The 144,179-nt window shown below is 41.2% G+C and overlaps 3 protein-coding genes, 2 long non-coding RNA genes and 1 pseudogene across 5 annotated transcripts; 4 read left to right on the forward strand and 2 right to left on the reverse strand.

Annotated features, from left to right (window-relative positions):
- Positions 1-8,801: 8,801 nt before the first annotated feature.
- On the reverse strand, positions 8,802-41,259 carry LOC129006320 (zinc finger protein 37A). The gene is given in 16 exon segments (XM_054435870.2): positions 8,802-15,176; positions 15,179-15,382; positions 15,385-15,470; positions 15,472-15,636; positions 15,638-15,710; positions 15,713-15,763; positions 15,766-15,869; positions 15,871-15,976; positions 15,979-16,437; positions 16,440-16,514; positions 18,551-18,646; positions 18,950-19,076; positions 39,773-39,831; positions 40,616-40,678; positions 40,793-40,884; positions 41,209-41,259. Coding segments are annotated over 13 exon segments (1,653 nt in total). The 5' UTR covers positions 39,788-39,831; positions 40,616-40,678; positions 40,793-40,884; positions 41,209-41,259; the 3' UTR covers positions 8,802-15,084.
- A 1,282-nt stretch (positions 41,260-42,541) lies between these two features.
- On the forward strand, positions 42,542-43,019 carry LOC129006321 (FXYD domain-containing ion transport regulator 6-like). Its single transcript, XM_054435871.1, has one exon. It carries the CDS (start codon positions 42,542-42,544, stop codon positions 42,827-42,829), a length of 288 nt encoding a protein of 95 aa, XP_054291846.1. The 3' UTR covers positions 42,830-43,019.
- Positions 43,020-44,100: 1,081 nt separating this feature from the next.
- LOC129045003 (eukaryotic translation initiation factor 3 subunit L-like) lies at positions 44,101-54,427 on the forward strand. Its single transcript, XM_054503307.1, has 3 exons — positions 44,101-44,162; positions 44,669-44,787; positions 53,613-54,427. The coding sequence occupies exons 1-3, from the start codon at positions 44,101-44,103 to the stop codon at positions 54,425-54,427; spliced, it is 996 nt and encodes a 331-aa protein (XP_054359282.1).
- A 21,829-nt stretch (positions 54,428-76,256) lies between these two features.
- On the reverse strand, positions 76,257-95,385 carry LOC129006322 (uncharacterized). Its single transcript, XR_008491971.1, has 5 exons — positions 95,182-95,385; positions 94,376-94,485; positions 89,612-89,677; positions 87,013-87,115; positions 76,257-79,142 (listed from the first exon to the last, which is right to left on the reverse strand). It is a non-coding gene; the product is annotated as an uncharacterized LOC129006322 (long non-coding RNA).
- Positions 95,386-99,664: 4,279 nt separating this feature from the next.
- On the forward strand, positions 99,665-110,083 carry LOC129044986 (uncharacterized). The gene is made up of 4 exons (XR_008504877.1): positions 99,665-99,841; positions 105,100-105,159; positions 105,593-105,833; positions 108,010-110,083. It is a non-coding gene; the product is annotated as an uncharacterized LOC129044986 (long non-coding RNA).
- Positions 110,084-129,530: 19,447 nt separating this feature from the next.
- On the forward strand, positions 129,531-141,140 carry LOC129045004 (ras suppressor protein 1-like; annotated as a pseudogene).
- Positions 141,141-144,179: the final 3,039 nt, after the last annotated feature.

A 144,179-nucleotide genomic window follows, 5' to 3' on the forward strand; every position in this document is an offset into this window, starting at 1 on the left:
TCCATATCCCTGTTGACCTCTGTGTCTCCTCTTTCCCCCATCTCTGCTCACAGGTGCCATGTGGACCATGGTTCTCATGGCAGACCTAAAGCAGTCACAGGTAGAAGCTCCCTCTAGGGCACTACAATTCCCATCCTTTGAGCATGCAGCCAGTCTTGAGCAGCTCCAGACCCCAGCTGACCTCACTTACTGTTGCCAGGGAAAGGCCCTGTTTGTGGACTTCTTGCTGCAAGGGGTGGCTCGCAGTGCATGTGATTCCTCCCATCAGGCAAACTGGCCATACTCTGCAGATGGTAAACTGCATGTCCAGGGAGCATAGGCCAAGGTTATTCACATGGAGCTTAAGTTGAAGCCCTGGCCAAGCTCTTAGTGTCTCCCATTCTTGACTGGACAACAGAGCAATGAAGGGCTCCTTCCTGACAGTTCATAAATGCTCCTTCAAACCACAGTGAGATTTTGCTACTAACATCATGTCTTCATTTTCTGAAAATGACCCATGTGTTTCTTTTCATAGACTTCACAATCAGGAGAGAACAGATAATTAGGGTGGGTTGGGTCAGGTGCAGTTCTTTCAAGAGATGAGACTGGGGACCAGATATGCCTCCTTACTCTTCAAAATCAACCTCATACAAAACATCAATTTCCTGTCTTTAGATGATCTCAATATGTAGCGTGGAGCTGTTTCTCCCTGGTCCTACTAGCCTAAACTTGGTTTAGCCCTTAAATATTTATTGAAATGATTACCATATCTTTCCAGTGAGTCCCCCAGGTCTTCCAGATTATCCAAAAGATTAATCCTCATAAATACAGACCATCGCCTTGAAATAATGGCTTCCATCCAATTTTGTCTGGTTTCAGATGTGCTGGTGCCTTATCTTTTAGGTCAAGTGCAGACCCCCTGCCACAATTTCAAGACCTCCTAGAGCCCATGTCCACCCTGTGTATCCTAGATCCACACTGCCAGCTGCCAGGGGGACCTGGGACTCAAGGAAGGTCACGGTAATCTTTTTAAAGATGTGGCTAAAGGAAATTCCTGATTCAGAAACAAAATGATAAAAGAAGGAAACAATATCAGGGATGAAGAAAAATAGAAATAATAAAAGCATGGATAAATATGATAGGCTAGGCTTCTTGAGTTTTTCTAAACTGTGTTTGATGATTGAAGCAAAAATTTCTCCATGGTCTGATATAGTTCTTCATGCATGTAAATTATGTTGTAAAGTGAGAAGAAGAAATGGGCCTAAATGGAGGTGAGGATCCTGCATATCACATGGCAGAATGTGGACACCAGTGGGCTGCAACAAGTGACGTGCATAAAATGTCACACCTGAAGTAATGGAGGGTCTAGAGAAACCCACACATTCTAAAACAGTATAGATAAACCAAACTGGAATTTAAAAAAATATTACCTTGCTGAGACCAGCATTTGGGGAGACCCTAACCCAGCAGCACTAGAGGAATTAAAGACACGCACACAGAAATATAGAGGTGCCAAGTGGGAAATCAGGGGTCTCACAGCCTTCAGAGCTGAGAACCCCAAACAGAGATTTATTCAGGTATTTATTAACAGCAAGCCAGTTATTAGCATTGTTTCTATAGATATTAAATTAACTAAAAGTATCCCTTATGGGAAACGAAGGGATGGGCCACATTAAAGGAATATGTTGGGCTAGTTAACTGCAGCAGGAGCATGTCCTTAAGGCAGAGATCGCTCATGCTATTGTTTGTGACTTAAGAATGCCTTTAAGCAGTTTTCCACCCTGGGCAGGCCAGGTGTTCCTTGCCCTCATTCCAGTAAACCCACCACCTTCCAGCGTGGGTGTTATGGCCATCATGAACATGTTACAGTGCTGCAGAGATTTTGTTTATGGCCAGTTTTGGGGCCAGTTTATGTCCAGATTTTGTGGGCAGGGGCCTGTTCCCAACGTGTCCCCCTTATTTGATTTGCAAATCAATAAAAGCAAAGGCAGCTTTGTCATGGTGAGCTACTTCTTGCAGGAGTCAGGATCTACATCTGCAGACTACACAAAGACAAATGACACAGATTAAAAGCACAATCATAAAAATTACAGAGCTTCCAAGTGTTTTCATCCATTTTAATGGGTTACTAGCTGCTAATCTTTCTGCAGCTCCTTTCAGCACTCCAGTTCTTGGCATTAAGGTCAGGTGTGCCTGGGATGCTTTAAATATTTGTTCTTTTAATTTTGCAATATCCAAAAACAAGTTTGTAGAGTGTCCTTTTAGATGCTTTTTTATTCTTTCCCAAATTTTTATCTTATTAAGAGCCATTAATAGTTTCCACAAATCCTTAATGTTTAGCTCCTACAGCAGGCCGTATCATTTGAGGTTGAGGTGCCACTATGCTGCCATGGGTCCAGATAATAAGAACTCTTGCTGTAGCTTCTTATATCTACCATCTGACCATTTTGTTCAGATCAGCTGAACATAGTGTGGCCGTGGCACACAGACTGAGAGGTGCAATTTAAGCTAAACATCCCCTTAGGGAACCAATCAGTAATGATTCCATAGGAATCATTGGGCAGCACCTCTGCCTGTTCTGCAATGCAATCTTCCTAAATAAGTACATTCATTTTCTCTGGCCAGGTTCAATTTTGTTTACAAATAGGTTTTTTAGGGTGGTATGCCTCAATTATAGGAGCAGATTTATTATGGTAAATACAGAGATCAGAAAGCATGTGTAACTGTGTCATAGAGTGATTATACCCAGGCATTATTGCCAGCCAAGATTGATAAGTATGCCCAATAAGTATGATTGTTCCCTGTGTCAGCCCTTACTGAAGGAATACTCATAGCAGTGGTGATCATCACTATCATAGCTACTATTAAATTACTCATTGTGACTGGTTGTTCCACTTTCCTCAGGTTTTCTTTTATCATCAGTGACAGCTTCTTGATCTGTCCCCAGGTGGGTGGCTGTGTTTGATGGGTGTTGCTCATGAAAGTTGGGGTCCTCCTCAGCATCAGCATCAACCTGGCTGAAATGTGGGGGTTGGTCCTCTGGATCCTCCTGGAATATCTTCCTTGGCATCTGGCTTATGATAAGGTTTCAGGTATTTTGATGGTACCCAAATCAGCTGTTGATTTTGGCCTGGAGAAACAGAAGGATAACCTGTACCCCAAGTTATTATTTTACCTGTTTCCCAACTTTTTGTTATTGAATCTCTCCACCAAATCAGTTGTTCTGCTCCTGTCTTTGCAGCTGGTTTCTGCAGATGCTGTTCAGCTCCTGATAACATCTGGCCTTTGGGCAGGCTCAAAAAATTTAAAGTTAATAATGCTAAATTCAATTGTGTATGGACTGTCCTGTAATCCCTATTTCTTCCCTTTTTTTGTTTTTGTCATCAGTTGTTTATCTGTATGATATCATAACTGAGCATTTTCAATTAACTCTGTGGAATGAACCATGTATGAAGAATCAGAAATCACATTAATAGGCGTAACAAAAGCAGTCAATACCTCGATTACAGCTACAAGCTTTGCTTTTCATAGGGCATCTGAATAACTTTACTTTTTAGCGAGAATAAGAAGCTTTACCATTACTACACCCATCTGTGAAACAATGAAAACACTTAGCAGGCTGCAGATTGTTTACTGCAGGAATTATACATGCAAACTGTTTACAGTCTTGCTCAGCTAAAGGGATAGTAAAGAACTGAATTGATGGCTCTTAAGTCAGTTAACATTCTCCATTTACCTTATTTTTTCTTAATTACAAAAACTGGGGAATTCCTAGGGGAAAATTTTGGAGGTATGTGCCCATTTTCTAATTGTTAAGTAACTAATTTCTCTAAAGCCTCCAGTTTATCTTAACTTGGTGGCCATTGTTCTATCCAAATTGGCTTATCTGTTAACCATTTTAAAGGTCTAGGTCCTGGAGGCTTAACAATGGCCACCAGCAAAAATGATATCCTAATCTTTGGTGGGAACTTTGTCTTTCCACTTGAAGCAGTTCCTTCAAATCTTGCAAATTTTTTTCTAGTCCCATGCCAGGGACATACCCCATTTCATGCATTTATGTTGACTTTGAGGGCTATATAATGGTTCTGGAATTATAACTTGTGCTCCCCATTGTTGTAATAAATGTCTCCCACATATATTTATAGGTACAGAAGTTATAATTGGTTGAATAGTCCCAGGTTGTCCATTGGGCCCTTCACAGTGCAAACTACAACTACTTTGACATACTTCAGGGGCTTTACCAACTCCAACTATGTTAAATTTGGTGGGTTGAATTGGTCACATGGACAGCCAGTGCTGTAGAAAAATGATTGAAATGTCCACTCCTGTATCTACTAAACCTTTAAATTTCTTTCCCTGAATGGTTATTTCATTTATCAGTGATTTGATTTACACAATAAACTGCTTTGTGTTGTTTATTTGTGCTTCCAAATCCTCCTGGTCATTTAATTTCACTTTTTCCCATTCCCACATATGGCACAATCAGGAGCTGTGTTATGTGCTCTCCTGGCTCTGCTTTCCAGGGAACAAAAGTAGATACAACAATGTGAATTTCACTATTGTAATCCGAGTCAATGACTCCTGTATGTATTTGTATCCCTTTTAAACTTAGACCTTCCTAAAAGTAATCCTACTGTCCCTGCTGGCAAGGGTACACAGACTCCTGTTGGGACATTTTGCAGGGGTTCCCCAGGCCAAAGACTCACAGCTTTTGTGCAACATAAATCTACTGTGGCACTACAGGCTGTGGTGGGTGACAGACATTGCACAGGGGTGAGGGAATGGCCTGAGCTGGAAATGCCCCAGTTTAGAATGGAGCCCAGGACGGGACCCTCATGGCGTTTCCCGAAATCACGTTCCCATCTTTATCAAACTTAGAGTGATGCTGATTATCCCAATGTTTTCCTTTTTTACATTTTGGACATATTTCAGACTCAGCAGTTTTCTTTTTTCCCGTCTGGCGGCCTGATTCACTGATTATTTCTACATTCTTTTTTAGTATGAATAGCTTGTTTAAATTCTTTGAGTAATTTAAAAAGAAAAAGCTCAAATGTAGCTATAATATTTTCCTGTTGATCTAGGGGGTGTATTCTAACAGGGAACTGCCAAGCCTCTAAATCACCCTCTCGTCTAGCTTGCTGAATTCCTCCCTGAATAGAACTAAAAGCGGTCACTTGAGGCGCTGCTCAAACAGTCACTGGGGCAACTACTTTTCACCCAGTGTCCTCCAGAAAAGAAAGATCTGGAGGGTCATTTTCTTTAAAATAATAATGAGGAGGTGCAGAATGGTAGGGATGAACCTCTCCCTCCTTTGCCACTTTAGCTTTAGCTGGTAAATAAACATGCTTTGTAACCTCTTCTGTTAGTTTGTTATACTCTCCTTCCTCATCATCATCAGTGTGAAAAACTTCCAAGGTGGAATGAACCAGACCCCACACTTGTCCCATTGGTACCTTGATGCTTCTGCGCTCCCCTTCTTACTCACCACAGGGATTGCTTAATTCCACTTTCTCCAACCATTGCTCTGGCAACCCTTTGACCTGGATTCGAGCCCCCACGATGGACACCACTTGCCAAGACCAGCTCAGTTGGGGAGACCCTAACCCAGCAGCACTAGAGGAATTAAAGACACACACACAGAAATATAGAGGTGTCAAGTGGGAAATCAGGGGTTTCTCAGTCTTCAGAGCTGAGAGCCATGAACAGAGATTTACTCACATATTTATTAACAGCAAACCAGTCATTAGCATTGTTTCTATAGATATTAAATTAACTAAATGTATCCCTTATGGGAAACGAAGGGATGGGCTGAATTAAAGGAACAGGTTGGGCTAGTTAACTACAGCAGGAACATGTCCTTAAGGCACAGATCGCTCATGCTATTGTTTTTGGCTTAAGACTGCCTTTAAGCAGTTTTCAACCCTGGGCAGGCCAGGTGTTCCTTGCCCTCATTCTGGTAAACCCACAAACTTCCAGTGTGGGCATTATGGCCATCATAAACATGTCACAGTGCTGCAGAGATTTTGTTTATAGCCAGTTTTGGGGCCAGTTTATGGCCGGATTTTGGGGGGCCTGTTCCCAACACCCATCATATACCAGCAGTGGACTTAGAGAAATGCACCACCTGAATGAGCTGTGTAACACTAGGAAAGCACATCTTTAGTTGGAACATTACTGGTTTCACTTAAAACCAAGTATCACACACATTATATACACCCTTTGTTTTCTATTTTTCATTTCTAACATTTGTATATTAGCATTAAAGAGAGAAATACAATTTGAGTGCTTGTCATCAGTGAAGAAAGTGATTGGCATAATTGAAAAGATGAAAAGAGAAGACATTCTGAGGGTCCTCAATCGATCTTATTGATTTTTAAAGGATTCTAGGGCTTGAATGTCTCAAACTAGTCCAAAAAAAGCCAATGGCAAGACCCACACAACTATAAATCTCACTAGGTACATCCCCTATTCCATGAACATGGGAGGAGATGAACATATCAGCCTTGCCCAATTTCTCAGCTTAAATTTATTTGGGGGTCAATCCAATACCGTTATATGAATTATTTGGAAATTGGAATATTTGAGCAAAAATGTTACTCTTTGCACTTGAAAATACAAAAAGATATGGACATAGAATATATCTTTATTAGAGAATACCGAAAGTCCCTTCAAGTCCAAGCTTTCAAATCCCCAGTTGACTATTTGGCAGAATGGCTCATTGTCAGGTAGAACTCTTTTCTAGGGCCCAAACTACATTGCTTGGATACAATGCACAGAGAAATGGGCCAACCCCACCTTTCCAGCTCATTCGTTATCAGCAAAAAGCTTCAGCCTGGGCTCCAGTTATGGCTATAGTTGGCTTCATAGGTGTGCGAACCATCATCTGGGTGATCACAGGATGATGACAGGGCTGCTGCATGTTGCTCTGGAGGCTTTTCACTGCACAGTGAACTGCCCGATCACAGCAGACTTAGACAAAACTGGATAACATAGTTCTTAATGGTTTCTTCCTCATTGAGCATCCCCTGATCTGAAAGGCTGTGAGGCAAGTTTTTACAAGACAAAGATATTAGCTCAGAGGATCAAGTAGAACAAATGTATTGTTGCTGAACACCAGGGCTTTGGCCTAGGTGTGGTTGCTCACCGCACAGAAAGCCAGTCACTAAGACGAGTATTGCCAGGGAAGAAGAGATTTATTGTGGATGCTGTCAGTCTAACCGTCAAATCCGTCTCTCTCCCAACTAAAGTTAGGAGTTCATATAGACAGGAATTAAGGGGAGCAAGGAATATGATCAACAGGCAGCAGGTAGTTAGATGAGAGGTCTAGCATCTCTTTGTAACCACCTGTGGGAAAACAGGAATGGGAGAGAAGGAAGAGGGGTCAACTGGCAACAGCTCTCCTTGTCCAGTTGTGGTGATCTGTAAAGTTTCAATTCCATGAAACTATGTGGAAGTCCTAATGATCAGTTTATTGAGAAAGAAACTCAGATGACAAATGTTAAATTTCTCAACCTTTAAGACTGGGAGGTCAATCCTATACATTGGATATTTTTGCCTGCTTAAATCTGATGTTGAATTGCAATTCCCAGTGCTGGAGGCAGGTCCTGGTGGGAGGTGATCATGGGCATGGAACCCTCATACGGCTTAGTGCTGTCTTCCTGATACTGAATTCTCCCAAGATCTGGTCATCTAAAAGAATGTGGCACTTCCCCCAACTCCCTCTCTCTTGCTCCTGCTTTGCCTTCTGCTATGACTGAAAGTTGAGGCTTCACCAGAAGCCGAGTAGATGCCAGCACCATGCTTCCTGCAAAGCCTGCAGAACCTGAGCCAATTAAACCTCTTTCCTTTATAACCTCTTTTCTTTATATTACCCAGTCTCAGGTATTTCTTTACAGCAATGCAAGAATGGTTTGACAGTAAATTTCTATGTTTATTTCCCTCAAAAAAGGCCCCCATAAACATCAATTGCATAGGAAAATTGAGCTGGTTTCAAGATCAGAAATTTGGCACATATTAATAGTGGAATTATTGTATTGTGCTTTTACTGAGTGGTGTTGTAAATTGACAACTACAGATTTTATTCTGTTCTGTGGAAAATTATGATCCCTTGAGACTTTATGTTTACAATTATTACTTCTGTTCATTTTACCATGTCCTCTTCCTCCATGCAGCAGGGGCATGTTGCAAATCACACACCCCAAAAAATTAAACACAGGACATTTCAAAAATTAGCATTGGTATTGAATACACTCCCCCAAATCAGGCTTATTTGCCATTCATATTTTTTCTGTAGTGAACTTTTCATACCAATCTTTCACCAATTTTCTTATTGGGATTTCTCTTCTATTCTTATCCAAAGCTGTTTTACAAGTATTTTTTTCAGTCCATAACTCACCTTTCCATTTCCTTAATTGTGTGCTTTAAGAACACAAGCTTTTGAATTTAACAAAATCTAATTTATCAAAGTTTAAAGTGAGTACATCGTTTTTATTAAGTGCATTAAATTTGTGTATATTCCATATTTTTATTGTCCATATAGAAATCATCACCTAACTCAAACCTACACAAATTTTCTCAGTTTTTCTTCTACAAGTTTTAACCTTGAGCTCTTGTATTTAGATCTATGATGAGTTGAGGCTTTATATATGCTTTGGGGAGTCAAAGTTAACACCACTTTTTGAAGATGTGTCTTTCCCCTTGGATTTCATTGGCACATTTGCTGAAAATGTCCCAAGCACCTCATGGTGTATGGCTGTGATTCTGGACTCATATATTCACAATTGTTTTGAATATTCACATAAACTTATAATCCACTATCAAACTTTAATTCAGGTGGTGTTTAATTAATAGAACAATTTGAGGAAAACTGACATCTCAAAAATAGTTTTCTTGCCTATTTTGGCCCTATTTCTGCCATACACATTTTTGGAAAAATTTTTCCAGTACTAAGAATAAATATTGGAAGCTTTATTGAAATTGTATTAAATTTACAGAAACAGTTAAAGAAAACTGATATTAACAATGGTCTTCCTAATCATTGAAATTTTTACTTTATTTTTAGTTTTTTTGGGTACATACTAGATGTACACATCTATAGGGTACATGATATATTTATACAGGCATGCAATGTCTAATAATCACATCAGGGTAAATGGGGTATCCATAACCTCATGCATTTATCCTTTGTGTTACAAACAATTCAATTATACCTTAAAAATGTACAATTATTATTGACTGTAGTAAACTTGTTGTGCTATCGAATACTAGGTCTTAGTCATTCTACTTTTTTGTGCCCATTAACATTCCCCACTTCCCCTCATCATGCCCCCCACTACCTTTCCCAGCCTCTGGTAAACACCCTTCTACTCTCTATCTCTATAAATTCAGTTGTTTTCATCTTTAGCTCCAACAAATAAGTCAGAACATGTGATGTCTGTCTTGCTGTGCCTGGCTTATTTCACTTAATGATCTCTAGTTCCATCTATAATGTTGCAAATGACAGGATCTCATTCTTTTTTATGGCTGAATAGTACTCCATTGTATATATGTACCATATTTTATTTATCCATTCATCTGCCGATGGACACTTAGGTTGCTTCCAAATCTTGGCTATTGCGAGTAGTGCTACAGTAAACATGGTGCAGATTTATCTTGAATATACTGATTTCCTTTCTTTGGGGTATATACCTACCAGTGGAATTGCTGGATTGTATGGTAGCTCTATTTTTAGCTTTTGAGGTACCTACAAACTGTTCTCCATAGTGGTTGTACTAATATATATTTCCACAGTGCACGAGGGTTCCCTTTTCTTCACGTCCTCTTCAGCATTTGTTATTACCTGTCTTTTGGACAGAAGACATTTTAACTGGGGTGAGATGATATCTCATTGTAGTTTTGATTTGCATTTCTCTAATGGATCAATGATGTTGAGTACCTTTTCATATGCCTGTTTGCCATTTGTATGTCTTCTTTTGAGAAATGTCTATTCAGATTTTTGTCCAGTTTTCAGATTAGATTTTTTTTCTATAGAATTGTTATAGCTCCTGATATAGTTATAGTTACAGCTCCTGATATAGCTAGTGATATAGTTTGGATATTTGTCCCTGCCCAAATCTCATTTTGAGATGTAATCCTCAGCATTAAAGGTGGGTCTTGGTGGAAGGTATTTTGGTCAAGGGGGAGGATCCCTCATTAATTGATGCTGTCCTCGCATCAACGCCCATATTTCTGCCATATGCATTTTGGAAAAGTTTTTCCAGTATTAAGAATAAATACTAGGAGTTTTATTGAAATATTAAATTTATAGAAACTGCTATTATTTTAATAATGAGTCTTTAAACATTGAAATTAACTTTATTTTTAAATTTTTGTGGGTACAAATAGGTGTATATGTTCATGGGGGTACATGAGATATTCTGATAGTCATGAAATGTGTATGAACACATCAGGGTAAATGGGGTATCCATGACTTCAAGCAACCCTCACAAGACCTGAGTACTCACAAGATCTGGTTAAGTGTGTGGCACCTCCCTCCCCCTCTCTTTGCCCTTGCTCCTGCCATGTGAGATACTTATTCCCCTTTTGCCTTCCACCATGGTTGGAAGCTTCCTGACGCCTCCCTACAAGCTGATCAGATGTTAGCACCATGCTTCCTGTACAGCCTGCAAAACCGTGAGCCAATTAAACCTCTTCTTTATAAATTACCCAGTCTCAAGTATTTCTTTATAGTACTTCAAGAATGGCCTAATACAGATGGATAGTTTGCAAATATTCTTTCCCATTCTATGGGTTGTCTCTTCACTTTGTTGTTTCCCTTGCAATACAGAAGGTTTTTAACTTGATGTGATCCCACTTGTCCACTTTTGCTTTGGTTGCCTGTTTGTCAGCTATTACACAAGAAATCTTTGCCCACTCCAATGTCCTGGAGATTCTCCAATGTTTTCTTTTAGCTGTTTCATAGTTTGAGGTCTTAGACTTAACTTTTTAATTAATTTTGATTTTTGTATATGCTAAGAGATAGGGGTCTAGTTTCATTCTTCTGCATATGGATATCCAGTTTTGCCAGCACCATTTATTAAAGACACTATCTTTACCCTAATGTATGTTCCTCATACCTTTGTCAAAAGTGAGTTCACTGTAGATGTATGAATTTGTTTCTGGGTTGTCTATTCTGTTCCTACGTGTCTGTTTTTATGCCAGTATCATGCTGTTTTGGTTACTGTAGCTCTGTAGAATAATTTGAAGTCAGTTAATATGATTCCTCCAGTTTGATTCCTTTTGCTCAGGATAGCTCTATTCTAGGTCTTTTGTGGTTTCCATATAAATTTTAGGATTGTGTTTTCTATTTCTTTGAAGAACGTTAAAGTTTTCTGGATGTTGCACAGTTTGTCCATTAACTTGCTGAGTGACATCTTTTTTTTTTCTTTTTTCCTGAGACAGGGTTTCACTCTGTCTTCCAGGCTGGAGTGCAGTGGCATGACCACAGCTCAATGCAGTCTCAATATCCCAGGCTCAAGTGATCCTCCCACCTCGCTGCCTCCTGAGTATCTTGGACAACAGGTGCACACCATCATGCCTGGCTAATTTTCATATTTTTTGTAGAGACAGTTTTGCCATGTTGCCCGGGCTGGTCTCAAACTCCTGGGCTCAAGCAACCCACCCACCTCGACCTTCTAACATGCTAGAATTACAGGCATGAGCCACTGAGCCCAGCCAGAGTATTTTCTTACTGTTAGGTACATGAAATGATTCAGGCTCATCTTCTTTTTCTCCCAATCTCTGACTAGGAATCATCCCTGGTCCCCATTTTTGTGGATAGTATTTAGGAACTAATAACTTGGCAGTTGGTGTGCTTACTGTTACTGAGGTGTCACTGCATTTGTGTTCTCTTAGTAGAATGAATCACAAAATATATGTATATGGGCACACACAACAATTTCTCTATTGTTCCTATATATTTAAAAGATATGAGTTCTATTCTAATCCCACACTCCAGGTTTTCTAGCTCTCCTCATTCTTATTTTTATAAAAACCTTCTCTAACAGGGAGAAAAGTTGCCGTCATCATTCTCAACATATTTATTTGCTCAGTGGTACCAATCTCTCAACAATGCTACCCATCTCCTCCCCCTGTCCCTTCCACACCTCACCCTCAGCCCTCTTGGTGCCAGCAGACACATAGCCACAACTCCTCACATCCCACGATGCAGGTCTAACTCCTCCACTCTGGGGAGGGAAGGCAAAAGAGACACATAAAGAGTCAAAGAGGGGAATCAAAAGAAAGAGGAATGGAAGGCCACATTGATTTTTTAAAAATAATAAATCATCTTTTGATTGCCCTAATAAACATCTCTTGGTGATGATACAGTTTATGGATATGACTAGACTTTTTTTTCAATTTTAGGATTTTGCATCTAAATCTATGAGACTTTGGTCTATAGCTTTATGTTTTTTGTTTGTTTGTTTTTTTGGTTTTGGTATCAAGGTTGCACTGGCCTCAAAAACTGAATTGAAAAGTTCCAACTTTTTTCTTCTAGAAGAGTTTATAAAAGCCTGGTATGCTTTATTTATTAAATATTTGGAATAATTTCAGTGAAGCCATCTGTCCTAGAGTTTTCTTTCTAAGCACGTTTTTGAATATTCCACTCAGGTACTGTTTGCAGTTGTGACAAGGCACAATGAACCTCTGGTATGACCTTGTTTCCAGGGCTTTTACTGATGGCATGTTCACGAAAGGACCAACCTGCTGGCACTTCCTAAGTTCTAATCATTTCTACTGCATATTGCAAAATGCAAAACAAAACAAAAATCCTACTTGTTTTCTTCTCAAATTAGCTTTTCAGCCTCCTGCCCTATGAAGCATGAGACATCTAGAAATTTCTTTAGAAATTATATGTGTTTGAAGCCCCTAATGTATCCATTTTTTTTTCATTGCAATCTTGATTGTTCTCCTGGTTTCTGGTCCCCCCATGGCTTCCCCTGACCCCCAGGGTATGGCCCTCTGCCTGAACCAAGTTCAGTATTCCGGTTCTTTCCTATAGCCAGAATTGGAAAGGGTCCCCAGAGCAAAGAGCTGCATTCTGTGCATGTGCTTTCTGGGATTTACCACTCTCTAGAATTTTGCCCCTTTAGTTCTATTTGCTTCTATAGCAATAACTTGCATTTAAATATTTTTTGTAATTTTATAGTTGTCCTCAATCAGTGTATTCTGCTGCTGACTACTATACCTTACCCAATAGCAAAATCTATTTTTTTTTTTAAAGTGTCTGTCACTCAGGCTGGAGTGCAGTGGCATGATCTCAGCTCACTGAAACCTCCACCTCCCAAGTTCAAGTGATCCTCCCACCTCAGCCTCTCTAGTAGCCGGGACTACAGGTGTGCACCATCATGCCTGGCTAATTTTTGTATTTTTAGTAGAGACAGGGTTTCATCATGTTGGCCAGGCTGGTCTGGAACTCCTGACCTCAGGTCTTGCCCACCTCAGCCTCCCAAAGTACTGGGATTACAGGCGCAAGCCACCATGCCCAGCCTATTTGTGCTTTTTCAAAGCCCCATATTTAAGTTGTATCTCTATATACATTTTAAAAAGTTATATCACCTATGAAAAACGTGTTTCAGTTTGGAGAGAAATAGAGTTGGGTACAATAAGTCACTCACAACAGAATGTCCTGGCTTATGTGTTGGACGTCTGCTAGAGCAGAAATCTGGACGCACTCTCTTCTAATCCTCATAAGCTGCATACAAGGCAAGCTGACTTGCCCCTTTGATCCACCGTTCTGAGATGGGTCGCCCGAAATTAGTCTGCCCCAGGATTATTCAAAAATCCTGCTGGTGGGCTCCTGTCCTATGGCCCCAGATTAAGGGTCTCTTTATTCCTGGACATACAAGAGCACTCTCGCTTATGGTTCCCTTTGCTAAAAAGTCTTCGCTTATTTTACATATGGCTAAGCAATAAACCTTTGAACTAGTTATAGTCATTGACTCCAGAGTGGCATCTTTTCAAGTCTCAGAAAACAGCAGTCTTGACAATTAACTGAACTGGATATTAGCAAAGTAAAATGCTATTTCTCAATAAAAACCTTTTTTTTGCAGGGTGGCTCACACCTGTAATCCCAGCACTTTAGGAGGCCGAGGCAGGCAGATCACGAGGTCAGGAGATCGAGACCACGGTGAAACCCTGTCTCCACTAAAAATACAAAAAATTAGCCAGGTGTGGTGGCAGGTGCCTGTAGTCCCAGCTACTCAGGAGGCTGAGGCAGGAGAATGGCATGAACCCAGGAGGCGGAGCTTGCAGTGGGCCGAGATCATGCCACTGCACTCCAGCCTGGGTGGCAGAGCGAGACTCCATCTCAAAAAAAAAAAAAAAAAACCTTTTCTCTACGTTTTCTTAAATTGCTAGATATCCTGTAATTCAACACCTCTGGTCTATATTAAATTTAGATTTTAACCTAAAACGTCCACACATTGGATACAGTTAAAAATACTTTCTCTACTATCTGATGTTCACTGAGAAAGTACTTCTTATTACATATGCTCTACAAAATATAACCTCATAGTAAATGCTTTCCTATAGTTTGTGCATTTTCTGTGGCCTCTTGACTTCACACAGAATGATTTTCCACATTCATTACATCCATAGGGTTTCTGTCTTATATGAGTTCTGTGGTGAACAATTAGGGCTGACTTCTGATGAAAGGTTTTCCCACATTCATTACACCCAAAAAGTTTCTCGCCTGTGTGTCTTCTCAGATATTCTGTGAAACTGTAGTAGTAGCAGAAAAATGCATCCCTTCTCAACCTAGGGATGCTGAGCCAGGTTTCACCCTGTGTGAACTCTCTGATGTTTACTGAGGTGTGGCATTGAGCAAAATGTTTCCTATATTCATTCACCAATAAGTATTTTCCACTTTTAGTTTTTAAACATAATCTATGGCCCAAATTCCAGAATAATGTTTTCCTGCATTCCATATCTTCATATTGTTTTTTTCCCTCTTTAAGTTCTCTTCTATACTGTGAGAACTGACTTCAGGGCAAAGGTGTTCTCATTATCATTATATTAACAGATTTCTCTCACCCTTTATGTTCTCTGTTCTACAAAGTTCTGACTTCACCCAGAGTAATTTCCCTCACTTACTACATTTATAGGGTTTCACCTCAAGTGTGTTCTCTGATGTACAGTTAGTTTTGACTTAATAATAATTTTCCACAAACATTACATTCACAGGGTTTCTCCCCTGTGTATGTTCTATGATGTGCAATGAGTTTTCACTTCACACAGAATGATTTTCCACATTCATTACATCCATAGGGTTTCTGTCTTCTATGAGTTCTCTGGTGAACAATTAGGGCCGACTTCTGACGGAAGGTTTTCCCACATTCATTACATCCAAAAGGTTTCTCCCCGTGTGTCTTCTCAGATGTTCTGTGAAACTGTAGTAGCAGCAGAAGAATTTTCCACATTGAATACATTCATAAGATTTCCCATCTGTGTGTTCTTAGATGTTTATTAAGGGTTGACTTCTCAGAGAATGACTTCCCACATTCATTACATTCATAAGGTTTTTCTCCTCTGTGAATTCTTTGATGTTTAATGAGGTCTGACTTTCCGAGAAAGGCGTTCCCACATGCATAGCATTCATAGGGCTTCTCCCCTGTGTGTTTTCTGATGCACAGTAAGAACTGACTTAAACGAGGTTTTCCCACATTCATGACATACCTATGGTTTCTCCCCATGTGTGTTCTCTGATGTTGAGTAAGGGATGACTTTTCACTGAAGGATTTCTCCATTCATGACATCTGTAAGGTCTCTCCACTGTGTGAATTCTTTGATTTCTAATGAGGTCTGAATTCTTATAGGTCTTCCCACATCCGTGACATTCATAGGGTTTTCCCTGTGTGTGTTCTCTGATGTCTTGTGTGGCCTGACTTCTGGGTGAAGGTTTTTCCACATTCATGACATTCATAAGGTTTTTCCCCTGGATGTGCTGTCTGTTGTAAATAAGGACTAATTTTTCACTGAAAAAGGTTCCACATTCATTATATTCAATAATATGGTTAATTGAGTGGGTTCTCTGAATTGGAGTGGGATTTAACTTCTGGCTGAATGGGTAAACACTCTGATGTTCAAGGAGAATGGATTCCTCAAAGATACTTTCTCCACATTCATTACATTCATAGTGGTTCTCTCTTGGATGTGTTTGCTGATGACTAATAAAAAACGACATATCACAGGTTTTCCCATGTTCAGTATATTTGCATGTTTTCTGTCCTGTGTAAGCTCTCCTATGTACAAGGAAGAGTGAATTCTCAGGGAAAGCTTTCCCACATTCATTGTATTCAAAAGGTTGCTCCCAATCTGTAATCTTCTGATGCCAAACGAGGTCTTCATTCAGCCAGAAGCCATTCCCATTTTTATTATATTCAGAAGGTTCCTCTTCAAAATGAATTATTTCATGCTTTCATCACAGAAATATTTTCCACCTTTGTTAAACTCATTGAACTTCATTCTTGAATAGTTTCTACTGGTATTAATTAATTCTGAAATATAGAGTGACAAGAAAGATTAGTTGACAAGGATATGTAAGAGAAATAAAGTTAGCATTATGTTTGAAGGCTCAGTTTAGGCCATTATCTCCTCACACCTACATTATGACAATAACGTGCACACTTCTAGTCTTATAACTCTTTTCAACTCAACACAGCAGCAACAAATCAAATTTCTAAAAGTTCTAATTCATAGATAGTCCTATAATCCAGGCTCCAATTCTGTGTGTTGTTGTTTTTGAGACAGTCTTCCTCTGTCACCCAGGCTGGCGTGTAGTGACGTGATCTCAGCTCACTGCAACCTCTGCTTCCTGGATTCAAGCAATTCTCATGCCTCAACCTCCCAAGTAGCTGGGACTACAGGCATGCACCACCATGCTCAGCTAGTTTTTATGTTTTTAGTAGAGACAGGATTTTGCCATGTTAGCCAGGCTGGTCTCAAACTCCTGGCCTCAAGCAGTTCAACCACATTGGCCTTCGAAAGGGCTAGGATTACAGACATGAGCCACTGCATCTGGCTTAATTGTTTTTCTAGCTCTGATTCACTAGGAATAAAAGTATGCAACAATAAGAGTGAAATCAATGAGTGAACAAGTCATCGTTGCCACAGGATCAGGCTTATGGTTCTATTCCGGCTATGGGATTTGCCTTTTATTCCATCAACTGTACTATATTATACTGAGACCAATGTTCCAAGAACAAACACTTTTTTTTTTAACAAGGTATCACTGAAGTAGACATATCTTTATGTTTAGATTCAGATTAGAACCAAGCCATTCTTTTACAAGTCTAGAATGAATATATTTCACTCTAGGTAAGTTCATCTGTTTGTCCCTCATAAATTGCTCATTCCCATCATAATTTTATACTGATTGTTTTTTCATTGTCAGCTTACAGTCTAACAATGTTTTTAAAAAGTTGCCTTCCCAAATTTTCCCACCACTTCCAGGTTCATTTACTAAAAAATGTGAAAGAACCGTTTGTATAATTCATTTAAGCACAAACATCAGCTGGATTGCTATAATATTCTTTGTTAAACACTGAATTTTAAAATATTTCATGCAATTCTGTTTTCGATCACCAACTATGTTCCTGGCAGCCATTACTCTACCTATGATTTTCTCTCAGTGCCCTACGTAGATATTTACATCAATGGTACCTGATAAATAATGTTTATCAGAATTACCCAGAGAGCTTTTTCAAACACAAATTTTTTCAGGCTTCATGCTGAAATCATTAGTGTTTGAATGTTTAATTTTAATTTTAATTGCTTTTTATATTTTAGAGACAGAATCTTGCTCTGTCACCCAGGCTGCAGTGCAATGGCACAAACACAGCTCACTGCAGCCTCTTCCTAGGCTAAAGCAAGACTCTCAGCTCAGCTCCCCAGCAGCTGAGATCACAAAAATTAGCCAGGCATGGGACCGCAGGTGTGTGCCACCATGACTGGCTAATTTTTTAAGTTTTCATAGAGATAGGGTCTCCCTGTGTTGCCCAAGCTGGTCTCAAATTCCTGGGCTCAAGTGATCCTCCCACCTCAGCCTCCCAAATTGCTGGGATTACAGGCATGCACCACTGGGCCCAGGCTATTTTAAAATAATTCTGTAAAAAAATGTGAATACGGTAGAATGCTAACGAATGAGCAACTCAAAAAAGCATGTATAGAAAAATATATTTAATATTTTATAGAAGGAGGGATGCTCTTTAATGGGAAGACTACACCAGGGAGCTTTCCAGGGGTGCTGAAAAACACTCTATATATTCATCTCAATGATGGATACATGAGTCTCTCATATATATATATAATTTTATTTAGCTTTGACTTAACTATATAATTTATACCACAATTTTAAAAAAAAAACAAGATGTGTGTATGGAAGTGATACTGGGAGATGCTGGGTGATTCAGAGCCACTGGATATTTGGGTCATTCTAAAATATGATTCCTGAAGAACATTGCAATGGTCTTATTTATCTAAACTTACCCTTTGTGATCTGCCTACCTTTAAATTCCATCCAGCACTAACTCACCCAGATGACTCTGGCTTCGAAATTTTTCCTCTAATATCCATGGCTCCTCGCCTTTCTCCAACTTGAGGATCACTTCTGGTTTAGGAATGCAATATCCTGTGAATGAGAATTATATTACTTCTGACAAACTGGGTGGGTTTCCCTGAAGGAGGAAGACAGTATACCCCAAACAGTATACACACACACACACACACACACACACACACACACACACACACCTCATTTAATCCTGTCATGGGGCAGAGGAAAATATTCTTTCTGGTATCCAAAAGGGATACATTGTCCTTGACCTCTAAATTTCAAACCTAAATATTATATTTTACAAAATTTCCACAAGTTTCTATTGATAAGAAAGGACATGCATTCTGGCCTTCTACATGGGAAACAATTCCTACCTACCTACTGAGACAAGGTGGCTGTAGTTCTCCAGCATCACATTCCTGTACAGGGTCCTCTGAGCAGGGTCCAGATGCTGCCACTCCTCTTGAGTGAAGCCCATAGTCACATCCCTAAATGACACTGATCCCTGGAAAATCACAGTTCTGCTCAGTCTGACACGATAAGAATCAGCTGATGTGAGAAAAGATGTTTAGGGACTAATTCTTACCATTTTTGTTGTTGAAAATTAAATAGAAAATGTTATAAAGGGCCTCCATGATATATGTTGTTTTATGTTACACACTGTCGGTAAAAAATCATAGCAGAAATATCCTGTTGATGCATTAATTACTTAATGCAAAAGTATTTAGTACCCACATGTGCCTAGAGCTTTCTTAGTTTCTGAGTATTCCAATTTGAATACAAGAGTCTTCCTTACAAGAGACGAACATTATCTTCTCATAAGGAAACATACATACAGAGACATATCTACCACAGGACTTAAAGGACTCACACCACAGATATGTGCAACACAGATGGATCATAAAAGTGTTCTGTGCAAATTCATGTGAGAGTGTGTCAACATATTAGACTTCACTGAGATGATAAAACTTTAGTTCCTTTGCAAACATATAACAAAAACTTAAGAAAAGGTTAAAAACCTGAAAAAATATGTGGCAAGTCAATGGAATTGCTTAACAGGATAAGAGCATGTCTTACCTGTGATGAGATAAAGGTTGCAGAGGCACAGGAGATGAGGGAGACTAGGAAATACTTTTGGCTTTAATCCTGTTAGTGTTCTCCAGATATTTATCACTCATCTAATCCATAAAAATGTTTAGCAACTACTAGTTTTGTTTATATTTATTTATAAAGAAAATACAATCCACATATAAGGAAAGCTTAATTTTGTTCTTATTTTTTAGATAAAAATATAAATAGGCATGCTGATAGTTTCCTCCCATGCCCTAAAGGACTGGCAGTATATGACATCAATACAATTATCTTGCACACTTCCTTTAGGCCATAGGCTCCCTGCTCCCCCAACTCCAAGTCATTGATGCAAATAGCAGAAGATGGTGAACTGAAAATACACAACTGAATCCCTGTAACATAATTCAGTTTTCACTCAGGAAGCAATGCCACCAAAGTAGAGTGGAGACTGCTGGAGAGCAGCATTAGAGGTAGGTTGTCTATATTAAGGGGCAGCAGTGGAGATGTGGAAGCGGAAATTCGCTAAGCAAAGGAAGAGAGGAAGGGCTACTTCCAGAGGGCCTGTATAGGGGCCTTAGAAGGTCTGGAAATTAGAACCAGGAGGTTGGGTGTTGCGGGAGGTGAGGGTGCAGAGTGACAATAAGACACATGCAGGCCATGCAGCTCTTGGAATGTCTTCATGTCATGCAAGTGAGCGTGTCCAGTGGAAGGTTACAGAGATGATTCTGAAGCTTGGGAGAGACCTAAGGTCTGGAGTTCAAGACCAGCCTGGCCAACATGGTGAAACCCCGTCTCTACTAAAGATACAAAAAATAGCCATGTGTGGCAGTGGATGCCTGTAATCCCATCTACTCAGGAGGCTGAGGCAGGAGAATCTCTTGAATCCGGGAGGTGGAGGTTGCAGTGAGCCAAGGTCGTACCACTGAACTCCAGCCTGGGTAACAGGATGAGACTCCATCTCAAAAAAATATATATGTCAGAGAAAAAAAAACAGCATTCCAAAATTAAATGTTAATATTTGCCTAACTGTGAAAACAAAACAAATACTCTGTGAACACTACTACAAAACAAAATAGGCCAGGTGTGGTGGCTCACACCTGTAATCCCAGTACTTTGGTAGGCCAAGGCGGGAGGATCACGAGGTCAGGAGTTCAAGACCAGCCTGGTCAACATGGTGAAACCCCTTCTTTACTAAAAATACAAAAATTAGCCAGGCGTGGTGGCAGGTGCCTGTAATCCCAGCTACTCAGGAGGCTGAGACAGGAGAATCACTTGAAAATCCAGGAGGCAGATGTTGCAGTGAGCCAAGATCACACCACTGTACTCCAGCCTGGGCAAAAAGAGTGAAACTCTGTCAAAAAAAAAAAAAAAAAGAAAGAAAGAAAGAAAACAAAATGGATGTAAAATGCAGAATTGTACAAATCTAAATGTATAAAATTGCACAAATTATCACAAAATAAAAACTGGAAGAAGAGATAATAAAAGAATAGTTTGTAAATCTAGGAGATAAATTCCATTCTATAATGAATTCCAGAAGAAAAAAAAGCTAAAGAGAGACTTTTTTCGGGGGAAAATGAGGGCAATCAAGAGCACTGTGTACGTTATAGCCCATTTATGCCTGAGGTTACAATTTTTTTAATTTTTGCAATCAGACCTTCAAATGACCTTAAGCAGTAGGATATAAATAACTCCTGCATGCTTAGCGTTCCAATAATGGCACACTAGCCATAAATGGGTTAGGGAATTCAGAATGCCAAGCACATACTCAGGACAGGAGAAGCTTGGCAAAGACCTGAAAAGACCCTAAGGTTTTACTTCTGGCTAATCTCTATGCTCAGTTCAAGCAAGCAGTGAAGACTAAGATGAAGTTCTAAATGGACCAGGCTAAGTGTTTAAAAAGTGCCCCAGGACAGAGCCAATTTGCAAATAATAAGAAAGGGGTTTTGTTGTAGTTTTTTTTTAGTTTTTTGTTTTTTCTTTTTCTTTTTCTTTTTTGTTTGGTGGTGGTTGTTTGAAACCTGGCCTTCCAGGAAAAATGCCTGTTAAAACACTACCTGAACACAAGCTAAAGAGAGAGACCACACATAAGACTGCAAAAAAAGTTTGAAAAATTCATAAAAACAAATGGATACTGAAGACTTCAGTAATTAAGAACAGCAAAGTCTAGAGAAGAATGAGAAAGTGATTTCTAAAGTTACCAAATTATAATATTAAAATACCCAGTTTCAACAGGAACAAGAAAATCACAAAGCATACAAAGAAACTGGAAGTGTTCTCCAATCAAAGGAAAAATAGAAATTGACAGATATATCCCAGAGGCAAACCAAACATAACACTTCTTAAAAAAAGACTTTAAATCAACTGTCTTAAATATGGTCAAAAGCTAAAAGAAAACATACGAGCACCAGAGAGAACCATGAAACAACTTACAAACCAAATATCAATAAAGAGATTGAAACTGTAAAAAAGCACCATATAGACATTCTAAAACTAAAAAGTACCATAATTGAAATAATGAATTCACCAGAGGAGTTCAACAGCAGATTTGGGAATGCCAAAAAGAATCTGTGAATTTAAATATAAGACTATTGAAATTATCAAGTTTGAGAATCAGAGCAAAAAAGAATTAAAAAAAATAAATGGAACCCAAAAGACCTATGGGACACCATCAAGCTGACCAGCAAAAACATTATGGGAAATGTAGAAGAATAGAAGAGAGACAAGTAAATAGAGTATTTGCAGAAAAGCCAAAATTAAACTTCATAAATTTGGTGAAAGACACAAATCTACACATCCAGGAAGCACAATAAACTCAAAATAAACTCAAATACATCCACCAAGACATGTTATAAGCAAACAGTCAGAAAAAAAAAAAATGACAGAGAATCAAATGCAAAGGAGAAGCAATTTGTCATATGCAAAAGAACCTCAAAAAGATCATCAGCAGAAAACTTGGAGGTTAGAAGGCACTGGACTGATATATTCAAAGTGCTGAAAGAAAAAGCTGTCAGCTGAGAATTCTATGCGTGGCAAACATGCCTGTCAATAATGAGGACATTCCCAGATGAACACAAACTAAGGGAGTATGTTTTTACTAGATCTACTCTGCAAGGAATGCTAAAGGGAATGCTTTGGGTTGAAATGTGATTCATGACAAACAAGGGAACTGTTAAAAGATTATAAGCCAAGTTTTCATCTGGATTTGGTGTTAAAAGAGAAATTAGGATTAAATAAATAAGAAAAATGGCAGAGATTGGCAGAGTGGATACATTTCTTCAAATAATGCATAAAAAATGTAATTAGAATGAATAAGATCGAGTATTTGATAGTACAACAGGGTGACTATAGTCAACAATTTTTTTTATTATATTTTAAGTTCTGGGGTACAGTTGCAGAACATGCAGGTTTGTTACATAGGTATACATGTGCCATGGTGGTTTGCTGCACCCATCAACCCATCATCTACATAAGGTATTTCTCCTAATGTTATCTCTCCCCTACCCCACCACCCTCCGACAGGCCCTGGTGTGAGATGTTCCCCTCCCTGTGTCCATGTGTTCTCATTGTCCAACTCCTACTTATGAGTGAGAACATGCCATGTTTGGTTTTCTGTTCTTGTGTTAGTTTGCTGAGAATGACGGTTTCCACCTTCATCCATGTCCCAGCAAAGGACATGAACTCATCCTTTTTTATGGCTGCATAGTATTCCATGGTGTATATGTACCACATTTTCTTTATCCAGTCTATCATTGTTGGGCATTTATGTTTGTTCCAAGTCTTTGCTATTGTGAATAGTGCCACAAGAAATATACATATGCAAGTGTCCTTATAGTAGAATGATTTATAATCCTTTGGGTATATACCTAGTGATGGGATTGCTGGGTCAAATGGTATTTCTGGTTCTAGATCCTTGAGGAATCACCACACTGTCTCCACAATGGTTGAACTAATTTACACTCCCACCAATAGTATAAAATCGTTCCTATTTCTCCACATCCTCTCCAGCATCTGTTTCCTGACTTTTTAATGCTCACCATTCTAAATGATGTGAGGTGGTATCTCATTGTGGTTTTGATTTGACTTTCTCTAATGACCAGCGACAATGAGCTTTTTTTCATATGTTTGTTGGCCGCATAAATGTCTTCTTTTGCGAAGTGTCTGTTCATATCCTTCAACCACTTTTTGATGGGGTTGTTTTTTTCTTGTAAATTTGTTTAAGTTCTTTGTAGATTCTGGGTATTAACCCTATGTCAGATGGATAGATCGCACAAATTTTCTCTCATTCTGTAGGTTGCCTCTTCACTCTGATGATTGTTTCTTTTGCTGTGCAGAAGCTCTTTAGTTTAATTAGATCCCATTTGTCAATTTTGGCTCTTGTTGCCATTGCTTTTGGTGTTTTAGTCATGAAGTCTTTGCCCACGCCTATGTCCTGAATGGTATTGCCTAGGTTTTCTTCTAGGGTTTTTATGGTTTTAGGTCTTACATTTAAGTCTTTAATCCATCTTGAGTTAATTTTTGTATACAGTGTAAGGAAAGGGTCCAGTTTCAGTTTTCTGCATATGGCTAGCCAGTTTTCCCAACACAATTTATTAAATAGGGAATCCATTTCCCATTGCTTGTTTTTGTCAGGTCTGTCAAAGAGCAAATAGTTGTAGACGTGTGGTGTTATTTCTGAGGCCTCTGTTCTATTCCATTGCTCTATATATCTGTTTTGGTACCAGTACCATGCTGTTTTGGTTACTGTAGCATTGCAGTATAGAAGTCAGGTAGTGTGATGCCTCCAGCTTTGTTCTTTTTGCTTAGAATTGTCTTGGCTATCTGGGCTCTTTTTTGGTTCCATATGAAATTTAAAGTAGTTTTTTCTAATTCTGTGAAGGATGTTAATGGTAACTTGATGGGGATAGCATTGAACCTATACATTACTTTGCAGTATACCCATTTTCATGATACTGATTCTTCCTATCCATAAGCATGGAATGTTTTTCCATTTGTTTGTGTCCTCTCTTATTTCCTTGAGCAGTGGTTTGTAGTTCTCCTTGAAGAGGTCCTTCACATCCCATGTAAGTTGTATTTCAAGGTATTTAATTTTGTCTGTAGAAATTGTGAATGGGAGTTCACTCATGATTTGGCTCTCTGTTTGTCTATTATTGGTGTATAGGAATGGTTGTGATTTTTGCAGAATGATTTTGTATCCTGAGACTTTTCTGAAGTTGCTTATCAGCTTTAGGAGATTTTGGGCTGATACAATGGAGTTTTCTAAATATACAATCATGTCATCTGCAAACAGAGACAATTTGACTTCCTCTTTTCCTATCTGAATACCCTTTATTTCTTTCTCTTGCCTGAATGCCCTGGCCAGAACTTCCAATATTATGTTGAATAGGAGTGGTAAGAGAGGGCATCCTTGTCTTGTGCTGGTTTTCAAAGAGAATGCTTCCAGTTTTTGCCCATTCAGTATATTGGCTGTGGGTTTGTCATAAATGCCTCTTATTATTTTGAGATACATTCCATCAATACCTAGTTTTTTGAGAGTTTTTAGCATGAAGGGGTGTTGAATTTTGTCAAAGGCCTTTTCTGCACCTACTGAGATAATCATGTGGTTTTTTTCATTGGTTCTGTGTATGTGATGGATTATGTTTATTGATTTGCCTATATTGAACCAGCCTTGCATCCCAGGGATGAAGCCGACTTGATTGTGGTGGATAAGCTTTTTGATGTGCTGCTGGATTTGGTTTGACAGTATTTTATTGAGGATTTTTGCATAGATGTTCATCAGGGATATTGGCCTGAAATTTTCTTTTTTTGTTGTGTCCCTTCAAGGTTTTGGTATCAGGACAATGCTGGCCTCAAAAAATGAGTTAGAGAGGATTCCCTCTTTTTCTATTACTTGGAATAGTTTCAGAGGGAATTGTATCAGCTCCTCTTTGGACCTCTGGTAGTATCTGGCTGTGAATCCGTCTGGTCCTAGACCTTTTTTTGGTTGGTAGGCTATTACTGCCTCAATTTCAGAACTTGTTATTGGTCTATTCAGGGATTTGACTTCTTCCTGCTTTAGACTTGGAAGGATGTATGTGTCCAGGAATCTATCCATTTCTTCTAGATTTTCTAGTTTATTTGCATAGAGGTGTTTACAGTATTATCCGATGGTAGTTTGTATTTCTATGGGATCAGTAGTGATAGCCCCTTTATCATTTTTTATTGCATCTATTTGATTCTTCTCTCTTTTCTTCTTTATTCTTCTGGCTATTCTATTTTGTTCTTTTCAAAAAACCAGCTCCTGGATTCATTGATTTTTTGAAGGGTTTTTCGTATCTCTATCTCCATCAGTTCTGCTCTGATCTTAGTTATTTCTTGTCTTCTGCTAGCTTTCGAATTTGTTTGCTCTTGCTTCTCTAGTTCTTTTAATTATGATGTTAGGGTGTCTACTTTACCTCCTTCCTGCTTTCTGTTGTGGGCATTTAGTGCTACAAATTTCCCTCTAGACACTACTTTAAATGTGTCCCACAGATTCTGGTACGTTGTGTCTTTGTTCTCATTGGTTTCAAGTAATTTCTTTATTTCTGCCTTAATTTCATTATTTACCCAGCAGTCATTCAGGAGCAGGTAGTTCAGTTTTCATGTAATTCTGCAGTTTTGAGTGAGATTCTTAATCCTGATTTCTAATTTGATTGCACTGTGTTCTGAGAGACTGTTATGATTTCCATTCTTTTGCATTTGCTGAGGAGTGTTTTACTTCCAATTATGTGGTCAATTTTAGAATAAATGTGTTGTGGTGCTGAGAATAATATACACTCTGTTGATTTGGGTGGGAGAGTTCTGTAGATGTCTATTAGGTCTGCTTGGTCCAGAGCTGAGTTAACGTTCTGAATATCCTTGTTAATTTTCTGTCTTGTTGAACTGTCTAATATTGACAGTGGGATGTTAAAGTCTCCCACTATTATTGTGTGGGAGTCTAAGTGTCTTTGTAGGTCTCTAAGAACTTGCTGTATGAATCTGGGTGCTCCTGTATTGAGTGCATATATATTTAGGATAGTTAGCTCTTCTTGTTGCATTGATCCTTTTACCATTATGTAATGCCCTTCTTTGTCTCTTTTGATCTTCATTGATTTAAAGCCTGTTTTATCAGAGACTAAGATTGTAACCCCTGCTTTTTTTGCTTTCCATTTGCTTGGTAAATATTCCTCCATCCCTTTATTTTGATGTGTGTCTTTGCACATGAGATGGGTCTCCTGAATACAGCACACTGATGGGTGTTGACTCTTTATCCAATTTGCCAGTCTGTGTCGTTTAATTGGGGCATTTAGCCCGTTTACATTTAAGGTTAATATTGTTATATGTGAATTTGATCCTGTCATTATGATGCTAGCTGGTTATTTTGCCCATTAGTTGATGCAGTTTGTTCATAGTGTCAATGGTCTTTACAATTTGGTATGTTGTTGCTGTGGCTGGCACTGGTTGTTCCTTTCCACATTTAGTGCTTCCTTCAGGAACTCTTGTAAGGCAGGCCTGGTGGTGACAAAATCTCTCAGAATTTGCTTGTCCGTAAAGGATTTTATTTCTCCTTCGCTTATGAAGCTTAGTTTGGCTGGATGTGAAATTCCGGGTTGAAAATTCTTTTCTTTAAGAATGTTCAATATTGGCACCCACTCTTTTCTGGCTTGTAGGGTTTCTGCAGGGAGATCTGCTGTTAGTCTGATGGGCTTCCCTTTGTGGGTGACCTGACCTTTCTCTCTCGCTGCCCTTAAAATTTTTTCCTTCATTTCAACCTTGCTGAATCTGATGATTATGTGTCTTGGGGTTACTCTTTTCAAGGAGTATCTTTGTGGTATTCTCTGTATTTCCTGAATTTGAATGTTGGCCTCTCTTGCTAGGTTGGGAAAGTTCTCCTGGCTAATATCCTGAAGGGTGTTTTCCAACTTGGTTCCATTCTCCCCGTCACTTTCAGGTACACCAATCAAACATAGATTTGGTTTTTTCACATAGTCCCATATTTCTTGGAAGCTTTGTTCATTCCTTTTTGTTCTTTTTTCTGTAATCTTGTCTTCTCACTTTATTTCATTAATCTGATCTTCAATCTCTTATATCCTTTCTTCTGCTTGATCGAGTCAGCTATTGATACTTGTGTATGCTTCACGAAGTTCTCGTGCTGTGTTTTTCAGCTCCATCAGGTGATTTATGTTCTTCTCTAAACTGGTTATTCTAGTTAGCAATACGTCTAATCTTTTTTCAATGTTCTTAGCTTTCTTGCATTGGGATAGAACATGCTCCTTTAGCTTGGAGTAGTTAGTTATTACCCACCTTCTGAAGCATACTTCTGTCAATTTGTCAAACTCATTCTCCATCCAGTTTTCTTCTCTTGCTGGCAAGGAGTTGCCATCCTTTGGAAGAGAAGAGGCATTCTGGTTTTTGGAATTTTCAGCCTTTTGTACTGGTTTCTCCCCATCTTCATGGATTTCCTTACCTTTGGTGTTTGATGTTGGTGACCTTCAGATGCGATCTCTGAGTGGATGTCCTTTTTGTTGATGTTGATGTTATTCCTTTTTGTTTGTTAGTTTTCCTTCTAACAGTCAGGCCCCTCTGCTGCAGGTCTGCTGGAGTTTGCTGGAGTTCCACTCCAGACCCTGTTTGCTGGGTATCACCAGTGGAGGCTGCCGAACAGCAAAGATTGCTGCCTGTTCCTTCCTCTGGAAGCTTTGTCCCAGAGGGTCACCTGCCAGAGGCCAGCTGGAGCTCTCCTGTATGAGGTGTCTGTCGGCCCCTACTGGAAGGTGTCTCCCAGTGAGGAGACACGGGGGTCAGTGACCCATTTGAGGAGGCAGTCTGACCTTTAGCAGAGCTTGAATGCTGTGCTGGGAGATCTGCTGCTCTCTTCAGAGCCATCAGGAAGGAACCTTTAAGTCTGCTGAAACTGTGCCCATAGCCGCCCCTTCCCCCAGGTGCTCTATCCCAGGGAGATGGGGGTTTTATCTATAAGCCCCTGACGGGAGACGCTGCCTTTTTTGTCAGAGATGCCCTGCCCAGAGAGGAGGAATCTAGAGAGGCAGTCTCAGCCTTGCTGAGCTGTGTTGCGTTCCACCTAGTTCGATCTTCCAGGCAGCTTTGTTTACACTGTGAGGGTAAAACTGCCTACTCAAGCCTCAGCAATGGCAGACACCCCTCCTCCCACCAGGTTCGAGTATCCCAGGTTGAGCTCAGACTGCTGGGCTGGCAGTGAGAATTTCAAGCCAGTGGATCTTAGCTTGCTGGGCTCTGTGGGGGTAGGACCTGCCGAACCAGGCCACTGGCTCCCTGGCTTCAGCCCCCTTTCCAGGGGAGTGAATGGTTCTGTCTCACTGGCGTTCCAAGGCACCACTAGGGTATGAAAAAAAAAATCCTGCAGCTAGCTTGGTGTCTGCCCAAACGGCCACCCAGTTTTGTGCTTGAAACCCAGGCCCCGGTGGCAGAGGCACCAGAGGGAATCTCCTGGTCTGCAGGTTGTGAAGACTGTGAAAAGTGCAGTATCTGGGCCAGAGTGCACCATTCCTCATGGCTCAGTCCCTAATGGCTTCCCTTGGCTAGGAGAGGGAGTTTCTAGACCCGTTGCACTTCCTGGGTGAGACAGTGCCCCATCCTGCTTCAGCTCACCCTCCGTGGGCTGCACTGACTGTCCCACCAGTCCCAGTGAGATGACTCAGGTACCTCAGTTGAAAATGCAGAAATCACCCACATTCTGCGTCAATCTCTCTGGGAGCTGCAGACCAGAGCTGTTCCTATTCGGCCATCTTGCCAGCAAATCCCAACAATAATTTATTGTACATTTTAAAATAATTAAGAGTATAATTTGATTGTAACACAAAGAAAGGATAAGTGCTGGAGGTGATGGATACCCCACTCACTCTGATGTGATTTTACACATTGTAGGCCTATATCAAAATATCTCATGTGTATAAATCACATAAATATATATACTCACTATGTATCCATAAAAATTAAAAACAGAAAATAAGGGGAACAAAAGAAAAAGATCTAATCATAAGCTGTCTCCAAGAAACTCATTGTAGATCCAGAAACAGTAAGCTGAATGTGAAAGGATGAAGAAAGATATTTATGCAAATAATAACCAAAAGAGTGCTAGGTAGCTACACTAATACCAGAAAAACAAAAAACAACAATAACAAAAAAAACAGACTTTACGTAAAAAACTGTTACAAGAGACAAAGAAGGACATTATACAACTGGAAAAGTGTTAATAAAAAAAATCAATTGCAAACATATGTGGATCAAAGAAAATAGAACCAAATATATAAAGCAAACACTGACAGATTTAAATGAAAAAATGCAGAGTTTGGTAATAATAGTTGGACACTTCATTGCTCTGCTTTCATTAATGGATAGAATATCCAGACAGAAGATCAGTAAGAAAACAGAGTATTTGAATAATGGTATAAGCCAAGTAGGCCTAAGAGAAGTATGTGGAATACTCCACCTACCAACAGCAGAATATGCATTATTCTCAAGTGCACAAGAAACATTCTACAGGGAAGCCCACAGATTAGGGTACAAAATAAATCTCAGTAAATTTAAAAAGACTGAAATAATAAAAAAAAAAATTCTGACCATAAAAGGATAAAGCTAGAAATCAGTAACAGAAAAAATTTTTTAACATGGATATTAACGTTTAATGGATCAAATAAGAAAGCACAAAGGAAATTTAAAAATACTTAGAAATGAGTGAAAAAGAGACTGTATCACAACTTATGGGATGCAGCCAAGAGTATGCCTATAGGGAGATTTATAGCAATAAATGCCTATTTTCAAAAAGAAAGAAATCAATAACTTTACACCTTCAGCAACTAGCAAAGAAGGATCAAACTAAACCCAAAGCTAGCAGAAGGAAGGATATAATACATATTAGAGCAAAGATAAGTGAACAGAAAATAGAAAACTACAAAGAACCAAAAAATCCAAAAGCTGATTCCTTAAATAAAACAAAATTCATAAGCTTTTAGCTAGATTGACTAAAGAAAAAAATTCAAAGAACTAAAATCAGCAATGAAAGTGACATTACAAAAAAAAATGGGTTATAAGAGAATACTATGAACAACTGTACACTAATAAATTAAGTAACTCAATGAAATAGACACATTTCCTAAAAGCACACACATTACTAAAACTGACTCAAGAAGAAACAGAAAATCTCAACATACTTATAACAAGTAAAGAGATATATCAGTAATTTTTTTAAAAACTGCCCAAGGGCAAAAAATCCAGGGTAAGATGGCTTCACTGGTCAATTCTATCAAATTAAAGAAGTAATACTAATCTTCCTCAAACATTTCCAAAAATTAGAAGGGAATACTTCCTAACTAATTCCCTTGAGTTTTATAATGCCAGCCAGCATTATCTTGATACCAAAGCCAAAAAAAGACTTCACAGGAAAATAAAATTACAGGCTAATATCCCTTATGAATACAGATGCAAAAAATTATCAATAAAATACTAGCAAACCAAATTTGGCAGCATATTAAAAACATTACATACTATGACCAAGTTGGATCTATCCCAGGAATGCAAGAGTGGTTCAATATAAGAAAATTAATCAGTGTAAGACACCACATTAATAAAACAAATGAATAAACACATGATCATATCAATGATGCAGGAAAAAAATACAAAACCCAATACCATTCAAGGATAATAAAACTCAGAAAACAGAGGAAAGGAAGCAAAGTTCCTCAACATAATAAAGCGCATATATAAAAAACTCACAGGTAACATACTCCATAGTGAAAGACTGAAACATTCCCCACTAAGATCACGAACAGGCAAAGGATAGTGCTTTCACCACTGCAATTCAACACTGTATTAAAAGTTCTAGCCAGAGCAAATAGGCAAGAAAAAGAAATAAAAGACATTCAAATTGAAAGGCAGAAGTAAAACTACTCTATTTGCAAATAACATTATTTAGCAAATAATCCACAAAAAATCTACAAGCTAACAAATGGTTTTGGCGAAGTTGCAGAGTACAAAATCAACACATAACAATTAGGTTTTTTGTTAAAAAAATACTCCAACAATGAACCATCCAAAAGGAAATTCAGAAAATAATCCCATTTATGATAGTGTCCAGTAGAATAAAATATTTAGTGTTATGGTCTGAATGTTTGTGCCCTTCACAACTTCATATGTTGAAATCTAATACCATTGCAATAGTATGAAGAGGCATGGCCTTTAGGAGGTGATTAGGAAGCTCTGCCTTCCTTCATGAATGAGATAAGTGTCCTTATAACTTAATGGACAAAGTAGTGGCTTGACAACCTGGAGAGACAGGTTTAGATACTGTGCTGCCAATAAGCAGAAATTTTATTTTTGATAAGCTTACATAAAGTAATAATGTTTTTCCAAAAATAAGACTTAGTCAAATGGCCCCTTTTAACTTCTAAAATGTTTTAATACATCAAATCTGATTTGAATATTTAATATAGCAAGTATGGATAATTCCAGGAAGATGGTGATCTAAGGGATCAAACCAGAGCTGAGGAGACAGGTAGCACTGGCAGGTTTAAGAGATTAGATACAGGCCGGGCACAGTGGCTCACGCCTGTAATCCCAACACTTTGGGAGGCCAAGGCGGGCAGATCACCTAAGGTTGGGAGTTCGAGACCAGCCTGACCAACATAGAGAAACCCCATCTCTACTAAAAATACAAAAGTATCCAGGCATGGTGGCACATGCCTCTAATCCCAGCTACTTTGGAGGCTGAGGTAGGAGAATCACTTGAACCCAGAAGGTGGAGGTTGCAGTGAGCTGAGATCATGCCATTGCACTCTGGCCTGGGCACCAACAGTGAAACTCCATCTCAAAAAAAAAAGATTGGATACAAACAGGAAGGAGCAAATAAATATTGTGGATAATGATATAGCCTGGTTCCTCACTGTTGGAGAAAGAAGTTATAAAGATGGAAAACAGAAAGGCTATGGGGTTAAGATTGAAACTGGGAAATGTCTATGTAAACTCATTGTTTAAAAAATACGTATAAACAGACCAATACAAAAATAAGTGTACACGTGTATTTCTCTGTGTGTGTATGTACACATACATACATATATTTCCTAACTCTGTCAATTGAGAGGGTCTGAGGCAGTGACAGCCTCTAGCAATGAGCACCCAGATCTTGGTTTTTAAATTCCATCCTCCACTAGAAAGAACAATGTCCTTTGGAGAAATGGCTGATGGCAGAGGTAGTGCAGGAAAAGGACAAGATGGGCCACGCATATCTGTTGTGCCACAGAGTAATTACTCAAAAATTGATGTGGGAAGCAGGCTGAAAATGGAATAGGTAACTCCAAAACTCCATCCCAAACTAAAGCAACAATTAAGCTGGAAAAACAAAAAAAAACCCTCTCAGCATCAAGCTTTTCAGAATTCTCCAATCTAATTAAAAACTTAGTACACCCAGAACATTCCTGGTGTGGCTTGCTGATGCCTGTGCCAAAGTGGACAGTATGCACTTTGTTTTCAGAGAACTGTAGTTGTGTATTTTGATCTGTCTATGCAGGCTCTCTGAAGAAGTGGCTCACAGGCTTGTCTTTGTTTTGCCTGCCTTGGAACTTTCTCAGGGCTAGTCTTCCAGGAAGTGCTAGTTGAAAACATTTAAAGGCAATTATCTGGCCTCAGCAGCCAGATGAGAAAAGCAGCAGATGGAATGATAAAACTGGGAGTGGAAAAACTGGGAAGGAAATACATGAGGGCCAGGGTGGGGATAAGGGGTTTGAAAAGCTCCTGCATAAACCAGGGAATTGAGGTCATGTGCAAGGCCAGGGTAATATGCACGCTCACAAAAAACCTGAGAGGAACCTAAGCTTTCAGTCTGGTTGACCTTCAGGCTCAGTGTAAGCAGGAAGTAAAGTTTTACACACAGACGTAAATGGCCTGGCAAACCATTACAAGAGCGCCCTAAAACAGGGCCAATATGCAAAGACCAGAAGAGTTTTTTGTTTCGTTTTGGCTTTGGGCATTTAAAGAAATCTCTGTCAGATCACAAACTGACCACTAAACTAACAGAACAGAGGTTTCAGTGACCACATACAACAAAGAACTTTACAAAAATAGTTTTGAAAAGTCACAAAATAAACAAACTGCAAAATAAACAGCAACAACAAATTCTGGGGAAAAGAATCTGATTTCTAGAATTAACACATTTTAATATTCAAAATGTTCAGTTTTCAATAAAAAATTATGAGGAATGCAAAGAAGATAATACGACCCACAGACACACAGAAAAAAGAAATGAATAAAACCAGTCCTCAAAGACACCTTTTTATTGGTCTTACTAGATAAAGAATTTAAATCAACTGTTCTAAATGTGCGCAAACAGCTAAATGAAACCAGACAAAGAACTAACAGAAACCAGGTGAACGATGCCATGCCAAATACAAAATATTAATATACAGAACAAAATTACAAAAATGTAATTAGGACTGTCTGGAGCTGACAAGTACAAAAACTAAATCTTTTTTAAATCAGTGAAGGATTTAATAACAGAATGGAGCTCAAAGAGAACAAAGAATCAGCAAAATTGAAGACACTAATGGAGATTACTCATTCTGTGGAGCAGAGAAAAAGAATGGTGAAAAATGGACAGTGCCTAAGAGATCCACGAGACAACATCAAGCATACCAATAAGTTAATAAGAAGAGTTGCTGACGAAGAGAGGGGAACCAAAAAATATCTGAAGAAATAATGTCTGAAGACCTTCCAAATTGATGAAAGACATGAATCTCTATGTCCAAGACTCTCAAGAAACTATAATTAGGATAAGCGCAAAGAACTTCAAACTGAGAGAAATAATAAATTGTCACAAGACAAAGAATCTCGAAAGTAGCAAGAGATAAGGGACTAACCATGTACAAAGGATCTGAAATAAGATTAACAGCCAGCCTTTTATTAGGAACCATGAAGGCCAGAGGCAGTAGGATAATGGCACCTTTCAAGTGCCAAAAGAAAAAAAATATATCAAAAATTCTACATTTGGCAAAACTGCCTTTCAAAAATGAAGGAGAAATTAAAACATTCCTAGATCAATTTATTCCTGAGAGAATTTATTAGTACTAGATCTGTCCTACAAGAAATGCAAAAGGAAGTCCTTAAGGTTGAAACAAAAGGACATTAGACAGTAACTCCAATCCAAACACACAAAAAATTCAAATGGTAAAAGTAACTACTGTAAGTAAATGCAAAAGCCAGTCTTATTGTATTCTTGGCTTTTATGTTCTCTCTTTTTTCTATATGATTTAAAAGACAAATAGTTAATAATTATAAATCTATGGTAATGTGCACACTATTTATGAAGGCATAAAATGTGACAATAAGAAGACAAAGGACAGGGACAAAGCTGTATAGGAGCAGAGTTTTTATATAATATTAAGGCTTAGTTAGTATTAATGCAAGCTAGACTGTTATAAATTCAATATGCTAATTGCAATTCCAAGTATTAACACTAGGTAAATAATGACTACAAAGAAATACAAAAGGAATTAAAATGACACATTAGAAAAAAACGAACACAAAAGAAGGCATACACAGAAAAACTGAAAACAAAAAAGATGTAATACGTATGGAAAACAAATAGCAAAATGGCATAAGTCCTTTCTCAGTTTATCATTTACTCTAAATGTAAGTAAACTAAACTCCCAACTAAAAGACAGAAATTGGCAAAATAGGCTGGGCCACAGTGGCTCACACCTGTAATCCCAGCACTTTGGGAGGCCGAGGCAGGCAGATCACGAGGTCAGGAGTTTGAGACCAGCTTGACCAATACGGTGAAACCCCGTCTCTACTGAAAAAAAAAAAAGAAAAAAATACAAAAATTAGACAGGTGTAGTGGTGTGCACCTATAATCCCAGCTACTCAGGAGGCTGAGGCAGAAGAACTGCCTGAACACTGGAGGCAGAGGTTGCAGAGAGTTAAGATCGCACCACTGCACTCCAGCCTGGGTGACACAGTAAGACTCTGTCTCAAAAATAAAATAAAATAAAAAAAAAAATAAATTGGCAAAATAAATACAAATATATGATCCAGGTACATATTGTCGACAAGACACTCTCTTTAGATACAAACACACAACACAATAGGTTGAAATTGAAATGACAGAAGAGGATAGTAACCTAAAGAATGCCAGGGTGGCTATACTGAGACAAAAGACACTTTAAATCAAAAATTGTTACAAGAAAAAAACACTACATATTGATAAAAAAAAAAAAAGTCAAGTCTACAAAGGAGACATAGTAACAGAAATAGAAATAAATCATCCTGAAGTTTACATGGAATTTCAAGGGATCTCAACTAGCCAAAACAATCTTGAAAACCCATGCATGTATGGTAAAATGATTTTCAACAAAGTTGTCAAGAACAGTCAATAGGGAAAGGACAATTTTTCTAACAAATAGTGTTGGTAAAACTGGATAGCCACAAGCAAAACAAAACAAAAACAAAAAAATTAACTCAAAATGAATCAAAGACCTAAATCTAAGAACTAAAGTTACAAAACTCATGGCAGAACACATAGGAGAATGGATTCGTGTGGCAATGTTTTCTTGGCTATAATATCAAAAACCACAGGCAACAAAAGTAAAAATAAATTGGACTACATCAAACTTAAAAATTGTGCATCAAAGAACACAGTTAACTGAATGAAAAGACAACCAACACAACAGGAGGAAATATTTGCAATTCATGTATCTGATGAGGAATTAATATAAAAAATATATAAAGAACCCCTACAACTCAAAACAAACAAAATAACCTGATTCAAAGATGGACAAAGGACTTGAACAGACATTTTCCATAAAAGATATATAAATGGTCAGCAAGCTTATGAAAATATGCTCAACATCACTTATCATTAGGGAAATATAAATCAAAACCACAGTGAAAAATTACCATACACCCATTACAATGGCTGCTATCAAAACAAGAAAAGAAAATAACGAGTGTTGGCAAGGATATGGAGAAATCAGAATCCTGTACACTGAGGATGGGACTGTAAAATGGTGCACCTTCTGTAGAAAACAGGTCAGTGTTTCCTCAAGAAATTAAAAATAGAATTACCATAGGTTCCAGCCATACCACTGCTGAGTATATAACCAAAATAACTGAAAGAAGGATCTCAAAGAATAGTTGTACCCCATGTTCACAGTAGCATTATACACAACAGTTAAAAGGAGGAAGGAACCCAAATGTCCACTGACAGATGAATGAATAAACAAAACATGGGTACAATGAAATATCATTCAACATTAGAAAGGAGATAAATTCTGACACATGCTACAACACTGAGGAAGCTTGAGGACATTATGCTAGGTGAAATAAGCCAGTCACAATAAGACAAATACTGTATGATTTCACTTATATGAGATATAGCAAAAATAGTGAAACTCATAGAAACAGAATGTAGGATGGTGGTTGCCAGGGGCAAGGAGGAGGGGAAAATGGGGAGTTATGGTTTAATGGGTAGAGAATTTCAATTTCCCACAATGAAAAAGTTCTGGTGATTAGATGTACAATATGAATATACTTAACACTGCTTCTGAACTGTACATCCAAAAACAGGTAAGATTGCTAAAACAAAAAACTAACAATAAATAAAGATGCCTGCTTTGGCCACATATATTCAACATTGTACTAAAAATTCCAGCCAGAGCAATTAGGCTAAGTAAATAAATAAATAAACCCAAATTGGAAAGAAAGAAATAAAATAGTTTTGTTTGCAGATGACATGATCTTATACGCAGAAAATACTAAAGAATCCACAAAGAAACTACTAGAAGTAGGAAACAAATTCAGCAAAATTACAAGATACAAGATCAACACTCAAAAATTAGTTGTGTACTCATTACAATGAGCAGTCAAAAAGCAAATTAACAATTCCACTTACAATAGCATTGAAACAAAAGAAATTTTAGGCTTGTGGGCCATTACAGTCTCTGCTGCAACCAGTCAACTCTGCCCTCATAGTGTGAAAATACCCACAGGCTATACATAAATACATGAGTATGGCTGAGTCCCGATAAAACTTTATAGACTCTGAAGTCTGAATTTCATATAATTTACAACAGCATTTAAATGAAAAACTATTTAATAAATTTAAGCAAGGATATGCAACACTTGTACACTGAAAACTACAAAACATTAATGAAGGAAAGAAGACCTAGGGAAAAAAAATCTTATGTTCATTGATTATAAGATTTAATATTAAGATAACACTCCCCAAAGTGTTATCACCCACTCTAATACTTACCCAATGCAATACTTATCGAAAACTCAACATACTTTTTTGCAGAAATAGAAAAGCTAACTAAAAATTCCTACGGATTGCAAAGCACGCTGCTGTGGAAAACTGTCGGTTTCACAATAAATTAAATGTAAAATTACCATACCACCCAGCAATTTCACTCGTAGGTATATACCCAAAACAATTGAAAGCATGTATTCAAACAAATATTTGTACATGAATGCTCATAGGAGCACTATCCACAACAGCGAAACACAGGATGACCCCCAATGTCCATCAACAGATGAATGGATAAACAAAAGGTGGTATATCCATATAATAGAATATTGTTCAGTCATAAAAAGGGACAAAGTACTGATATACAACTACAACATAAATGGGTCTTGGAAACATTATTCTAAGTGAGAGATCAGACACAAATTGTATGATTCCATTCATATGCCATATCCAAACTAGGCAAATCTATAAAGACAGAAAGGAGATTATTGGTTGCTAGGGGCTGGGAGCAGAGGGGGGAAAAGGGAGCAACTCCTTATTAAGTTACAATACTGCTTATTAAGGGTGCTGTTTCCTTTTGGTGTGATGAAAATATTCCAGAAATAAATGGTGGTTATGGTTGTACAACATTGTGAATGTACTAAAGTCATTGAATTCTATACTTTAAAATGGCTTGTGAATTTCATGTGATGTGTGTTTTACCATAATTATTTTTTTTTAGTTAGAATCCCTCGAAAGTTATTACAAATATTCCATTTCTGCCCAGTCTCTAAGGCTGTCACAAAGCCTGCCACATCCTAACAACCCATGATCACCCTAGCCTACCAGGACTGTTTCTTTAAAAAACCATGAGTCCTAATGCTACACAATTCAATGGATTTTTTTTTTTTTTTTTTTTTTTTGAGATGGAGTCTCACTCTGTTGCCCAGGCTGGAGTGCAGTGGCATGATCTTGGCTCACTGCAACCTCCGACTCCCGGGTTCAAGTGATACTCCTGCCTCAGCCTCCTGACTAGCTGGGATTACAGGCACGTGCCACCACGCCCAGCTAATTTTTGTAATTTTAGTAGAGACAGGGTTTCACCATGTTGGTCAGGCTGGTCTCGAACTCCTGACCTCATGATCCACCCACCTCGGCCTTCCAAAGTGCTAGGATTACAGGCGTGAGCCAATGTGCCCGGCCTATTTGAATTTTTTAATCATATACTTTCTTTTGCTATCTCTTAAGTTTTCCCCGGACTGTACATGAATTATTCACTTTGTTGTACTACTTTTTTACGTAACTGCAAGACTGTCATCGGAAGTTTCACAATGTTACCTAATAAAGCCCACTGATAAACTGTTTTATGTTCCAGTTTCACAACTGTAAGATCACAAGATCTGCATTCACCTATATGACATTTTTGTCTTACTCTTCATCAACTCTCTATCAGAAATCGGCAAACATTTTCTGTAAAGGGTCACACAGTAAATATTTTAGGCTTGTGGGCCATTACAGTCTCTGCTGCAACCAGTCAACTCTGCCTTTGTAGTGTGAAAGTACCAACAGACAATACATAAATACGTGAGTATAGCTGAGTCCCAATAAAACTTCATAGACAATGAAGTCTGAATTTCACATAATTTCCAAGCAAAATAATACTCTTGGTTTTTTTCCCTCAGCCACCTAAAAATATAAAAACCATCCTTCATTTGTGGACCATAAAAAAACAGACAGTAGGCTGCATTTGACCCATGAACTGTAATGTGACCTCTCCTCTATATTTTCCGGGATGTTATTTCTACTTTCATATGAATGTATAGACATTTTTTAAACCTCAATAATTACTTTTAAGCAAAACTGTGAAAAAATAAACAACTTACCTGGGATGTGATCATCTTCCACTAGTGTTGGCAGAGCAGAGAAAGCCGACAGGGGGTAGCTGAGAAATAAGAAAAGATCATGAGAAATGTCACTTGCCTAAAAAGGTCCACTTCCCAGCTGGCAAAACATCTCTAAAAGGGAGATACTCACACGTCCATGCATGACTCTGGCATGGTTATGTACTGCTTGGACACATTAGTTTTCAAATGTAAAAACGTTTGGTTTTCTACTGACTTATAAACAACTTATGCTGTACTCTAACAGAGTATGCAAACCAATATATTAAACTAATTAAGCAAGTTAGGAAAAGCCAAAGAATGGAACATAATACTTTCATTAAAACTGATGCTAAACAAAAATACTCAGGTTTTAATCTTTATTATAAACCAGAGACTCCCAACAAGGTTTTGAAAAAAGTGACGTGGCATTTTTCAGCCCAGTTTTTTTTGTTTGCTTTTTTGAGACAGAGTCCTGCCCTGTCACCCAGGCTGGAGTGCAATGGCACGATCTTGGCTCACTGCAACCTCTGCCTCCTGGGTTCAGGTGATTCTCCTGCCTCAGCCTCCCAAGTAGCTGGGACTACAGGTGCGCAGCACCACGTCTGGCTAATTTTTTGTATTTTTAGTAAAGACGGGGTTTCACCATGTTGGCCAGGCTGGTCTCGAACTCCTGACCTCGTGATCTGCCGGCCTCAGCCTCCCAAAGTGCTGGGATTACAAGGCGTGAGCCACTGCACCAGGCAGAGCCCAGTTTTTTTGGAAGGAAAACGAACTTGCTCTAACTTGGTTTCAGGTTCTCAAAACCATCTTTGGATTTTAAAAAGCAAACGGATTTTTACTTACTCTGTTGTCAATGCAGCAAACACCCGCCTGAGTCCTCAAGCGACTCAGTGTCTGTTCTTGACTCTGCCACAACAAAATGTGTCAATGTCAACAGTCACTTAACATGTTAAGCTTATTTCCTGTCCACCCCACCCCATCCTATCTTTTAAATAAAGCCGAAATAGATAACTTACAGACCTTTCTTGCGGCTGCACCTCTGATTCTGTAAGATCAAGATGGGGGCATCCGTACGTCTCTAGTTGTGCTGCAATGCGCCAGCAGCTCAACATCTAGAACGAGCAAGTAACGAATCCAGGCATGGAGGGTGCTGTCCTCCACTTGGCTGCTAAGCTCGGCCCTCCTCGTGATGCCTTCACAACTCCCCAAGAAGCGGTGCTGTCTGCTCCTTCGGCCTTGCCCTCCTCTGCCGCCACATCTGAATGGGCACAAAGCTCCCACCATCACCCAGTCTGTGGGAGTCTGGACAGGACACAAATCGAGCCTCTGCTCCTCCCACCCGTGCTCTAGATCTCTAATGAGGTCTCGGCCCAACTGGTCCGGTGTCCTCCTAGGAGGGCCCCTGCACCCTCACCGCCCCGCCCTTCCCTTCTCACCCCACAACAGACGTTTTGCTCCAAGACAGCTGGGCCTAAGCCCTTCAGTTCAGGCTGGAGTGCAGTGGCGCAATCTCAACTCCCTGCAACCTCTGCCTCCTGGGTTCAAGCGAATCTTCTGCCTCAGTTTCCCGAGTAGCTGGGACTACAGACGTGCACCACCAAGCCTGGCTAATTTTTTTGTATTTTTAGTAGAAACGGGGTTTCACCATGTTGGCCAGGATGGTCTCGATCTCTTGACCTGGTGATCTGCCCGCCTCGGCCTCCCAAAGTGCTGGGATTACAGGCGTGAGCCACCGTGCCCGACTTCTATTCCCTTCTTTACCACCACTGATAATAATCCCACTTGTTCCCATGCTGGAAAAGCATTTAGTACCATCCACGTAAAAGAATCAGATTATTCAAGGGATGAGATATATTTCAGAAGACATCATGGCAAGTACAGTAATGATTATCACTTCAAGTCACAATTTATTTTCCTGCTCGTAATTTTTTTTTCTTTTTTTTTTTCTTTTTCTTTTTTTTTGAGGGAGTCTCGCTGTCACCCAGGCTGGAGTGCAGTAGCATGATCTTGGCTCACTGCAACCTCCGCCTCCTGGGTTCAAGCGATTCTCCTGCCTCAGCGTCCCAAGTAGCTGGTACTACAGGCTTGTACCACCACACCCGGCTAATTTTTGTAATTTTACTAGAGACGGGGCTTCACTATGTTGGCCAGGCTGGTTTTGACCTCCTGACCTCGTGATCTGCCTGCCTTGGCCTCCCAAAGTGCTGGGATTACAGGCATGAGCCACGGCACCTGGCCTAATGTTTTTCCATTTTAAGAACAGTCTTGACACTTGTGAATATTCCGGTTGTTTTTTTTCAGACCGGGTCTCATTCTGTCTCCCAGGCTGGAGTGCAGTGGCATGATCTCGGGTCACTGCAACCTCCGCCTCCTAGATTCAAGTGATTCTCCTGCCTCAGCCTCCCCAGTAGCCGGGATTACGGGCACATGCCACCACGTCTGGGTAATTTTTCATATTTTTAGTAGAGACAAGGTTTCACCATATTGATCAGGCTGGTCTCGAATTCCTGACCTCAAGTGATCCACCCGCCTCAGCCCCCAAAGTGCTGGGATTACAGGTGTGAGCCACCTCGCCCGGCCTCCATTATTTCTTTAATGATTCAGGTTCCATTATGCCATGGATTATTTCAGTAACATTGTTTGCTCTTTCAATTTGCATAATACTATCCCTAAAGAGATTGAAAACTATGAACATGCCACTCCCAGGCTCCTTGGGACTTGACACATCCTCCTGGGATCATCTCAGAGGGGACTGACTGTGCCGGCACCATGGAGGTAGTGCTGATCTTTCTATGCAGCCTGTTGGCCCACATTGTCCTGGCCGGTGCAGTTGAGAGGGAGAAGGAAATTGACCCTTTTCATTATGACTACCAGACCCTGAGGATTAGGGGGTTGGTATGTGCTGTGGTCCTCTTCTCCACTGGGATCCTCCTTATCCTAGGTTGCAGATGCAAGTGCAGTTTCAATCAGAAGCCCGGGACCCCAGGAGAGGAGGAAGCCCAGGTGGAGAACCTCATCACTGCAAATGCAACAAAGCTCCAGAAAGCAGAGAGCTGAACGAAGTGCAGCCCTCCAGTGGGAAGCCTCTGGAACCTGAAGGCAGCCGCTTGAACTTTTAGATGCAAATGTTGATGCTTAAGAAAACAGCCACTTCAGCAACAAATCTTTCCCCAAGAGAAGCCAATAACTTGTGTGTCCCCCCACGCCCTTCCCTGTCCCTTCTAAACACCATTCCTCCACCTGATGATCCAACTAATCTCTTGCCTCACCACTGCAGCCTGCAGGCTCCTCCAACTCCTGTGATGTGTCTGTGTGTGTGTTTGCTGACTGTAGTGTTCATGGCTACTTGCTCATGGTTATTACTGTTAGTGAACTGTGGACTCACTTTCCTGGGCAGAGGCTGAGCCATGTGGCCATCTGCTCCTCTCTGCCCCCCATCACCTCTCACTCTTGGGAGCCTGCTTTTTTCCCTGGAGAGTCTAGCTCCTTCCCTTTAGAGCATGGGCAGGAGTCTCCAGTTGTCTTGGGACCTGGGAAGGTTTGCACCACTTTCATCATCTTTCTTTATGGAGTCTCTTCACTCCTTTTACAAGAACCTCGCTTCCTTATCCCACTCCAACCCCAGTCTGTTCTGAAGATCAGCAATTAGAGATACAAAGCAAAACAAGGAGTTTGTGAGCCCAGCATTGCCTTCAGGAGGCTACTATACCCTTCCACTGTTATTTTTCTCCCTGGGGAAGCCCCAGGGAGCTCCATCTGCCCTGCCCTTCACATAGCACCCAGGGATTCCAGGCCCAGGGCTGCTGCTTTTTTTCTTTTTTTTTCAGAGTCCCACTCTGTCACCCAAACCAGAATGCAGTGGCACGATCTCAGCTCACTGCATCCTGGGTTCAAGGGATTCTCATGCCTGGGTCTCCCGAGTATCTGGGATTATAGGCACGCAGCACCACACCCAGCTTATTTTTGTATTTTTAGTAGAGATGGGGTTTTCCCTGGCCTCAAGCAATCCACCTACCTTGGCCTCCCAAAATTCTGGGATTACAGGTGTCAGCCACCATGCCCAGCCCAGGCCCAGGGCTTCTAATCTGCCCTTGGGGAATGTAGCTCTTACATATCTTATCAGCAATAACCACAAGGGCTCTGGTACCCTACCCGTCTCCAACCTTCCTGCTTCTGACACTTCAACCTACAGCCCAGTTTTTGTGGACACAGGCTTCCATCCTTGAAGTTGAGTCTCCAGCAGGTGATGACAGAAGGATTCCCATTCTGTTGCCACCAGCACACTGGAACGGACAGAGGGAGGGTAAGGGGCCTTTGCTTCTCTGCCCATGTCCCCTTGGTCAGCAGAGAACTCCCGCATCCTTTGCGCTGCCTGTCAGTGGTCAGAGAGGTGAGTGAGGTAGGTTAGAGACCCAGAAGGCTCCATGCAGCGCTGCTGCAAAGGTTACAGGAAGAGGTCAAAGGTCATAATGACAGCGGGAGCTCAAACGAGATCCCGCCCTTCCTGTCCTCCATGTGCCTGTGGAAATCAACCAACCAAGCCTCTGTGCCAGACTGCTGTTTTCTGTATCACGATCTGTCTGAACAACAGAAAAAAGGAATAAAATATTTGTTTCCTAGTGAAAAAAAACCATGAACAAAAAACAAATAAACTTCAATCAATGGATTATTTTTAAAGTAAACAAAAATTTTGGAATCTTTTCTTGAGAATTAAAATATTATTTCAAGACTTTACATAAACTAACAACTTTCTCAACTGTGTTAGTTACAAGAGCCAATGAGTTTCTAACTACAAAGGAAATGAAGAATATCAAATGCCAAAAAAAAACAAACAATCCTTTAATCACTCAATTCTAATAGTGTAAATGCTGAAGTAAGAGAACAATTTTATGACAGTTACTTCAATGAAAATGCAAAGAACATCAGATGCTATTTGGACCTCATGATGCAGAATGTGGGCAGGACGGCCCACAACTTGGAATCATTCATGCTGTACTTCAGCTTGGACCAAGCATGTCTGTGCCTTTATGCAGACATCAACCACAATTTGTATTTGTGTTATCACCACCAAAAGCAGTTCAGAAGCAAAGGGAAAATATCTTCTGCCTTGTGATTACTTGTATCCATGGCTCTGCTGTAAATAGGTGATGCATTTAGATCATTGATCATCTCTGTGATCATAGTGAGGCTATTACTTTTGTAGTTGTTGCAGTAGATTTCATCCTGGCTCTTCAGAATTTGATTGCATCTTTGGAATCAGAAAATACTTCTAGCAGTAGTACTTTCAAATTGTCATTTGAGCTGAAAGACTGCTGCTGTTATATAGTGTGGCAGATAGTTACAACTTCCACTGCAATTACTATATCTCAATCTGAATCCTTTTTATTTATTTATTTTTTTTTGAGACAGTCTCGCTCTGTTGCCCAGGCGACACCGTCATGCAGTGGTGCAATCTCAGTTCACTGCAACCTCCACCTCCCAGGTTCAAGCAATTCTCTTGCCTCAGCCTCCCGAGTAGCTGAAATTACAGGTGCTCGCCACCACGCCACACTAATTCTTTGTAATTTTAGTACAGACAAGGTTTCACCATGATGCCTAGGCTGGTCTTGGACTACTGAGCTCAGGCAATCCACCCACCTAGGCCTCCCGAAGTGCAAGGATTACAAGTGTGAGTCACCGCACCCGGCCTTGAATTCTTTTTAATAAAAAAATTTGTTTACCACTTTATATAGCATTAGTTGAGGAAATCATACATCTTCCATGTTTAGCTGTTACTGTGTGCTGGTGCCTTTCTCTATTTTTGCATACTGCACAAAAAGCTTCAAAAGGAATCTTTCCTCATTTAATAAATCTCTGCTTTTCAAACAATTCATCACAAAGTTTATGCTTGAATTTTGGTGTTTGGCATTCAAATATACACAAATAAAAATAGATAATAGCAACCATCACAAAAATTGAGCTGAGTGAATTTGATAATCTCACAGCTGCCTTAGTGTGTCTGTCACTCATAAGTCTGAACTCAGAACTAACATCAAACAGGGGTTGAACCATTGAAAGCATTACAAACTTGCAAACTAATAATCAATTGAAGTGGCCGGGCATGGTGGCTCACACCTGTAATCCCAGCATTTTGGAAGGCTGAGGCTGGCGGATCACAAGGTCAGGAGATTGAGACCATCCTGGCCAACACGGTGACACTCTGTCTGTACTAAAAAAAATACAAAAATTAGCTGGATGTGGTGGCACGTGCTTGTAATCCTAGCTACTCTGGAGGCTGAGGCAGGAGAATCGCTTGAACCCAAGAGCTGGAGGTTGCAGTGAGCCAAAATCGCACCACTGCACTCCAGCCTGGTGACAGAGTGAGATTCCTTCTCAAAAAAAAAAAAAAAGAAAAAAAAAATCAATTGAAGTGGAGTTGCCATTGAAGTGGCCTGAGATGGCTATCCGATCCTTGGCTGGTATCTGGGAATGTGAATTTTGGGAAGGTTTGGGTACCTGGATTTCAGAAGGGTTCCCTCCACCCTCACTGATCAAATGGCTCACTGTACCTAAACAATATGGTTTCTGTGGAACACCTGCTTTTTTTCTGGGAATCTGGATCTTGATTTGTGCGCAATAGACAGTGTCTACATGAGCAGCCCCCCAATAAAAAGCCCAGGCACCGAGTCTCTAAGGAGCTTCTGTGACAACATTTTGCATTTGTTGTCACAGCGTGTTGCTGGAGGAATTCAGCACATCCTATGTGGCTCCACTAGGAGAGGATGCTTGGAAGCTGGTACCAGGTTTCCTCTGGACATGGCCCTGTGACCTCTCTCCTTTGCTGACCTTGCTGTAATAAGTTGTAGCCATACTGTGACTGTATGCCAAGTCCTGTCAGTTCTCCTAGCAATTTGTTTAGCCCAGAAGTGTTCTTGGGAATCCCCAATACAGTTGGCATCAGAAGCAAATTTTTTTTACTTCTGACTCTGTCACCCAGGCTGGAGTGCAGTGGCACAATCATAGCTCACTGCAGCCTTGAGCTCCTGGGTGCAAGTGATCCTCCTGCCTCAGCTGGGACTACAGGTAGGTATCCTCCTGAATAGCTGGGACTACAAGCACGTGCCACCATCCCGGGCTCTTTTTTTTTTTCTGAAAAGATGGGGTCTTGCTATGCTGCCCAGGTTTATCCTGAGCTCCTGGCCTCAAGTGATCCTCCTGCCTCAGCCTCTCTAAGTGCTGAGATTACAGGTGTGAGTCATTGCACCTGGCCCAGAAGTGAAATTTGCTAGAACAACCCTGATTCACTAAGATTTGGCTCCATCACTGTTTGGGAAAAGGAAAAATGAAGGGGAACGGTGATAAGCCTTTTATAACTGGGTGTCTATCGATCCCTCCATGGTTTGACAGCAGCAGCTGAACTGCCACCTGCTATTAGAAGCCACAGTGACCTTTGCGGTTAGAAATGGATCCAACCCTGGCTTCTTTGAGCTGTACTGGATGAAGTGAGGGAGAAAATATACATCTGGGGATTGGCTTTGTTTTTTGTTCTCTTCTCCAGGTGGGAGGAAAAAAAAAACAACAGTGACAAATTATAAAGGTGAGTGTTAGGTGGCCCCAAAAATGTTAGAAGTTCTCAGGGCTGGAGCAAAGCTGGGGTGGGAGGGTGGGAGGGTGGGGAGGGCACCAAGACTCCATCCAGCCTCTTCTTCAGCCCAGCTGCTGCCCTGTTGCAAGAGCTGCCTCCTTCTTTGCCACCCCCGGTACCCTCCCCCATCTGCTTTCCAACCTGAATCTTTCCCACAGCAGTAATGCTAACCTAACTGCAACTGCTGGATTTACTGCTATGGATTTAGTTTGCAAAAGAAAAAAAAAAAGTTTAATGGCTTTGTGTTTTGTGGCTATTACATCTAGATGTATTAATATGATAAAATTGATATAAAATGTTAAATGCTTTCAATTTCATAAATTCTAGAGGGAACATACTTATTAGGAAAAGCTGCAGAGGAAAGTGAGTGTGACACAACTTCCTTGCTTTTTTCAGCTAGTGGGCAGCTTGGAATTTAAATTCTCAATACTGGAAACAGAACAAGTCCCCAAAATTAACAATTTTTGCTATAGTTTTTGCCTATTGGAGCCGCTGGAAAAAAAGGAGACAATATGAAGAGAGGCAATCTTGAGCTAGAGATATGCTTTGGAATTTACCAAGCAGTTTTTCATCTCTAATGAGCTCTTGTAAGATCATATAGCTGACCCTCAGAGGCTGATGATTTTCTGGCCCCATGTGTATAGTTTTGAGTTGGTCAGCTTGTACTCTAAGGTGAATAATGTAAAAAGGGCCCAACAAAGCCTTGCTTGTCACTTGGCTAAGAACACAGCTGTCTGGCCCTGCAGCATCTCAGTCTCCAGCTACTGGAAGAACATATATTAGATGTTGGGGAAACTATAAGGCTACAGGGTGATGCTGCATGTTGGCAGGGAGAATTGTCCAAGGTAGAAACTGTGGGGAACAAAGAGAGAGATTCTCATCTGTGTAGCTGCTGCTACGTGCTAATTTGGGGGTAAGAAAACTGTTAAGGAATAAAAAAGCCAAGACCTCTGTCCTCACAGGGCTTTCAGGCTAGAAGGGAAACTGGCCACCATACAAATTGTATACAACTGCATTAGTACTTAAGAGGTCTGATTTATTGCTTTGAAACACAAGTGCAGGATGTTTAAGGTTTATCAGCAGCCTTTCCCTTTGTGGAAATTGTAAACTAAAAATGAAATCCTAAGCCCCCACCAACTGAAAGACACTCCCCTTAGCCAAGGGGACCCCAGAAAAATCTTACAACTGAGTTCCTGGCCATGATGAGATGGGAGATCAGACATGTCTCGTTATACCCTCTCATGTTTGTGGTTTAGACACAGCAACTGACCAGCATTAATGTTAAAATAGAGATCATAAGACTGGCAGAGCGGACTTTTTGTGGCAATGAGATACCAAATTATAAACAAGACCTAAGGCCATGCCAGGCAAGGGTTAGGTCAAGCACTCTAAACTTAAACATTAACTATGGTCTAACTGCCACAAGTTATTCTTTTTTCTCTAGCAGCTAAATAAACACTGGCCTTGACATAAGCTAAATAAAAACAATTGTAGCTCATCACCAGACACTAATTGGCTCCCAACTCCTGTCCCAAGCACCATAACTACAGCTTTGATTAGACAAGAGATTGATTTCAGTAACTTTCTCCTGATAAGAAGACCACCCACCATGAACTGGTTCTGGCTGGATTTACAGAGACTGCACACTTGAGTGCCTTCGTGTCCTGTAAAGACCTTTTGACTGATAGGGCCTAATTATAAAACATTCAAATGTTAGGTCTCCATCCCAAAATGAACATGGGTCATATATTACATGCATGTTGGTTCAATACATGTGCATCAGGACCACCTTCACGCATATTCATAGCTCCTCCTGTAACCTGTTGAAGATGTATGTTTAGCTAACTTGTCCAGCATAATGCTCCTACCCCAACCTATAGTCCTTCAAAGTGCCTGTCCCTGGTCCCTGGTTTTAGCCAGAGGCATTCTTCTCAGCCTCTTTGCAGGCTGTAACCCCTTATAAGAAATAAAGCCTCCTCTCCATTCCAAATAGCTAAATCTTGTGAATTTTTTTGTTTTGTTTTGTTTTGTTTTTCAGATGGAGTTTCACTCTTGTCACCCAGGCTGGAATGCAATGGCAAGATCTTGTGTCACTGCAACCTCTGCCTCCCAGGTTCAAGCAATTCTCTTGCCTCAGCCTCCTGAGTAGCTGGGACTACAGGCACCTGTCACCATGCCCGGCTAATTTTTGTATTTTTAGTAGAGGTGGGGTTTCACCATGTTGGCCAGGCTGGTCTCGAAATCCTGACTTCAGGTGATCCACCTGTCTCCGCCTCCCAAAGTGCTGGGATTACAGATGTGAGCCACTGCACCTGGCCTAAATCTTGTGATTTTTAAATTCAACAGTCAATTAAATGGTTCCTTGATAGAGAAACATTTAAGGCAGACATTAGCTTTTATTGCCCCATAACGCTTCAGTAAGTTTCCCTGAATATTTGCATTTACTTGTCAATCAACTCACAGGGACTGAGGCAGAAGTAAAACCCACAATTACCTTACCCCTGGCCTATGTGACAAAGTAACAAATCTTTTTCACATATTTGAGAGGCATCTCTGCTACCAAGAACTTTTTTTTAACCTTTTATTTTAGGTTCGGGGGATATGTGCAGGTTTTTATGCAGGTAAACTCGTATCACAGGGGTTTGTTGTACAGATTATTTCATCACCCAGGTACTAGGCCTAGTACCCAATAATTATTTTTTCTGATCCTCTCCCTCCTCCTACCCCACCCTCACGTAGGCCCAGTGTCTGCTGTTCCTCTTTGTGTCCATGAGTTCTCATTATTTAGCTCCCACTTATAAGTGAGACTGGGCGATTGCTGACCTGCATCTCTCTTGGGTGGATCTCCCAGGACATAAGCAAAAGACCTTTGGCCACAACCACTACCAAAGTCTCTTTTTCTGCTGCCTCCAAGTTGGGGAGGAAATGTAAGCCCTAAGATCACCCCAGAGCTGTGGTGGGAAGCCCAGGAGAGAAAAAAACCTGAGTAGTTTTAAACTAGAATATGCATGTGGCTTTTTAAAGATGTTTGCAATTTTTTTGCTATTCTCCCCTTGAGATTTGGGGGTCTATGCCCACCCTTACCAGACTGGACACTAGTGCTCACTTGTCACTGACACATGACATGAAAGTGATGCTGTGTAACTTCCAAAGTTATGTTTAAAAAGGCCATAAGCATCTGCCTGGTTCACTCCGGTCACTCACCTATGGTGCCCTTAATCACCAAGTCAGAGCTCTGAATGTCCTGAGACTGCTCTGCTACCTGGAATCCCAGGGTACCTGGGAGGTCTCCTATAGGTCCTGCAGTCAAGCCCCATGTCCTCTGCAGACATGTGAGTGAAGTCACCTCCAGATGATGCCAACCCTTTGCTGTGGATTCAACTCCGGCCAATGAGTCTTCTCTGCAGTCCCCAAACACCAATAAGCAGAAATAAGCCATCTTTTCTGTTTCTTCCTAGCCCTGTGAACCATGAACAAAATAAAATGGTTGTTTCATGCATTATTTTATGGTGGTGGTTCTTTCTTTGAAAAAAATTCACAGTAAAAGCACCAAGAATAACACACTTGTAGGACATTCACAAGGCACAAAATAACATACATTGAAATCTAGGTTTCCTTCTTTCCCTCTTCCACAGCCTATCAGCTTCTGCCTCTGGAAGTAACAATGGTTAAGTTTCTGCACATCTTTCCAGATTTATTAATTAAACAGTCATATAGCACTGACACTGTGAGGAAGCTTTTTAAGGGCTTTGCTTATATTTACTCATTTACTCTTCACTCACTGTGGACACTCAGGTGGCAGCAGGAAGGAAAGTATTTTGCTCAACCAAATGAAAGTCTGATCTGCTCTTTGAATGCTGTTCCTTCAATCAGCTAATTCTATTTTCTACATATATTACCAAATCCTTTTTATTTTCTCCCCTAATTAAGCATTCAGAGATGTGACTCTGTTTTCTAGTTTTTCTTACGTTTCACCACTAAATCTTAAATTTCATATGAGACAGGCAGTGATGAAATTCCTGTCACTGGACGTATATGTGTATGTTTATGATGGTGCCTTACACATACACATTTTTCTATCTAGTGATTAACCATTAAAACTCTATACTCAGAGTGAGGAAACATTACATGTTTCTTCCCAAACCCTGTCAACTACCCTGTCAATTAAATAATCCCTGAAAAAATGGCAACATCTATATTAATGCAGTTTTTATGTCTCATCAATGACCCATTTGATAAAATAGTTCTAGAAACTTGTAATGAATCAGCAGTGATGGAAATTTGTACTGAACTATTTCATATCTAAAAGGGTATCTACTTTGTTTCAGACATGACAACTCTCTCATGTTTATTTTAGAATTTTCCATTGTTGCATGTTTAAAGGGCTTGTCAATTCCCTTCCCTTTCCTAATTCTCATGACCAGATCATAAGAATGTGCGTGATCAGGCTGATTGATGTGCCACAACACATATTTAATCCTGGAATTTAGGGTTATCAGAAGTCTCCATTTAAAAAAGTATTATATGCTTTCAAACAACCCATTGTTGAACATATAGTGCTTCATTTTTCTTAATGTCTCAGTGAATAGCCAGCCTTTTATGCATACATGAATAGAGGATCTCTCAATAAATTCAAAGAAATTCAGAAATAAGTACCTAAACTTAGTTGCATAGAGAGAAAAAGTAGGTAATATACATAAGTGATAAAAGAAGGTTTTATATAATTACTTTTTCAAACTAAATTTATAATAGTGCTTTTTAAACTAAATCTGGAACAAATTTTAAATTATTTAATCTAGAAATGTCCAGTGATTCAGGAACAGTAGAAATGGGTGAGGAGGGCATTTCAACTCAAGCAAGGAACTCCTTTTATTCTCAACACGTTAGCTTTTTCCCTCTTCACTCTAAAATGTTCACTATCAAATATATTTGAGAGGTCTTTTTTCCTCATTTAACATTTATTTCATGCACAGAGAATAATACTGTGGGTCTGAGATTCAGTTTTTGAAATGCAACATATACTCTAAGTGACCCTTTTACCCATGTCAAAATAGCAGCAGTTGGACCCCATAATGTGGCATGTATTCATTTGAAAATTCTACAGTGACCTATCACTGTGATCATGTGATGAAGCATATCTTGCCTTCCATTCTAACCATCACTCTGTGAGCTTCGAGGTTCAAGTTTGACAGTATTTGTCAATTTCGGAATGTCATACAACGAATGCTCAAATATGGGGAATTTTATGTACTGTTGCTGAGATATGTTCACTTTCATCTGATCGTGGTTTCTTCAAGTAGGCCAGTTCACTTGTACTCAAAATGTCTTCCTCATTTTTTTGTTTCCCCCACTCCAATTCATCTATGGATTTATGAACATGTTTTATAGTATTATTACTGATTTGTATTTTTGATTCCTCCACCAAGCTTTTTGTCTTAAATATTTTCCTATTTTTAGAAAAATGTACTGTTTCCCCACACCACTTTTGTACACAGTGTTTCATAGGATACAGAAAAAACACAACCACACTGCCTTCATCAGATGAGGAGAATCTTGATACCAAATACAGTATGAGACATTCCATGAAAGGGAAATTATAGACCAAAGTCTTCTGAGTATAAAAGTCAAAATTTGAAACCAAATATTAGAGTGGTCTAAATCTGGAGATTTTTAGGAAAAGAAACTGAAATTTCATGATGGGAAACATAATTTTGCTTAGTTTAGAGGTTTTGAGGGATTGTTTTAAAGAAAAATTTAAAAGATAAATAACATTAAATGGATATAAAAGTTATAAAATAAAAATATAAAGTTATAAAAATTAAAATAAAAATATATTAATATATTACTATAAAATTGTAAAAATATTATAAAAGGTTACAAAATTCTTTTGCTGTCAAGATTGATTGGGATTAGATTTGTTTAAAAGGTCTTATTAAAATTAGCCATAATATTAAAAATACAGCCAGGTGCGGTGTCTCACGCCTGTAATCCCAGCACTTTGGGAGGCCGAGGCGGGCAGATCACCAGGTCAGGAGAAGGAGCCCATCCTGGCTAACAAAGTGAAACCTCATCTCTACTAAAAATATAAACATTAGCCGGGCATGGTGGCGGGCGCCTGTAGTTCTGTCTCAAAAAAATAAAAATAAATTAATAAATAAAAATATTAAAAATACACTAATATCCAACTAAAATTTTTTTTAAAAAAATAAGCGTAAGATTTGTTCCCCATCGAACTTAACAAAAAGAGTATGTATTCCCGTGTGCCAGAGTGCCAGGTCACCACATACTATTATGTTGGGTTTGCATATTTGATGATGTGTCGCTACCAGGATGCCATCCGGGTCTTTGCCAACATCCTCCTCTACATCCAGAGGACCAAGAGCATGTTCCAGAGGACCACATACAAGTATGAGATGATTAACAAGCAGAATGAGCAGATGCATGCGCTGCTGGCCATTGCCCTCACGGTGTACCCCATGAGTATCGATGAGAGCATTCACCTCCAGCTGCAGAAGAAATACAGGGACAAGATGCTGCGCATGCAGAAAGGTGACCCACAAGTCTATGAAGAACTTTTCAGTTATTTCTGCCCCAAGTTCCTGTCACCTGTAGTGCCCAACTATGATAATGTGCACCCCAACTACCACAAAGAGCCCTTCCTGCAGCAGCTGAAGGTGTTTTCTGATGAAATACAGCAGCAGGCCCAGCTTTCAACCATCCACAGCTTCCTCAAGCTCTACACCCCCATGCCTGTGGCCAAGCTGGCTGGCTTCCTGGACTTCACAGAGCAGTTCAGGATCCAGCTTCTTGTCTTCAAACACAAGATGAAGAACCTGGTGTGGACCAGTGGCATCTCAATCCTGCATGGTGAATTTCAGTCAGCCTCAGAGGTTGACTTCTACATTGATAAGGACATGATCCACATCGCGGACACCAAGGTCTCCAGGCACTATGGGGATTTCTTCATCTGTCGGATCCACAAATTGGAGGAGCTTAATCGAACCCTGAAGAAGTTGGGACAGAGACCCTGATGACATTCACACACATTATTCAGCAACCTGTTTTGATATATTACAGGCAGGAAGTGTTTTTGCTACCGTGAAACCTTTACCTAGATCAGCCATCAGCCTGTCCACTCAGTTAACAAGTTAAGGACCGAAGTGTTTCAGTGGATATCAGTAAAGGATCTTTGGAGCCAGAAAAAAAAAAAAAGATTTGTTCTCAATGAGATTACACACAGTAATAATTTTTAATTCTCAAATCTGTTTCTTTTTAAAACTTCTGAGATTTGTATCTCAGAAGTTCAACCTTTACTATATTTTTTTACACATTATTTACAGATCACACCTCATTACCCTTTGTTTCTTTTCCCCTTCAAAAGGTAAATCTTTTTACTTGGCTAGAATGGTAACTTTGTACTTCAACTTTTCCATCAGCTCTTTTAACTTTTCCCTCATATTCTATTTCTCCTGTTATAATACCAAAACATTGAACTCAAAGGTAAAAAAAAATTTTTTCTCAGGTGTAACATGATTTTTACTTTAAGACATATCTTTAAGACATATCTTAACTTTTTGACATGTCTGAATTGTTGCATGTAATCAGGAAACTTCCCATGCTATTAGGTTGGTGCACAAGTAATTGTTTTTGCCATTACTTTCAATGGCAAAAACTGCAATTACTGCACAAACCTAATACTAGGAGCCATATATCCACCTGCTCAAGGTGCTAGTTTTCATGTTTACATTCCTCTATAATACAATGTTCACTCATGACCTTGAATGCATTGTGCCTGTGTCTAATTAAATTCAAGTATCTTTTTCATCAGGTTTGACTTCCAAGTTATTTAAACAGACTTTATTTAGGCACTTCCCATTCTCAAGTATGCCTTAGTCCAGGTTGTTCGGATAGTTGCTCAGATTAAGCCAGTGAGATGGTTGGGGTCACAGATTTAATTCATTAAGCCACTAAAGCATCAGCCCAGATAGCCATATTTTCAGTTAATTTCAATTAGCTGCTCATGAAGGGTTGGCCAGTTGAATGGAAGTTGATTCTTGGCACAGTCTTCAAGTGGCAATTGGTTTAAAATGTCCTGAGTTCTGAGCCAGCTTGGGGGCTGATACAGTTTGGATATGTGTCCCTGCCCAAATCTTATGGTGGATTGTAATCCTCAATATTGGAGACAACTGGGTGAGAGGTGACTGGGTCACGAGAGTGTATGTCTCATAAATGGTTTAGCATCATCCCCTTGTTGCTGCTCTTGCAACAGTGAGATTTGGTTGTTTAAAAGTGTGTGACACCTCCTCCTACCTTGCTCCTGCTCTGGCCTTGTGATGTGCATGCTCCCACTTAGCCTTCTGTTACGATTCTAAGTTTCCTGAGGCCTCCCCAGAAGCCACGCAGATGTCTGTATCATGCTTCCTGTAAAGCTTTCAGAACCCTGAGCCAATTAAATCTCTTTTCTATATAAATTACCCAGTCTCAGGAAGTTGTTGTTGTTGTTGTTTTGTTTTGGGGTTTTTTTTTGTTTGAGACAGTCTCACTCTGTCACCCAGGCTGGGGTGCAGTGGCGTGATCTCGGCTCACTGCAACCTCCACCTTCTGGGTTCAAGCGATTCTCCTGCCTTGGCCTCCTGAGTAGCTGGGATTACAGACGCGTGCCACCATGCCCAGCTAATTTTTGTATTTTTAGTAGACACAGGGTTTCACCATGTTGGTCAGGCTGGGCTAGAACTTTTGACCTTGTGATCTGCCCACTTTGGCCTCCCAAAGTGCTGGGATTACAGGCATGAGCCACCGTGCCCGGCCAGGAATTTCTTTACAGCAATGTGAGAACGGCTGAGTACAGAAAATTGGTACCAAGGAGTGGGGCATTACTATAAAGGTACCTGAAAATGTGGAAGCACCTTTGGAACTGGGTAATGGGCAGAGGTTGAAAGAGTTTGGAGAACTTGGAAGAAGACAGGAAGATGAGGGAAAGTTTAGAACTTCTTAGAAATTGGTTAAACGGTTGTGACCGAAATGCTGATAGTGATATGGAAAGTGAAGTCCAGGCTGATGAGGTCTCAGATGGAAATGAGGAACTTATTGGAAACTAGAGCAAAGGTCACGCATGTTATGCCTTAGCAAAGAGCTTGGCTGGATTCCATCCAAGTCCTAGGGATCTATGGAAGTTTAAACTTGAGAGTAATGTCCTAGAGTATCTGGCAAAAAAAATTTCTAAGCAACAAAGTGTTCAAGAAGTAGCATGGGCCAAGCATGGTGGCTCACACCAGTAATCCTAGCACTTTGAGAGGCCAAGGCAGGCAGATAGCTTGAGCCCAAGAGTTCAAGACCAGCCTGGGAAACATGGCAAAATCCCATCTCTGACTAAAAATATTAAAAAAAATACCTGGCATGGTGGCATGAACCCATAGTCCCAGCTACTCAGGAGGCTGAGATGGGACAATTACCTAAGCCTGGGAAGTCTAGGGTGCAGTGAGCCATGTTTATGCCATGGCACTTCAGCCTGGGTGACAGAGTGAGACCTTGTCTCAAAAACAAAACAAAACAAAACAAACAAAACAAAAAAAAACTGGTGTGACTGCTTCTAAAAGCCTATGCTTGGACGTGGAAGCAAAGAAATAAGTGGGAACTTCTATTTAAAAGGTAACCAGCATATAAAAGTTTGGAAAATTTGCATCCTGCAGCCTGGCCATGTGGTAGGAAAAAAAAAAAAAAACAACCAAAGCCCATCTTCAGAAGAATTCAAGTGGGCTGCTGAGTAACCACCTGCTAGAGAAATTTGATAACTAAAAAAAAGGCAAGTGCTGATAGCCCAGACAATAAAAAGCCTTGAAGGCATTTTAGAGATCTCAGAGGCAGCCCATCCAAACACAGGATCAGAGAGGCCCAGGGAAGAATGGTTTTGGAGGCCAGGCCCAGGCCTGCACTGTCCTGCACATCCTCTGGACATTGCTCCCTGCTCTTGGCAACTCCAGATCCAGCTGTGGCTTAAAGGGGCCCAGGGGTAGCTTGGGCTGCTGCTCTGACAAGTGTTAAGTCATAAGCCTTGGTGGCTTCCACATGGTGTTAAGTCTGCTGGTGCACAGAATGCAAAAGTGAATGAGGCTTGGCACCCCTACCTAGATTTCAGAGGATGTGTGGAAAAGCTTGGGTGTCCAGGCAGAAGCTTGCTGCAGGGGTGGAGCCCTCACAGAGAACCTCTACTAGGGTGGTGTAGAGGAAAAATGTGGGGTTGGACCCCCCACACAGAGTCTGTACTGGGATATTTGCTAGTGGAGCCACCATCCTCCAGACCCCAGAATGGTAGATCTACTGGCAGTTTGCACCCTGCACATGGAAAAACTGCAAGCACTAAACTCCAGCCCACAAGAACAGCTTTGGGGGCTGAACCTTGCAAAGCCACAGAGGCAGAGCTGCCCAAGACCTCAGGAGCCCATTGCTTGCACCAATGGCCTGGATGTGAGACATGGAGTCAAAGGAAATTATTATGGAGCTTTAAGATTTAATGATTGCACTGCTGGGTTTTGAATATGCATGGAGCCTGTAGCCCCCTTTTTTGGGCCTATTTATCCCTTTTGGAATGGGGTTTGTAACCCAATGCTTGTACTCCTATTGTATTTTGGAAGTAACTCTAACTTGTTTTTTATTTTACAGGTGGAAGAGATTTACCTTGTCTCAGATGAGACTTTGGACTTCAGACTTTTGAGACAATGCTGGAATGGGCTAAGACTTTGGGAGACTGTTGGGAAGGCATAACTGTATTCTGAAATGTGAGAAGGACATGAGATTTGGGAGTGGCAAGGGGTGGAATAATATAGTTTGGATATGTGTCCCTTCCCAAATCTCATGTTAAATTGTCATCCCTAGTATTGGAGGTGGGGCCTAATGGGAGGTGATTGGCTCAAGGGGGTAGTTTTCTCATGAATGATTTAGCACCAGCCCCTTGGTGTTGTCCTTGCAAAACTGAGTTCTCATGAGATCTGGTTGCATAAAATCGTGGGGCATCTTGCTCTCACTGTCTCTTGCTTCTGCTGCTGCTATATGGGATGCCTATTTCCCCTTCACATTCCACCATGATTGGAAGATTCTGGAAGTCTCCCAAGAAGCAGATGCCACTATGTTTCCTCTATATCCTGCAGAACCATGAACCAATTAAACCTCTTTTCTTTATGAATTACCCAGTTTCAAGTATTTCTTTATATCAATGCAAGGATGGACTAATATGGGGCCAAGCAGACCATGGTCCCTTAGGATGGTCAACTGACTATAAGGTGGCTTATACTGCAAGGTGAGGTCAGGCATTAAAACCTAGAAGTTGAAAGATTCTTTTTTTATTATTGTTTCAGCTCTTCTTTTCACTTAGCCACTTCTTCCAGGGCATCAGATTCCTGAAGCAACTTTGGGGTAGGAGCAGTTGAGAAAGCAAGTGAAAATAGCTCTTTTTTCAGGATTCAGGGAATTATTTCAAGGTCTCGGGTCTTCAGAGACCTCAGTCCCCAGAAAACCAATTACCTTCTTGTGCCAGATCCATCACTCATCAGTGCTGTGACTCTGGGCAGATCACTTCAAATCTCTCCATTTCACTTCCCTGAGCTGTCAAATATAGGTTGTAGCCCCTACTCTGCGCATTCCTCCAGGCTGATGTAAGCATCACAAGAAATAACAGATATTCTCCATGAGCTGTAAAGCATCATACCTATGGAAAGAAAGAAGAAAATCCCATCCTCCACTCCCCTGGAGCCACCCACATTTCTTCTCTGTATTCAACAACTACCAAGGTTCTGGCATATTCTTCTAGATATATAATGAATGAACACTTTAGGTCACTTATGAATCGCCAGTCTTCTAAAGGCTTTACCTCCATTTCACCATTTTTAGCCTTATAACATAACATAGGCCATATTAACATTTCAATACCTCAGAACAGGGAACTGAGGCACAGAGACGTCTCTATAACTTTCTCAGGTTTGTGCATCTTTTAAGTAGGACTTGAACCCACACCTTTATGCACCAGGCCCAGTGTTCTTGGTCACTCCAATATTTCTATTTTGTCTCATCTCAATACAGGTATTTGCCTACATAGTCAGTCTGTTGGTTATGAGTGCAACTCACACTGCAGGTTCTTGTTAAAATCCAACCGAGATTCAGGGGGTTTCACTATGCAGATGGTGAACAATGGGTCAAACATTTAAACTGTCAATAAATGATTACTCATTTCTCTATGGTCTTTGGCAGGAAGATGTCAAAAGCTGTCTTTTTCATAGTACATTTCCCAGCATCTTGCCTCCAGGATATGACAGTAGATCTTGAGGGATCAAGAGAACCTACTGTCCACACCAAGCTGAGGAAGAGAATACTCTGCCTCTGGCGTCATAACTAAGTGCACCCCGGAAAGCAGTCAACTGAAAGTACTGTGGAAATTAAATTGTTAAGTTCATTCAAGGATAACAATTCTAGATCACACAGCGTCGCGTATTTCAGACAACTCTAAAATTGCTATGCTATATTCTTTATTTCATATGTGCAAATTTAAGTTTATTAAGTCAATCACTAGTGCTACAACTACAGAAGATATATTTACAACTTCCAAATTGTTTCAGTTTTAATAGCATAGAATATCTCAATGTAGTGTTTAGATATTTAGCTGCTTGTTAAACATTAACTAAAATGAAAAACTTCCTGAACAATGCTGCCATATTATTTAAATTAATGGACATTATGTGAAACTGTTTTGAATTAACATAAAAGCTGATGAAGTAGTACAGAAAGTTCTCATATACCCTTCCCCCACCTCAGCATCCTTTTTGTAATCACATCTCACATGAGTGTGGTAAATGTTACAATGACTGAACCAATATTGATACATTCTTATTAATGAAAGTCTAGAGTTTGGCACAGAGGTAGAGATGGACAATCTAGATGTCCAGTTTTTTCATAGCTGTATGTATCCAGTGATTAATTTCCCATTTGTTAGGAGGGCAACGGTTTTATCTTCATCAATATTTGTATCATATGTTAGCATAGGCGACATTACTTCTCCATTAGATGCTGGCTTCATTTCTTGTTGTACTTGAAATTAGACTTCTCACAGACCAGCAAGGGGCCTGCAACCATTCACATACTTCTCAGGGTTGCCATGGTTATGTTGGCCCTACAGGAGCTTGATAAACTGTAGGTGGTCTTCTTATCGGGAGAAAGTTACTGAAATTAGTCTCTTGTCCAATCAAAGCTGCAGTCACGGTTTGTGGAACAGGGGTTGGAGGTTAGTCAGTATCTGGTGTTGAGCTACAATTATTTTAATATTGCTTATCTTGAGGGTCAGTGCTTGTTTAGCTGCTAGAGAAAAATTAACTTGTGGCAGTTAGAACAGAGTTTATTCTTTAAGTTTAGGGTGCCTGACTTAACCCTTACCTGTTGTGGCCTTCAGTCCTGTTTATAATTCGATATCTCATTGCCACAAATAGTCCATTATGTCAGTCTTATGATCTCTAATTTCACAGTAATGCTGGGCAGTTGTGTCTAAACCATAAACATGAGGGGGGATAATGAGATGTGTCTGAACCTCCTCCCATCTCATCATGGCAGAAACTCAGTTTTAAGGTTTTTCTGGGGTCTCTTTGACCAAGGGAGGGCCTGTTCTGTCAGTGGGGGGTTAGAATTTTATTTTTAGTTTACAACTCCCACAAAGGCAAAGGCTGCTGATAAGCATCTGCACTTTTGTTTCAAAGCAACACACTTTTTTTTTTTTTTTTTGAGACAGAGTCAAAAGACGGGGCACACAGAAAAGTCATGCAACATGGTGGTCCTACCACCACCTACAGCCTCTCCTCCTCATTAAAGTGGCCTGTGGAGGGTTTAGCCCAGCAGGCTTAGAGCTTCTACAGAATGGGTATCTGCTCCCTGGGAGGATGTTCTCAGGACATCCTTCATTTGCCTGCAGGGATTTTGGGGGTTGTTTTCAAAGCACAAGTGTGGTCCCGGCTAAGAGCAGCCTATCAGCACTCTCCTCAGATGTGTTGGTCTCCTTGATGGGCCAAAAGAAAGTGAGAAGCCACTGAAAACACATACACTTATTTGCCTTCCCTTTTTTATGTTGCCCACTCCACCATCACATTTCCTCTTCCTCTTTTTCTCCATCCTTCATATCTTCCATATCTTCTCTGAGATGGAGAACAAGAAGTCAGTAAGTTTGTCTCGGTGAGTTATTTCAAGGTACATAACACTCTCCCCTGAGGCTGATGACATCTGCAATCACATTTTAAAAGCACTGTGAGGATTATATTATGCTGTGTACTTCACACAGGTCTGTTTTTTCTCTTGACTTTAGGAACCTAGAAGGGGTACAGTGGTTACATCAAAAATCAAAGTTCCCCAAAACTAGCACAGAGGATACCTGTGGAAAGGATAACACCTTTTCCTGCCAAATTTATCTTTCAAATTGATTTAGATTAGCAGTGGCACAGTCCTTAATTCAAAAGGGAAACCTGGTGCTGAGGGAAATGCCTCTACATTACAGTTTATCATGGAAACTGTCAGTTGGTAAGAGATGCCCACCTAATACCACCTCAACCAAGGGTATTACATGTCTCCCATAATGTACATTTTCAGATTTTTATCTCTAAATTTCACTGGTAAAGAAACAAACCAGGAAAGCAAAATTTCTGTATAAGAAAGAAGCACGGTCAAGGTCTTCTTTATTTGGAGATGACTTGTCCAAAAGTTTCTCCAAATGCTGGGAGGACACAGAGTGACTATCAGTGCCCTGGAGGTTGGTGATTATGGATCACTCAGGGAGCTGTGCTCAATGTGGGGTGTGGAGGTGGTTGGTTCACATGCATGGACTGAGTTGACACAGGGCCATCCTCCAGGGTGGAGGAAGGATGGCAAAGAGGAGCAGCAGGAAAGAAATGAGAAACCACCAGGAGCCCGGAAGAAGGACAGGTTTCCCCTAGAAGCATCAGAGGGAACCTGGTCCTGCCTATGGATTTTGCACTACTAGCTTCGAGAACTGAGACATTTCTGTTGTTTTAACCCCCCCAGTTTATGGTCCATGTGATTTCAGGCCTAGGAAGCTAATACACCAAGACAAATCAATATACCTATATTTTGAATTTGCATGAATTTCTTTCATGTATGCCCCTAATATTTCCACAATTATGATTATTTTTGTGTTTATCTTTCTATATTTTATATACCACTAGTGTCATATTAGGTTAATTTAATTGCCCTGGTCATGAAGACATTATAAGTATATAATGACTGCATAATAATAATAATAAGAAATATATATATATATATATATATTTTTTTTTTTTTTGAGACGGAGTCTCACTGTGTAGCCCAAGCTGGAGTGCACTAGCGCAATCTCAGCTTACCGCGACATCTGCCTCCAGGGCTCAAGCGATTCTCATGCCTCAGCCTCCCCAGTAGCCGGGATTACAGAGAAGTGCCACCACGCCTGGCTAATTTTTTCTTTTTTTTTTTTTTGAGATGAAGTCTCGCTCTTGTCCCCCAGGCTGGAGTGCAATGATGCAATCTCAGCTCATGCAACTTCCGCCTCCGGGTTCAAGCGATTCTTCTGCCTCAGCCTTCTGAGTAGCTGGGATTACAGGTGCCTGCCACCATGCCCAGCTAATTTTTGTATTTTTAGTAGAGATAGGGTTTCACCATGTTGGCCAGGCTGGTCTCGAACTCCTGACCTCAGGTGATCCGCCCGCCTTGGCCTCCCAATAATTTTTTGTATTTTAGTAGAGACAGGGTTTCACCATGTTTCCCAGGGCAGTCTCGCACTCCTGAGCTCAGGCGATCTGCCTGCCTCGGCCTCCCAAAATGCTGAGATTACAGGTGTGAGCCACTACGCCCGGCCACAATATTATTTTTATCATAGGTACTAATACATATTGATTTTTAGCTAATTCTAATTGCTTATTAATATCAATAAAAATATGCAGATCATCTTGTTATTGAAGCTCTATGGATCTGTGAGCTCAGGGGAGATGCCTCCGTGTGCAGTGGGAAGCCTCAAGTGCAGCATGCCTGGCATCTCCTGCTCAAGACAGAGTGCAGGCAGGGAGCTTGCTGGGCATGTTTGCAGGAGGGAGACCAGACTGAGGCATGAGAAACAATCTGTCACCCACACCCACCAGTGCTTTCACGCCTGAGTCAGACCAGAGCTTTTCAGATGTTACTGTGCGCACACGTCATCTGAGATCGTGTAAAGTGTGAATTCTGATTCCGTGGGTCTGGAATAGGACCTGACTTTGCATTTCTAAGGGGTTCTTTCCCCCAATTTTTCCCATACATATTTTAATATCCTCAAATTCCTAAGAATGGTGGAAAACATGAAGGAAAGCCATGAGCAGACAGAAACCAAAGAGTAATCTCTTGCAGAGAGAACTAAAGACTTTTGACTTAAAAATTTCCCAGTCCAGGGCAGGGCACCATGGCTCATGCCTATAATCCCAGCACTTTGGGTGGCCGAAGCAGCTGGATCACCTGAGGTTAGGAGTTTGAGACCAGCCTGACCAACAAGGTGAAATCCCGTCTCTACTAAGAATACAAAAACTAGCCAGCTGTGGTGGCAGGCGCCTGTAGTCCCAGCTACTCAGGAGGCTGAGACAGGAGAATTGCTTGAACCCGGGAGGCGGAGGTTGCAGTGAGCTAAGATTGTGCCATTGCACTCCAGTCTGGGTGACAGAGCAAGACTCCATCTCAAAAAAAAAAAAAAAAAAAAAATCCCAGTCCAGGCTGGAAGATAGCTAGAGAGGACAGCTGAGATACTGACAGAGGTGCCACTTTAAGAAACAAACCAGAAATGAAAGTAAACACACCTCAAACCTTGACCTCCCCTCTGACTCCTGTTCAATCTCCCCACTGGCACCTCCTCCAGTCTTTGATAAAGAGTGGAACATCCTCACCCTCTCCCATTCCTTATCTCTGATTCACAATTTCCCATCTTGATTCTCCAGTCTTTCTTTCCTATCGTCTCCTTCTCCCCTGTGACCTCCTCACTTAGTCAGCAAGTTCTCTATGTCCAAAAAGCCATGGGAAGTTTTTCAGATCTTGGAAGTTGTCACTCGCATCCCCTTCCTTTAGTGAATCTCTCTAACCCCTCACTTCAGAAAAACCCCCAATGCTTCTGATTCTTCAGTACTTTCTCCTTATACTCCCGGGGTTCTCCTCACTTGACAGAGAATTCAGTGGATCTATCAATCAGGTGAATTTGTCCTCCCCAGCACTCACCAGACTGCTCACTATGTGCTGATCTCCTGAGCAACCAAGTGGGGAGAGAGAAACCTGGCTTCATGAGTACCCTGGCAAGTGGATTCAGGGCTGAATCGCCTCTGCTTGTAGATAATGTATGCTTATTTCAGCTGCAATTTGTATATGTGACAACCCTTCCCTTAAGCACTCCTTATAAAGTGAGAATTGTGCATCCTGTTCCCACTGAGGAGGCCTACATAGAAAGCTAAAGACTGAGACATCAGGCGGCTGCCCTGAGGAAGAACCTCACTCTGTCATTACGCAGTGAGTGGGCAGGGGTCCTGGCCTAGGTGGAAGCAGGAGCCTCTGTGAAAACCACCCCTCCTCTAGTCACAGAGAGGATAGCCTGTGGGCCTGCCCTGAGGGGACCTGTGGGGCTCTCAGCTGGGGAAATGAGGAAACAGACACTGATCCTGGCCTCAGCTCAGGACTCATTGGGCTAGCAGCTGAGTCCTCCCTGGGACCCTGCAGAGCCTCTAGCCAGGCTAAGCACAGGCCCACACCTCCCAGAAATGACACCCAGCCACAGGGCAGCAGGAAAGACCCAGCGAGGGTTTGGTTGGCCAAGGATTTCCATGAAGGGCCCCTGTTTCTCCACGGTCTGGAGGGTGGATAAGAGGCCTGCAGCATGGCTGCCTCAGCACAGCACTGGGGTATCTGGACAGTGGCATACACCCTACTCCTCCCCTTCATCCTCCTCCTTCATGGGACAGGCCAACATGGTCCTCGGCATCCTGATCCCTGGCTCACTCATGACGGAATTCTCCCCTCTTCTCCTTCCTCCACGATGTAATGAGTTTGTTTTCAGGGTCCCTCTCCCAGCCAGGGAGTCTCCGCCAAGCTCACCTGCACACTGAGCAGTAAGCATAGCACCTACACCACTGCATGGTAGCACGGCCAGGGAAGCCCCTTGGTGTGTGATGTGGCTTAAGAGTGATGGAAACCACGGCAAGAGGGACGGGATCCCTGATCACTACTCAGGCTCCAGGTCTGAGGCTGACCACTCCTTAACCATCTCTAACATCCAGTCCCAGGACAAAGCTGACTGTATCTGTGGTGTATCTCACAGCACTGCAATGCCATGTGAATGAAGCACAGTGACCCAGATGAATGGAGATGTGGGACAAAAACTGTTTTCTCCACTACGAAGTCTGCCACACAGCTCTCAGAAAATGTCTGGTGTCATAAATTCCAGGAAATGTTGGAAGATTTTTTGTTGTTCCTGTTGTTTCCTTTTCAATTTTGCAAGGAGTGACATAGATGCATTCTGATTCCTGCCAAGAGTTCCCTGGGAACCAGTTTGCTACACAGATCTTCAGTAATGCTTCAAATATTACAACAGATGTTGACACCCCTGCTGGTCATTGTCTCTGCATGGGGGATGCAAGGCCATTCACTCTCCTCTTCAGATATAAACACTGGGACTCAGCTACATGCCTCCCTCCTACCACATCGTGGTTCATCCTAATGACCACCCTTTGAAGATAACACCTTTATCTTTTTTTGACAATTTAAAAAATAATTTCTATTTTTATCTTAAGATTCAGGGGGTACATGTGCAGTTTTGTTACATGGGTACACTGTGTGATGCTGAGGTTTGGGGAACGGTTGATTCTGTTATTCATGTAGTGAGCATAGAGCGCAACAGGTAGTTTTTCAACACTCGCCCTGGGTATGTTTAACCCAGAAAGTCCAAATTTGGTTTTCACATTTTGAAACTAAACGTTTCATTCAATGTCCCCTTTTTCAACTGGTTTCTGAGTTGTTTGTGTGTAATGTTATGAATGGCATGAGATTCAGTTTTTGGTGTGGATCTCTGGATGAAGGCTATCACCCTTTCTAATCTGTGTAATGCTCTGTGCCCAGTTAATCATGGAGTCTGTATCCAAAAAGTACAAACACCGAGTGACCACTGGGACTCAACACCTTCAACCTGGTGTCAATAGAAGGCCTGTATCTGCATCACAGATGTGAATCCACAACAAATCCTTCCCATGGCTTTGACCCATTTCTCCATACCAGGCTGTCTCCCAAGAGAATCTCAACAAAGAATCATTCTGAACTCAAGTCAAAAGGATGCCCTTCAAGCATTGTTTAAGCAGAACTCCTGCCCCGGCATACCAACCAGAGAGCAACTGGCCAAAGAAATCGGCAGTCTGGAGTCTAGGATACAGGTGGGCTTGTATTTCCATTTCATTTCCTTGGAGTCAAAGAAAAAAGACAAGCTGGGCTAAGCAGTCTCCAATCATACCATGTTAAGAATGAACTGAAAGTAAGACCCCTATCTCTGCCTTTTACCAATCATGGGAACTTGTGGTCTGGTGTATTCACTGATGGGGGAAGGAAGTTAAATTGGGCCTTTCTCCTGGTAGGAGAAAATTAAATCATATTTGCATGCTCTAGAGAATATAGGTAATATGGTCACCATGATCATGATAGGTTGTCATTGATACCTGGAACCAATATTATAGAATGCTCAGATAATAGGTAATATTGAGGACAGTGAGGTCAGGGCTGCCATCAAGTCCTGTTTCTCATCCCATGGTTTTTGTTTCTTTTCTACTGTTTTGTTTTGAGACAGAGTCTCACTCTGACACACAGGCTGGAGTACAGTGATGCGATCTCAGCTCACTGCAACCTCCACCTCCCAGGTTCAAGCCATTCTCATCCCCTACCCTCTCAAGTAGCTGGGATTACAGGTATGTGCCACACCTGGCTAATTTTTGTATTTTTAGTAGAGATGGGGTTTTGCCATGTTGGCCAGGCTGGTCTTGTACTCCTGGCCTCAAGTGATCCCCCCACCTAGGCCTCTCAAAGTGCTGGGGTTACAGGAGTGAGCCACTGTGCCTGGCCTCTACTAAGTGTTTTTATGTGGGCTTTACACACTGGAGAGTTTAATGCCTGATCCCATTTTGGAATATTTTGAGTGGAATAATGGATATAAAAATAAAACCGGCTGGGCGCGGTGGCTCATGCCTGTAATCCCAGCACTTTGGGAGGTCGAGGCGGGTGGATCATGAGGTCAGGAGTTCAAGACCATCCTGGCCAAGATGGTGAGACCCCCGTCTCTACTAAGAATACAAAAATTAGCCAGGTATGGTAGCGGGCCCCTGTGGCAGAGAACTGCTTGAACCCAGGAGGCAGAGGTTGCAGTGTGCTAAGATCGCGCCACTGCACTCCAGCCTGGGTAACAGAGAGAGACTGTGTCAATAAATAAATAAATAAATAAATAAATAAATAATAAAATAAAACCATTCTGTTTCTCCAGTTAAGAAATAGCTGGAAAGATCACAATCACACCAGAAGTGTATCCAGACTGTCAACAACTAAGTAAAAGGGACTCTGTTGAAGAAAAGCCTATGGTTAGGGTTTTATATCAAATACTATAATCCTGAGTAAGCCCTGGGATACAGGGATCTGAGTTTCAGGCAGGCCAAGTGAAGACGTATTTCCTTCTCTTTATGCACCCAGTCCAGGTGTCAGAGTGCTACATCAAATCCCAGAATGAAACCATGGCCCAGGCTGGGGGCAGTGGTTCATGTTGGTAATCCCAGTGCTTTTGGAGGCCGAGGCAGGAGTTCGAGACCAGCCTGGCCAACATGGTGAAACCTCGTTACTAAAAATACAAAAATTAGCCAGGCGTGGTGGCATTTGCCTGTAATCCCAGCTACTCGGGAGGCTGAGACAGGAGAATCGCTTGAACCCAGGAGGTGGAGGTTGCAGTGAGCCCAGATCGCATCATTGCACTCCAGCCTGGGCAATAAGAGCGAAAATCGGTCTCAAAAAAAAAAAAAAAAAGTATGTCCATGGGAAGACAGAGATTGGCTGGAGCACTGGCAACCAGCCCACTGGAACTGATGATGCGGAAGGAAAGTACAAGAAACCATGTGGAATGAGGTTGGATCTGCCAGGGTGTTCACTAATGTATTTGTTGCCCCCACATTTCCAGCCATGTTTAAGACTTCTTTCCTGATCGTATCTGAAGTGACATATTGAGAGAATAGATGAAACAGTTTTACAAACTGCCTGGGACATAAGAGCAGGTCAACAGGTATTGCTTGTCTTTTAGGATAGAATCTTCATCATGAGTTATCAAGTCCCCACATGAAACACTAAGAAATGATTAAAAGCACATTCCTGGCTGAGCATGGTGGCTCATGCCTGTAATCTCAGCACTTTAGGAGGCCAAGGCGGGTGGATCACCCAAGGTCAGGAGTTCAAGACCAGCCTGGCCAACATGGTAAAACCCCGTGTCTACACAAAATACAAAAATTAGCCAGGGCATGATGGTGCATGCCTGTAATCCCAGCTACTCGGGAGGCTAAGGCAGGAGAATTGCTTTAACCCGGGAGGCGGAGGTTGCAGTGAGCTGAGACCGCACCATTGTACTCCAGCCTGGGCATTGCAGCGAGACTCTGTCTCAAAACAAACAAATAAACAAACAAAAAACTGCATTCCTCTACGCCATCCAGTAAGGAGGAGGCAGCCACAGGGTTTGATTACGACCGTCAGGTCTATTCAGAGTTAGGTTTTTGGCTCATAGGAGTCTCCTTATCTAGTACTGCATCTGGAATGAATGAACTCTGCGGTATATATGAATGATTCCAGGCTCAGCAGCAAGTATTGGTAATTAGTGAGCTCCTCTTTAAATGAATTTTCATCAGAGGTCCCTTCACATGGATTGTGTGTTATGAAAATGCCTTTGATTATAGGGAGATGACAGAGAGCCAAGGAAAGTCAGTCAGTCCTTGACCAAAGCCTTTGTGAGACCTAAAGAGTGAGAGGGAGGCAGAAAGAGCAAGTGAGCATGAGACAAAAACAAGTGTGGGGTGGGGAAGAGGTGAAGGAAGAGTGGACACACACCCGTCGGCCAGCTCTGGCTTTAGGATGCAAGCCAGTGTCTCCTAACCCAGGGACCTTTCCTTTGGAGACCACAGATGGGACAGAGAAGGAAATGATTCTTGGTGTTGAGCTCAAATAGATACTTAAAATTATGTAGACTAAATCAGATAAAACTTGAATCTTCTTTTCCCACTTAGATTTGGTTTCAAAACCAGAGAAGACACCTGAGGCTGAGTTGGCTGCAGTGTGGATGCTCCTCGGGAGGACAGCAGCTCCAAGGACATCAGAAGCCCCAGCCCTGGGCCCCAGGTGAGTCCCCAGCAGTGCCAGTGCACTTCCTCAGCACAACTCTTTGAAGTAGAAACGTCCCTTTAGGCTGTTTCCAAATTTGTTGCAGAGAATGCTGATGTCTCTTCCACAGCACGCTAGTGTTGGAGATGTGACCACCATCCCCACCTCATGGGAAGGTAGTTTGGAAGAAGGGAAGGCCATGGATCTTTCAGTCCTGGTGTGGCAGGCAGTGCAGAGTCCTCTTCTTCCAGCACTGCAGGGGTTTAAGCCGAGGTCCAGGATCAGTGCATGAACACCTCAGAGGCCTGGGAGGGATTAAGCATGGTGAGAACAATATTTGAAAATGTCTGTCTTAGGGGTGATGTGAAGATGGCCTGAAAGCCCTCTTTTCTTGTGTTTTCCTACAGAATGCTTAACCAAAGGAGGGAGACAAAAGTGATGCCATCACTAAACCACAGACAGGTGTCCTCCTTCAAGCTTTTCAGAGGAACCGATTCCCTGGAACTGCCATCAAGGAAGAGCTGGCAAAACAAACAGGCATTCCAGAATCCAGAATCTAGGTAAGTTTTCTGTCTGTGGTGCACAATTTGTCCCATAATTTTGGAAGTGGTATTGCTCGCTGAGATGGTACTAGATAAATCGGAGGTGGTATCTTCAAAGAAGTTGAGAGTTCTTTGTTATGAGGGTGCTGTCTTATGTGTCTTATTCGTCTTATGTCATATGTGTCTTATGTCTTATGTGACCTTTATCTCCATCCCAGGCTTCTAGGCACTAGACAACAGTATAGACCTTGCCCCTCCACTAACCCCCAGGTGTGATAATCTAATAGTCTAGGGTCTTCACTTTTGTGGGAAAATCTTGCCATTCTAGCAAATCAATGTGGCATCCATTCACGGGCCAGTGCAATAATTCCCTTAACTCGTTCATATTTTGCAGACTAAATGTTATGTACAGACAGAATCACCGAGATAAAGCCCAACAGATGTCACTTCTGCCTCAAAGACGAGGGAATGAAGCTGGAACCTCTTACGTCTTCTGACATCCTTGTTTCCCTTTCTCTTAGATGTGGGCTCAGAACCAGAGCTCGGCCCCCAGGCCAGAGCAGAGGCAGCCCCGTGAATTCCCCCTGGCAGCCCCAGTCACAGACCTTGCCCTACTGCTCAGCTGCAGCACAGCAACCTGTGCATTGCCCAAACAGCTCTGCGCACAGGCCTCCCTCCAACTCCCCCAGCAGCCATTGGTTATCTGTACCAGCCCTTCCTCCACTAAGCAGGTCTGTGGAGGCTGTGTGAACCAGGCACCAAGGGCCATCCTGCACCAGTCCACCTGGGTTGAGCCAGGAGATCTCTCTTCTCAGGACCCATGTGTCAACAGGACCAACTCTTGGAGGGGTACTCTCACCCACTTAGTCTCCTTTCTGGAACGTGTACCAAGGAAATTGCCAGAATGACAAGGACAGTGATGGCACTAGCCTGGGAGTTCTGCCCTTCAAGGACGCTACTCAGCCTCCGTCTGGTCATCCTGAACAAGGATCGCAACAACAAGGTCTGCAAGACACAGCCCACCTTAGGCAATGGTGGCCGTGAGCAGCCCCAGGGTGTGGTGACCAAATTGCCACCTGGGGACAGGGTGCTGCTCCACAACGTGCTCACATGTAGACACATCTGCAGCAGCCTAGGGCATGGCCAAGCAAAGGGCCATCCGTTTCCTTTGAGCTTTTTTTTTTTTTTTTTTTTTTGAGACAGAGTTTCACTCTTGTCAGGCTGGAGTGCAATGGCGCCATCTCGGCTCACTGCAACCTCCGCCTCCTGGGTTCAACTGATTCTCCTGCCTCAGCCTCCCGGAGTAGCTGGGATTACAGGCACCCACCACCACGTCCTGCTAAATTTTGTATTTTTAGTAGAGATGGGGTTTTACCACGTTGGCCAGGCTGGTCTCGAACTCCTGACCTCAGGTGATCCACCCACCTTGGCCTCCCAAAGTGCTGGGACTACAGGCATGAGCCATTGTGCCTGGCCTCACCTCATGCCTTTTAGATGAACTCCTGACAACCTCAGAGTTTCAGAAATCAGCATCACCACTTAGGATTAGGAAAGGAGAACCCTCCATGGCCTGCAGCCAGGAAGAGTTTCAGGCTCTGCTCGATGCCCTGCAGAGCTCACTAGGGCTTCGGGTTTAGGAAGGAGAAGGCGTCTTTTCTCACCATCCCATCCGGCTCCTCCTCAGGGTGAAGAAGTTGTGTGACCCACAGGAGGATAAACAAGGGGACACACCATGTCCTGGGACAAGACTAATGCAAGAGGACACTGACCACTTGGAAACCCAAAAGGAGCATCTTTTCTCTGCCTTGTGGACACCACTTTAGTCTCTGGCCTCACTTCATGGCCTACGTGATTGTTTCTAAGATCCACACTGTCCTGCAGGCACCACGGACACCAGGCAGTGGATACCTTTTCTGAATCCTAAGAAGCCAAAGCGTTTTTATAATGAACACGACCTCCTCCCTGCGATCGTCACATCCTGGGCAGTCTGGACAATGCACAAACTAGAACTGAACCAAGGTGAAAATAGGTAAAAGAGACACATCCACACTTCACTACCTTTGGTGGGTTCACAAGGTGAGCCTGAAGTCAGGCTGATGCAGAGAAAACGGGGGTGCTATATTTCGTCTTGATGTCAGTTCATCACAAAGGGTTTGCATCTTAGCTCTTACCAGAGGAGATGGGAACTAGAAGTTATCTCACTATCTATCTACCAATGATTGATAACACAAGCTTAGATGCGTAATACTGAATAGTGTTCACATGTAATCCTCCCTTTAAACATGTAGACAGAGAACATGACAAGGAAATGCAAAACAGCAACTCCATGAAATCACTGAACAAAGTAGGATGTTCATCTTCTGACACTGTTAGCATTTTGTTTATATTTACATGTACCTTGCTGCCCTTTTTGTTATAAATAAATTTTTTGGCAAGTTTAAGCCTCTTGGTTCTTTGTCTGTGTCTCCTCTCTTCCATTCAAGTGGTACCTTCTGAGAATACACCACGGATTAACAAGCTATGTCTGCTTCCACTGGTGCCTTAAAAATATCCTTAACAAAGAAATGTGATTTATCAAGATGTCTGTCTTTCCCACAATTATTTCATTCATTTGTGCTCTCTTTCCATGTGAACCTGTGGGACCAGAGTCAGGATGCCTTGCTCTAGTTCATAGCTTGAATCTGCAGATGCCAGTCTGTTATTACTACATACAGACACAGATGCATTTTGCTTTAGGGTTTCTCTAGGGTGTGCATACTCCAAACCCACTGTTTACTTCCAGATAATCGGCACAAGATAATTTTCCTCAGAATTTTTTTTTTTTTTTTTTTTTTTTTGAGACAGAGTCTCGCTCTGTCATCCAGGCTGGAGTGCAGTGGCACCATCTCAGCTCACTGCAAGCTCTGCCTCCCGGGTTCACGCCATTCTCCTGCCTCAGCCTCCCGAGTAGCTCGGGCTACAGGTGCCTGCCACCACGCCTGGCTTTTTGTATTTTTAGTAGAGACGGGGTTTCACCGTGTTAGCCAGGATGGTCTCGATCTCCTGACCTCATGATCCACCCACCTCGTCCTCCCAGAGTGCTGGGATTACAGGCGTGAGCCACCGCATCCAGCCTTTTGTTTTTCAAAGAGACGGAGTCTCGCTCTGTCACCCAGGCTGGAGTGCAGTGGCACCACCGTAGCTCACTGCAGCCTTGAATTCCCGGGCTCAAGCAATCCTTCAGATTAACTATTAACTGGGGTATTATAAATCTCTCTCCCAGCCCCACCTCACATACACATAGGCTGCATGCACACACACACACACAGTCATAATAGTCTCACAGTTTCCCCTGAAAATAATCTGACAAATGTCTTAGGCAGCATTGGGACCATGCCATTAGGTGTTGAGTTTGATTTTTTCAGTAGTGTCCCAACATATTCCTCATGTGCAGAGAGTGTAGCATGGCCAAATGCCAAATTTCCAAGAGACATTTTGTCTTTGTCCATTTGTGCGAACCGTGTACTGTAACAAACCACCTGAGACTAGGTCGTTTGTAAACAATAGAAATTTAGATATACCTAATGCTAAATGATGAGTTGATGGGTGCAGCACACCAGCATGGCACGTGTATACGTATGTAACCAACCTGCACATTGTGCACATGTACCCTAAAACTTAAAGTATAATAAATAAATAAATAAATAAATAAATAAATAAAAAAGAAATTTACCTCTCACAGCTCTGGAGGCAGGGAAGTCCGAGATGAAACTGCCAAGATGAAAGGTGAGTATCCGGCAGGGACCAGGTCTCGGCTTCCAAGGCAGCCCCTCCTTGCTGTTTCCTCTTGAGGGGAGTGACACTGGGCCCTCACATGTCAGAAAGGGGAGGGGCAAAAAGGGGCCTAGTGTGTTCTCTCCAGCTGTCTCCTAAGATCACTAATCATTCATGAGGTGGAGTTCTCATGACTTTACCACCTCCCAAAGGCCAAACCTTTGCAAGCTGTTACAGAGGATTCAGTTTCAACATGACTTACTTTGTTTTGTTTTGTTTTGAGATGGAGTCTTGCTCTCTTGCCTAAGCTGGAGTGCAATGGTGCCAACTCGGCTCACTGCAACGTCCACCTCCTGGATTCAAGCGATTCTCCTGCCTTAGCCTCCCGAGTAGCTGGGATCACAGGCACCCACCACACCCAGCTAATTTTTGTATTTTTAGTAGAGACGGGGTTTCACCATGTTGGCCAGGCTGATCTGGAACTCTTGACCTCAAGTGATCCTCCCGCCCCACCCTCCCAAAATGCTGGGACTTGTGCTCGGCCTCCCAAAGTGCTGGGACTTGTTCTTGGCTTCTCAAAGTGCTGCGATTTGTTGAGCCACTGCACCTGGCCTCAACATGACTTTTGGAGGGGACACAAACACTCAAAGCACAGTGGATGTCACAGTCACTCTCCCTATGCTCAGGGTAAGGTCATATAGTCTGTGGCCCAGGTGCAAGCCATCAGGCCCCATGATTCCAAGGTTCACCCTGTGGCATGTTGGCAAGTAGCAGTGCCAGGCCATGCTCAGGCACACTGGCGAGGGTTTTGCATTGGGAGAGCAGGAGAGTTACTTCCTCTGGTAATCTGGCGAGAACTGGTACCTTTTTCTCTTCTCATCAGCACCTGGACCATGGGCCACCATGCATGTGCATCTTGACGTTCTTAGGGGTCAGGAAAACATGTATGGTGGCAGCAAGTGAAAGAGCAGCACAGGGTGCAGGTACTACCCTCCTGAATGCCTCCTTAGGCAACTGGAGTGCCACACTCACCTCTCTCAGTTGTCTCCTGCCTTTCCACAAACTTCACAATAGGCCATCTGCATGCACAACCCAGGGGTGTGCAATAACAAACAATAGTCTATAGGGATGTTCCATGCAGCCAGTGATGATAATCAGAGAGCTCAAGCCAGTCCTTTGGAAAGTGGGGCTCAAGTGCTGATCAGTTTGTGTGCAGTGTGGTCACTACCTTTACAGGTGGGAGCCTCAGAGACCACCTGCCAAACAGGCTGAGCCCAAGTCAAGTCATGCAGGGATACAGCCAATGGGAGAGCACTCTTGTCCTGAACACAAGAGCATTTTAGGATGGGAAGAGATGTGACACTCACCTCCCCTAAGAAAAGTGCATTACAGCACAGGCCAAGTGCAAACCTGCCAGCAACTGGTGGTTCTGTCCAAGAAGCCTTTGCCATAATATGGAACCTGTCAGTTAGCCAAGAGCAGTTAGTTAAAACTGGACTAGATGACCCTGGCTTTGGATGGGCCATCCTGTTTATGCCAGTGGTTGTAACTGCTTCCTTTTCACCCTGATGGTGAAGGAGGGATCCCCACTCTGATGCTATAGAAAGGTTGAACACTGAACACCTGACACTGGACAGATAAGATCTAGGTGAGTTTGTCAGTCACACCAACTCTCAGAAAGGTGGGGAGGACACCACATGCTGGGCAGAGCCACAAAGGGTTCCACTTGGGAGCAGAGTGGAAAAGAAGGGGTTGTGGTGAGCAGCTATATTATCCAGAGAGTACAGTGACCACTGTTTGCTGTGCGAGGATGTGAGGGGTTTGGTGAATAATTCCAAGAGCTGGTAGGGAAGCAGATCTTACTACTTAAGAATAAGCAGGAACTGTGCCTGGCCCCCCTGACAGGGAGGACTGTCTGCTAAGGTGCCTCACCTGTGGAAGCAGAGTGGGGATGGAAACCAGTTTAGGTCGTTCGAGGCCCTTTTGGCTTCAGACGTCAAGAGAACCAAGAATACTAGTCCTTAATTTCAGGTCACAGTTACCATAATTTAAAATATATTAAGGACGTATAAAAGCAATTCAAATATTCATTAATGGTGATTTACAGGTTCAGTCAGAAACACACGACTAACAAAAGAACATCTTAGTACAGAAACAAGATGTTCCTCGGTTGGTTGGTTATTTACTTATTTATTTACTTAATACACTTCATTTTTAAGAGTAGCTTTAGGATTACAGAAGAATTGAGCAAAAAGTACCAAGAACTCTCATATAAACCTTTACCCCCCCATCCTCCACAGGTTCACCAATTATTAACATCTTGCATCATTATGGTTCATTTGTTACAACTGATGAGCCAATAGTGGTACATTATTATTAACTGAAGTCCAGAGTTGATATTAGGGTTTACTCTGTGTTTTCTGTTCACTGTTTTCCATTCTCTGCATTTTGACAAATTACAGTACCCTAGAGAGTACTTTCACTGCCCTAAAAATCACCTCTCTACCTGCCATCCCTCCTTTCCCCTCAACTCTCAGCAACCACTGGTCCTTTGACTGGCTCAATAGTTTTGCCTCTCCCAGAATGTCATATAATTGCAATCATACAACATAGAAAGCCTTTTCAGACTGGTTTTCACTTAACAATAAGCATTTAGGGTTCCTATATGTCTTTTAATGACTTGATGTCTAATTCTTTTTTATCATATACCTGAGGACTATATTCTGCAACCTGTTTGACCAAGAATACACAGACGCTTGACTGCTCTGTTATTCTGTGGCCTGGACACCTGCATGCTTTCCCCTGCAGACTTGGACCCAAGCCAGGGTCCTGAACATTCGCAGACGTAAGTAAAGGTGTTGTGTTTAGGTTGTAATTCAAAACACTAAAAGAAAGTATCCCTGGTCCTGGGACAGATTCCTTAAACTCTCCTATAAACTGCATAACCAGACCCCTCACTGCAGAGATACCTAGACAAAGCATCCTTGGTCTCCTTTTCTCCCAATAAGATGAGCTGCAGCCCTCACTGTGTGTACATCCCTTAAGAAATGCTTTGGGCTCATCATACCATGGTTTAGAGTTTACTTCTTTGGAATCCTAACCCCCTTCATCTCAGAACAGTCTGGGACAGTCCCTTGTGAAAATTCCTCTGTGGTCACCTTTGGGGCAACTCCAGCTAAGTGCTGAGCTGAAGGAAGAAGTAGGGGAGTCAGCAGAATTTTAAGGAATGGGATGGGGAAAAGAGGATCCCACTGGGAGATCCTGAGATACCTGTAAGGGTCTATGTGGGCTTTGTTGCCTGCCCCTCCCTGATGCCTACGAGCTGCCCCAGAGATGCTGAGATGCTCCGATGCTCCAAAATCTCCAGCAGGATACAGGAGGGTGATGGAGGGTCTGAAATTGCAAAGGGTCAGTAAGGAAGTCTGGTGCTTGGATATAGAGGGACAGGACTGGTTGGCATCAGCCATGGGCAGCCTGCATGGAAACAGGCTAAGCTGGAGGCCCAGAGTAAGGTGTGCAAGGCCCTGGGGAAACAATGATGAATGACATCCTCAAGGGACACAAGGTCTAACAGAAGACAGAATTTTACAGAAAGATGATTCTGGCTTCTCTGTTCTATGCTGGAGTAGAATTACATACCAGGGACCGAGGTGGGCAAATACGGAGTGCTTAACTCTGGGTATGGGAGTCTGAGAAAGTTTCCCAAAGGAGAAGGCAGACTCATAGTATCAGTGAAAAATGCTTTAATAAAAGTGGCTGCCAAACGGAGAGAGAAATTTGCCCTCTCAGGGAGTTGGGGTGATGGTGGGAGTGGTGGTGGATTCTAAAAAGCTTCACAGAAAAATTGATAGGAAAGGCTTTGCAGGATTATCAGGGGTGTGTAATCTTGAAATGCAGAGGGAACCAGACTGGCAAATGTTTGGTAGCACAGAAGTGTACAGCGCCTTTGGTAAATGATGTGTAGTACAGTGGCTAGAATGTAGGTGTAGGATGGAAGTCTAATGTAGTGCCCGAGTGTAGAGGGCTTTGAATTTTATATGAAGGAGTCTGACTATTACAGCAGGTACTTGAATAATGTCATTTCATTCAGTATCATTTCATTGTAATGTTGATAAGAAAAAACAATCATTTCCCAGCTGGCCACTTCCTGTGTGTCCTTTACACATTCTCCCCAGGTCCACATGGGTTTTCACTGGGTACTCCCAGTTTCCTCCCACATCTCAAAGATGTGCCCATTATGTGAACTATCATTTCTAAATAGTCCCCATTTGAGCTGTGTGTGTGTGTGTGTGTACACTCTGCCATATGATGGTACCCTATTCCAGATCCAGGGCTGGTTCTGCCTAGCGCCCTGAGTTGCTAGGAGAGACTCCGGCCACCCATGACCCTTAGCTAGAATAGGTGGGTAAATAATAATCTTACTTGTTTTTATCACTGATAAAGGGAGTTTTCCTGCTTTGTATTAGTCGCAAAGCAAGAAAACCCAATCAGAAACAAGGCCAAGCACATTTGTTTTCCTGCCTGGGATGGAGAAGAAAAGAGTTCTTGCTCTAAAGACACCCTTTCCCTGAAAAATGGAAGGCATGGAGTTTTTAAGAACTAGGTACAGGGAGGGAGAACAATGTTAGCATGGGCAGGGTGGAACTCTAGGTGCACAGGTTCAGAGCATATAAACATACATCTTTATACAACCCATGTCACAAAATGGCAAGATTTTCTTTGGGAGAGGGAATTTTAGTATCATAGTGATATGTTAATGATCTAGGTCAGAAGCGGTGGCTGACGCCTATAATCCCAGCACTTTAGGAGGCTGAGGCATGTGGATCACCTGAGGTAAGGAGCTCAAGACCAGCATGGCCACATGGTGAAACCCAGTCTCTACTAAAAAAAAAAAATACACAACAAAATTAGTCGGATAAGTTGGCATACACCTGTTAATTCCAGCTACTCAGGAGGCTGAGGCAGGAGAATCGCTTGAACCTGGGAGCCAGATGTTGCAATGAGCCAAGATGGTGCCACTGCACTGCAGCCTGGACGACCGAGTGAGACTCTGTCAAAAAAAAAAAAAGTTTGTGCTGGTTAGGGATCTTATCTCCTGGTATCTGGTCAGGGGTGGAGAAGCCCTGGTGCTGGTGGGCCATCTTGTTTCTTTATGCAGCTATGCCTACAAATAAAGAAACGAAAGAAACACAGTAATAAAAAGATCTTTCCCAGTTATTTCATCAGGGTGGCCTGGTAACGTTTTTATTAATTTTTCTTTATCTTTTTTTTTGGGGGGGGGGATGGAGTCTTGCTCTGTCACCCAGGCTGGAGTGCAGTGGCTCGACTTCAGTTCACTGCAACCTCCACCTCACAGATTCAGGTGATTCTCCCGCCCCAGCCTCCCAAGTAGCTGGGATTACAGGCATGTGGCACCATGCCCGGGTAATTTTTTGCATTTTTAGTAGAGACAAGGTTTCGCCATGTTGGCCAGGCTGGTATCACACTCCTGACCTCAAGAGATCCTCCCACCTTGGCCTCCCAAAGTGCTGGGATTACAGGCGTGAGCCAACACGCCTGGCCTAATTTTTCTTAAATGTATGTAGAGCTCACATTTGTTTCAGTATTTAATACTGGAAGTGTTTTAGGCCTTTCTAAGTTTGGTGATGTTCTTGTGACCAGAAATATGCCATAGAAACTTAACTATTTCTATCAATTAGACTATGGTAAGGTTGCCTTAATTGTAGGTCACAGTTTTCAAGAACGTATTAAATCCTCACACTGAGAACTTACTGTATTCAGCAGGCAATGGAGAGTCAGGAAAGTTTAAGCAAAAATGTGTAATTCTTCTACCAGAAAATATTTGATAAGACGTAATTTTATGAAACATCAGGTTTATAACAAAGTTATTAAATTATGTAGATATTAGGGTTTAAATTATTAATTTAATAAGTTATTAAATTATGTGAAGATAAAGGCCACATAGGCCCATTTCAAGTGAACACATAAACATAGAAGGATGATTAACAAAATTAGCTTGTAGTTTATGCTAAATGTTGATTGGAATAGACAATAAATTATGGAGAATTTCACAGGATACTAAGCTTGGATGGGATCTTAGAAGTTTTACAGGTCAATGCCACTCCATCTACTGGCTGATTTGCATTAGTTTAATAAATGAACAACAAAGATAACATGTATCAGTAAAAGTTAAAATCATTTTATTGAATATCTGTCACGTCTGCGCCATTGTAGTGTACTAGGTGCCTTACACCACTTATGAGTCCTCTATTTACAAAACGCTTTTCACAAAATACAAGTCTCCAAAGTCAATGGCATGAATAGTTGTGGTCCAGACATATGATGTTTGTTTTTAAAATCTTTATACAGCCTTGTCTCCTTTTTCCTTTTCTTCCTTTTACCCTTTTTAAAATGTGCTATGAGTTTTATCTAAGGCTAACCTCTGTAATGTTGCTATATGCCAGTATTCAGTTACTGTGTTTGATGAATCATAAAATGGTGTGAAGCTTTAATTAGTGTTCTTTTTAAATAAAATGCTATTTATGAATGCATCCATCAAAATGCTTTTGATTTGGGTATTCACAAAATATTAGTTTTCTGTGGATCTAACAATAATGCAAAAATCCAAAATGAATATAAAATATTAGCTAATATATATTTCAAAGTATTCTACAAGTATAAAAACTATTGTATGACATTACTTTCATATATGTAAAAAATTTTTAGTCAACATAAACATACTCTTTATATCTAAACTCGTATTAATTCATTTAAGAGTTAATATAGTATTGTAAAGTCATCAAATATTTAAAAACAAAATGTATTCTGACTTGGAATATACATAAAATTAACTATTTTCAGCTGAGTCCAGTGGCTCATGCCTGTAATTCCAGCACTTTGGGAGGCCGAGGCAGGCCGATTGCATGAGGTCAGGAGTTTGAGACCAGTCTGGCCAACATGGTGAAACCCCCATCTCTACTAAAAATACAAAAGTTAGCCAGGCTTGGTGGAGCGTGCCTGTTATCCCAACTACTCTGGAGGCTAAGGCGGGAGAATCACTTGAACCCCAGAGGCAGAAGTTGCAGTGAGCCGAGATCGTGCCACTGCACTCCAGCCTGGGTGACAGTGAGACTCCATATAAAAGTAAGAATAATAATAATAACAACTATTTTCTGTGAGTCCCAAGATAAAATAGCATTACAGAACACTGAATAATCCTGAGTTTGGTTTTCTTGGTTGCATTTTGTTTTATATTTAGTTTTGTTCACCTTGACCAGTGGGCTTGTGGTTCTTAGGTGCACCAGGGTTTTCATTTTTAGGTTCAAGATTTTAAAGCTTTGATGTGGTAATTTCTCTAATTTTTTTGACAGTTATTTCTCAGGTTACAAGTTAAAATAAAATTTCCATTTCACTGAAGTCTTTGGTAAGTATTTCTTGCAAAAGGTAAGAAATACTGATACACACTATAACATGAAAGAAATTTGAAAACATTGTGCTAAGAGAAAAAAAAGCAAACTACAAAAGATCACATACTGTACAATTCTATTTCTATTAAAGGTCCAGATGAGGCAAAACTACAATGAAAGAAAATAAATCAGTGGTTGCCTATGACGACACAGAACATGGGGGAAGTAGGAGGTAGTGGCTAAGAGGTGAGGGTTTCTCACTCATAAGTGGGTAACTCATAAATGGGTAATCACTACTAAAAGTGACTGTAGTGATGGATGCACAGCTTCATGAATATTCTAAAAACTACTGAATTTCTCTCTTTCTTTCTTTCCTTTCTCTCTCTCTCCCTCTCTACTTCTTTCCTCTCACACTCTCTCTCTCTCAACATGGTCTCCTTCTGTTACCCACACTAGTGCAGTACCGCCATCTGGTCTCACTGCAACCTATGCCTTCTGGGCTTAAGTGATCTTCCAGCATCATGTCCTCAAGTAGCTAAGACTACAGGCATGAGCCACCACACCCAGCTAATTTTTGTATTTTTTCTAGAGATGCTGTTTTGCCATGTTGCCCAGGCTAGTCTCAAACTCCTGAACTCAAGCAATCCACCTACCTCAGCCTCCCAAAGTCTTAGCATTATAGGAATTAGCCACTACACGCGGCCTGAATTGCATACTTTCATAAATGAATTGTATGATATGTTAATCATATTTCAATAAAAGTATTATTATAAAAAGGGCTAGATGCAGTGGCTCACACCTGTAATCCCAGCACTTTGGGAGGCCAAGGTGGGCCAATTGCCTGAGGTCAGGAGTTCAGGACCAGTCTGGCCAACATGGTGAAACCACGTCTCTACTAAAAATAAAACAAAAATTAGCCAGGTATGGTGGCATGCGCCTGTAAACTCAGCTACTCGGGAGGCTGAGGCAGGGGAATTGCTTGAAACAGGGAGGTGGAGGTTGCAGTGAGCTGAGATGGCACCACTGCACTCCAGCCTGGACAACTGAGCTAGACTCCATCTCAAAAAAAAGAAAGAAACAAAATGGGGGTTGAGCACTGGTGGCTCAGGCCTGTGTATAATTCCAGCACTTTGGGAAGCTGAGGCAGAGAGATCACTTGAGGCCAAGAGTTTGACACCATCCTGGGCAACACAGCAAGATCCCGTCTCAACAATAAAAAATAAAGAAGTTAGCTAGGCACAGGGGCAAACGTCCGTAGTCCCAGCTACTTGGGAGGCTGAGGTTGGAGGATTGTTTCAGCCCAGGGGTTTCAGGCTGCAGTGAGGCATAATCAAGCCACTGCACTGCAGCCTGGTGACAGAGCAGGAGCTTGTCTCTAGGAAGAAAAACAAAAGTAATGCAAGTTTTCATCACCTTCTGAGAGTAATCGACTTTCAGGAGGACTAGAGAAAAAAAAAAAGGACCACTGAATGGTTGAGGGTGTGTTCCCGGTTAGGCTCAGTTGCTGGCTGGGTAGTATCTGAAAAATTAATTAGTAAAATTACAGCTCTAGGGATCAGTCATGCAGTCAAATGATGAATGCTAAATTCATTACAAATGCCCAGGGTCTCAGGGGATCCTCCTGCCTCAGCCTCACCATAGCCAGGACTACAAGTGAGCATCACAACTCCCAGCTACTTTTTTTTGTGTGTGTGGAGAGAGAAGCCTTGCTATGTGCCCAAGCTGGCCTCAAAACTCCCACCCTCAAGACAGCTGCCCACCTCGATAACCGGAGTAACTGATTCTACAGACACATGCCACCATGTCTGGATAATTGTATTTTATTATTATTTATTTGTGTAGAGAGGAGATCTTGCTATGTTGCCAAGGGTGGTCTCAAACTCCTGGACTTCAAACAATCCCCCCATCTCTGCCTCCCAAAGTGCTGGCACTACAGGCAAAAGCCACTGCACCGGCCTGACTTAAGGTTTCCTTAATCTAGCATCCCGTACTTCATATAATTGGGAAAGGCAGTACTGTTTTTTTTTTTTTTTTAATTACTTAGTATTTCAACAAGAATCAACCATCTCTCAGGGCCAGGCACGGTGGCTCACGCCTGTAATCCCAGCACTTTGGGAGGCCAAGGTGGGTGGATCACAAGGTCAGGAGTTCGAGAACAGCCTGGTCAATATGGTGAAACCCCATCTCTACAAAAAAACGCAAAAATTAGCCGGGTGTGGTAGCAGGCGCCTGTAGTCCCAGCTACTCAGGAGGCTGAGGTGGAAGAATCTCTTGAACCTGGGAGGTGTAGGTTGCAGTGAGCTCAGATCTCCCCACTGCACTCCAGCCTGGGTGACAGAGCGAGATTCCATCTCAAAAAAAAAAAAAAAAAAAAGAAAACAAAAAAATCAGCCATCTCTCACCATTGCCATGACCCTGGTCAAAAACACTTATCTCCCGCCTGGATGTTGCCACAGCTTGGCCTCCCTGCTTCTACCCAAATCTTCCCACAATCTTTCTCAACTCAGCAGCCAAGGGATGCTTTTAAATCAGGAGACAGATCATGTTGCCTCTCTGCTCAGAACCCTCCCGCAGTTCCCATCTCAGTCAGAGTAAAAGCCAAAGCCCCGCAATAGCCTCCCAGAGCTTACACTATCTTTACTGATCAGACACACCACTGAGTTCCCTCCTAGCATCTTTATCCTATTGTTTCTGCCTACTATGCTCTTACCTCAGCACCTTGGCCAGTTGCTTCCCCCCCTTCAAGTCTTTGATAAATTTTCACTTAGGGCAACCCTGGCCACTCTATTTAATATTGCCATCTGTCCCCATTCCTGCCATGCTCGCTCTTTTTTTTCCACAAAATCTTGCTGTGTCACTCAGGCTGGGGTGCCATGGCACGATCACAACTGAGACCTCAAACTCACTGGTGAAGCAATCATCCTGCCTCAGCCTCTCTAGTAGCTAAAGACTACAGGTGCATGCCACCACACCTGCTAATTTTTTAAAAAATATAGAGAGCATCACTATGCTCCCCAGGTTTGTCTTGAACTCCTGGGCCAAAGCAATCCTCCTGCCTCGGCCTCCTAAATACCTGGAATTATAGGTGTGGGCCACCAGCCCTGGGTTCATGTTCATTTCTTCTTGCTGCTGTTACAAACTGCCCTACATTGAGTGCCTTAATACACGACAAATCTACTACCTAACAGTTCTGGGAGCCAGAGTCCAAAATAGGTCAATTAAGGCTAAAGTCAAGGTGTCAGCAGGACTGCATTCCTTCTGGAAGCTCCAGAGAGGATGGGTTCCCTTGCCTTTCCCAGCTTCTAAAAGCCACCCCCATTTCTTGGCTCATGGCCCCTAACTGTATCTTCAAAGCCACAAGCGAAACATATTCAAATCTCCCTCTCTGACCTCTGCTTCCATCATCACATCTCCTCCAATTCTGAGTCTCTTGCCTCCCTCTTTCTCATAAAAACCCTTGTGACTGCTGGACACAGTGGTCGTGGCTCACACCTGTAATCCCAACAGTTTAGGAGGTCAAAGCGGAGAAACACTTGAGGCCAGGAGTTCGAGACCAACCTGGAAAACATAGTGAGATCCCCAACTAAACAACAAAAACCAAAAGAAATAAGAAAAGAAAAAATTGGCTGGGCATGGTGGTATGCATCTGTAGTTTCAGCTACTTGAGAGGCTGAGGTGAAACGGTTGCTTTAGCCCAGGAGTTCAAGACCAGCCTCGGCAATGTAACAAGATCCCATCTCTACGAAAAAATACAAAAATTAGCTGAGCATGGATGATGTGCACCTGTAGTCCCACATACTTCGAAGGCTGAGGCAGGAGAATTGTTTGAGCCCAGGTGGTTGAGGCTGCATCATTGCACTCCAGTATGGGTGAAAGAGAGAGACTGTGTCCAAAAGAAAAAAAAAAGAAATACACATCTGGTTTCTGCCCCTAGTCCTGGCACAAAGCTTCTAAAGTTCTCATAAAGTTCTCAGTGATAAAGGTGATAGGACCATCTTTTGTTTCAATATTTGGTCTTAGTCCCAGGTTTCTAACACAAGACCCTCTAAGACCTTTGGGATCTCCACCATAGTAAGAATGCATTTGATGATGTTACTGAGATGACTGGGTGACTGAAAGCTCTCAGACAGCTTCAGGAGGAGGGCTGGTTGCCAGAACAAACCATGTGATTAGAGGCTGGAAACTTTCAGCCTCACCCACTGAGCTCCAGGAAGAAATAGTGGCTGAAGACTGACTTAATCACCAATGGTCAATGATTTCATCAATCATGTCTACCTAATGAAGCCTTCAGAAACACCCTAAACAACAGGGTTTGGAGAGTGTCTGGGTTCCTGAACACAAGGGGGATACTGGGAGGGTAACATGCCCAACAGAGGGCATGGAAGCTCTGTGCCCCTCCCCACATACCTTGCCCTGTGCATCTTTTTTATTACTTTTTTTTTTTTTTTTTTTTTGAGACAGGGTCTGGCTCTGTCTCCCAGGCTACAGTGGCACAATCGTGGATCACTGCAACCTATGCCTCCCTAGCTCAAGCCATCCTTTCACCTCAACCTCCTGAGTAACTAGAATTGTAGGCACATGTCACTGCACCAGGCTAATTTTTATAAATTTTTTTTTTGTGAAGATGAGGTTTCACCATGTTGCCCAGCCTGGTCTTAAACTCGTGAGCTTAAGCAATGCTCCCACCTCAGTCTCCCAAAGTGCTGAGATTACAGGCATGAGCCCAGCATGTACATCTCTTTCACTGGCTGTTTCTGAGATATATCCTTTACAATGAACCAGTAACAGAAAGTCAATTGGTGAGACCCAGTGGCTCACGCTCATAATCCCAGCACTTTGGAGGTTGAGATGGGAGGATAATGTGAGCCCAGAAATTTGAGACCAGCCTGGGCAACATAACAAGACCCCATCTCTACAAAAAATAAAAGAATATAGCCAGATATGGTGGTGTAGGCCTGTAGTCTCATTGGGAGGCTGAGGCAGGAGGATCACTTGACCCAGGAGTTCGAGGCTACAGTGAGCTTTGATCACATTGCTGAATTCCAGCCTGGCAACAGAGTGAGACTATGTATCTCAGAAAAAAAAAAGAAAAGAACCTGTTTTTCTGAGTTCTGCAAACTTTTTTAGCAAATGATTCAACCAAAGAAGGGGGTCATGAGACCCCAGTTTCTAACTGGTTGGTCAAAAGTACACTTAACAACCTAGGGTTTGCAACTGGCATGTGAAGTGAGGGTAGTCTTGTGGGACTGAGCCCCTATCCTGAGGGGTCTGCACTAACTCCAGGTAGTGTGAGAATGGAACTGTGAGATACCCAGTTGGTATCCAGATTGTCCGAAAACTGGTGTAGAATCTCTGCATTTGGTTGGACGTATTTGACCACAGCTACTATTCAAGAAAAAGAACTACTCATTATAAAGAAAAAACCATAAAATTACATGTTCTACAAAAAACAAATCAACCTTATCTATAGCCCAGTCCTACTCAAATATAGACTGTTAGAACAAAAGGTCTCACCATGGACTCGAGAGCTGACATGAGGAATGTCACAACCATCCCGCTCTCTGAGAACTCCTCATCTTCAATGAGCAGGGGGACACTGCAACTTTGGCCATGATCACTGCGCAAGAAAAGTAGTAAGAAAGTAAGTGGTAGAAATCGAGTGTCCTAAACCCATATCCAGAGCTGTGAGAGTTTTTTTACCAGCTGGCTAATTTACACTTGTCTTCCATCAGAGGAAAAATAAGACTCAGAAACTAGGTATTCGATTTGTCCAAAACTCTCATCAGATACAGAATCCATCCGCTAACTTTCTATCTAGTATTATTTCCATAAAATTAGAACAGTATCACTCCCAAAATAAATCCATATGGCACCCAGCATCAACGCATTTCTCCCAAGTAAAAGAGGAGGCAAGGCGCTTTACAACCCAGTGATGGGCTACCACAACAACACAGGAAACAGGTGCCAACCTCCCTTTCTCCCCTGCACAACCCGACACAAAAAAGAGTGGGTGCAGTGGAATGAGGCTGGGTGAAGAGAAGTTCCTCTTCTTAGTGAGAAAATAGATCACAGGGCATCAAGTAACATGTAAAAGTCTTTATAATAAGGCATTTTTTTGAAAACGTTTTCTAATATTTTGGTATCATGAAAACCCTCAGATGAATTTCAAACACCATAAAAATACAATACATAAACATAAAATATTAACTGTCAACAATGATATAGATAAATTGTAACCTTTATGGATTGCTTTTTGGAATGTAAAATGGTACAGCCCACTGTGGAAAATGGTTTGGCAGTTCCTTAAAATATTAAGCATAGAATTATATGATCCAACAACACCCTTTAAGCGCTATACCCAAAAGAACTAAGAGCAGGGACTCAAACAGGTATTTGTACACCCGTTTAACAGTAGCATTATTCACAGTGGCCAAAAGGTAGAACCAACCCTATGCCCATCGGTAGGCGAATGGATAAAGAAAATGTAATATACACACACACAGAATATTATACAGCCATAAAAAAAAATCTTGCCAGGTTCAGCAGCTTACACCTGTAATTCCAGCACTTTGGGAGGTCAAGGCGGGCAGGTCGCTTAAGCACAGAATTTTGAGACCAGGCTGGGCAACATGGCAAGACCTCGCTTCTACAAATAAAAATTTTTTTAAAAAAAGGAAATTCTGATAGTGTTATCAATGAGCCTTGATAGCATTATGCTAAGTGAAATACACCAGACAGAAAAGGACAAATATTGTACAAGTCCACTTATATAAGGTATCTAGAATAAACAAATTCATAGAAAACAGAATAGTAATTGCCAGGGGCCAGGACGAGGGTTCAATGGGGAGCTATTGTTTATGGAGTACAGAGCTGCACTTTACAACGATGACAAAGCTCTGGAGATGGAGAGTGGTGATGGCTAACAATGCGGATGTGCTTAACACCAGGGACCTCTGTGCACTTAAAAATGGTTAAAAGTGTTATTTTATATTATGTATATTTTTACCAAAATAAAAAAATAAAAAATAAAACAAGACACCACATAAGGACATACTAAGATGGCAAAATCTAAAGCAGCTTTTTAAAACCCAGATAGTTTTTCCGTAAATAGCATATGAATTAAATGCCTAGTAAAAATTAGCCCCTTTAATTTAGTTGAATTAATTCTACTTTTAGAGAGAGCTTAAATAATTAAATAAACTTAATTGGAAGCATAACAGAAAAATTAAACACTGGATGCAGGAAGAGGAACTGTAAAAACATATCTATGTACATAAACCAATTTACTGACAACACTCGAGTATCCCTTAACTAAAGCCCCAGTATCCCAGAGAAGATGGACAAGCACTTGAAGAGCTGTCAGCAGGAAACTGTTGTACCTAAAAATGTCAGTAAATCTTCATTAAAGAGAATGTTCTATTTTCCTATTATTAAAGGTTGTCACCTAGCTTTACCATCTGTTACCATGTGCACTGACTACTAGGCCAGATTTAGACATCAACAAGTAATGAAGCACACATACTTAGGAAGTTACAATTTATAATAAGAACCACGATCAGAAAAACAGTACTTTGCATCATGAAGACCTTCAGGCACCACTTAGTTTTCATCCTCATGGGCTTTATTGATCAATATTGTAAAGAGATACATTACCTCTTGTAACTTAAAACAACTTGTTGCCTAGGAAACCATACCAAAAGAATCATCTTTTATTTCCAAGTGAGGTGTTTTAAGAATAATATAATCTGTAAAACAGAATAAACATACAACAGACCAAGCATGGTGGCTCACGCCTGTAATCTCAGCACTTTGGGAGGCCAAGGTGGGCGAAATCACAAGGTCAGGAGATCAAGACCATCCTGGCCAACATGGTGAAACCCTGTCTCTACTAAAAATACAAAAATTAGCTGGGTGTGGTGGCGCCTGCCTGTTATCCCAGCTACTCGAGAGGCTGAGGCAGAAGAAATGCTTGAACCAGGAAGTCGGAGGTTGCAGTGAGCTGAAATCACGCCATTGCACTCCAGCCTGGCGACAGAGCGAGACTCCATCTCAAGGGAAAAAATATATATGTACAACAAATACAGTAACACATAAAATCTGTTTTTCTCCTAACCTTCTGCTGCTCCTTCAATTTCTGCTGGTCCTGTTCTGTCACTGCCTTCTAAAGAATGATGGCTTCCTAAAAAGAGAATAAACATGTAATAAACCAATAAAAACTCACACTGAAAGACAAAAGAGAATCTAGATAACAATGCAATCACTTTTAAGATATAATAAACGTAAAAAATGATTCTTTTAACTCAATGGAAACAATACTAATTCAAAAAAAAATATAACACTTCTATTAGGCAGCTAAAAATTATTATTTTAAAATACAAATACAGAGTAGACCAAAGTAGGTTTGTGGATTTAATATTAGTTACTGTAACTGTATGGTAAAATCACTGGATATTGGAACCTGAAGAAGCACAATTATGTTTGAAGTACCATGCTCACCTGTCACTGACAAACAGACACACCAGCGTGAATGCTTGCTTTGCTTAGACAATTAACTCTCTATAAATAAGTTCAGGGTTTGCTGTGGAATGCTCCCTGCTTTCCATTTTCACTATGGTAAAAGCTACAGAAACTCCATCCCCATAATTTAATCAAAGTTGTACTTAAAGTAACTCATAAGTAAAAATGAAAGATACTACCTTTAGTATCAAAAAACATTTTAATCCAGGTAATATAATCTGCTTGCTTCTAAAAACTGGGACATAAAGCAACAGATCTGTTAGGCAGTCACATGGTAAACAGGCTTATCCTACTGGAGCAGAAGTTTATTCACAAATAGGAAAGAAAGAATCTAAGATATCGGAGCTCCAGTAAGGATTAAGACCACAAGCTGCACCCAACATACACCTTCTGTCCTTAAAGATCTCAGCTACTAACATAGAAAAGACTGAAAAACACTGCCTTCAAGTATAAATAAAAATGTATTACATTTTGGTAAGAATACATTGCCTAGGGGGAAGGGAAGCAGATGCTCATCTATTTTGTCCTGTCTATTGATAAATAAATTCAGAAGTTAAATTTAATTCAGAAGTTAAATTTAAATAAAATAAAAGTTAAATAAAAGTTATAAATAAACTTTCTCTTAATTTTTAAAGAGTAATGATTACAGTCTGAAAAATTCATTTGGTGGCTACTATTCTTGAATTACAAGTGCCATACTGAGGTGAAATCTTTTTGGTTTCCAGTATCTAGCTTTATTATGTCATAATTATCTTGGGATTCCTTTCAACTTACTGCATATTGTGAAAACTCACCTGAACTCAAAACTCTAGGTAAATCTATAAACCTCTATGAATCCATCTTTAATTCACTTGCAAAACATACTTTCTCTGCAAACATTTCCTTCCTTTTTTTAACCTTAATATTTGGATTTAGGGAGCATTAAGTTCTTTGACTGTAAAGTCAAAGAAAAAAGAGATGTGAGGTCAAAGGAATGATAGATAATAAAGAAGAGGCCAGTAATTAAAAAGTAAAATTTCAGTGAAGAGTAACAGTTAAGATGGTTGTTCATGTTATTACCCAAACACCAAGGGTTTGGTCCAGGTCCTGCTGCTCACCAGACAGAAACTAGTCACTGAGGCGACAAGTATTACCAAGGAAGAAAGCTTTAACCTGGTGCTGCAGCCCAGGAGATGGGGTCTCAGTCTCAAATTTATCTCCTTGACTAAAACTAGGGTCAGGAAAGAAATATAATAACGTATAAGAGAACAGAAATTAGGGAGGGGCATGAGGCATTTGGTGCGGTGATCTGGTATGTTTCAGTTATTTGATACTTCCTGAAGGTCTTTTTTTGAGGAGAGAACTCAGATAAAACAGATACAAGTTTCAAGGTTTAACAGCAGGGTCAACTCTTAGGTTGATCCAAACAAAACCCCATCCATGGGACAATTGGGCTGGTATCAATGTAAGCAATAATTCTATAGGTCCTTTTTGTTCAAAATCTGAACAATTAAATTTATATTATATGTTAAACCTAAGGAAAATACATCTTATGTACTCGAGGCCAGAAGAGAGAGAAGTAAAACCTACTGCTAATAGCCTATGAGTGTCAAGTTTGGGAACACTATAAAAAATTACAAAAAAGTAATAAATGCATAAAAGTTACAGATTAACAAGTGCTATTTCAGAATTCTTCTAAATACTAAGTACATGACATTATTAATATTTGCACTACTAACCACACAATAAGAACCTGACTTATGACTATTATGAGATAAGGTATAAATGTGTACCTTTACCTTAAATGGGAAAGTGTGTCATATACCTACATCGAGATTCACAAAAGGGAAAACTGATTTGAAAAATTGTTGCTTGTGAAGTTCATTTATATGTTAAGAAAAGGCCAATACAATTTTTCCTTTTCAGTATAGAAAAGTAATTCTTAATACTATAGTTATAAATACTAAAACACAGTCTGTGGAATACAAGAAACCATTAAATGCAAACAGTATGTAGGAAAATGGAGGTAAAAAGATTATACCTTGCAAAGACTTCAGGACAAGTTTTGCATGTCATCAGTTTCAGAAGGGCCTGCTTTGAGATACAAAGATAATACTTCAACAGTAACCCTCCAGGCCAGAGGCAGTGACTTATGCCTCAGCACTTTGGGAGGCCAAGACAGGCAGATCAGTTGAGGTCTGGAGTTCGAGACAGACCTGGCCAACAGGGGGATACCCCATCTCTACCAAAAAATACAAACATTAGCTAGGTGTAGTGGCATGCACCTATCTAGTCTCAGCTACTCGGGAGGCTGAGGCAAAAGAATCCCTTGAACCTGAAAGGCAGTGGTTGCAGTAACCCAAGACTGCACCACTGCACTCCAGCCTGGGAGACAGAGCGAGAATCTGTTAAAAAAAAAAAAAAAGTCATGTTCACATAGAGTTAGGCTCCACAGTTCACTCTCTTAACCATCCTGTAGTTCTGCCCACTCTATGCTACGCCCGGTCACTGATGCACTTGTATGGTAGTTCATGGCCCCCTTAGAGCTTAGAACCTAGGTTTCATTTCCTGCTCTACAGCTATATAATTTAACAATTTTCCTCTCTAGTTTGTTGGATTCTAACCCTATACATAACAAATCTTATTAATATTACTGAATCTTAAAGGGGGCTGTGATGTCTTTAGTCCTCAGAAACATTAAACAAAGGACCATATGAGGGTAAACAGAATCCAAATTTCTATGCTTTAAAACACTGAGGCAATGTACTGAGAAACACACCTAAGAAACTGCAACCAATCTACTCTCGACAAAAATTTAGACACTGTCTCTTCAAAATAAGCTATGTGGTGGTACTTATCCATATTCCTACATGTATCAACAGTATTTTACATGTCATAAACTTAAAAATAATTTTAAGTGTCAAAATTATAGGCCTTAATCCATTTCTGTGGGCTTGAAAAATGATACACTATACATTTGTTTCTTTAAAGTATTCAATAAAATGCATAAACTTCTAGAGCAATCACTAAAAAAAGAGTTCATACCAAAGGTTGTAATACTAGGAAAGAGGGCTCAATACTGCACGTTCTTAAAGGCAAAAGTTAATAAAGCCTTGTTCTTGGTTGTGAATCTTGGCCTTAAAACATTATTTGCACGATCCCCGCTTCCTTTTCCTGTTGTAAAGATGTGGTGACAAACCAGGTTTGCTCACGCAGATAATAATCTTGAAAATAGTGGCAGAGAAATAACATGAAGGGAATATAGTTTACCTAATGACCTCCTAAATTGGAACTTATTACCCCCATGCCTCTTGCATATCTCCAGACTAATATGTAAGAGAGAGGAAATGGCTGTTTGCTACCAATATTTTATTTGATGCTTCATTTTTTTTATTCCTTGAATAACTGCTTACAATGCGTTAACAAGAACAGGAAAGCATAGCTATTAAAGTACTAAATAATTATGCAAATCTCTAAGACATAGTAATGGACCAATTATTTTTAAAGTACAACACACTGACAAGTACAACACACTGACAAGTACTTTATTTTTAACTCAGTCTTGGTTTGTTGTTAATGCCATTGCTTGGGAAAAAGCAAACAAAAGCAGGAGGTGGTGGAGGAGAAACAAGAATAGAAACAAGAAATAGAAGCAGCAGCATAAGCAAATAAAGAAGATGATGATGATGATGAAAATGAAAGACTGGAAGAAAGGAAAAAGAATGAGTGAGGGAATCGGAAGGCCTATTATGATACCTTTTTTCCCCTCCTTGATTCACGAAATTTGAAAAAGTTCAAGACTTTTTCACAACAACAACAACAACAACAAAAAGCAAAAAGATACACAGTCACCCCTAAATTTTGTTAAGATTGAGACAATGCTCCACTCACGCCTGGCTCAGCTGCCAGCAGAAGGATGGGGCCCTCCAGATTCTGCAGGAGAAGGAGGAGGACTCCTCCTTGTCCTGGCGGCACCTCCACTGCTGCCACCGAGGCCCACGGTACAGCACCCACAGCTTCCTACCCATGCCAGGCCAGGTGGCCCCGCAGCGCTCCTACTCCCACTTCCCAGGACCCCAGACTTGCTGCTGCTGCCACCACTAGGGCCAATGCCAATACAACCACCGCTGCTGTCGCCCTTGATGCACCGGCGCTCCCTACAAGGCTCCTACCACCTGGCCACAGCCACAGCCCTGCCACAGCTGGCCACAGCTGGCTGCCCTCCTACCTACTGCTCCAACGTGCCACCCAGGCTCCAGGCTCCAGGCTCCACCCTCCAGAGTGTGGCAGGTTGCTCCTCCTTCTGGCAAAGAGCAGCTGGGCCAGTAAAGTCAGAAAAGCCTAGAACATGATGCAGGGAGTGGTAACGTTAGAGCCTCACCTTGTCATGGTGGCCACTGGGTGGCAGTGACAGGTTTCAGTGAACTGGAGACTCCACGGTGGCTGGCTCCCCACCCACAGGAACCGTTGGGCCCACTGGGGCTGCGGCGCCTCGGAGAGCAGGAACAGCAGAACTCAGACCCAGCCACCAACACCCCACCCAACTCCTGGCCCCTCCTGCGCCCCCACCCCAACCCGAGTGCTAGTTTCCGTTCCTAATGTCTCCACCCACAGGGCCCTGTCCTCCCATGACGCCTGTGCCCCATGTCTACCCCATGACTGTGCTCAGGGATCCCAGGTTGTCTCAACACAAAGTAAGAGTACGCAGACCCGGGAACCATGACGGGCCCTGCCCTGCTCATGATTCCCATGGAAACACTGTGTGCCCGCTGAGCAGTAGGAGGTCTCCTTCTAGAGTCTGGAGCCTGGCTCCTTCCTTGGAGGCCACTGCTGTGGCGGCCACCTCCGCCACCACCAGCAGTGCAGCCCCGATTGCGCCCCTAACCCGCTGCTGGCAGTGTAGCCCCCGATAGTGTCCCAAACACCCCCACACTCCCAGGCAGTATAACCCCTGATAGCGCCCCCAACCGGTCCCCACCTCAAATACTGCAGCACCCAATAGAGACCCCAACCCGCCCCCACACCGGGAGAAATAACGCCCGTAACAGTGCCCCAAGCCCCCCTCCATCCCCGGGCAGCGCAGCCCTGGGTAACACCCCCAACTCGCTCCTGGCTGCAGGAAGTGATGCCCGGAATAGCGCCCCCAAGCCGTTCCCCACTGTGGGCAGTGCAGTTGAGGATACGCACCTACCGCGGCTGCCTTTCTACCACTCTGGCAGTCGTGCAGTCCCTGTCACAGCCACCAGCTTCAGTGAGGCGAGCCAGGGTGTCACAGGCTCCGGCCTCCAGCTGTGTCAGGGGAAACCACCTTCCCTTCCCCGTGTAACAGCGCATGGCGCCGCTGCAGCTGCTCGTCCACCATCTTACCACTCCAGCTGCGCTTCAGTCGCTGTCGTAGCAGCCAATGTTCTAATTGGATGAGAGGAAACCTCTAGGCTTATTCTGATTGGACTTTATTATCATGTTCTGATTGGTTAGCCTGAGGCTTACTCTCATCCAATCAGAACAGGCAACCCAGGAACCTCGGTATATAAAGCATGCTAAGGAGGAGTCAGGCCATTCTAGGCTGTTATGCTTCTGTCTGTTCAGTTGGTGTGTGCCAGGCTTAGAAGTGGGGAAGGCGCGGGGCATGGTGACTCACCTGTAATCCCAGCACTTTGGGAGTTCGAGACCAGCCTGGCCAAGATGGTGAAACCCCCGTCTCTGCTAAACATACAAAAATTAGCCGGGCGTGGTGCTCCTGTAGTTCCAGCTACTTGAGAGGCTGAGGCAGGAGAATCGCTTAAACCCAGGAAGCAGAGGTTGCAGTAAGCCAAGATCGTGCCGCTGCACTCTAGCCCAGGTGACAGAGCAGGAATCCATCTAAAAAAAAAAAAAAAAAAAGGAAGGAGGAAAGGAAGAGCCACCTGCTGCATGCTGGAGGCTGTAGCCTGCAGTTCCACAGCTGGGCTCGCTGCAGTGAGTGGCAGTGATGCAGCATGGCAGGAGCGGTAGGATCTGGATGATTTCCAGCTTCATCCGTGTCCCTGCAAAGGACATGAACTCATTCTTTATTATGGCTGCATAGTAGTCCATGGTGTATATGTGCCACATTTTCTTTATCCAGGAACAATAAGATTTATCATCTGGGGGGCCGGGTGCAGTGGCTCAGGCCTGTTAATCCCAGCACTTTGGGAAGCCAAGGCGGGCAGAACACGAGGTCAGGAGTTTGAGACCAGCTTGACCAACATGCTGAAACCCTGTCTCTACTAAAAATACAAAAAAAAATTAGCCAGGAGTGGTTGCGCACGCCTGTAATCCCAGCTACTCAGGAGGCTGAAGCAGGAGAATCACTGGAGCCCAGTAGGCGGAGGTTGCAGTGAGCAGAGATCGAGCCACTGCACTCCAGCCGGGGTGACAGAGGGAGACTCCGTCTCAAAAAAAAAAAAAAAAAAAGATTTATCATCTGGGGTATCAGGTGAGAGGACTAGCTAAGTTGGGTATATGGAATTAGAACTCATGAGTGAAGAAATTCAAAATTAAAGTTAAGAATATTACTTGTCTATATAGCATTTACAGGAGAGCCAAATAGACAATATTCCAGACTATAGAGGTTAGAGAAAATCAAGTTATCTATCTTAAGAGCACTTTTTTTTTTTTTTTGAGACAGAGTCTTGCTCTGTCATCCAGGCTGGAGTGCAGTGGCATGATCTAGGCTCACTGCAAGCTCTGCCTCCCAGGTTCATGCCATTCTCCTGCCTTAGCCTCCCGAGTAGCTGGGACTGCAGGCACCCACCACCTCGCTCAGCTAATGCTTTGAATTTTTAGTAGAGACGGGGTCTCACCATGTTAGCCAGGATGGTCTCGATCTCCTGACCTCATGATCCACCCGCCTTGGCCTCCCAAAGTGCTGGGATCACAGGCGTGAGCCACCGCACCAAGCCCAGCCTCCTTTTAAATTTTCGGATAACACAGAACTCAGGAACACTTTGACAGTATGGATGATTACATACTATTTACAATATTATTGTCTTCCTCTATCTACTTGTTTATTTACTGAGAAAAAGGTGTCAGCGTAATCACGGAAGCAACGTAATGAATAAACTACAACTTGATTATAAAAAAGAATTAAAATTGATTCATCCTTCTTGAATACAGAGTTTTAAAAATTCTTAAGAGAATTATGGCTTATTGAGTACACTGCAATCCTTTTCTGTTACAGAAACAAAGACAAATGACTGCTTTGGGGTTATTTCCCCAAATAGCTTACATGTGTTTCTCCATCTGGTACATTGCAAAACTTCTTTTAACTCCTAAGGCCTCAGTAGAATTTCACAGCCCCTTTATAAATCCTGGAAGTTCAGGAAAGTGCCAACACGTGCTGAGCATGCTAATTCCCAGTGTCCTTGGAAAGGAGTCTTGATAGTAGTGGACTCTCCCTTGGGGAGGTCTCACATGGCAGGAAACCAAGCGACTGTAACACAGGGTCTAGTTGTACGGTGATCTGCCTCACTCACTGTTCCTGGGGTTCGTTTTCCTCAGCTGGGCATACACAGAATTATGGCTTTGTTTGATCAGAGTTCTTTTGGACCATATGTACCTATGTTAGAGCCATTTGACTCCCTTCATTGTTGGTGGTCTCCAAGCATAAGAATATTGTAGGCCAGGCATGGTGGCTCATGCCTGCAAACCCAGCACTTTGGGAGGCCAAGGAGGAAGGATCACTTGAGGCCACGAGTTCGAGGCCAGCCTGGACAACATAGGGAGAGCCCATCTCTACAAAAAATTTAAAAAATTAGTTGTACATGGTGGTGCATGCCTGTAGTCCAAGCTACTTGGGAGACTGAGGCAGGAGGATCACCTGAGCCTGGGAGGTTGAGGCTGCAGTGAGCTATGATCACACCACTGCACTCCAGTCTGGGCAAGAGAGTGAGCTCCTGTCTCAAAACAACAACAACAACAATAGCCACAACAACAAAAAGATAAAAGGAATATTGTAGATAAATGGGAGAATGTGTTCTTAGAACTCACCCACTCGAAACTCAAGGAAATCAAATTGACAGTCTTGGTGACTTTCTAGGTAAAAATCTTCAAAATGAATATAAATAGATGAATTTTCCTGATTTGGATTGCTGAGAGTCCATTCACAGTTTAGGTTTCTCGAGTAATTCCTGACTCCATCATAGCCAGGAGAAGTAAATTTTCCTTCAGGAGTATTTGGAAGAGACCCACCACACACTAAGAAAACAGAAGGCAACAGAAAGTAGTAGTAAGATTCAGGCCACAACAGAAGATATAAACAATACAGCAACAGTAACTACAACATCAACATTACTGCTTTGATTTGTTTTTCTAGATGCAATCAGGATTATGGGTAAAAGGCGTGCAAATTATGGAAGTTTCTGCACGTTTATAAAGGAAAAATGTGCAAAAATCGACAACTTCTCTATTTTCCTGTTGGTGTAGATTAGGTGGCTGGGGTTTGGCTCTGTATCAATATGTCCAAATATTGAAGCCTACTGCTCATTAATATTTAATTTAAAGGAATACCCAAATATAATGGTGGCAGGTCCTAATGGCTTGATTAGCAATTCTCCACTTGATCTAATAATTTAATTTAAATCAAACAGATAATAGGATATTGACCTACCAATGAATTTGCCCCCTTTTAATAAAGGAACAGACGCTTCTTGTACCAATGAAATAACTTAGTGGGTTTTTTTTAATATTCACTCCCACTTCTAAATTTTAAAACCCTTGGATAATAGCACCAATCCAGGAAATAGGAGGATATTTACAATTAGAGGCCATATCTTGCTTAATTTTGGAATATTTTATATCAAATCAAACCTCCCATTTATTTTTGCTGAAAACGTGTGTGAATAGATGACCAGAAACAATAAAGCCTGTTCTGTCCCAAGCAAAATTAATTACTCTCCGAAACTAAGTTACCTTCTAGGAGGTAGATGGTTTCTTTCAGCACCAAATAATTGACCAAGGACTATGGAACAGTTCACCAATCCTTATGGTAACACGTCTGAAACTGTGCAAGAAGCTCATCTAATGGCATTAAGAGTTTACCACAGCAGTTTCTTCCTGAAATCAGAAAGCTTTTTTCTGTCTGCAGTAAGTTTTTGATCTGCTTATATGTGTTTGTCTTATGTCAAAGATTCCAAGTGAACTTTGATCACTAAAGGGAAAATGGATGGCTCTGCTGCCATTGGCAGTAGCTGGGGGGCATCTGCAGTGCACCTGATTAAAATGAAGTACATTTACAACATCCCACATTATCTGCATCTTCACCAGAGGTATAAGAAGCAGTGAAGCCTCCATGTGGCCTGGATCCATCCGTGAAAAAAATGACTTTCACTGTGTTCCCTGAAGATTTAATCTCACTGCTTACATTCACACTACTACACAGTTTCTCTAGCTGGGGTAAGTTACTTCTAATGCCATAGAATACCTGTTGGAAAAAGAGTTTAACCTTTAGACACACAATCCATCTTACTGCATATTTCCTAGGAGGTGATATTCCTAGCCCAGACCCACTTCCTTCTATGGGAACCCTGCCCTAAAATGAATGACCTAACAATGCAGGTTTCTATCCCAGTGCCACAAGCCACTATGTTATCCTGAACACATTTTGTGACCTCAGGGTGATTTCACTAGAATGAAAGTATTGCAGTAGTGCCTTCCTGCCATGTGGTGACAGATTAAAAGCTGCTATACATTTTGGAACTGGAAACTGAGCTCCCAATGTAAAGAAGATAAGCCATCATGCTTACAATATGTTGTGCAGAGCTCACTGGTGGGCAGTTTTTCTTAACAATGCATCAGGACTTTTGTTATTTGTAAAGGAAGCTTAAAGGTTAGTTTCTGATGATTTGATGTATATAATAAAGCAGATATTTTTATTTGTTTTAATATTTATTTATTTATTGAGATGCGGTTTTGCTCGTTTCCCAGGCTGGAGTACAGTGGCATGATCTCAGCTCAGCTCACTGCAACTTCTGCCTCCCAGGTTCAAGCGATTCTCCTGCCTCACCCTCCCAAGTAGCTGGGATTACAGGCATGCACCACTGTGCCCAGCTAATTTTGTATTTTTAGTAGAGATGGGGTTTCACCATGTTGGTCAGGCTGGTCTCGAACTCCTGACCTCAGGTGATCCACCTGCCTCGGCCTCCTAAAGTGCTGGGATTATAGGTGTGAGCCACCATGCCCAGCAAGCAGATATTTTTAAATACCTTGAAAAGTAATTTGAAAAATCAATCTCCATATGCAATTCAACATAATAGTTCTTTCCTCGTTAGTTATGGATTCAAAGCTTCAATTTTCTCATTTGAATTTTTAAGAATGGATTATTATTGACTCCAAAATATTAAATAATAACTGTAGTTATTCACATAGTTACAATAATTGGCAAATTGTTCCAATGCTGTATAAAATAAAAAAAATTTAGATGAAATAACTAAACAATAATTCATTGATTGAGTGATTGATATTCCAGTGTTTAAAAGGATTTGAATGACTCAAGATTAGAAATAATGACTCAGACTATGGCACTAAAAGTTACGCAGTAGGAGAATGCTCTCCACAACAAAACATGTCAGCTTTTAAAATTTACTATAATTAATTAAATTTAGCTCTCTGGGGGCTTCTTGTCTAAAGTGTCTTCCAGCTCACGCAATCAGAAGAAGAGTTTGCTATCATTTACTGAGCAGACAAAAATGCCAGTCTTGCTCATCATCTACTTAGTCTGTCTTATCCAATCAGCACAACACCCTCCCAAGCAGATAATAGTATCCCTGTGTTCCAGATTAAGATACCAGAATTCAGAATGATGATGTAATTTGCTGAAGTTCAAATAATTAATAATAATAGAACTGGGATTCAAACAATCCCTCTGATGCCAAACCATGAAGTAGTGTATAAAGAAATAGATGAGGACAAATATTTCTATAATGCTGAAAACAGGAATGGGCATCACATTGCCAAAATCAAAAGGGATTAGAACCAACTATAAGGTTAACGGGACATGTTGGAAACCATGATCAATGGCTGTTATCCTGCCTCTGAGTCTGCCTTTGGCGTAGAATCACAATGACTAAACATGTTATAGTCATCCATTTATTACATGGACTTCTGCTGTTAGAAGCAAGAAGAATGCAATTCCCATCATTGTCCTCTAATCCCTTTTGTACTCAGAAACTACAACTCTCAGAATACAAATGGATGGGAAGTAGGCACGTGAGATTTAGGACAGGCTATAAAATTTGCTATGAACAGGGACAAAATCAGATACAGGTCATATTGTAGGACACACCGGGTGGCATAGCTTTGCATTTTCTCTGTCTGTACAGACAGTCAGATAGGCAGGTGGGTTTGGAAAAATTTCAGGCTCAGACCAGCTGGATAAGGCATTAGCCACAAAGCAGGGCAATGAAAGTTAACGCTGCTTCTGCACTGGCAGATCTTCTTTCTTCTTTACTCTTTTTTTTCTTTCTTATCCTTCTTCTTTTCTCTTTCTCCCTCTCCTTCTCAATCTCCTCCTCCTTCTCTTTCTCCTTCTCTTCTTATCCTTTTCCTCTTTTCTCCTTCTTCTTCTTTTTACTCCTTCCCTTCTGCCTCTGTCTCTTTCTCCCTCTCCTTCTCCCTCTTTTTCTTCTCCTCCTTCTCCTCTTCCTTCTCATCCTCCTTCTCCTTCTTCTCCCCCTTTCGTCTTTCTTCTTCCTCTTTTTGGCAAGTTCTCAATCAAGTAGAGGGGTGGCAAAGGCCGACCCACATGCCCTTGTTTGGAGCAGAGTAAAGAGGAACCAAAATAAACATTGAACATATAAAAATATATTTCAGAAAAAGGAATGTGGACGTTATACTAAAGATTCAGAAAAAAATTAATTCCGAAAGTGATTCCTTGCTGGAGTTTTAACCTCCCCAACAGAAATGACTTGTGGATATGACATTTGTAGATTTGTAGGTTTCCTTATTTAAAGAGTCAGGGCACCCTCATGCATACAGAGATGCCAGTCATCCTTTCGGTAATTCATTCTTAAATATGAATGAACAGCCAAGGATCAGCAGACATTTAGGGAATTGACTAATGTAAAAGGCAGAGACCAATATGAGTAAACAGGAGATAGGAACATGAAGAAAACTGACCCCAAATAAGCAACACAAAACTTCAAAATTACTATTAATATATTCATGTATATATTAATATAGTAAACATGTAAAATATTTAAATATATATTTTTCAAAGAACGATGGTAAAATAAAGATAATTTCAAGTATATCACTCCTTTAAAAATGTATTGCCCTTGCCCATTTCCTTGGGGAGCTACAAGAGGGTATGTCTCACCAAAAGAGGAAATTAACCAAGAAAGGGACGTGCATAGCATCACAAAGCGAGCTTTCTAGCCCAGGAGCAGAATGAAGGAACTTGCAAATCTGCTGGCAAAGGGAAATTCTGAAATGACAGCTAGCATCCAGGCTTGCAGCTGATGGACAAAGGCTCAAGGAAGGATATTACTGAGGAAAAGAAATGGAACTGATATGTTTTACTACAGAAGGTGAAGATGCACACCCAGGGTGGAAAGGGTGTGGAAGAATTAGTGATCAGTGCTTAAAACCCAAGAAAATGTAAAGAGGACAAGAGGACACAATTATTATTATTCCTTGGGAAAACAAAAGCAAATGTTGCCATACTACACTACTTGGCTCAGTTGTGAATGGTGTTTACGTAATCATAGTAATGTCAACTAAATGACAATTTAAGCAAAAGCTGTGACATATGTATTTTGGGAGACATTTGGGAAAGTATATAAACTGTGCATACTCCATGTGCATTTGCGGTGGCAGAGGGCTAATTCTCATCTTCCAGAGTAGGATGTGGATAGATAATGTCCAAAAAAAGCAATGAGTAGTAGAATAGGAATATTATATAGAAATAACGACGTAAAACCCACCAGCAGTAGCTGCAAGAGTTATAAGTTGATAATTAAGGGATAGGGAGATGACAAGTAAGATCTGCTTTGGAATTTGTGGTTGTGGCTATAACTTTTATCTTTATTTGAGTTCTAAAACTATGGATGTTCATATTCTCTTTCCTAAAGGACATGTGAATACTCTGCTTGTAAAATTCCTAATAATCATTATATTCAGTATGATTTAAACTATGAAAATAATTTCAAAGGTAAAAAACAACTGTTCACTTATACATCAAAATTTTAGTAATAGATGAGTAGAATTAAAAATATCTTTATATTTTTTATTTTCTGAACTCTCCAAATATTGCTCAATAAGCATCCATTATATTTATAACCAGAAAAATAGACTAAAATTAGAATTCAAGTGGATTTATATCACATGATTACAAGTACATAAAATATGCTTTGCCCAGAAGAGATGAGAAAATGCATCAAAATATGGTATAGTTGGAGTAGTTAGTATTTTTTCTACTTCATCTTTGTTTATATATATTTAATCAATAATAGGAAACAAAGTTTCTTTATAATAAACAACCTTAGTCCAAAATTTCCTAGCTCTCAAATAAAAGAAAACACACTTGGTTTCTTATTTTCAAGATCTGAAAGACAACAGTTCAGTCCTTCAGATATTAGAACTTGGAAATAAAATCTGAAGGTTGAAGGAGATCATTTTAGGGCAATACAAAGTGGTCATAAGATACAAATATATTTCATATTTTTGAAATTGACTACCCAACAGAAGACAATTAAACTGAAAACAAAAGTGGCTTCTTATTAAAGGGATAATGATAGTACCTCTACTATCCATTCATTCAACAATTATTTATCTCTGTTATATACAGGCATTGGGGGATTCAGTGAGTCCCCGGCAGTGAATGAAACTATGGCTTGACCTCAAGGAGCTTACATTCTAGTGGGGGAAGCAGACAATAAACTGATGAACAAATCAAAATGATGTATGGCAGCAGGTGTAAAGTGCTGTAAAACAACATGGCAGAGAAGTGGCAGGCCAGGGTGGGGTCTGTGACATAAGGTACTCACACCGTATGGATTAAAAGGCATTCAAGCAGAGACCTGAATGAAGTGAGGGTGTGGAGCAGGCTGCCATCTGAGCAGGGGCATTCCAGATGAAGGCAACAGCTGGACAGGGAGCATCTCAGCACATTCAAGGAACGGAACGGAGGCCAGGTGGCTGGACCCCAGCGAGCACAGAATAGGGGAGTTTGAGATAAGGCAGATAGGTAGAAGAGGGAGGGGCAGCAGATAATGTTGGCCAGGTGGGCCACAGGTGCAATTTGGGATTTTCCTCTGAGTGAGATGAGAAGCCATTAGAGGATTTTCAAAGGGAGCAACATGATCTGATTGAGGTTTAAAACCATCACATGCTGCTGTGTTGAGAATGAAGGGAGTTGAGAATGGAGGCAGGGGGACCAGGTGGAACTTACTAAAATAATCCAAGTGAATGCTGGGGATGGTAATAGTAGATATAATAAGTAGTTTGTAGATTTATTTTATTTTATTATTATTATAATACTTTAAGTTTTAGGGTACATGTGCACAATGTGCAGGTTTGTTACATATGTATACATGTGCCATGTTGGTGTGCTGCACCCATTAACTCGTCATTTAGCATTAGGTATATCTCCTAATGCTATCCCTCCCCCCTCCCCCCACCCAACAACAGTCCCCGAAGTGTGATGTTCCCCTTCCTGTGTCCATGTGTTCTCATTGTTCAATTCCCACCTATGAGTGAGAACGTGCGGTGTTTGGTTTTTTGTCTTCGCGATAGTTTGCTGAGAATGATGGTTTCCAGTTTCATCCATGTCCCTACAAAGGACATGAATTCTTCATTTTGTGGATATTTTTAAAGAGACATCCAACGGGACTTGCTTATAGATGCCATGTAGGGTGTGAGAGGAAGTATTCCAAAACAGACATCAAGATTTTTGACCTTAGCCACCAGAAGTTTGGAATTATTTACTGAGATAGCATATACTGCAGAAGGGGCAAGTTGGGTGGAGAAATGTACTAATATTAATCCAATCTACCTATCTACACACACATATGTATGTATAGCACTTCACAGTTACCAATCTATTTGTTATTCACACTCAGGGATCTCATTTGCTTTCTTTCACTGCAGGAAGCTGAGAGTGCTGAGGGCACATCTGAAACCACTGGAGGTTGGCGACGTGAAGGTCAGGTAGTTCTGCACCCCTGGAGAGAGCGGTCATTATGCAGGACAACCCATCTGCTCAGAACTTTCGGTGGTGGCTTGTGCTGTGACTCCGGTCCCATTCATCTATGTGCTGCTGTAGGCTTAGCTTCCCACAGCCTCTCCAGCTTTGCCATTTGTCATTATCATTCACTCTTAATATTTATTCTATCTATGACCCTAATGCACGGAGTGATAGCTGATAGTCTCTTAAAACAACTTTTACAATTATTTTGACAGTTTACTGTGTTTTGTTCTCTCAACAATACTTAGAATTTGTCTGAGTTATAGTTGCATAGATGGCAATTTTCCTGACCTAGTTTTCTGACTATGATTTATGGGTCAGTAAACTCCTTAAATGATGGAATATAACATCTCAGGCCACAGGGAACACTTACTATCCACCTGCTCACTGTTGCAGGACGGATTCGTGGCCAGCCTCAGGTTGCTAAACGTTAGGGTGATCTGCCTTCCTTCTGGGGCGGTGATTCTCCACTCGTAGATCCGGCCATGAGGATTTAGGTTCGGGTAGTTGGGAGAAGTAGATGTTCCAGCAGAGCCCTGAAGATCCCCATCACACTCTGATGTGGGGGAAAAAAGCCAAGAAAACTTCCAATCAAATCAAAATGTCTCCTTCCATCAGGAAAGCTCTCAAAATTCAGGTATTTAAAAATTATCCTTCTAGACAAAATTATTCTCCGTATTTATGTGCGTGAGGATTTCAGTGAACATATACATTCACTTCCTATCTCTATTAATATTTAACCGTGGCTTCCATGGATGATAGTCCACAGACAGCAATTTAATTATCATCATGGCCCAAGAAATATGAGAGACCAATGAATATAATGAACTTAACAATCAGGAAAATCGGGTCGGGTGCAGTGGCTCACGCCTGTAATCCCAACACTTTGGGAGCCCAAGGCAGGCAGATCACAAGGTCAGGAGTTCAAGACCAGCCTGACCAACATGGTAAAACCCTGACTCTACTAAAAATACAAAAATTAGCCGAGCATGGTGTCGGGCACCTGTAATCCCAGCTACTCAGGAAGCGGAGGCAGGAGAATCACTTGAACCCAGGAGGCGGAGGTTGCAGTGAGCCAACAGCACTCCATTGCACTCCAGCCTGGGTGACAGAGATTCCATCTCAAAAAAAAAAAAAGAATCAGGGAAATCAGCCAGGAGGGTGGCTCACGCCTGTAACCCCAGCACTTTGAGAGGCCAAGGCAAGACCCCATCTTTACAAAAAAAAAAAAATCAGGAAAATCAGAAGGTTAATGTAGGTATCCAGTTTTTCCAAACAAGATCTTTATTTCATCTGAGTTTGTTGGATTTGCAGTAAGGCAAATTCTGAGTAACTACAGGACTTTCTTAAGGCAGGCATTGCAGTATAACTCTCATCCTCCTATTATATCACTCGTGATACTAGTTATTTTCCCTTATAGCATTGATCACACCTGTAACTTTTTGTTTATCAGTGTGACTTTTTGATTAAGGTCCAAGAAGATAGGGGTCATGTTTTGTTTTGTTTTTCAAACTATTGTAACACCAGTGCCTAGCATAGTGTCTGTCCAATGCAGGTGCTCAATGTTGTTTTGAATGAATCAATGAAATCACCGTCTATGCTGGATTCAAATCGCAGTCTGAATCCTGAGGCAGTCAGAGAGCCGTCTATGACAAACCTGACCATGGCAGTATTGCTAGAAGTGTCTATGCTGTCAGGAATGGTGTTCGCACAGTATCTGCCCAAGATGTTTCCTGTAAGAGACAAATAATTAAATATATATGTCCAGGTGATTGATTTGTTTTAACCTCTATTCGAGGTGTCCTGCGTGTACAAAGAAAATAATAAAAAACAAGACCTTGCCCATGAAGAAATGTTAATCTCTGTCAAGAAAACAGGAAAACATGAATGAAAATTAACATATTCAAGTATATGAAGAAGTGAAAAAAATGCAACCAGTTAGGGGAAGGATATCTCAGGATAATGAGGAAGGCTAGTTTTTTGGTTGAAAAAGTGGTCTGAGACAACAGAGTGACAAATATCTGCCTTATGCTACTGCCAGGAGACATGCATGACCCTCTCCCTGCCTCGAGCTACAGAACATCCCTCAAATAACGGCATGTGGCAATGGGATGTCTCAGCAGCAACAGGGTGTCTTCCCACTACCGTTGCTCCCCCCAAGTGGCCTCCAGGGTAGACTATATGACACCTGGGCTCTGGACATCCATTGTTAATGGTAGAATTGAGGGAGAGAATCGCTGGTACTGCCCAAAGCGCATTAATCTGCACTTCTTTGCAGAGTATAGACAGGCTTTGCCTTTCTTGGAAGTGAAGAAACTTCAGAGGCTGAATAAGTACATGCGAAAATAAACACCCCAAAGAGAGCAGATATATTTCACTAACCAGAAGTATGATAGTCCCACATCTCCACAAAGTCTTTTTCACAGTCAGAGGAATTCTGAAAGTTAAAATCTTCAAAAGAGATGGTGAGATAGTGTCTGGAGAGCCCCTGGAGATGCCAATCACAGAATAAGTTGTCTCTATATGGAAACGTTAGATGGCCAATGCTTTCAACAACACCATTTTGCCCTATTACTCTTCCCCCACACTGAGCTGAAAAATAAAAGGAAAAAAAGAAAAAGAAAGAAAGAAAGAAAGAAAGAAAGAAAGAAAGAAAGAAAGAAAGAAAGAAAAGAAAGAAAGGATTCTATTACAAATTGTGTTTTTTTCATTTCACCAGCACATGTGAAAACTTTTAGGTGCCAAGTGACTATGAATTGAAGTTTTTAAAATTCTGAAAATGGTTAGTGCTTTCCTCATTATTTGAATTCTAGGGTTGATGTAAACAGAAGTGATACCACAAGTCCAATCCAATAATGGGAAACAAGATGACAACGAAATGGCATATTCTGTAATGTCACATTAATTCTTTCGGGACACTATGTAAGAGCTGTCAGTTGCAAGCAAGTTTCATCTCAAGAATAAACTGGTAGACTCATCTGACCTGCCTAGAACCTTGTGTTGATTCTAAAGACTGAACCCAAGCTCAGCTGGAAGGGGGGACACCTGCCATTTCTAGTTTTACTACCAACTAAACTGTTCACTACAGTAACTGATATCTCAGGGCCTTGAAAATTACTATTCAATTATGTCTTATTAGCTGGATGTGGTAGCTAATTGAATTATATACAGCTTGACCAGGGATATAACATGATCTACGGTGTAGTTAAATACTGTTACAACTAGGCTTTCTGAACTTTTGCTATATTAAATATTTGTTTGGTTTGTGTCTAGACCTATTAGATACTAAATTATGTGCTATTGTGACCATACTATAGTGAATCTTCAACAAGCAAAGTTACTGCTCAGTTTTTAAGTAAGGAAATCAAAATCCTGAAGCGACATATTTGCTTTTTATCCAGTGACTGATTTGGCACTAGAGACTCAGAGAAAAAAAAAAGCTTAATCATTTTATATATGATGAGGAATTCAAAGACATTGTTCTAAATATAGTTATCTGGTTCTTAAATAGTTTTATTACTTAAAGTAATAAACATACTGTAGTTCTTCCTTTTCCTTGGGGGATACATTCCAAGTCCCCCCAGTGAGTGCCTAAAACCTCGGATAGTACCAAACCCTATATAGACATATAGACAATTTTTTTCTACATATATGTACCTATGATAAAGCTTACTTTATCAATTAAACATAGTAAGAGATTAACAACAATAACTAATAATAAAATAGAACAATCATAACAGTATACTATAAGAAAAGTTATGTAAATGTGGTCTCTCAAAATATCTTGGTGTACTGTACTCACCTATTTTTTGGGCCTCTGTTTACCAAGGGTGTTGAAACCATGGAACATGAAACCATGGATAAGAGAGAATTACTGAATTTCATAGTAAGCAGAAGAAACAAGAGTTTGATTTAACTACACATATTTCTTCACAAATAAGTTAGAAAAAACATAAAATATTCAAGTTTACTAAGATTACATTTTAAAATAAAAATTAAAAGAGAAATTAAAGTTGATGACTGTGATTTTAAACATTTACACTCTTTACTTATTTCTAGCATTAAAATATTTTTTAAGTTAGGCAGATAGAATGACTTTTTAAAAAGTCATGGTTTTAAAAAAAGTTTTAACATATTCATTCTGTAACAACTCTTTTATTTAATATAAAAATGTTTTCCAGGGTTTTTATAGTTTTGTGTTTTACAGTTAAGTCTTCAGTATATCTTGAATTGATTTTTGTATATGGTATAAGGAAGGGGTCCAGTTTCAATCTTCCACATATTGCTAGCCAGTTCTCCCAGCATCATTTATTGGATAGGGAGTCTTTTCCCCATTGCTTGCTTTTGTCAGCTTTGTTGAAGATCAGATGCCTGTAGGTGTGAGGCCCTATTTCTAAGCTCTCTATTCCATTTTATTGGTCTATGTGTCTATTTTTGTACCAGTACCATGCTGTTTTGGTTACTGTACCCCTGTAGTATAGTTTCAAGTCAGGTATTGTGATGCCTCTAGCTTTGTTCTTTTAGTTTAGGATTGCCTTGATTATTTGGGTTCTTTCTCGGGTCCATATGAGTTTTAAAATAGTTTTTTCTAGTTCTGTGAAGAATGTCATGGTAGTTTCATAGGAATAGCATTGAATCTGTAAATTTGGGGAAGCAGTATGGCCACTTTAATAATACTAATTCTTCCTATCTATGAGCATGGAATTTTTTTTCATTTGATAGGGTGGAGGGTGGGAGAAGGGAGAGGAGCAGAAAAAATAACTATTAGATACTAGGCTTAGTACCTGGGTGATGAAATAATCTTTACAATGACCCCCATGGCACGAGTTTACCTATATAACAAACCTGCACATGTACCCCTGAACCTAAAATAAAAGTTAAAAAATATATATTACCTATAGAATACTTGGCCTTGAATCCCACATGAGTGGGGCTGTTGTCAGATCGAAATCTCAAATACATAACCTCTCCTGACGACCACTGACTGCTGGGCAAAGATGTCCCACAAAATTTGGACAGTATTGGTGCATCTGAATCCACTCCATCCCACAACTAGAGTTAGTTAGAAGTACAGCTAAATTGGAAACAAAATTATGTTAAATTTACATGGTCAATTGCCTTGACTTATTTTGATAATGACAACTTCACTTACTTTCTTTGAAGATGTTATTAAATCATCATTTCTTAGCATAAAAGACTATGATAGAATCAGCATAAGCCATGTGTCACATTAAAATGCTGTATGATTTTTTCCTAATAATACATTATTTCATTAGCAGCTCAAAAAGACAGGTTTTACATGTTCTACATTGAAGAATAATTACTTCCCTTCCATATTCTGTATTGGTTTTACAAATATAAATGTTGTTTTCAAATTAATCCCTATGAATTTCAAAAAACAACAAGTATTTTGTTCCACACAATGATTTGGTACATTTCACATGACAAAGATAAATTCTCTAACAGCTCTGTAATTGGGACTAACGGAGAGTCCCAACTGGAATTTTCTGGGTCCATAAGAGTAGACAAGCATGTATCTAGCGTTTCTTGAGGAGGTTACATCGGCTAATTAATGCTCCATGAGTGGAAGTGTAGTATTAAGTCCAGTGCCAGAAAGAGCAACAAAAGCTCTTATATCTAAGTTTTGCACCACAGCTGCATTCATGCAAACGTATACACACTTTTGTTAAAGGAAAGAGGAAAATGGTTTTTTACAATCTATGTATTTTTACTTTCTCTTCAACATAGTAAGACTTACTCTCTGTTTTGTAATACTTTCAGAACTCTTATTAAATAAAGACTGAGAAATTATACTGTACGTGCTTTAGTACTGTTCTGACACTGGTGACCGCTGGTGACACACCACACAAATTCCCATTTGTTAAACAGACATTTTATCACTTGTGACACTGAATAAGAGGCTGGGAAAATAAATATTCATCTCTCAGAAACATGACATATTTCCTGTGGGAGGAAGAATGGATAAACAACAATCTCAAGTAGCCACCCTCAGCGTCCCTTGCAGGAAGTGTCTAGGGTCACAAGGGACAGTATCCATGTACATAACCCGCTCAGCTGATGGGAGAGTTGCTGGCAGACTGTGTTTTCAGGCCTGAGTTATTAAGCATTTCCCTTTTTCCCTAGATTTGCTTGCAGTATGTGCTACTGAAAGAAATGAATTGTTCTGAGACATGACAGTTAAAAAATACTAACTTCGGGTACGAAAAAAATGAAAATGAAAGTGACATACTTGGGTGTTACTTCAATATCGAATTGACCTTCAAATTGCAGCCATATGCGTGTTTCCGGTGGAGCCACTAAGATCCAAATGCAATCAGCGTGGGGGGGTGGTAATTATCAGAGTGGTTGGGGGAGGTCACATACCCAGCAGAATCAGCTTCATGGATGTAGATGTTGCCCCCACAGGCTGTCAGCAAACACAGTTAAATCAATCTATGCTCTCGTGAAGGAGATGCATTCAATGGACACAAATCATCTTTTAAAGTCAACTTCTCTGTAATTTGTCTCAATTTCCTTTCATCTGTTATGATCCTCATTTTCTTTTCCAGCAAATGAATTCTCAATTTGCTGTCGAGGCAGCTACCAGGTGTGACACTTTTTAATTTGCCAGACCATCTATCTATTCTTGTTGGAAATTTCATTCTTTCTGAAAGCCAACCAAATGATTATGGCACATGGTGCATGGAGCAGAACGTCACAGAAGCATGAATAAATATCCAGCACTTCGATAAGCATGTAAGTATGCTAGCAGTTACAGCTTCCCACTGAGCGTTCAGTACAGCAGAATGATGCAGAGCTATGATCTTGGTATATTTAAAAGACTAAGCAGATATATCTTTGCACAACTCTGGGAGCATTCATTCATCACATTTCTTCAGGATTTAGATGCATTTGAGAAACAAGGTCAATGGCATGAGACAATTTATGAGCCATGTTTTGCTAGATGATAACGGAGCTTTTTAATACTTCTTTTTTTTTAAAAAAAAAGTATTATCGAAAAATACTTTTCTATTATTAATAAATATTCTTTGGCATTTTCAACAAACAAACCAGACAGGAATAAATGTACTTACAATGCCAATGCCAATGAAATTAACCTGTCCAATCACTTAGCCACACAGATACTTGATCTGCTCAACTCTAGCAACATTTATGTCCACTGTCACTCATCCACTTACAGTCACATCCTGAATTCTGTCAATACCTCCAACTCCCCCATCTCTGAAACTCTAAATTGCAAATCCAACTCCCTTGCTTCATGTCTTTCCTTCAATGTCGAAAGATGTTCACAAAAGGACCTATGTTAAAGGCTGAGAAATAGGAGTGGCATGGAAGTAGATATGGTGGGAAGATAGCCAGATAGATATGGGAAGTAGAAGGCTGGCTATAGTTATGGAACATGGTTGAGTTGGTAAGTAGAGAGAAATAAGAGTGATGCTACTGTTTCAGGTTGCCAACAATAGGTTGTGAAATCAAAAGACTTTTGTTTAAGTCTGATGTTAACTGCAGTCATAACAAGCTTCATGAAAGACAGGGAGAAAGCAATGGCCATAACCATACTTGCATGAACAGTGACTCCACAAAGAAATAGAAGAGGTGCAATGTCAAATATATCCTTAGTGTATCTCTTAGTGTAACTGAATTACCATTAAATGTTGACTTTAAAAACTTAAATCAAGACTGAGTCTATTGGCTGGGCACAGTGGCTCACTCCAGTAATCCCAGCACTTTGGGAGGCTAAAGCAGGTGGCTCACCTGAGCTCAGGAGTTCAAAACTAGCCTGGGCAACATGGTGAAATCCCATCTCTACCAAAAATACAAAAATTAGCTGGGCATGATGATACATACCTGTAATCCCAGCTTCTAGGGAGGTTGAGTAAGGAGAATCACTTGAACCTGGGAGGTGGAGGTTGCAGTAAGCTGAGATCGCACCACTGCACTCCAGCCTGGGTGACAGAGCAAGACCCTGTCTCAAGAAAGAAAAAAAGACTGAGTCTATCATAAATAAAAATAGAAAAGTAGAGTTCTGTCGGATGGGCTGATGTCTACTCACTAGACTCAAGACACTGCTACTCTCAAAATGCTTTGGTACCAGGTGAAAACCTGTCCATTCATGACTCAGTTGCAAAGCTCAACACAGAGAGAGGGAGGGATGAGAAGGTCCCAGGCTAGAAAGCCATAGTGCAGGTGCCCACAGAGCTGCGATAAAGCTCTCTCCTTGTGCCAGAGCTCTGTGCACTGGGAAGTGACCAAAGGTCCTTCCCTGGTGTTTTGGACCTTATTCCAGCTATTCGATTATTTTTGTGTGTCGGTTGGTAAGCACGCTTACTCATTTCTTTTACCAAAATGAAGAAATTATGTTGACTTTAAATCTCATACAATGTGCAATAAAACATTTGATTTCATTGATATTTATATATATGTAAATACATTTAGGAATCTGGGATACAAGTCGTAGGATCATTTTGAAATCTGTAGTATCTAACTTCTGGTGTGACAAAGCAAAAATTTATTATTTTATTACTTTCTACCGACATTACTCCGTCTTTTGGAAGTGATGCCTATTTATTTATTTATTTATTCAATTAAACATTACTAAAAAGTAAATGTCACCAAAATCAAATCATTACAGTAGAATTAAATGCAATTATAATCAAGTGCAATTAAGTACAAGCAATTAAGTAAAGATCTTAGGTAATATACAATTAAATCAGTAATAATAGAATCAAAAGATTATGTGTTCTTTTAAAAACAGCATACACATTATTACAAAATAAGGCAAATGTAATTCTTATAATGTTTCTGTAACTAGATTTAACTTACAATTAGACATCTTATAATGGAAAGGTCTAAGGAATTTCAGGGATCAAGAAGAATAGTGTATCTTTCACTTTGGTCACTAATTAGATATGTGGAAATATCTAATTATGTAAATATGGAAAATTTCACTTTGGTCACTAATTAGATATGTGGCCTTGGAAAAGTCCAAGCCTCATTTTACTTATCTTTAAAACCGAAATAATGGTACTTTACTTGAAAAGTAGTCACAATGAGATATTGAATGTATCAAACATAATAAGTACTTGAGAGTAGGCATTCTTATTAATTATTTTACTGTTAGTTCAGAAAAGAAAACTTTATATGTTTTTTCTCAAATCTATTTAATCAAAGAAGACCAAGCAATTGCAGGAAAAGTAGATATAATTCTCAGTGGAAATACTTACCTAAACTCTTTGCCTCATGTTTGATCTTAAATCCTTGCCCTTCATCACTATAATCAGAAATAAACTGAACAAACATTTGATTATCTGAGGTGAACAGAGTCAATGAAGCACAACTGCCACAAAAATGACCATTTCCTCCACAGGGTCCGAAGGGTGGAGAATAGATATCAGGACCATTTCCTAGCTGGAAAGACAAATTAAAATTGCATCAACCCCTTTACATTGCAAAAGAAGGAGTATGTAGAGTATGTAATTCTTATCCATTTATGTCCCACGAAAGAAAAATTATCATTTTGTTTTCTGAATGAAGTCTGTGGAAAACATAATTAGAAAGGGTAGCAAGCAAGACCTACCACCAAGTAATCCCCCTAGTTGCAAGAAGAATCACCATTTGGAATCTGGAAAGGCTGTTCAAAATGGACAGCAATGGTCAGGCCACTTTGGACCAGGATGTGCCAGGAACAGTTGAGGTTGGATGGGTAGGTCTCCGGATACCTGGGGGACGTGATGATCCCCTGTCTGCATGCAAATATCCACCGCAGCCTTCCCACAAAGAAACAAAGGAAGGTTATTTCAATAGGATTGGCAACTGGATTTTTATGCTTTCTTAGTTTTCTTGGGGGTTTTCACAGTGTAGGCAATAAAAATGCTTGAAAATAAGTAGGCAATAAAAATGCTTGAAAATAAAGCCAGAGTGTAGGAAATGATTAGCATAACAAGCATGTATTGAGCACATGCTATTGGCTACTCTATTTGTGGTGGTTGTTGAGACACGGGATATAGAGGTAAGTAATGAAGACAAATTACCTACTTTCATAAAGATTTCTTTATAGATGGGGAAGACATACAATAAACAAATACATAATATGTGAGGTGGTGATAAATTCTATAAAGAAAAATGGATGGGAGGAGGGAGAAGAGTACTTTATTGTCAGAGTTAAGTTGGAAAAGCCACGTCATTGGAGTAACATCTTAGCAGAGACATTAATGAAATAAAGAATCAAGCCAGATGTTTATGTGGGAGAAAACATTCCAGTTCAGAAAACAGTTAGTGTAAAGGCTTGATGTGGTAGAGGTACATCATGGAAGTCAGAATGGATGAGGCAGAATGAGAGATTCCAAAGGTAGCAGCATGTCTAGGTCATGCAGGAAACTGAAAAGGCTTATTCTGAGTAAGAAGAGGAAGATGAAGGGTTTTGGGCATCAGAATGGCCTGATCTCACTTACATTTGAAAATATCACTCTATGTGCCGTCCTTAGACTGCAAGGAGTGGAGGGCAGGGAAGGGCAGGAGCAGAGTGTCCAATAAAAAGGGGACAGCCTGAGGCCAAGGAGAGATGACAGGCGCATGAGCTAGGCTGGTAGCAACAGAAATGGAGAGGCGTGGTTGAAATCTAGATATATTGTGAGGGTAGAGCCAGTGTGATTTGTTGATGGTTAAGTGTGAGACAAACAGAAACGTCAAAAATAACATCAAGATTTTTGACTTAAATAATGAGAAAAATGTACTTCCCATTTGCTAACATTGTGAGGAGTGTAGAATTGGGGGCGGTGGTGGCATGGAAAAGGATGGGAATAAAGTGTTCGGCTTTCAAAGGTTAAACTTTTTGTTATTGATTATCTGTCTGTCTAATTGGGGTACAAGTGGTTTCTGGTTACATGGATGAATTGCACACTGGTGAAGTCTGAGATTTTAGTGCACTGGTTACCTGACTAGTATACATTACTCCCAATATGTAGTTTTTTATCCCTCATACCCCACCCATCCTCCCTGCTTATGAGTCTCCAAAATCCATTATATCACAGGTTAAATTTGAAATACATTCTAGACCAGGAGCTGCCAAGTATATATATATGCACACACACATATATATATACACAAACACACTTATAGATACACATATTTATATATATTATATACATATACACACACATATATACACACACATATAAATCAATCACAGTGGTTCTACCCTCACTATATACATTCATATGTATACATGTACATATGTATAATGAGCTTCCATACATATTAATATATACATTAGAGTGAGAGGGCAGGAGATGAAGGAAGAGGATGAAAGGAGCAGGCATTAATTCTCCAGTGGTCAGGGACTAGAAGCTCATCAGCAAGGAAGAGTAGACAGCTCACACAGCTAGTTAAATTGTAGAGGTGAAAATTTATCCCTTGTAAGTTGGATTCCTAGGTATTTTATTCTCTTTGAAGCAATTGTGAATGGGAGTTCACTCATGATTTGGCTCTCTGTTTGTCTGTTATCAGTATATAAGAATGCTTGTGATTTTTGTACATTGATTTTGTATCCTGAGACTTTGCTGAAGTTGCTTATCAGCTTAAGGAGATTTTGGGCTGAGACGATGGGGTTTTCTAAACATACAATCATGTCATCTGCAAACAGGGACAATTTGACTTCCTCTTTTCCTAATTGAATACCCTTTATTTCTTTCTCCTGCCTGATTGCCCCGGCCAGAACTTCCAACACTATGTTGAATAGGAGTGGTGAGAGAGGGCATCCCTGTCTTGTGCCAGTTTTCAAAGGGAATGCTTCCAGTTTTTGCCCATTCAGTACGATATTGGCTGTGGGTTTGTTATAAATAGCAAACACCGCATGTTCTCACTCATAGGTGGGAATTGAACACTGAGAACACTTGGACACAGGAAGGGGAACATCACACATCAGGGCCTGTCATGGGGTGGGGTGGGGGGAGGGAGGATGGATAGCATTAGGAGATATACCTAATGTAAATGACGAGTTAATGGGTGCAGCACACCAACATGGCACATGTATACACTTGTAACAACCCTGCACATTGTGCACATGCACCCTAGAACTTAAAGTATAATTAAAAAAGAACATTTATCTTAGGTCTAATTCCAAAGCCCATGCTCTTAAGCCACTATGCAGCCTGCCTCTCTTGAGCATGAGGAACACAATTTATCGTCAGTTGCTCCCTACTTTATAAAAGGTATATATAAGCATGGAGGAAATATTAGATTAATTTTTAATGTTAGATTGAGAATCTACTTTAAAATTATGTTTTTCAGTTAAAAACGTGGGAGTCTTTCACTCTTCCATGGACTACTTTATTACCTTTCATTTAGTTTGGATTTAAGGCTGTTACTGGACTTCACATATCAAGTTTGAAAAGTCTCAATCATACTGTGCATGATGGCATCCCATATATGGTGCCTGTTTTTGACTCATCAAGTTCATATTTCAAGAGCAACAAACTCTTCCTGCCAACCCTCAAGTGGATGACTTTAACCAAGTAATTCATAAGGATAAATGATGACGTTTTGCTCCGTCGATGAGTTATGGATATGAGCTGTGCTCTAGTTCCAGCCCTCAGCTAGGCTGAAAAATTGCTTTAAAGCTCTCTCTCATGCATTTCAGGGAGACACCTCCTCTGGAGTGAAGATGCCCCACCCAGAGACCTGAGGGCAGGACACTTTTGTACGACTTGGCCACAGTGCTTTGGATCAGGAATCAGCATCGACATAAGGGGAGCCAGCCATCCAGAGCCTGGACAGAGACCCATGTCCTCTGACTTGCCTTGTGTCCTAGTGCCCAGAAAACTATATTAAGAAGAGAGAAAGAGAGAGGAAAGGAGAGTAGATGGGGTAACATGGGATTAAAAAAATATTTAAACTCATTACTCTTGTGAAAGGATGCATTGAAGCCTGCCCTGGTTACACTGGAGTCCAAGGTGAAGCGGATAACCGTGTACTCTCAGTAGACCGGATGGGCCCAGGGATCTCTCTGCCACAGAGAACTGCTAGCTTCTGGGCCAAGTCATTGTCTCCTACATTGAAAGAAAGGAAACAGCATGAAAATACAGTCTTGAGAATCTGCTCTACCATCATTTGCAACTTAGCTGAAGCATCTCACACATTTTTTTCAGAACATCAGGATTCACAGGAGATAATGGGATTCTCAAAAAGAAGGACCCCTCAGGGGTGATATAATTCTGGCTCCAGCTTGCAATGATGCTGCCTGCCCTTTTCTTTATCACCCTGCCGTTTTTTTTTGTTTTGTTTTGTTTTGTTTTTGAGATGGAGTCTCCCTCTGTTACCCAGCTTGCCCAGGCTGGTCTCGAACTCCAGAGCACCCACCTCAGCCTCCCAAAGTGCTGGATTCCAGACATGAGCCACTGTGCCTGCTCTGAGACCTCAGTATTTTTTAAGGAGCACATCTGAGTTCTTCCACACTGGCCACTGACATATTACACACAGTTAGAATCTGGGTTTTATCATTCAATGCATTGAATAGCATTGAATCTGTAAGTTTGGGGGAGAAGTATGGCCATTTTAATAATATTGATTCTTCCTATCTATGAGCATGGAATGTTCTTTTCATTTGATAGGGTAGAGGGTGGCAGAAGGGAGAGGAGCAGAAATCACTGGCCATTGGACATGTGTTGCTCTTTTTGGCTTTAGCGAGTGAGCTCCCGAGATCGTCCCATGGGAGGATCTGTTGACTCAGGGACCCAGAACCAGGGCAACCCAAGGCCAGCAGGTGAAGTCGAAGAAGTGTCTGCCCGATAGCATCTTATCTTTCCTCAGCTTGTAGACTGTGGCAACCCCACTGCCCCCATTCTCTTTGTTGTCAGCCCCACCAACCAAAATATACCTGTTCCAGAATCCTTTTTCTTGAGGTCCTGTTCTGTGCTAAGCGGAAGCTAGCTAACATGCGAATTCCTCCACAGTATATTTTTAAATGGAACCACCCCAATCGTGAGAACTTCAGAATGGTGGCAGACTGTGGAGAAAATAAGACGTGGGAGTGTAAGTCTGTCACTTTCCAACTCATAATTAGCCCATGTGCACGGCTGATCCTGAAAAAGGTTTCTTTTGCTATTGATGATAGAATGTCTATCAAACAGAATTGATGTAATAGCAAAATATTATACATAGATTTTCAGTTGATGCACTCTTTCCTAAATAACTTGGTGTGTGTATACATGTGTATATGTGCAGGATGTTAGAGGAGATACACTAAGAAGTGCGATACTTAGGTACATACATTCTTCTAGAGCATCTCTTCTCTTTTTTTATGTTTTTATTTTTTAGAGGTAGTGTCTTTATCACCCAGGCTGGAGTACAGTGGCATGATCCTAGCCCACTGTGACCTGAAACTCCTGGGCTGAAACAAGCCTCCCAAATGGATGTGCACCACCACGCCTGGCTAATTTGCCCAGGCTGGACTCGATCTCCTCGGCTCAAGAGATCCTCCTTCCTTGGCCGCCCAAAGTACTGGAATTACAGGCCACTGTGAGCCACTGTGCCTGGCCTTCTTAACTTTTCTTAAGTCACTGACTTTTTTAAATAGTAGAGTGAAAACTACAACCCTGATCCATAGAGAAATGCATGTGATGGTTCTAATTTCAGCAGGCTTATGGATCCCCTTGTGTTCATCCATGAATTCTTTAGAGGTCTACATAGCTCAGATTTAGAAACTCCAGAGTTGGGTGAAGATAACACTAGTATGTTTGCATGTATGTGGACATAGTGATGCTATTTTTTTTCTTTTTGAGATAGGGTCTTACTCTGTCACCCAGGTTGGAATGCAGTGGCACAATTTCGACTCACTGCAACCTCCCTCTCCCAGGTTCAAGCAATTCTTCTGCCTCAGCCTCCCTAGTAGCTGGGACTACAGGCGTGCATCACCATGCCCAGCTAGTTTTTGTTTTTAGTAGAGATGGCTTTCACCATATTGGCCAGGCTGGTCTTGAACTCCTGGCCTCAAGCTATCTATCTGCCTTGGCCTAGTGATGCTATTTCTTAAAGGAGATGCTTCTTGGAAATTTGTATAAAACTTTAGATGATTTTTAATGCATCGCAGAACCCATTCTTGATGGCTTCTTAAAAAATATTGATAAGTGCCACCTTATTTATCTGCTTACATTTACATTTGGTTAAATAAGAATTTGTAATCCTGTAGCTCCCAGGCTTGAATGGAACATGAGTGTGGGCACATGCAGATTTTTTTTTAATGGAATACCTTTCCCATTTCCATTTTCATTTTCTTCGTCAGTCAGCCTCATAGGCCAAAACCACTCAAATACAACTGATAACCAGTTAACAAACTCATTGACCTTGCATTTTGCTGTTTTCAATCTGAACCCTCTTTTGTCTAATTTTTTGCTATTTCTTTAGCTTTTTTTCCCCTGCCTGTATATTCTTTGTTCTAGTTACCTGATTTTTTTCTAAAATCTGAAGTTCCAACCCCTCTCTCTGGATTTTGCTCATCCTTCAGAAAGTTGAGATGAATGCTCATCTTTCTCTGTGAAGCCCTCCTTTTCATCCAACTGAACCAGCAATGTGAGGAAAGAAATACAAGACACCCCACAGCCTGCAGGACCATCAAGAACAACACCTATGTAATAACTTCAGCAGGAGATGAAAGTGACAAGAGCAAACTTGTTGAACCCCCACTCTATATCACGTGGAGGAAACAGGTGTAGTTAAGTGACGAAAATGAGGGAACGACAGAGCTTTCTGCATGGCTTCCAAGTGGCTGCTCCACCATGTTCCCTGCTGTCTGCAAGTGATGTGTGTGTGCACTTGAGATGCCCCATCAGGTCAATCTAGGAGCGCCGTGGATGAAGTGTTCCTGTGGCTCTGGATCCTTACTCGTTCCAACAGAAGAACAGGGACAATTCCTAAGGTTAAAATCCATAGTTGTGTTAGTTCAAAGTGAAAGATCAAAGCTCCCATGTGGATTTGGTGGATTTTCCTAGCCCTGGGCCTCTTCCTTTCCCTCCCCTTCCTGCCTTCCTCATGCAGTGACCCTAAAGATAAGGTCCAGTAGGAAAAGAAGCAGTCCAGTTTTGGCCTCTTGCTGGATTAATTCCTTTTTTTTTTTTTGAGACAGGGTCTTACTTTGTTGCCCAGGCTGGAGTGCAGTGGTGCAATCTCGGCTCACTGCAGCCTTAACCTCCAGGTTCAAGTGATCTTTCCACCTTAGACTCCTGAGTAGCTGGGACTACAGGCATGCACCACCATGCCAGCTAATTTTTTGTAGAGGTGGGGTTTTGCCCTGTCGCCCAGGCTGGTCTGAAACTCCTGGGCTCAAGCAACCCACCCACCTCAGCTTCCCAAAGTGCTGGGATTACAAGTGTGAGCCACTGCACCCAGCCTAGATTAATTCTTAATTGCAAAAGAAGACAGAAACTAATGACAAAACATGCTTTTTATGTGTACGTGTAAGAGAGTGCAAGATAGACTGTGACTTGCTTACTGTCTACCTCGTAATGTTAATAATCGAGGTTTACATGCAGATATACATTCATATATATTATACATAATAAAGACATGTACTCATATAAAAGAGCCTAGATCACTCCTTTTATAACACTGAGCTTGTTATTCTCCATTGATGGGTTGAAGTTTTTTTCATATTCTCCTTCTCTCTCTTCCCATTGTTTTGGAATTTCCTGGGCATTTTTCCTACCCTTCCTTTTCTTACCCTTTCCTGGATGTCACCTCCTCCCCCGGCCACTGAATGCCATTGAATGCCATTTCCTTTCCTCTCAGCTCTGCTTCTCCTTCCCAGCTCCCCAGTTAAAGCTCTTTATTGATGTACGGCTTTGCTGGAGGGGTAACGCATCAGAACTGGAGTGCAATTTAGAAGCGGTGTTCCTGCAAGAATTCAGAGTTCATATGTCCTCCTGAAGATGCTTTGGAAGTTAACACAAGATTCAGAAATTAACTAATTTTTATATCCTTAGAGGAGAAGAAATCTATGCTTGTCAGTTTTTTAGGAGATTTGTTTGGTTATGCATACACCTTTTTATAGCTCAGGAACATATATTTTTGCATGTTTGGCTTTATACTCTAAAATCTACCTTATTACTTGCTTATACCTTTTTTCCTCTAATTTTCATGTAATTGATTTTTCACGTTGCTGCTGAAAGAGTAGGACCATTGTGTTGCAGTGAGTTAAGCCAGGGACATTTTTGTTTACTAAAATGACTTAGGCTATAAAATCCTGAGGCGGCTCATAATAGGACAGAGTGAGCATGTGCTTTTGGGGCACAGGTTCTCAGTAAATACTTGTTGTTTATTAACTGAAAGTAGCATTACCTTTGTTATTTATAAAACTAATAATATTTGGAGAACTTTGTTATTTATAAAGCTAATAATATTTGTTGGCCTTTCTTGGGGTAGATCCTTAGATATTTTGCTATTTTATGTTTACCTTGAGGAACATGTAGAACCTTTTAAATGATAGTTTGTTTCACTGTTTCATAAACTTTATGTTTTTAAATAAGCCAGAACTACTGTAATTCACTGCTTTAATAGCTGCTTTGGGTGAAATCCCATAAAATCTGTGAAGCCAGTTATCATTAGTATACTTTTGAACTTCAAACTCTTATGGTAATATGTAATAAGTTAATTATCCACCTTGTGTTTTTGGCCAGAAAACCTTTGTTTTCTGGCCAAAACTATAACTACAAATGACCTTTTTTTTGCATATAAAGTGCTTAGGAGGACTTGAAGGTAATTAATCACTATAACTACAAATTACCTTTTTTGCATATAAAGTGCTAAATAGTTTAATTATTCCTACATGAGACTGGGAAGATTTTTCTTTATGTATAATCATTAAAGTGGCATTGAGAACTATGATTTTCTGAAAGAATTGGCATGTCTATAATTAGTCTAGACACTACCTTTGTGCTGTGAATGGACTAATGTTCTCCAGTTATTACTGCTACAGATTAAAAAGCCTGTGCTTTCACTTTGACCACAGATGCCCCAAGTCATATTTCATCTAGTTTCTGCTAATTTGGTTTTTTTCTCCCTTGCTTTACTCAGGCCAAAGAGGGGCACTTGTTTTTCAGTATCATATTCATCAAATGCTGGGGCAAGGAAATGTTTACTTTCACCATTTTCTCATAAATGGTCCTTCCCTCTCCCATATATATAATGAACAATCTCACTCATTTTCATCTATTCTCAGGTTTTTAGTAATTTTTCTAGTAACTTAGTTGTAGTAATGTAATATACTAAGTTATCTAAGTGACAAGCTAATTTTAATATCCTCTACCATCCTCTATCCTTCCATGCTTTATTTTAAAAAGCTGTAGAAATATATGACATTGTGAACATCTGACCAGGCATTTTCAATTGTTATGGCAACAGACAAAAACCTCCTTTTTTAAAAAATAGCAATATGTCAGGTTGTTAGAAGCAATGCTACTCGGCTTCATTTTGCTGTGACTCATTCCATCTGGTTTCTTTGGGGACTCTTTGGCCTGAGAGTTGCTGGCATTTTTGCATCCTGGAAGCGGGCACAATACAGTAGTGTTGCCACCATTGCAGCACAAGGGCGGGCATGCCCCTGTGCCACCTGCTGTCCTAGCCCTGGCTGTAAGCAGTTGCCTGCCCTAAGTCCTCCTCTTCATTCCCTTGCTGTAATTCACCTTCCATCACTGGAAGCAGAGATTCAGCCATCAGTTCACTTTTTTCAAAGAGGCTTGGTCCCCTGGCTTTCATGCTCTGGGCCAGCCCTAGCTCAGGAATCACTAGTTCTAAAAACATCCTTTGGTGCTTCTGCAAAAACAGTTGGGTGTAGTGCAGCCCCCAACTGCCCAGAAGTTTGGTGGAGATGGTGGGTGGAGGTCACCTCCAGATTTCATGCCTGTGCTGTGGATGGAAAGTGCCATGTGTTCGGAGCAGCTTCTGGCTTCCTGGCAGCCGTGGGTGTGCGTTAGCATGGTGCAGGCTCTAGTGCTGCCCTTCTGGAGCTGAAGAGAACCTGGCTGTCGCTGGTAACCATATGACTCTAAAGACCAAAGTGTGACCCCCTGACCCTCCCGTGGGCTGCACCCAAGCAGAGCACTTGTCCTTATGTTTTCGCATTGTGCCTGCTGCTCCCAGAGTCTGTCGCTCCTTACAGCTTTGTTTCTTTGCCTCAAGGGCCACAAGATGGTTTTGCTCAAAAAGCCCCCAAATCAGCTGCACCCAAACCGGTCTTTCTGTGCCGTCACTACCACCCAGCATCCTGCCGTTAAGGCTCAGTGTTTTGAAGCTGAGCAGTATAGCAGGTGACATCTCTTTGTATGGCCACCCTTGGTCATGATGAATTTGCCACTGAGCGACTTAATTCAGTGTGCTGGGGAATTCAAGGCTTTTCTCCTCTGGAACATTGTCCATCTTAAGCAATACTGATCTCTCCATAAAATCCTGTGTGGGGAAGCAGAAGTTGACTAGAAAGGGTTTGATTATGGCACCCACGTTGAACGTGTTAGCTATCTAGAGTATCATTTGTTTCACTTTTCATCAATCCCCAGGCTCAATAAGCGTCTTCATTTGGGTAAGATTGATTATTATACTCATCGCATTATTGCATGGGGTAAGGGACATATGTGTTGGATTGATAATCATGATGCTGCCAATGAATTCAAAGTTTTCTGAGCCAAAATATGGTTCCCAGAGCAGCAACATCAGCATCCCCTGAGAAGTTGCTGGAAATTCAGATTCTCAGGCTTTACCCCAAACCTACTAAATCAGAAACCCCAAGATACTCCTCCATCTGTGTTTTAGCAAGGCCTCTGGTGATTCTGATGTCTCCGTGGTTTGAGACCCACTGCCATAGAGCAGGGCTGTCTAATAGAACGTTCTGTGGTGATGGAAACAGTCAGTATCCCTGCCATGCAGTAGTGGGGCCACTAGACACCACATGTGGCAGTCGAGCTCTTGAAATGTGGCTGCTGTGACCAACAATAGCATTCATCATTTTATTTAATTTTGATTAATCTAGGTTTAAATTCAAATAGCTGTATATAGCTAGTGGCTGTCCATCAGATAGCCCAGCCCCAGAACCCACCCTGCTAATTATTATTTGTAAACTCCTAAAATGCTTTAAGTTGTTGGTTGTGGAATTATTAATTTTAGATCATAGAACAGAATCTTCCTTACTCAATTCAACAGAATTGAAACTGCAATTGTTATAACAGTAGTTGATTTTGATTCTTCGTGTGCAGGGGAGATAGTTTGCAGGCTGCTGGCTGGTTAGGGAAAGCCTATTCTTGAGCTGATTGATTGTTGATTTTGTGAATGTGCATCAACTGTGCGGTGCCAGGTGGCTCATGCCTGTTGCAGATATAACCAATGGCCATAGATACATGTCCTTTTAGGAGTAAAGCTGTTGCTCAGGAAGGGGCTGTGCCAGTGTTTCGCACAGATGGACTCTGGTTTCTCCAGCGTGTCCAGCAAAGTGGAGGTGCTTCCAGCCAAAGAGAAGTTAATGAGCCCTTCAGGCACTTTGGGTTGCTTGTGGAACCTTCCAGAAACTGCTGCAGGAGTCAGCGGTGCTGAATTGCCAAGTCAAAGGCTGGCACATCAGATGGACAAAACTCTTGAATCACATTCAGTTTCTTCAGTTCAGGAGAACTTGAAGGAAAAAAGGTCATGCCAAGTGTGTTAGGTGGAACTGCTGCAGAGCCCAGAAGAAACTTTGAGATTTGTCTCTGGGATGATGTGACCACATCCTTGTCACCTTTCCAAAACACCAGCAGACACTCTGGGACGAGAGCATCCCCAGCAGTCCTGTGATCCTGCGGCTAGAGCAAAATGTGACATTGAGGAGCCAGGGAATGTCTGAGTCCTTTGGGACTGTTCCCCCAAACCTAGCAACTGAAGTCTCAAACTTAAAGCAACCGTCTTTGGCTACGCAGAAAATGATACTCAATTCTTTGTCAGAAGCAAAGTTCTACATGACTAAGCTTCCTAATTGAGGGCTCCATTTGTTGAGTTATTTAAAGCCCTATCATTGATTTTCATAATCCATCTCCTGTTAGAATCCTAGAATGTTAAAACGAGGTGGAAGAGACCTTGGGAACGGTCATAATCCAGCCTTCTTATTTTATAGAGGCCCAAAGAGGTTATGTGTTGCGCAAGGGCACACACAGCACTGTAGGGTCAAGGACCACGTTGCTCTTCAGTTTCTTTGGTGTCATAGGTCAGCTGGGGTCATAGGTCAGAAGCTGGACAGATTGATGAAAAAGGAACGTTTCAGAGACATGATAAGAAATATACTGATGCACACTATTAGGTTTTAAAATGCTTCTTGCTCAAGCATCCTATAGATATCGGGAAAATTCCAATAAAATATTTTGAGTGGTAAGATATTGCAGTGGCCTTTTTGAAATAGCTAAAATTGTTCCTGCCACATATGTATATGATTTAGTCATGACACAATTCATATTGCTAACTGGTTATTTTTTCTGGACAACTAGTTTGGTTGGGAGTAATTTATTTTCCAAGAACTAGGCCTGTTTCAGTTTATTGACTTTGATACCCTATCTTTTGTAACTTACTTTCCTTAAATAACATGCCCCTCCTACTTTACCCCCAAAGTATTGAGATGCTATGTGTGAAAAGTATGGCACTGAGCACCTAATCAGCATTCTCTAAGTATTGGTTCAAAGAATGAATACCATCCCATCGAGACAGATCTATGTGTTGATTTCTTTAGATTTTCACTATGGCTGGGGGTTAAAAAAATTCTGTATATTTAGGGAGAATATTAGCTGTGTAATTTTTTTTCTCATCTAGCTTGAATGGAGTCTAAAACGAAAAATTCACATGCTCACCAAAAGGCTGGGAGAGGTTTTGTAAATTGAATATGAGGCTACTGTTTGCGTCCACAAGACAAAGCCCTAAATCACATTTAGCATAATTTGTGGTTTTAAATTGGACTGATTTAGCAAGGAGAGTGAAATAATCTCTCATCCTGTAAAAAAGGTGATATCTTTAGACGAGCATTTAATTCCATTGGCAGAGTAACTTCAGGAAGACGACAGTAATTCTGCCTGCATTATTCTTGGTTTGTGGCTAAATTGAGATCATAAATTTCTCCTGATTTCACTAACTTTCATTATTGCTCTTTGAACTCATCGGATGAATGTGCTCTTCAAACTAATCAGATGAAGGCTTAGTGGTACCTGGAGGGTGGACAGGGGAGGGATGAGGTCTGTGGGCAGCTGCACTGTATATACTTTGTGATCTGGGGGGAGAAGATGACATCCAGTGACTTAGAAGACATAGCTTGGTGATTTTCTTCTCCTTTGAGATTGAGTTTCACTCTTGTCGCCCAGGCTGGAGTGCAACAGCGTGATCTTGGCTCACTGCAACCTCCACCTCCTGGGTTCAAGCAATTTTCCTGCCTCAGCCTCCCAAGTAGCTGGGATTATGGGCACCTGCCACCATGCCCAGCTAATTTTTGTATTTTGAGTAGAGTCAGGGTTTCACCATGTTGGTCAGGCTAGTCTCGAACTCCTGACCTCAGGTAATCCACCTGCCTTGGCCTCCCAAAGTGCTGGGATTATAGGATTATAGGCGTGAGGCACCACTCCTGGCCCCGGTGATTTTCTTGATAATCACTTACACAAGGTGAATACCATTCATTTCCATGGAAGTGTTCAATGGACTGTGCACCTAAGAATGTGCATTTGCATCCATATTGTACAGGTAGGATTCCTTTGAATTCCTGCAGGTATCCAAGAGGGAGGGTTCTGGAGGAACTTCCAGCTGTCTAGATTACCCCATGAAAACCTGTTCTTTTATCAACAGCCACTTCAGGAGCTCACCCAGGGGCTGCTCACTAGACCACTGCTCCCTGCCCATGTGCCCTAGTTCAGAGTAATCCGTATTCTTCACAGTCCCTTCTTCCAGTGAAAGCGTTTCTTTTACCTTTCACCAAGCCTTCCCTCTAAAAGAAATCAGGTCAGCGATACTGTAGACATTTCAGAAAGCTGAAAATGATGACTCAAAACTATAATTAGCAATGTGTCTGTCCCTTTAATTTTGTTCCCCTGGAAGTTATCAATTCGTGTCCTTAAAATGGCTAGCTGCTTAAATATTTTAGATGTATGTTTGGCATTTTACACACACCTTTGTACTGGTTCTAATCACAGGTGCTCTTGGGTCTGAGTTTAGGTCTGACTGCAGGCAAGCAGGTTGGTTTTCCGGCCTCCTGGGGCACCCCTGGAGGAAGCAGATGGGATGGGAAGTAAACCTGACTGATATGAGACATCACACTTTTTCAGGCTGGGCTCCAGGCACCCGTTCATGTTTTTAGTTACCTGGATAGTCTTGGTATCAGAGTTTACATGAACCATGGCCAAGCTTATGACCCATACAAATGTTTGTAGAATGATTGAATAGCAAATGGCATAGATGAATTACAGCCTATGGAAAGTCCTTCTGCTGCCAATTTATAGTTTGTGCTTTTGAGATAAAGATGGCTTTGGCTTTTACATTTGTATTTTCAAGTATATATATGCTAGGGAAGGAGGAACCTTTCAGGTCCCCAGTGGTTGATTTTCACCTTTGATCTGCACACTAGTGTTCATAGCATGTTACTGAGTTGATTTTTTTATTTCTATATAATAACAATATATTGATGTGTTGCAAATCTGATGTAACCTTTGTGTGTGTGTGTATGTGTATGTATGGGTGTGTGTCTGTATGCATGTGTGGTGTTGATCAAGATACATTACTCCAGAGGCCAAAATCAGAAACTAGGGAGATTGAATATTTCATTATTTAAAATTGAGCTAATATAATGCAATGTTAAGAGGACAGCTGTTCAGATACTGGGTTAAACAGCTTCAATGTACATCACCCAGGAAGGGATTTGGAGGTTGCTGTCTTTCTTCTGGTGGCAATGCAAGAAAACTGAAAGAAAAAAACAATTGCACTTAAAAGATCCTATATGACAACTATAAGTATATATGCTTTGTAATATTCACTTTTATAGGCTGCTATGGTACAGAAATTCTCTTTTGTGCATTTTTGCTCTGTTTCCCTCTTCGTTGTCCACCTGAAACAAACTATGCCAAGCACTTAGCTAATGATATACGAAGAAGCATTTCAGCAGCCACTCAGAAGTGAGTGACTGCTTATGAAAAACCTGTGAAAAATAAGTAAGACCGATAGGTGAATTCGATGGTCCTTTTGGAGTTATATGTTTCTTAGCTTTGAAGAAAAACAAAATGTGCTGCTGCCATCCCTTGCTAGGAGTTCTGTTCCTAGATTCACACTCAGCATTTATGTTTCCATGGCGGTACCACCAAACATAGCAGAACTGAAGAATTTGGAAGTGCTCAACTTTTTAAATAACCAGATCGAGAAGCTGCCAACACAGATCAGCAGGCTTCAAAAATTCAAACACCTGAACCTTGGGTGAGTATCAGTGGAGGGGAAAGGATGGAGAGGAAGAGAGTCGAAGGGGTGTGCTGGGTAGGGCCAGGGGAGGGATTCCATTTATATCATTGCACAGAAGTGGATTTCTAACTTCTTTTTGTGTTTTGTGTTTTAAAAAAAGTTTTATTGTTTTAATATATCCTTTTGGTGGCCTACATTAGTGAATATTTGAGAGCTAATTGAGAAGCTAATAGTTGGCACAATAAGGAAGTTAAATTTTTACTGTATTTTGTGTCCAGTAAAATTTTATCTCAGTTCTGTTGACCAAGAAGGGACTTACTTGCATAGCATGAACTGACAGACAAGTTGTAGTATGGTTGACTTTTTTTCTCTCTGTGTTAAATAAGAATAGTTTATAAAGCACCTTCGTGCCATGGAGGGAAGAATATATTCCCTAATACTGCTTCATTCATTTTTGCAATTCTTCTCTGTAGTTGAGAGGTGACAATTCTCTGTCTTTCTTTATGCAAAGGTAAAGAGACGAGTTTTGGTTCAACTGAGGTTGCACAACCGTGGAGCAGTAAATAATAATAATGATAACCTGTCTTCGTGTATTGCTTTGCAGCACTTGATCCTCTCAACATTTGTGAGGTAGGGAAGGCAGGTTTTAGTGCTTTCATTTTATACAGAGGAAGCCAACCCTTTTCAAAGGGGCTAAGGGACTGGGTCCTGGTCACCTCTGAGGTTAGTGGCCAAGCTGGGAAGAGAACCCCATGGTTCTGGGTCTAAAGGCTCCATCAGACTCCATTGATATGGTTTGGATGTGTGTCCCCACCAAATCTCATGTGGAATTGTAATCCCCAGTGTTGGAGGTGGGTCCTGGTTGGGAGGTGATTAGGTCATGGGGACGGAGTTCTCATGAATGGTTTATCACCAGCCTCTCTTGGTACTGTCCTTATGATAGTGAGTGAGTTATTGCAAGACCCCTCGTGCTCTCCTACTCCTGCCATGTAATACACATGCTCCTGCATTGCCTTCCACCATGAGTAAAAGCTCCCTGAGGCTTCCCCACAAGCAGCAGCTGCCATGCTTCTTATACAGCTGGTAGAGTCAGTTAAACCTCTTTTCTTGTAAGTTACCCAGCCTCAGGCATTCTTTTATAGCAATGGGAGAACAGACAAATACATCCATAGACCCCAAGTGGAACTGCGGCATCAGAATTCCATCTTCATTGGCACAGCTATTAGGTGAAACTGCCCACCCACTGTCATGCTTCAGTCTCTGTGCAAAGCCATATATTCATGAGACTGTAGCCACTAAATACTCTGGTTAAGTTAGTGATTGATGTGGAGTGGCAATGGATGCTGGCCAGATATTTGCCAATTTTTTTTTAATTTTTATTTTTGAGACAGAGTCTTGCCTTGTCGCCAGGCTGGAGTGCAGTGACATGATCTCAGCTCACTGCAACCTCTGCCTCCCAGGTTCAAGCGATTTTCCTGTCTTAGCCTCCTGAGTAGCTGGGACTACAGGAGCACACCACCACACCCAGCTAATTTTTGTATTTTAGTATAGACAGGGTTTTACCATGTTGGCCAAGATGGTCTCAATTGATCTCTTGACCTCGTGATCCACCTGCCTCGGCCTCCCAAAGTGCTGGGATCATAGGCGTGAGCCACCGCGCCCAGCCACGAATGACATATTTAAACACTCACAGCACTGCCTGCCTGGGGCCTGGGAGTTGTCAGTTCTTTGGCACTGTTGAGTATAAAGTGTGAGGCAGGTGGCTGTAAGGTCAGAGGTCAGGCTAGACAGGGAATCCTGGATATCTGCTGTTCAGTGAATGAGGATTTACCAAGTTCCCAATCGTGTACTAGGCATTGTTATAGCTGCTGGCCATCTAACCCTGATGGAGCTTCCATTACAGTTGAGGAAACCAACTGTAAACAAATAAATGTTTATAATAATGACAGGGAGTCAAAAGTGCTAATGAAAGGCCTCTGTGCTAAATAAACAAGCTCCTCCTGGGCATGGTGGCTCACGCCTGTAGTCTCAGCACTTTGGGAGGCTGAGGCTGGAGGGTCAGCTGAGGCCAGGAGTTCAAAAACAGCCTTGTCAAGATGGCAAAACCTCGTCTCTACTAAAAATACAAAAATTAGCTAAGTGTGGTGGCATGCACCTATGATCCCAGCTGTTCTGCCCAGGGGGCTGAGGCAGGAGAGACATTTGAACCCAGAAGGCAGAAGTTTCAGTGAGCTGAGATTGTACCACTGCACTCCAGCTATGTGACAGAGTGATACTCCATCTCAAAAATAAACACATATATAAATAAATAAATGAGCTCCAATTTTATCATGCTGACCATCGAGAAATTTGCATAGCCGAGTAGTGGATATGAGATTTGAAAGATCAGTGTGGAGAAGAGGGTGGAGGGAGGGAAACTAGAGGTTAGGAGACCAGTAGGAACATGAGCTTCATGTCCCATGTGAACTAGGACAGTGACAGTGGAGGCAGGGAGGGATTTTATATGAAAAATATACAGGTGGTAATGTTAACAGACAGTAACTGATGGGATGGAATGATACCTACGTTTCTGTGTTGGACAGCTGAAAAATAGAACAGATGGAGACAGGTTTGGGAAGAAAATAAGCTCAGGTTTTGTTCTGTTTGGTTTGAGGGCACCATAGGACAGAGCCATAAACTTTTCTTTTCCTTTTTTTTTTTTTTAGACAGAGTTTTGCTCTTGTTGCCCAGGCTCTAGTGCAATGGCACGATCTCGGCTCACTGCAACCTCCACCTCCCAGGTTCAAGTGATTCTTCTGCCTCAGCCTCCCGAGTAGCTGGGATTACAGGCACATGCCACCACGCACAGCTACTTTTGTATTTTTAGTAGAGATGCCATTTTACCATGTTGGTCAGGCTGATCTCGAACTCCTGACCTCAGGTGATCCACCTGCCTCTGCCTCCCAAAGTGCTGAGATTACAGGTGTGAGCCACCGCACTCAGCCCTAAACTTTTCTTTTTCAATGAGTGCATCGTAGTTGCCTTCTTGTTCTCTTTGGAGTTGTTTGCATTTTGGGCTGTTGGTGCTTTATTGATTGTATAAAGCTTTTTGTATTTAATTACACAGCTACATAGACGGAGTTGTCAAAGTTTGAAGAAAACCTCCCAGTTCTTTGGGAAAGGAGCTAAGATGGGTTTCACTAAAGGATACCTCTGTCCTCAAATGGCATAAAGAATTATACTCACACAGTAAAGCAAGTTATAGGTAGGACTCCTTATTCTAAGGAGCCAGGCTGAAAGCATACACATGCGAGATCACAAAACAGAGCAGGGAAGCCACTTGTATGCATGATCCAAAAGGCACCCTCAATAAGAATTTGCTTTCAAAGTTTTATATAGTACTTGCAGTTTATTCTGTTGATTGTAAGACATGAGAGAATTTTAGGCCACCTGAACAAATTAAAGCAGATTTAGTTCTGTTCTTAATTCTTTAAATGCAGTTTATTTCCTAGAGTTATTTTCCAAAAAATGTGAAGCCACATAGGTTCCCATGTTGATGATTATTTCTAGGATAACTTCACTGCAGGACCACTGTGCCCAACTATTCGGGAATAACGTTTGACCTTGTTTGTTGCTAGAGCTTGTCTCATGAACACATAGAAGTTTTTATTAAGTACCATATTGGGTATTTACAGATTTGGATTATTTATTTATTTATTTATTTATTTATTGAGACAGGGTCTCGCTCTGTCTCCCAGGCTGGAGTGCAGTGCAGTGACACGATCTCCACTCACTGCAACCTATGCCTCCTGGGCTCAAGTGATCCTCCCACCTCAGCCTCCTGAGTAGCTGGGACCACAGGTACATGCCACCACACCTGGCTAATTTTTGTAGTTTTTTTGTAGAGACGGGGTTTTGCCATGTTGCCCAGGCTGGTCTCGGGCTCCTGAGCTCAAGCAATCTGCCTGTGTAGGCCTCCCAAAGTGCTGGGATTACAGACGTGAGCCACCGGGCTCGGCCTGGATTTTTTTTTTTAACTTTTATTTTTGATAATTGTGTGAGTAGGTCACTGTGGAGGTGAGAAAAATTAGTGCCTTTAGCCAAGAAGGTTTTATTGAAGCTGGAGGTGCTCAGGACAACCTGCAGAGAAGAAACTGCTCTGAAAATGAGTCATTAGTACAGACCTTTCTGGGGCTTTAGAAGAAAAGGAAAAAAGATGCTGAATAGCCTCAGACCCCCTGGTTTTATAAATTTCTCCATCATATGCAGACATTTGCCCACTTCCAACATGCATTTGAAAAATCTTCCCATGCAAACAAAGAATTGATACCACTTGGCATAGCTGAGACCTGCAAAGCTTTGTTTCAACACCTGAAGTCACCTGAGATTAAGCAAGTGTGGCACAAATAGTAAAACCACACTTGATAGTTCAGACTATCCAAAGTGGCTCGTCATGAGGTGAGCTTGCTCGCTTAGGGCTGATTCAAAATTTTCTCTCAAACCTTTTGAAAAATAATTCTAGCAACAGCTCTCATTTCCTGAGAAGCCACGTCTGAGCCATGGATCAAGCGTTGGGTGCTTCATATATTTTCTCTCTCATCCTCCCAGTGATCCTGCCCTGAAGATGTTGTCAGCCTTATTTTATAGTTGAGGAAGTTCAGTCTCAGAGAAGCTGAGTAACTTGGTCAAGGTCACGCAGCTAGCAAGTGCTGGAGCCAGACTCCTCACCTAGCTGTCTCCTACCTTAAAGCTCCATTCTTTTCCTACTCCCACTGTAACCTCTTATGGAAACCTTGATTGCTAGCAGTGTCAGAGTGGGGCCCTGAGCATGGAATTCCTACACGTGGAAATGTGGATGGATGGAGATGGATGTTAGCACCTGCTGGGGGGAAGGGGGACAGCCAGCATGTTCCAGCCTTCATTCTGCAGAGAGAGATGCCACCAGGTCACCATGCACATGGTCTGGCCTCCGAAGAGGTGGCCAGAAGTCTCTGCAGTTCCTTGCCCCCTTTGTAGCTGGGGCTGTTGCTAGGAGTTCTTCTGAAGTTTCAGCATTTGTTTAAGGGCTTTCTTTCTGCCCCACCATGGTGGTATGCCTACTACTGTTACATACTGCTGTCAGCTTCACATGGGACTCTGCTGTGTTCCTTACACATTGTAGGTATTGGTTTGTCACTCAAAGGAAAAAGGAACCTTCAATTAAGTAGATTCTTGCCACCAAGAGGTGGAGGGGCTCCAGGCTTACTCTGGGCTGGAGATTGAATGGGAGTTCTCTCTCAGGTGAGATGCCTCTTCCCTCTAAGCCTGTCTAACCGTGGATTTCCTATACCCAATATTGCAAAAGTGCATTTCTTTATTTGCAGAGAAAAATGTTAAGGAATCAGCAGTTTTCAAAAACGGATAACTTAAAGCAGTGTTTAAAGACAGAAGCACCTAGTGTATGCTTCTCTACCTTCCTTTCTGTCTCTGACTTGCAATTCTTCTCAGAATCCTTGCATAGGAGCCCAAGGGTCTGGAGTGGCTTTGGCCTCCATGAGGTACAGGGTGCTTCCAGACACATGTCACCTTCATCAGTCACTTCTAAAGTCTTTGCTCCTTACTCTCTCTTAGGCTGTTTTTTCATCTCAAGATAGCACTAATTACAAGCTCCATCTTGCCTGTGTTACAAGGTAATACAACAAGCGAAGTACTTGCCATAATGTGCTTCACAAATTGTGACTTCACGGAGAATGTTCATTGTTGCTGTCATTGCAGTAGATAGTCGTGGAGGTAGTTTTGCTGGGTATAGTCTGTCTGGGTCGTTTTCTGCTTGAGAGGGGGATCCCACGTTTCCATTTTGGTTTCCCCCTCTGCTGTCTGCTGTTTCTGGTGAGGCCCGCTTGGTAGGACTGGACCGAGCTGGATCTGTTATGAGAAGCATCGATGACTAGAATGATTTTTATTGTCATAGTTCCTTCCACCTTTCAATATCTGTCAACTTTTATTAAAGTTTTTTTTTAATTGGCTGTTAAGTATGTTCAAAGGGAACTGCATTAAGAAAAATAACGGGCTTAAAGAAAAGGATAAAAGATAGTGTAGAAAAAAATTCCCTTAATATCACACACTGGGGCCTGTCAGGAGGTGGGGGGCTGGGGGAGGGATAGCATTAAGAGAAATACCTAATGAAAATGACAAGTTGATGGTTGCAGCAAACCAACATGGCACATGTATACCTATGTAACAAACCTGCACGTTGTTCACATGTACCCTAGAACTTAAAGTATAACAAAAAAAAAGGAAAAAATTCCCTTAGACTTCATCAGAGACACACACACAGACACAAACACGCACACACACCCACACACACACCACAAACACATACTGCGTAAACACACACACCACCACACCCCCACACACACACCACACACATACAACACACACCACCACACCCTCCACACCCACCACACCACACACACACCCCACGCGCACCCACACAGACCACACACACACCACACCCCCTCCACACACCACACACACAGCACACCCCCCACACCACCATACCACACACACACCACACACCCCCACACCACACATAACACCCCCATACACACACACATAACACTACACACAACACCACATACACACCCACACACACCACACACCCCTGCACACACCCACACACAATTGATCCTTCAGCAACAAATGGGTGGAGGGAGCACCACACTGATCCCCCATGCAGTCGAAAATCCACACATAACTTTTGACTCTGAATAACCTTAAGTACTAATAGCCTACAGTTGACCGGAAGCCTTACCAAAACATAAATGTCGATTAACATGTATTTTGTGTGTTGTATGTATTCTATTCTGCATTCTTACGATAAAGTAAGCTAAGGAATAGAAAATGTTATTAGGAAAGTCATAAGGAAAACAAAGTGCATTTACTGTTCTTCAAGTGGAAGTGGGTCATCTTAAAGGTCTTCATCCTCTTCTTCATGTTGAGTGGGCTGAGGAGGAAGAGGAGGGTTGGTCTTCTTGTCTCAGGGGTAGCAGAGGCAGAAGAAAAATATCCATGTGTCATTGGACCCAGGCAGTTCAAACCCATGTTGCTCAAGAGTCAATTGTACGATTTAAAAAATTTTTAAGTTGTGATAAAATACACATAAAATGTACTGTCTGGCTGGGCACAGTGGCTCACGCCTGTAATCCCAGCATTTTGGGAGGCTGAGGCAGGCAGTTCACGAAGTCAAGAGATCGAGACCATCCTGGCCAACATGGTGAAACCTTTCTCTACTAAAAATGCAAAAATTAGCCGGGCATGGTGGCACGTGCGTATAGTCCCAACTACTCAGGAGGCTGAGGCAAGAGAATCGCTTGAACTGGGGAGGTGGAGGTTGCAGTGAGCTGAGATCTCACCACTGCACTCCAGCCTGGGCAACAGAGCGAGACTCCGTCTCAAAAAAAAAAAAAAAATTACTGTCTTTGTAGTATACAGTTCAATGGTATTAAGCATATTCATATTGTTGTTTAGCCAATCTGCAGAATTTTCTCATCTTGCAAACCTGAATCCTACACCCATTGAAAAACATCTCTCCATTGCCCCTCCCTCCAGCCCCTGGCCATTACCATTCTAATTGAAGATAACTTTGAATTTTAACAGTTGTAGAAAAAAAAACCATGATTTTCCCTCCTAAAAGGAATAAATGAAATGAAATAAAGCAAAAGTCTGAAAACTACAAAGCTTCATGTGTATAGTTTCAGATATTATCATTACATTCATAAGGAAGTTTATCTTTACAAGGACAGATATTTTGTGATGGTTTGAGTTTTTGTGTAAAACAGTGATTCAATTTCGCCATTGGAGAAAAATGACAACTAAGAAATTTCCAAATGTTTCAGGAATATATAAGCTCTCTAAAATTATTAGTTTAAATAGGACAACATACCACATCATCTCACTTATATGTGGAATGTAAAAAAGTAAACCTCATCGAAACAGGGAATAAAATGGTTACCAGAGGCTGGAGGGAGAGGGGAATTGCCAAAGGACATGAAATTTTAGTTAGACAGGAGAAGTAAGTTCAAGAGATGGATTGTACATCATAGTGACTGCAGTCAATAACAATATGTAGCATATTTGAAAACTGCTAAGAGAGTGAATTTTAAGCGTTCTCACCACAAAAGACAAAAAAATGACAAGCATATGATACGAGGCAATGCGTATATTAAATAGTGTGATTTAAGCCATTCCACGATGGATTATACATATATCAGAAGTATCATGTTGTACACCATAGGTACGTACAATCTTCATTTGTCAATGTAAATATTAAATAAATGCTTTTTATTTTATTAAATAATGCTTTTTTATTATTAAATAAATGCTTTTTTTAATTAAATAAATGATTTTTATTTTATTAAAAAAAAATAGGATGGGTGTGGTGGCTCACACCTATGATCCCAGCATTCTGGGAGGCCAAAGTGGGAGGATGGCTCGAGCTCAGGACTTTGAGACCAGCCTGGGCAACACGGCAAAAACCAATCTCTGCAAAAAATACAAACATTAGTGCGGTGTGATGGTGTGCACCTGTGGTCCCAGCTACTTGGGAGGCTGAAGTGGAAGGATCACTTGAGCCCATGGAGGTCAAGGCTGCAGTGACCCGAGATCGTGCCACTGCACTCCAGCCTGGGCAACAGAGCAAGGCCCTATCTCAAAAAAATAAAAATAAAAATAAAGTATAAAGTGACTCTAGGATCATGGCACTCTCTTACACTTTCAGCCTGTGAAACCGAGGTGCCCTTGATAGTCTCTATAAACGTGTCTTTGGTGTCCTGATATAGATTTTTGTCCCCCTGCAACAGCATGAACAGGATGAACACTTCGCCACAAGGCTTTGGCTCCCTGCCAGCTCTTGAGGTTCTGGACTTGACTTACAACAACTTGAATGAAAATTATCTTGCTGGAAACTTCTTCTACCTGAGTAAGAAACTTTCAGTTCTGTGAATCTCCTCAACACTATACTTTGCATTCTAAGAGTGAAATTTATTTGCCAGGACCTAAACTCCAAGAGAAATTATTGGACAGAGATAATTTTTTCTTTAGCGACTCCTTTTGAATATTCCTTCGTAGCTCAGCAGTATGTGCATTTGATATATTGTTATGTGACACCATTGGGCTGAAGTGGACTTAGTAACATCGTATTAACATTCTGAGAGAGATTATATACCTAAATGAGATCAAGCCTCACGTTTAGCTAAGACACTTGACTTTCTTTTTAAATAGCATGCCAAAAAAAGGTATCCTCCCATGTTGGTATTAATTATTTGTACCATATTTGTCCAGGATGTCCCAATCAATTATTTATAAAAATATTTAGTAATAAACCACTAATGGAATTTTTAAATTTTCCAGCCAGGATTCTTATTTTCAGCCTTTTAAAAAGTACTCTTATTGACCTATTTATCCAGTACACAGGCATTAAGAAATTATTGGCCACAGGTAAACACACCTTATTCTTTTATATGCCAACAAATTTCTTGCTGAAGATGCTTTTGAAAATTAAAAAATGATTTCTTCTGGGAACTCATGCACTATTTCAGACAAGATTTGCTTCTCTTAAATGAGTGTTTTATTTCTTCAATTAGTAACTCATATAGCATTCAGAAAATCTGAATTTTCTGAGCTGGTCTCTAAAATTTCACTTTTTACCTTATGTACGTTCTCTCTCTGTGACTTTCTCAAGCACATGAAACCAACTGTAAAATATTTTCTTGGGTGGTGGAGCACCTGTTTTTATTATGTTATATTAACATACAGTTCTGAAGTCTGAGCTCCAAAGATCACTTGAGGCTAGGAGTTTAAGACCAGCCTGGGCGACATAGAGAGACCCTGTCTCTAGAAACAAAAATTAAAAAATTAACCAGGCATAGTAGCATGTGCCTGTAATCTTAGCTAATTGGGAGGCTGAGGTAGGAAGATTGCTTGAGGCCAGGAATTTGAGGCTGCAGTGACCCACTGCACTCCAGTCTGGGTGACAGAACGAGACTCTGTCTCTAAAAAATAAATAAATACTGATAAACAAAACATACATCTAATTATACTCAGCTTTTCTGGTTGAGGATAAACAGATGCTTTAGAATTTTAGCCTTCAATAGTTTGGAATCATCATTGTGTAGTAATTGTGAACAAATTTCTGACTTCTGATATTCTGCTTAAGTTAGGATTTACTCTGTTAACTTCATGCCATTATTTTAGCCCCTTTGTCTTCATTTACTTTTGTCCTTAAGGCTGTAGAAACAAGTAGTAATAATTAGTCAGATTATGGAACTGATGAGCTGTGGTTATAGCCCTCCATCACCAGAAAGGCTTTCATTAATTTTTAACACAGTGCTATTTACATAGGAAAAGGTCTATTTTAACATAGCTGTATTCCCTTGAAAGAACCTTTTTGCCCTAGGTATCCATAAAAGTGGCACAGTAGTTTTCTTTGTTTTACTTTGGATGGAATCGGAGAAATAAATGTGAATCAAAAGTAATCTGTGAGAAAAATAGCAATCTTTTTCGAAAATGTGTTGAAACACTGTGCCCCAAAATGCTAGTGCCTACGTTGTTAATTATATCAGTCCTCTTGGATATAGATGTTTTCCTGGACACACCAGCTACACAATAAGCCAGTAAATCTAAGTTTGACCTGCTTGTTATTATTGGGAGCCCTAGGTATGTCAAAGGCTTTTCACCAAGCCAGGATTATTAATCAAAGCTGACTCCCTCGTATTGATCAGACCTCAAATGGTTGGGTTCCATGCCACCCTGTTTATATATTGCTGTTTAATTTGCAGCCACCCTGTGTGCACTCTGTCTAAGTGACAACGATTTTGAAATCCTGCCACCAGATATTGGGAAGCTCACAAAGTTGCAGATAGTAAGTAAGTTATCTAAATTCTTAGAGAATCAATTCACTGCTGCAGCCTTCTGGGGTAGAATCAAGTCAATCTGAGAAGGAGTCAGGTTTGCTTTGCAGGAATAAACTACTACTTCTGATAGTGTTTCTTGATTATCCGCTGGCACTTGTAAATAAATGGAAAGCACTGAGCTGTAGTAGAAGAGAGGACACGGAGGAGGATGAGAGTTTCTGTGGAGCACTTTTAATGTGAAAATGTGTTGACAACTCCTTGTTTTCTTCTGTTTAGCTCAGCAATAGGGATAACAACCCGATCTCACGCCTAAGGAAATCGGGGTGCTTACCCAGCTTAAAGAGCTCCACATTCAGAGGAACCACCTCACTGTTCTACCCCCAGAATTAGGTAAGGTTGCTGATGAATGAACTTAGTTCTGGGTTTCATGAATAACAATTATCCTAATGTAGCAATTCTGAACAACCTCTCTCCTCTTCTTGGCAACTGCTCTCCACCTAGACACCCAGTTCTGATCATTTGAGAACCATTTGTCATTGACCAGAGTTCAGCTGTTATAGGTTTGACCTTCCCTGATGCTGTGTTCTGCAGCTGTAGTGTCCCATGTCTTAGAAACTGATGATGAAAGATGACCCTGCTCAGCTCCCTGCATGATGTAGTGGAAAAAGCATGGGGTTAGTAGTAAGAGCCTTATGCATGAGTCCTCATTGACTAGCTGGGTAAGCTTTCTGGGTCTTGGTTATTATTGATAACTTTATCGAAGTATCACTCTTACTTTTTAACCCCTTACTTTTTTATTGACCTAGAAAAACTTTTAGCAAAGAATTAAAGTAGTTGTTACGGCTACTTGAAGATGTTGATACCTCTCCTGGTCGTGAATTTGCCTCTCTCCTGATCCCATTTCTAGTAGGAATTGTTAAATATGTTCTTGCTGGGAATGGGTCCTACTTCTGGCCACTGAATCCTAATCCTCTAACAAGTCATTCCTATTTCCAGAGTGGGTTTATGTCCCCCACCAGAAATAAGCTCCAAGCCAGTCATTCTGTTACTGCTTCATTCCACTGCAAAAGGTTCACAAGTTCCCTTATCTTTTCTTGTGCAGACCCTCAATAGCCTCTAATTTCTTTAATCCTTTGAACCACATTGTTTTCTCAAACTGTGATTATTTACTTTTCTGCCCCAAAATACCATCATTTTTAAGAAACACATTAAGGAAGCAGTTCTTTAAACAAGTCTGGCAGTTTAAAGAGCCCATTTGTTAGAAATTAGAATGCAAGCACCAGGAGGGCAGGGGCATTTTCGCATTTGTTCCCTGGGGTGCAGTACTTGCTCAGAAAACATTGACTGAATGAATGAAAGAGGCAAGGACCTTGGATGGCAAGAGGTTAGGAAGGTTATGAGCAGGCTGATAGGGTTAATGGTTGCGCATAGGAAGACTGAGACACAGAGCGTGCCCATCAGCACTCAGAGTTCTGTTGGCAGCCTTATTAGTCTAAAGGGAAGGCAGTCACATGATTTCATGGAACAGATGGAAAGTCCAGCCTCCTCCCTTCCCATTTCCCTTAACTCTCTTGTTAGTGTTAAAAGACCAGAGGTTTATTTAATTATTTTTAAGGGCTGAGGAGCAACTCAACATTTCTCTTTATTGAGTTGCAAGCAGTCAAGTTTTGTTTTGGGAGCAGGGTTGCAGAATCAAGAAACACTTTTTGCAAACAACTTCAAGGCAAAAAGCTTCTTGTCAAAGGAGAGATCTTGGGCTGGACACGGTGGCTCACACTTGTAATCTCAGCACTTTGGGAGGCTGAAGCGGGTGGGTTGCTTGAGCCCAGGAGTTTGAGACCAGCCTGGGCAACATGGTGAAACTCCATCTCTACAAAAAGTACAAAAAATTAGCTGGGCATTGTGGTGCATGCCTGTAGTCCCAGCTACTCAGGAGGCTGAGGTGAGAGGATCACCTAAGCCTGGGAGGTCAAAGCTGCAGTGAGCCATGATTGTGCCACTGCACTCCAGCCTGGGTGACAGAACAAGACCCTGTTGAAAGGGGGAAAAAAAAAGAGAGCAATCTTGCACAGTGGTTAATAACCACAGATGTTATCATTAGTAACAGCTGGGGAGCTTCTACAGAACTCAAATACTTGCTTCCTCCCCAGCCTACTAAATCAGGATCTCCATGTGTGAGGTGAATTCTTGTGTAACTTGGTGTAAAGCTCACTTAATGCCTCTGACATATGTCCTTGGTTAGCATGGTTAGTAGAAACAGAAAAATAAACTTATATTTTGATGTCATTTGATCTTATTTCATTTTTCAAGCAGTGAGGCAATGTAGGATATTAGATTAAACAATCATTTTATCAGACAGTAATTTGCCAGAAAAATGTCTAGTTGAACCTACATGTGCCTATGTATATATTTTAAAATGTTACTCATTTTGCTTATCTTATTTAAATACTATATGAGGTAATCTTTGTTCAACATTTCTGTTAAGCTTTCCATTAACAACTCATGTACATTTTTATTCAGGTGTAGAATTGAGGGGGCAGGCTTTAAATGACTTTATTTTTGCCAGACATATGTAAAAAAGCTTAATCTTAACATTTGCCTGATAGCAGGTTTTCCTGATTACAGGCAAACACTTAGTTGTAAGTAAATGATAAACCTTTAGAAGTCACTGTCACAAGCTAAACTCAAGATGAAGACAAATGTACTATTTATTTTTGAATAGTGATTTTTTTTAAAAAGTCAACATTATTATAATACTAATATAGTAACAACTATTATAATAATAGGTAGTATGTATTAAGGCCTGGAATTGCAAGGCACTAAGATAAGTGTTTTTCCTGCAATATCGCCTACAATTATCATAAGAATTATAAGCAGACTTTTTACAGGTGAGGACATTGAGGTGTAGAGAGGGTTGGTTGGTGACATGTCTGTGGGGGACACAGCTAGTGAGTCACAGAGGTGAGATTTGAACCTGGCAGTCCCTCCTCTGGGTCCAGCTTCCTGATCACGGTGAGGTCCTCTTTCCCACCCATATGCTAGTAAAAGGATTCCTAGAAATGCAGTTTTCAAGTTTGAACAAAACACAACCCCGGCACACACCCCCAAAAAAAGCAGGCAGAGAGATGTTGCTGGATGGTGAGTTGGCATGGGCTTTGCTGGTGTGTGAGCAAGGGTAGCATAACACTTTGCAAAATGCAGCTGAGATGTCCTCTGGAAGACAAATTGCTGTCCCATTCCAAGTCAGTTGCATTGTCCCCATGTCTCTTTCCCCTCAACAAACATGACCCCTGATGGGAACGTCTTTTGTTTCTTTGTGTCCCCAACACCTGAGGTGACCATCTGGATGCTGCTCTGGGCTGGCTGATGGGCAGTGCCGGGCACTGATGATGCACATGAAGTTTTTGCTGCAAGTTTGCTTCTGGGGGTGTTTTAAAGCATGGATGATGATATCTCCCTGTATATTTTTTACATATCTGAATATACAAGATAAATGCTTTTGAGATTTCTGTGAAATTTCCTTTCATAATAAATCCAGAGTTTATTAACTTGTAATCTTTTTGGTACTAGTATTTCAGCCAAGCAAGAGAATCTAGATGAGTTCTGATTTGTCAGGTCTGAGAACATGCAGGGACACAGCAAAATAAAGTCAGGGGCTTAGCTGGAGTTTT

This window comes from Pongo pygmaeus, chromosome 8, assembly GCF_028885625.2.
Source record: "Pongo pygmaeus isolate AG05252 chromosome 8, NHGRI_mPonPyg2-v2.0_pri, whole genome shotgun sequence".
Taxonomy (NCBI): Eukaryota; Metazoa; Chordata; class Mammalia; order Primates; family Hominidae; genus Pongo; species Pongo pygmaeus.

Excerpts from the sequence above, each read along its gene's own strand:
- LOC129006321 (XM_054435871.1), top strand. The coding sequence starts at position 42,542 with ATGGAGGTAGTGCTGATCTTTCTATGCAGCCTGTTGGCCCACATTGTC.
- LOC129045003 (XM_054503307.1), top strand. The coding sequence starts at position 44,101 with ATGTCCCCTTGGTCAGCAGAGAACTCCCGCATCCTTTGCGCTGCCTGT. Across the intron at positions 44,163-44,668 it reads GCCTGTCAGTGGTCAGAGAG|TTACTTCAATGAAAATGCAA; the intron begins GTGAGTGAGGTA and ends ATTTTATGACAG. Across the intron at positions 44,788-53,612 it reads CTTCAGCTTGGACCAAGCAT|ATTTGTTCCCCATCGAACTT; the intron begins GTCTGTGCCTTT and ends AATAAGCGTAAG.